Source organism: Pseudoliparis swirei, chromosome 2 (genome assembly GCF_029220125.1).
Source record: "Pseudoliparis swirei isolate HS2019 ecotype Mariana Trench chromosome 2, NWPU_hadal_v1, whole genome shotgun sequence".
NCBI classification, from domain to species: Eukaryota; Metazoa; Chordata; class Actinopteri; order Perciformes; family Liparidae; genus Pseudoliparis; species Pseudoliparis swirei.
The window spans coordinates 2,437,525-2,576,080 of NC_079389.1; the positions used below are offsets into that span (position 1 = coordinate 2,437,525).

Below are 138,556 nucleotides of genomic sequence, written 5' to 3' on the forward strand. Positions count from 1 at the left end.
TCCAACCAAACCAACATCTTTTTTTTGTGGGCCGACAAAATGTCACGCGCCGCTTTTCATCTCCAACATTTCAAACAGAAATCCTAAAATGACTGTGATCCCCTGTGTTGTGTCAGAGTCAGCTGACACCACTGGTACACGCTGCTCTGATACTGCGCATGATAGTCTCCCAATGCTTCCTGGGTTGCTATGAGGGGGAGACAGCAGACAGACCCTCGCCTGTCATTGGGCCATGGCGCCGCCTGGCAGCCAATAAAGCAGCAGCGGGGCTTGTGTACATCTATTTCTCTCTCTCTCTCTCTCTCTGTAGGTCTGCATTCACATCACACCAACATACATCTATACCACCATCAAAAAAATAAAAATGAGGAAAAAGTTACATTAAATTGAACTGATTCGGGGGATTCAGTATGGCATTTTGTAAATATGCTACGCAAATAAACCATGCATTATTTTGTATTTTGTTTTGCCATGTCATTTTTTCTTCTTCTTATATTTCTTTCTTTACTTTTTTTTCCTGTTTTACTCTCCTGTTTTCTTCTTTACAATTGTAAACTTACTAATACATACACACAAAAATGAAAATACTTGTTCTTTGATCCCTGTATGTCATATTCTGCATCAATACAGTATATATTTAAAAAAATAAAAATAAAAAATAGCAAATTAACTGTGCATTCTATACACCTTTGATTGAGATAATATTAAAACTCCAACCAAAAACCATCTAAGAGGATAAAAAAAGAAGAAGAACCCTCAGGAAGAGCGACTGAGGATAGACGGCCGTGCAACAGATGTGATGTGTGTCGCCGGCAGACTGCACCAATATACAGGTTCAGGATGACAACATGATGGATACACATAAAGTAAACGGATCCCACGTGCACCTGCCATGTGATGCACCTGTATTCTGTGTGCATCGCAGTGCGTCTGGGCTTTTCCTGCCATGTACTTTTGGACGTCTCCTAGTTTCCTCCCTCCTTCCGGCTCCCACTTCCTGCATGTTGCACTTCTATATATTCCCATGTCATTCGGTTTTCTAGGCATAAACAAACCCTTATTGCATCTGCTACCTCGCCAAGTGTGAGCCACAACATGCCTCATCATGCATAAAAATAGGTGCACACTTTTTGCTGCAGAGCCATGCAGGCCTCAGGTGGGGGCCGGCTCAGTGAGGAAGACCATCACTGTACCAGGAACACGCAATCAAAGCCTACGAGCAAACTAATGAGTATCTGAAGGAGGTCTGAGAGGAAATGACAACATTTGACAGTTAAACAGCTCTGCGTCAACGTGGCCTCAGCCTCTATTTATGATTACTGATGGTATTACTCATGGTATTACTTATGGTATTACTTATGCTATTACTTATGGTAATACTCATGATATTAATGATGCTATTACTTATGGTATTAGCTACATGCTATTACTCATGCTATTACTCGTGGTATTACTCATGGTATTACTTATGGTATTACTCATGTTATTACTCATGCTATTACTTGTAGTATTACTTATGGTATTAGCTACTTATGGTATTACTTATGCTATTAATTATGATATTACTTATGCTATTACTCATGGTATTACTCATGCTATTACTCATGCTATTAATTATGATATTACTTATGATATTACTCATGCTATTAATTATGATATTACTTATGGTATTTCTCATGCTATTAATTATATTACTCATGGTATTACTCATGGTATTACTCATGCTATTACTTATGCTATTAATTATGATATTACTTATGGTATTACTCATGGTATTACTTGTAGTATTACTTGTGGTATTACTTATGGTATTACTTACAGTATTACTCATGGTATTACTTATAGTATTACTCATGGTCTCACTTATAGTATTACTCATGGTATTACTCATGGTATTACTTGTAGTATTACTCATGGTATTACGTATGGTATTACTTATAGTATTACTCATGGTATTACTTGTAGTATTACTTGTGGTATTACTCATGGTATTACTTATGGTATTACTCATGGTAGTACTTATGGTATTGCTCATGGTAGTACTCGTGGTATTTTTGTAGTTTAACTTTCTCAAAAAAAGTTACTTTCTTGATTATTGTTGTTTGTACTCATGGTTGATGCACTTATTGTAAGTCACTTAAAAGCCTCAGCTAAATGGCATGTAATGTAAATGAGATGTGATGTAATGTAAATGGTATGTGATGTAATGTAAATGACATGTAATGTAATGTACATTTCTCGTCAACAACTACAAATACAGCTTGTATAGTATACATAGTATAGTCTAATAATGTGGCTTCATGTTCACGTGCACGATTGTCTATGCGTGCGTGTTGAATGAAGAAGGGCAGATTACCAGATGTACACACAGGGAGATGTATCGATCACATACGTCGCGTCATGGTGTCTGAAGATATCCCGGCATGCCAGCGACGCAACACTCCGCCAGGGAGGGGAGGGATGATGGAGCTAAGATGGCAGCGCAACTGAGGGTGCTGCCTCTTCTGGGGTCAAGAAAACACTCGAGGAGCGACTGAAGCCCGATAAATCACGACAGGGAAGATCGTCGGGAATTTACGGTGCCGTTTCTGCAGTTCTCCACGAGAAAACATGTTATGGCTTGAGAGGACATATTCACGGGAGACGAGCACCGCGTTGACGCCGCGGTCGGAGGAGCGGACGTTGTCGTCGCACCAGCAGATCGGCGATTCGCTCTTATAATAAACCGGGCGCCGGGGATGCTAATTGTGGTATTTCGGCAACTCTGAGTGGACAAATAATGTGACCCTGTGGAGGCTTTAATGACAACCGGATTGCATCGGATGGCTAGATACAGTCTCGCTGTGGTATCTTTTGTGTGATTATATGCATTGTTCTCCAAAACGATGATGTGTGCTGCTGCTGCGGCAGCGGCCGGTGGTGGTGGAGGGGGGATTCTACCTTCCTCATCGCCGTCGATGGGGTTAGGTGTCCGGGTCGCTTCTGGAGCAGGAGCCGAGTTTACCACCATCGGTTCGGGTATGGGTTCCTGCCCGACACCCGGAGTCCAGTCGGATTGTCGGACTCGGTACCAGCTTTTACTCTCAGGGCGAGCTCTGGCCGAACGATACAGGCGGATTTATACCACCGCTATCAACGATAAAGAGCAAGGGATAAACCAAGGAAGGTGAGTGGAGAACGTGCAAAGAGATCCAGATATCGCAGCGGCTGGTCTGTCATGTGTGTGGGCTAACTTGGCTAACGTAAGCTAGCATTAACCCCTTGCTTAGCGGCACGTCGGTGACCACCCGCTACACCTACATTGATGGTTATGTCTCTTGAGCTCGCCGGACTTTTGCCACACAAGTTGGGGGATTTAACTACAATGCATGCGCCATGTCTCCATCATTTAGGCGCATCCTCTTGCAGGGGTTAGCTCGCTAAGTAGCATTTTGGCAATCGACTTCCTTAGCTTGTTGGAGCCAGCTAAGCTAACGTTAGTTCACCTGTGCTCGAGCGGTTTGCACAGTTAGTGCTTTTTGGACATTGTGTCTCTAAACATAAGCACATTGTCACTGACATACAGCAATACAAGATAGAATACCAACTTCGACACTACGACACGAAGAAATGCTCTCAAGGCAATATCCAAAACAAGCTGGGCAAGCTAACTGTCAAAACAGCGGTTGGATTTCAGCTAACGTGTAACGTAACTCGCGTTAGCTCACATCCCATTTTATGTGTTGCTCGACATCTTTAATAGCTTAACTGCCAGAGTTGTCACCATATTTTATAATTCAGTATCATTTGATGAAAGCCAGTGAGCTGTGTGTTTCTAGGCCCAACGGCGTCACCGTTCCTCCTGCTAGCTAACGTTCACTGACGTTGAGGAGCATCAGCCCACATACCGACGTAAACTCAGTGCTTTATTTGTTTTAAGAAAACCCAATTTAAACCAATAATACACACACGGCACGTTAAAGTGAAATACTTTGTGTGTGTGCATAAATGGCCTTCCACGTCAGACATTGCGGCCCTTCATGGGCGAGGAGGATGCGTTGAGAGGTGGATGAACTCTGTTGCTTTTCTGGCATAAGCGGGTAATACAGTTACGTCATCCTGTCAGTCAGGTTGTGGACGAGAGGAGCTCGATCATTGCAGCATCCTCCCTCACTAACTGAATTGTTGTTCTCAACCCCTCCCTGTACAGTTGCTTTTAAGCTTGGGTCAATGCACTGCTCCAGGGTGTCTGACATTGTACGCCTGGATTTAGAAGTCTGTGAACAAGAACAAAATCAACCCAAAACAATGAGAGGTGCAACATATTCACATGTCACCAGTCTTTCTTCATTTGATCTGATTGTGAAACATGTTGTGTACATTATGTGCAGATTGCAAACCCCTTAAAACAAGGCGCCAGATAGTATTTTCTCACGATTCTCTCGTAAATCCGTCGATATTTAGCCGCTGTCGTAAACATCAGGTGGACATTTCTTTTCGCCTTAATTTGAATATTGTTTGTTTGGGTCAGAGTAACCCAGGCTGTCACCGTATGCTCACATGGCTGAAGAACCCGAAGCTTCCTTGACAAGCTATTAGAAATCAATAGTCTGTTTAACTCAGGAGTAATTGAATTAAGCTATACATTTAGGTTTCTTCCTGACAGAACCGTTACGGATCGATAGTGCAACGAAAACCCACGGAATCTCGTTAAGTAAGAAGTGGACACGATTACTGTATCAATGCTTTAAAAAAGCCTTTTTAAGATGAATTGCTTTTCTGTGTTTAGTGGAGTGTAGTAGTAATGATTACTAATTCATGCACCGCCTTTCCTTATTCAGCAGTCTTTCTATTTATGGAACCTAGTTAGGCAAAATCATGCTACAAATCAGCCTGATTTGTTAGGGAAATTAATCATAAGAAGCCAATGTGAAACACAGAGAGAGAGGGACAGAGAGACAGAGAGAGACACAGAGAGACAGAGAGAGAGAGGTTATAAGCACCCAAAGTACTGAAATCAACTTCTGCTGTCTTTGGGTCTTTTTCAAGATGAGTTATACTGAATGTAGAGACACAGTCTGATGGGGACCATGGGTACGCTGCACCTCCAAGGGCACAACGTTTGTTAGCTTCATAAGATATAGGCTGTAAATGAAAGTGATATTATCATTAGAGACACTTTGGAGATGTTACCGGCTGTTCCAAACACGTGAATGAGTTAAAGAATGTTGTGTCAACTCGGAAACCCGACCGCCCTGTTCTCCTCGCAGCATCGTACATGCAGTAACGCTCGTGATCGGATGAAACTTGATGCTGTGTGAGTGTAGCCCTTGCTGTATATATTGCATTACTGAGTGATCTCTGTGTACTTTCAGGGGAAAGAAGGCTTTGAGTAAGAAGAAACTGAAAAGGCGACAGAAGGTCAAGTCAAAAGTCAAATCAAGAACAAAGGTAAGGTGCATGATTGTCCAACTAATTGTTCCACAATATTATACTTGTTATTCTGTGTACTGTGTCGATTGCTTTATTCCTGTTGGGATGTTTTCAACACATGTTCTGAAGTGTTGTAAAGCCAAGGCTACATTGTAGAATGGCTGTTTTTAAACCATTACATAATAACCCAAATGATCTACCCCCCTCAATGAAAACGTAACACTGTTGTTGCAGTGTTAAATCACAAACGGGTGCAGTATATAACATCAGTGGGCATAGTCATGCCTAACATTCTCAGTACTACTAGCATTTTAATTATATATCGACGTGTAGTATTTTGCATTTTAATAATAATACAAATAACATGGCTGGCGGTTTTATTTTGCAACCATAGACACCGATAATCCTCCCAGCTGGTTCGACTCTTCTGAATCAAATCAACAGGTTGAGGATGAGATTAAAGGTGAAGTTGGATTCTTTGAAATGCTGAAGGTGTTGAGGAGAAACTGGTTGATGTCACTGGCGGTGGCTGGTCACTGTGGTCAGGTGTCAGGAAGGTGGAGAGGCAGAACGAGACACATGGGAGTGGCCCTGGCTTGTGCATGATGGCCTGTTGCCGAGCGACCTAATGCGTTCCCTATCTCCACGGCAACAGTTGCCTGCCTCCATCTCCTTCGTCCAATATATTATATATATATTATTTATATATATATATATTATATATATATTAATTATATATATAGATATCTACTAATTTAAAAGGAGTGTTATCATAGCTGAAATCGATGCAGATTAGAAGCCAATTCTTGGGGGGAAACCAGGAGCTAAATGTGGTGCAGAAAGTCAGATATTTGGGTGTCACATCATCAAGAATGACCGAAGTGATGATGACGATGTGCAGTGTTGCAAACTGTATGCACAAGCCAACATGCTGGCACGTAAATATAATATAAGATGTTAAAACTGCTCTCTTTAGAGCCTCCTGTACTCCTCTCCATACAGCCCACTGAGATGGCGCGGCTGTGTCCAGACGCCGTCGAGGTAGCTCCGCGGAGATTGTGCGCTCTTTTAGTTTTTGTGTTTATTTTTAATGTTTTCTTTGCCACAAACACATCGGCACTAACAGCATACGACCACAGCACACTTTTGGACATAAACTTTTGCGCAAAACAAGGGTTTTTGTCCACTTTTTCCATCGATCCAGCGTGGCCGGCAGAGATCGTACGAAAACCACATCAACAACAGTGGAGCCGCTACTACGGGAGAAACATCGAGGAAGCGGGCGGGTCGGAACAGACTGAGAGTTCAAGCCCACCGCCCACCTCTGCCCAGCATCCTTCTTGCTAACGTCCAGTCTCTGGAAAATAAGATGGATGATGTCAGGGCAAGGATCAGATTCCAACGGGACATAAGGGACTGTAATATCTTTTGTCTGAAACGTGGCTGACCCGCTGGTGCGGATCGAGTCATATGCCCAACCGAGTCCTTCTCTGTTTTCCGTGCAGACAGAACGGAAGAGTCTGGTAAATCTAAGGGTGGAGGGGTTTGCTTCATGACGAACAACATGTGGTGCGACCCCAAGAACATTAAGACTCTTTCGTTCCTGCTCGCGAACCTGGAACATCTGGCGATCTCATGCCGTCCATTCTACCTTCCCGGAGTTCAGCTCGGTCATCACCACAGCCGTCTACATACCACCACAAGCGGACACCGACGTAGCACTATCGGACCTACATGATGTGTTATGTCGGCATCAGAACAAGTATCCCGACGGCTGTGGTGGTGGCTGGGGACTTTAATAGGGCAAACCTAAAAAGTCATGCGAACTTTCACCAACACATTACGTGTGCTACCAGAGGGGAAAGAACGTTGGACCACTGCTATACGCCATTCAAGAGAGGCTACAAGGCTGTCTCTCTCCCTCCGTTAGGGAAATCAGACCATGCCGCCATTTTTCTGCTTCCGGATACCGGCAAAAGATCGCGCGGGAAGCGGTAGTGACGAGGAACGTGAAGCGGTGGTCTGACCAATCAGAGGCTGAGCTACAGGACGCTCTGAGTATCGTCGACTGGGACATGATCCAATCCAGTTCCAGTGACGTCAGCGAGTTCGAAGTAGCAATGAGCCTCATAGCAACGCTTAACGGACACCATCGTCCCCACGGTAAAAGTTAGGGTCTTTCCTAACCAAAAGCCGTGGGTTGATAGATCCATCCGTGAAGCTGTGAACGCCCGTACTGCTGCCTATAACTCCGGTCTTGTATCCGGCAACATGGACGAGTACAAGGCAGCGGTCTATGGACTGAGGAGGCGGTGAAGGAAGCCAAGAGGAGGTACCGAGACAGAGTGGAATCACAGATGGAGCCGCGCGACACCAGGCGCCTATGGCAGGGGCTACGGACTATCACAGACTACCAGAGCAGACCCCGCGCTATGGTGAGTGCCGACGCATCCCTAGCGGACGACCTGAACTCATTTTATGCACGGTTTGAGGCTAGCAACAACAGCGCTAGCTCGCCGCTAACAACAACACCGTTAAGCGTAGCGGTGAGTTCTACCGCTGGGGATGAACACACACTCTCTGTGACCGAGCACAGTGTGAGGAGGGCTCTGTTGAGGGTGAACACCAGGAAAGCTGCAGGTCCAGATGGCATATCTGGGCGAGTACTGAAGACCTGTGCTAACCAGCTAGCTCCAGTGTTCACCACAATATTCAACCTCTCCTGGCTGAGTCCGTGGTCCCCGCCTGCTTCAAGAGATCCACTATTGTCCCTGTGCCCAAGAATGCTTCTCCAGCATGTATGAATGACTACCGACCGGTGGCCCTCACCTCGGTGGTCATGAAATGCTGAGAGGCTGATAAAGGACTACATCTGCGCCTTCCTCCCTTCCTCCATGGACCCGCTGCAGTTTGCTTATCGCCCAAACAGATCCACAGATGATGCTGTCTCCCAGGTACTGCACACCACACTCTCTCATCTGGACGGCCAGAGGGGGCTATGTGAGACTGCTGTTCATTGATTATAGTTCAGCTTTCAACACCATAGTCCCTCCAGACTGGCGGCAAGCTGATTGAGCTGGGACTGAACACCCCTGTGTGCTTGGATCCTGGACTTCCTGACCGCCAGGCCACAGGTGGTCAGGGTGGGCAGACACACCTCCAAATCCCTCACCCTGAACACAGGATCCCCCAGGGTTGCGTCCTCAGCCCCTACTGTACTCCCTGTACACACATGACTGTGTGGCCAGGTTCAGCTCAACACCATCATCAAGTTTGCGGATGACACAGTGGTGGTGGGCCTGATCTCCGACAACGCGAGAAGGCCTACCTGGAGGAAGTTGCTGATCTGTCACTCTGGTGCCAGGACAACAGCCTCATCATGAATGTCACCAAAACTAAGGAGCTGATTGTGGACTTTAGGAGGGTACAACAACAGAGCGCGTACTCACCACTGGGGATTAACGGGACTACTGTGGAGAGGGTGGGCGGGTATAAATACCTGGGAGTCCACATCACCGAGGATCTGACATGGTCAACGAACACAGACACTCTGGTGAGAAAGGCAAGGCAGCGCCTCTACCACCTCAGGCAGCTGAGGAAATTTAAAGTTTCCCAGAGGATCCTTCAGTCCTTCTACTCTGGAGCTGTAGAGGCGTCCTGACAGGAAGCATCACAGCCTGGTTTGGCAACTGCTCCGCTCAGGACAGGAAGGCTCTGCAGAGAGTAGTGCGTTCGGCTGAGCGCACTATTGAACTACACTCCCACCCTGCAGGACTTGTACACCAGGAGGTGCAGAACCAGAGCCGGCAGGATCATGAAGGATCCTCACCACCCCAACAACAGACTGTTTCAGCTGCTGCGGTCAGGCAGGCGCCTCCGTAGTCACGCTGCAAGAACAGAGAGACTGAGACGGAGTTTCTTTCCTCAGGCCATCAGGACTGTGAACTCCGACCTCACCAGGACCCCCACATAGACCCACACAACTGCCCCTCTTAGGCACACACACACACACACACACACACACTTACTGTAAATATTGTGTTGTTTTTTTATTGTAAATAGTGTGTACTTGTTGCCCTTGCACATTCCTGCTGAGCATTGCCACTTTCATTTCACTGCACACCCTGTGTGTGTATGTGACAAATAAAACATCTTGAATCTTGAATAGTAAAGCAACAATGAAAAAGATTCAGGTGGCATTTAATGATGCTTTCAGAATCCTGCTACCTACCAGGCTGTGTTGAGGAATGTTATATACAAATTGAAATGTTGAATAAATGACTCAGAACATTTAATTTTAAAGGTATCTTTTAAATATATACATGTATTATATAAATATATTCCTTCCTGAGAAAGAGAGTATAGCCCTGCTCTGTGGTTGGGCTGAAATATTGTTAGCCGGTATTTGGATTTAATTTCATGACAGCCACTTGGCAAGAGAGATTAATGTGATAGTAGCAGAGATGGGCCGAGGCTCCAGCGCTTTGTCATCGTTCACCTCAAAATTATTCCAGGCAGGAAGTGGGCTCGTCCTCTTCGGGGTTGACTTTTCCGGTGAGTCGATGTCCTGGAAGATCTTCCATGGAGGCGGAGAATGGCCACTAAGGCGGGCGGGGGGGAACACGTGGGCGGGTCCACAGGCAGTCCTGCTGTGTCAGTGTCGTTGTGCTCGCACACCGGCGCTGTCAGAGTGGTTTCAAAGAGCCTCTTCTGCCTCTCTGTCTGCGTCCGTGCTCATAAACATGGAAGTGGAGTCGGACCAAAGCACCGAGCATAAACACTTATCATCCGAGTGAAGGGGGTGATGTAACGTCTCGTGGAAGCGAGGATGTGTGATGGGATTTTTTCCAAAAAAAAGAAACGGCATCGCCTACAAATTACGTTCATATGCAACTCTGTGACACTGCAGAGTAAATATGATGTTGACAGGATTACATCTCTCTTCAATGTATCAGAACATTGCAATTGTATTTGCAATCAATTCCCACCAGTCATATCAGTAATATTATTGTTATTTTCAATGCGAAAGGTTATGTTTTGATCGCCGTGTATTTATTTATTTCTATGCGTGTTATTCGCATAACTCAAAAAGTATTAAACCGAATCACATGAAATTTGGTGGCATGATTGGTTATTATCCGGGGACCATTTGATTAGATTTTGGGATTGATTGGGTCAAAGGTCAAGGTCAAGGTCATGAAAAGGTCAACATCTTCTTGTTACCATAGCACGGTCAATTTCTATCCAATTGGCATGCAACTAATGCCAACATGTTCATAATTCAATGCCCAATCTTGTGATATGCGAAGGTATGCGCTCTACCGAGTGCCCGTTCTAGTTACTCCTGCATTGAACGCAGCTGAACTAAACGCCACTGCAGAACAGCTGCATATGAACATAATGCGTTTCAGAGGCTGACGTGAACACGATGTGCTCATGGTGCAAGTATACATGGGTAAAATGAAATATGTCGGAGAACAACAGTGTTGTGTGGAAGTACGACTCTACAGCGTCTCACTTTTTGAAGAATTGATTACAAAAAAAGACGGAATCACAAAAAAAGAGCATTGTATTTTGTGTGAGTCACAGAGCATTCGTTTCTCCGAGAGATAAATATGCAGAAGGTCGTTTTACAAAACGTACTGCTGCTCTGGAGGTATAGTCCCCTCTTGAATCCCCAAATACTCTTTCAACCATCCTGGATGAAAGATGTTATGTCCGCTGCATGATGAGAAGGACGTTTAACGGTTTCCTAATGCAAACTAACTCGCTCAACACGGACACAGGAGATTGAGTAATTACAGGCTTATTATTAGTGATTATTGGATGACCATTCCTGATTTAAGATAGTCTCCTGTTGTTGATACATTTTCGTATTTACTCATCCACCCACCCTGCTTTGGAAGATGACCACTTTTCCTCCTTTTCCATCAAGGCGTCAGTGTGAAATGCGTGTCCGTGTAAGTGCTGTCGGAGAACTTTGCGCCGGAGCTTTTAGACGTCCATTAAATCCTCAGTGCAGACAGAAACGCCAGAGAAGCGGCATGTCGGTGCTGTTGGGAGAACCGCAGGACGTCGGCAGGCCGTCGGGCCTCTGCTGACGTAGCTCGTGACGTAGCTCAAAGCAGCCGCGCCCAGTGCAACCCATCAAACACCGAGCGTGTATGTGTGTGTGCGTGTGTGTGTGTGTGTGTGTGTGAGGATCCTGCAATAGTGTAACCATGACGTCAAATTGACCTAACAACCTAGACAGTGTTGTTTCTGGAGGATTGATCTTTTGTGTGTGTGCATATATGATATATATAACATATATGTTATTAATATATATATATGTTTATGTTATATATAACATATGTTATGTGTATACAACATATGTTATGTGTGTATATATATATATATATAACATATAGGTTGTTTGTGTATAGCTAACTTATGTTATGTGTGTGCGTATACATATGTTGTGTGTTTATATAAAACATGTTACTTTTATTATATATATATTCTCATAATTTATTGCTGAAATAAGGTCATTTTGTTTCTGTAGGCATAAGGAAAACCTCAAATAAGCCGACATGTGACGGCACCAGGAGACGACGGTCACATCTCACTGTGTTCTGGTGTTGCTGCACCTTTTGTTTCCGAGTCTGAGCGAGTTCTGCGTTTCAGATTCAGCTGTTTTGTTTGCTTGAGCTTTGCAGATGTTGCCTTTTAATACTAAAATCAGATAATATCATATTTGATCTCGTGAAAGTCTGGTTAAATAACAGAAACCATCAACTGAGGTATTTTTGTTTTAACTGCCTCCAAGCTAGAGCGGCAACCACATTATTGCATTCATAAAGATGTTAGACTTCGAGGGGAGCTGATACCCCCCCTCACCCGTTTGAGCCCAGAACAAATGACCTTTCTCCCCAAATAGATGACATCACACGATTGGGATGCCAAAAGCGCAACGCTGCATGAGCGGCCCGATGGATCAATAGGACTCTGCAGGTTGCCTCAGGCCGTAGATCCCGAAGCTCTGGTGGGATGTAGCTCCTCTGATCACAAGGATGTTTTGGGTGTAATGGGCTTTGTTGTTGTGATGGTTTCTTATTGCAAACCTTCCCTTTTGACTTCTCTACCTCATTTATATCCCGGCTGGATTCCCTCGTGTAAAGGAATACAAGTACAGCACCTAATCTGAGTTTAGCCCCAAAATCTCATTTGTTAACAGTCTGAGCAAAATGATTTACCTTCTCTCTGTCGGAGCCTCCATGGGGACCAGAACGCTGCTTTAATGAAGGGAGAATCTCCTAAATATAGCTCCAGATAGATTAGATAATGTTTTTTCCGTGCTGATTCATATCATCGGTGGTCATTCCCTCTTGTCTTCTCAGCGGTTTCATTTTCATCTAGTTTTTTCTTTTCTTATAATAGATATTTTAAAGCTTTGTTACTTAAAAAAACAACATTATGTTGAACACAACTTTTTTTTCTATATTCTCCCCCTGCACTGGTGATGTAAAATGTTGGGTAAGTCATTTTGAAACCGCGTTGAGCTGATCTAGAAACGGGTAAACTCTCGGCCAGACCGCTGCGTACAAAAGGGAGCTTCCAGAGGAGCGGGGAGTCTTTTCAGACCACGGATGTGTCACCGGCTCGGCATGAAGACACAACCGACTGGTGTAAAGACCGACGCGTCTGCCTGGAATCACGTAGGTTCAGGGACCTCCGGTCCTCTGAGGACTTTCCAAGTCGAGCGCCAAAGGGAAGGCCTTCAAGCTGCTCGTCAATGTGACACGATGCAGCACGACAAGCCGATCGTTTCCACGGAGACCAGATTGAAACGCGCTTACAGCAAGGCGTCACGCTGTCGGTCACTTTGTTTAAGAAAGGAGATTTTTATGTTGAAAAATGTCACGTTTCATTTTCATCATGATGATTTTTACTGGTTAGGAAATCGTCTTAATTTAATACTGATTCCTCCATGAGACATGACATATGGGACCGTGGCCATCAGGGAGAAGTCTCTTCATTGGTGCCGCTAGTTTGGGTTCGACACGATGACATCACGCAGGTCCTCCGCCTCAAACAGAGACCAGCACCGACTCAGCTGGAGGAATGGAGCTCATGGCTCCTCCTCCAGGAGCAGAGCGTACCCTCGCTGGGTTAACCGGCCCCCCCCCCCCCACCCCCCAGATCCAGCATTGCGATCCCGCTGCCGGAGGCCCAGTCCGTACTGCTGGGCCTGCTGGAGGGAACCAGAACCAGGACGGAGCGTAACGCCACGCTGCAGTAAAATGAGAGTTTTTTTTCTAAAAGGGCCTCTGGCGTTCGGAACAACAATACCACTCTTGTCCACCGGGGTCGCCGACGTCAAAGTAACTTTACGGACATGTTCAGTGTCCCAAGGGAACCGAGCGCCGGGTTTAAACACAACAGGCGACCGCAGCATGACTCGTGACAATCAGCATCACGCCTAATGAATGGACACTGTTTATAAATGTTTATGGGGTGTTAATAGGCTCATCGTTGCACCGAATTATATAAAGGTCTGGTTACCCACCTGACTATCTTTTCTATGTATTCCTTTCCACAGGCCGAGAGTCTCGATGGCGCCCTTTGCGTGCCGGACATCAAGCTGCACAGCAACCCGTCTGCTTTCAATGTGTACTGCAACGTGCGGCACTGTGTGCTGGACTGGCAGCAGAGAGAGGCCTCCCTCGCGCTGGCCTCCAGGAGCTCGGTGCAGAGCGGCGACTCCGACAGCGAGGAGGAGGAGGAGTACCGCGAGCCGGCCGTGAAGCTGCCAAAGGTACGAGCAGCGGGGCCCGGTCTCAAGGCGAGAGCCCGGCTGTGCCCTTTTTCTTTTCTTTTTTTTTATCGACCCTTTATCTCCCCGGGCCGGTATGTAGGACTCATTGTAGCCGCTTCACGTGAGGTTTACAGCCTCGGTTCCCCCCGGCTTACCTCTTCATCTCTGCGTGCCCGCCGGTTCATCTGTGTCGCTCCTCGTCAGAGCGGTCGGTTTTCCTACCAAAAAAAAGATACGAGCACCAGTTTATAGACGGGCAACGCGACACATTTACAATAAAAGAGAAAAGCTTTTTTTCAGAGCTTGGCTGCATTGCTGATGCTCTGCTGGTACAAAGTTGATCTACAGAAATAATTATGTGCTGTTTTTTCACCCCCAGGGAAAAGTCCCAAAGTGAATTGGTGCTTCAGGAGAAATCGATCCTTAGGCTTGGTGGAAAAATGCTTAAAAAAATAAAAATAGAAACCAAATAATAAACTGTGCGGTCGAGTCTTACGCGCTACCGCTATTAAAGGTACTATATTATTTTAACTAGTCGAACTGTGGGGATGTGCCGAATTTAAAACTCTCGCTCCTGACTGCAAACTGGGGCTGTCTCTTTTTATTTCTCTCTCTGTCAATTAAATCTATCTCTCTCTCTCTCTCTTATATATATATATATTTATATATATATGATAATTGTTTTGGGATTGCTCGTGTCAGCCCTTGTGTCCACCTTCGGTTGCACTTACAAAATCAATATTTGCCTTAAATGTCTTATAAATCACAATTGTTTCTTTTTAAGCACACAATGAAGGCCATTAACGCCGCTGCTTAAACCCACGCCCCAACACACCGTCCTACAGTGTTTCAATAAACATGTAACTACATATATGTATATATATATATACATTAGGGCTGTCAATCGATAAAAAAAAAGTAACTAATTAATCGCACATTTTGAAATTCATTAATCGCGATTAAAAGTTTTTTTTCTTCTAAAGACTAAATCTTCTAAATGAACGAGTAATCACTTCAGACAGCGTGTATTTTAGACACTTGTTTAATTATATTCTTTTTTTAAAGACAAAACTTCACACAGAGCTGTGTTTTCCAAGAGGCTCCTACCTATAAAGGGCCAGCGAGGTATTTAATATCGTGGATGATAAATTGTTTCTTCAGTGAAACATCCAGATTAGTAAGAAAAGGTGTATTAGAGACACATTGGTCCTGTCATCTTTAACACTGAACAGCAGCAGAACCAGTGGCCTTGGTAACTGACTGACATTCAAATATGTCATATTAACCCTCTGGAGTCTGGGCTCATTTTCTCGATTTTACAAAACATGTAAATTCACCTTTAAAGGCTTTTGCATGTGACACATCCCAGTGTTTCCCCCACCATTCTATCAGGGTGAGGCCCCGCCCCCCTGTAATATTCTCTATCGCGCCAGATTACAACAGAAGTAATGTACGGTTATTTCCTTCAAGACGTCTTTGTTCTTTTATTAAACTAAACGTCTGTTGTTGGTCGTCTCTACAGCAGCATGTCATTCTGTCTCGACGTGTCGTTCACACGTCTCGGCTCTCCGTCTCGCGCGCCGCAGAGCTCCATGCCGGCGTGTCTGCGCGCGCATCGAGCGGAGCAAAAAAAAAAGTCACCTGCACCTTCCGCCCCGCGTCACCGACACGTCGCCCTCTGCTTCTCTGTGAATATCGAGCAGCAGACGGGAGGAAGGAGGCGGACTGCCGTGGTTTGACACTCAGAGGAGTGCAACAACTTCAACGACACCGGAAGTAAACAAAGTTGCGTTAAAATATTTTAGTGCGTTAATCGCGGCCAAATTAATCGCATAGATTAACGCGTTAACGCTGACAGCCCTAATATATATAATATATATATATAAATGGAGATGTATAGATGTGTGTGTGTATATATATATATATATGTGTATATTTTGAAATTTCTATGCATCAGTTGTTTCATTTATCAGACGTGAACCTCAAGAGATTGTTGTTTGTCGGTATGTTTCATCCACATTTATGAAGCCGCATCCCAGCTGCTCCTCTAGCAAGACTCAGGGCCTGAGTCACGGTGTTCATTAGCTCACAGCGTGTGTGTGTGTGTGTGTGTGTGTAGATCATCAGCATCGGCCTGTGCGGGGTGTTTGAGCTGATCAAAGAGACGCGGTTCTCTCACCCCTCGCTGTGCCTGCGCAGCCTGCAGGCCTTGTTGGACATGCTGCAGGGTCAGCAGCCCGAGGGCTTTCAGACCGAGCCTCCGGATGTGCTGGGTAAGGCCGAGCACGTTGACCCCTCGTCTCAAACCTAAAGGTCCTCTTCCACCTGACGTCTAACCCGCCCCCCTCCTCCACCTGTGCGCCTCCCTCCAGAGTCTCTTTTCCAGTTGCTGTTGGAGACCACGGTCCGGAGCACGGGGCCCAACGACCCGACGGGCCAGGCCATCACGGCGCTGTCCTGCGCCTGCCTCTTCAGCCTGGTGGTGGCTTGGGGAGACACCGGCAAGATCCTGCAGGCCGTCTCCGCCATCCTCACCAACAACGGCAGCCACGCCTGCCAGACGATACAGGTAACGCACCACGCTCCATTTGACTAGCGGACTGTTGTTCAACATCTTAAGTTGTTTCATCTCTGGCGGGAAAATCGACAGGATGGAAGAACACGCATGTGAGTCTGGTTTCTGACCCTGACACTGACCGCCTGTTCTGAGCACCGTCTCTCCAGAGGAATTGTATTCGATGAAACACACAGCTGGAATGACGAATAACCTTTTTTGAGTTCTTATCTTAACCGTCTTACTTGTTTGCGGTGGAGTGATGCGAGTGTGTCACGTCGGATTCATCGAACGCTCCGAACTTCAGATAACCGTGTAAATGACGGGCGTAAACATGGAAACATGTCGCTCTTCGGCGAAATTCGCCGTTTTAAAACATGTAAAACTTGAATCCTGTAGATCCAAAGAGTGTTTTTGAGATTGAGATTGGAGTGAGACGAGGAGAAAAGGGGATGTCCTGGTCTTCCCAATTAAACATCTTTGACTTGACGTGTCGGCCAATCGGCGTTAAGATGTTTTTGACCAAATTGTATATGAAAATGTTTATTTGTTAGAAAATGTCAAGCTCATTTAATCTGTCTTGTCTCCTGCTCCTCTTTGTTTCACACAGTTTTATTTATTCATATCAAAACCGCCTTTCTCAGATTTGAGTAGAATTTTAAACGGGAAGCGTGTTTTATTTGTGTGTGTGTGTGCGTGTCATTGACTGGGCTGTGAATCATCACAATGGCGGCAGGCGAGAAGTTTGTGCTAGTGTGCTGTACATGGCTGTGTGTTCATGTTTGTTTGTTTGTACGCGTGTGTGAAGGGTGAGACCAGCGGTGTTTTTAAAATATATTTTCATAAAGTGTGTGTGTGTGAGTGAATGCAGAGCAAAGAGAGCCACTATGAAAGCATTTGCATGGTGCCCAGTCGAGGTTGGCAGTTCTTCTAACCCCGCCTCCTCTGCATGTCTCACCAGGTGCCCACCATACTTAACGCCCTGCAGAGGAGCGTGCAGGCGGTCCTGGTGGGAAAGATCCAGATCCAGGACTGGTTCGGGAACGGCATCAAGCGCGCCGCCCTCATGAACAAGTGGATCCTGAAGGAGGCGGCCATCGACGAGGACGAGCGCTGCCTCCTGCAGACCGACGGCTCCTTCCTGTACCTGCTCTGCAAGGACGGACTCTACAAAGTGGGCTCCGGGTACGGCGGCACCGTCAGGGTACGTGGCACCGTGTCTCCTAAGTCTGGGGATTTAGGTAAATTCTTAGAAGAAGAACACCGTATAACTGGAGCATGTCTATAAAGCTATTCAGCCTGTTGCCAGTTTATTAGGTACACCAGGCTGAAGCTAGTGCGCTCTAATCCAGCAATAAATCCTACATTTCATGAAGGATATTAGCAGTTCTTTTGCAGGTCTCAGTCTGCAGTTGGTATTTATTATGACGGGTGTTGTCTGTTGTTTTCCCCCCACGCCATTTATATAAAAAAGAGCCATAACACTTCTTTGTAATGGAACACTCTTGTTAATGACTCAAGATATATATATATATATATAATGTATATATGCATGTTCTTTATCAATCTCTATATTTTAGAGGTCTGTCTGTGGTCGTCTGCTCATGTGCTGCTTGTCAATGCCTCACAGGGCCACGTGTACAACTCCACGTCCCGCACCAGGAACCGGAAGGAGAAGCGGTCGTGGCTGGGCTTTGCTCAGGTTGGTACTGGAGCTCTATCCAGAAAGCGACTGTGGAAACATACACCGTCGTCTTCATCGTTATCGGCGATATGTGTCGGCGAGCTGCGAGGCTTGACTTATAAATCCTTCCTGACTGTCCCGCGTGTGTCTTCAGGGGTACTTGTTGTACCGGGACACGAGTAACCACACGATGTCGGCCATCAAGATCAACCCCGAAACTCTGGAGCAGGAGGGGACCGTCACAATGCCAGGTCCTGAGATGAGCTCTGTTTGAATATACCCCCCATCACGAGAGTTAAGTCATTGCTTATTGTTGACTTTGCGTGTCTCTGCAGGTCAACACGCCGACGGACAGAACATCATCTTCACCGATGGAGAGTACATCAACCAGATCGCAGCCTGCAAAGACGTACGTCACGTTCCCAGTCACCGTGACGATAGCGCGCCTCATCTTTTCTGAGGCGCTTCAAGAAGATGCGACATGTAATCGCCGTCAGTCGGGCATCAGCTTTAAAGAGGACGCTGCACGTTATACAATATAGAATCAATAAATAAACGTCAATATGTGGGAAAACTTAGCACACAATACTCAAAGAACAAGGTCGGATAAGAGGAAAATAAAGATGATGTCATCCAAGTTTAGTGATTTTTTTTTTTTTTAAATTAATAAACTAATGATCTTATCATTAAATATGTTCTAAAGCAGTGCTTAGGCGCAAAAAGTTAGATGTAAATAAAGGCTTTAAGTCGTGTCTACCGTGTGCGATTGTAAGTCGCTTTGGATAAACGCGTCAGCTTAAAATGTGACGTAATGTGGTCACACCCCGGAGACACGAGCCTGCGCCGCACCGGCTCTTGAGACGAACGCTCCCGGTATCCGGCGGCTTCAGGCGCGACAAACAAATCAGTCAACGGCGGCGGCGAGTCATCCCGAACTTCAGCGCAGCACTTAAATTATAGGGAGTCCGTCTCTAGTGTCAGCGTTTGGGAGCGGCGAAGAGAAATGCAGAGACCATATGTTTACGATGCCATTCAGCGCACACACACACACACACACACACACACACACAGAATATGCATTCCCCTCATGAAAATCCAATCGTTTTTTTCATGCACTGCTCCGTGAAGCATTTGTCACCCCCCCAGGCCTCAGCCTCACTTTCTCCCAGCTGATCACCAGCTGTGCCACTGAGGGGGGGTGTAGCTGTGTCTGTGTGTGTGCGTGTGGCACCAGATGTGGGTATTCTCCAGGGAGCGTAATCTCTGGAGCAGTCATCTGCATAAGGACTATATAATGTGTGGGGGAGGGGAAGCCGTGAAATCCATATATCTGCCGTCGCAGCCAGCCCCATAGCAGTCTGTGGGCTAATCGAGGGGATGGACTATTGAATGGGGGAGGGGTGGGGAGTCCTCTGAAGCTGCACGCATCTTTTATTTATTTATTTTTTCGCGAGCAGCAAATGCAACCGCAGCGCAGACCACTTAGCGGTGGAGGAAAATCGAAGGGATCGCACGACGAGGGAGGTTTCAGATGCTGGGAAGACGGGAGGGAGGGAGAGGGCGATGTGCGGGAACCATGGGAGGTCAAGGGGCTCGGCAGAGATCATTTAATGATGTGAGGCGCATGTGCTCTGCTCCGCGGGGAGCCAGCGCACAATAGATGAGTGCGTCATCAGTAACCGCACCGGGGAAACCTGACCATCCCCACGCTCACCCATCATCCTTTCCCTCCACCCCTGTTGTCTCCCAATTATTTCCTCGTTGTGTGTTCCTCTCTTTACTGTGCTCGCCCCCCCCCCCCTCGTAAATCGCCCCATTCTTCAGCCACGAGAACCCCCTGCAGTCTGACGAGCAGTTGCGTCATCTGTTATTCGCCTCGCGTTGAGTCAGAGAGGATGCATCCACGCCCATACGTTAAAAAAAAGAAAGAAAAGCGCACAGCGTTTCAGAACCCCTTTTTAAATCGCCGTCAAAGTCGTTTTAGTTTGAGAAACGTCCCTGGTTGAGTATTTTAAATCTGGATTTACAGAAACGAAGGCCGCTAAAAAACGATGATTAAGACGGCGTCCTTCCGTGACCCGTTATGCGTCGACCTGCCAGCGGGTCGTTCCAACACGGATAACGAAGTGCAACTGTTGAGTATTGTTTAGATCACACCCACCATTGTGTGAGGATGAGTGGAGCACCGGTTAGACATGACTCAAGTAAGGAGCGTGCTTATCCAATGCATATGTAGCAAATGACCTCATCCCCCACTGAAGTCAATCACACACGTGCACTCAAGTGTTTTGAGTATGATAAGTAAGAATTCATCTTCGCTTGTCACTCACGGCGAGAAAAACTATATATTTTAAATATATTTCTCCTGATTTTGAATTGTTCCCTTTTTTAAGAGCTCTGGTTCAGCGAGCTGAAAGCGGGGGATGTGTTCTCATTAGGAGACTTCCTGTCTCCTCAAGTGATCAGCTGGACTCGTTTTAAGTGCCTCACCGTAGCAACGTTGAGTCATGAAGCTAAACGGCTAAACTTCCCCGCAGGACGGCTTCGTGGTGCGGATCTATACCATGAGCTCAGACCCGGCGCTGCAGCAGGAACTGCAGCTGAAGCTGGCGAGGAAGTGTCTGCACGCCTGCGGCATCTCTCTGTTCGACCTGGAGAAGGATCTGCACATCATCAGTGAGTAGATGGAAATACATCTCCTCTCCATCACACGGATAGAAGATGCCGCTCCGGGCGTTTGGGTCCACGAGGCGCGCAAATGTCGTCGATTCGAAACTCCAAATGAATATAAAAAATGTAAACGAAGTGCCATGCTCTCCAACGTCGTCTCATCGTGTCGCTCCGCTTGTCGTCCTGCCAGGCACGGGCTTCGATGAAGAGGCGGCGTTGCTCGGAGCAGGCCGGGAGTTCGCTCTGATGAAAACAGCCTCGGGGAAGGTGAGTGTGAAATAATTTGTGTATAAACGGTACAGAAACAACTCGGACGTTTTAACGGGCTGAACCGTGCAGCTCCACCCAGAAGAGCTCAATGAGTTGTGTTTCTCTTCCTCCTTTCGTCACGCTGGCCACATGAAGCCCATCGTACGAAACCAACATTCCCTTTGTCTCGGAACATCTGTGTGTACTTAGCTGCAGTCGGATGTTCCCCGGGTCCGGCTGCGCTGCACGAAAGCATAACCAGAAGGCTTCTCTTCTCGTTGTGGATATATTTAGTTGCCTTTAAAAAAATAAAATGGACCAAAATGTGAGTTGGCGTTTTCCTCTGCGCGTTCAGCCCTCTCTGCTCGAGGAGCACGGAAGTAGCTGTGACCGACACATTGTGAAGCCTTCTGTGTTCATGGGTTTATACAAGAGCAGAAACACAAGCGTGAAACGGTGTGTGAACGCATGTACATGACGGTAGAGTCCCCGCTGTGGACTGTGTGTGTCTGGGGAAAGAGGAGGTGCGCACACGCCGGAACATGACGTCATCGCAGCCGCTCTCGGTCACCCGGCGGCCTTCAGAGCTCTTCAGACGTGACGGTCACTGATCAAAGTGCTCCTGCTGAGGATTTTACAAAGAAAATCAATACCTTTTTTTGTTGTTTTTTTGATGCATTTGGAAACCAGAGTTCATTAGAAATCTACTTTCTTTTTTTTGCGACGCATTCAAAATAGTTTACAGGATAATTAACCTTTTTATTTTTTATTTTATATCCTACATTTAGTTTACCACTTGGCTGCTTTTTGTTTTCAAGCCTTGCATAAAGGAAGTAGAGTAGTCCACTAATATATGTTTCCGAGAATAATTCCTTTGCGCATGCTCGTTGGTCACACGCCATATACGCAAAGACGACCGTCACCCTGACTGGGAGGATGGGTACAGATGGGAGGAGCTAACTTGCAACTTGGTCACCACGAGGGTTGGACCTCGTGCTCCAAAGGAATGAAGGCCCGGTGTTTTAACGCCGTCTGTTCTGCGTATTCTCTCTTTTGAGGAAGTGAGTCTCGGACGATTTGAGTTCTATGAGGAAGATCTCCTCCTCCAGCAGCAGCCTGTGCACACGTGGCATGTACCTGCTGTGTGGTTTGGATACTATACACAACAGCAGAGGGGTCCTTATTCATCTGAGACCCTGTGTTGGTGCTGGGCCGGGTTTTTTTTTCTTCTCGCAGTTGTAAATCTGACAGATTTATTTCGCCTACCGACTGACTCCCCAAGTTAAGTGTGAGCTGATGCTCGTAAATACCAACATTTTTATTTTTGGACAGCCCATGTTGATGCAGGAGGGATGTCGGCTTCAAGATTCACGATTCTGGGCCGTCTGCCGCAAAAAGAAAAGAACCCAGCTTAAACAAATGGACATGCTCGAGATAAAAAAGCATCCCCACTGTAAGAAATCTATTTGATCCTGATCTTCTTTCCCCATCTTCCCCTCACAGATTTACTACACAGGAAAGTACCAGAGCCTGGGTATAAAGCAGGGTGGCCCGTCAGCAGGGAAGTGGGTGGAACTGCCCGTGACCAAGTCTCCCAAAATCACCCAGTTCTCCGTCGGCCACGACGGCTCTCACGCGCTGCTGGTGGCCGAGGACGGAAGCGTGTTCTTCACGGGCTCGGCCAGCAAGGGAGAGGACGGAGAGTCCAGTAAGACATTCTTGCGCCATATCACAGCCCGGCCTCCGCTGAAGTCCTGACGTCGATGTCTGTTGTTTCTCCCCCCCCTCGCAGCCAAAAGCCGCAGACAGCCCAAGCCGTACAAGCCCAAGAAGATGATCAAGCTGGAGACCAAGACGGCGGTGTACACGGCGTGCAACAACGGGAGCAGCAGCATCGTCACCAAGGACGGGGAACTCTACATGTTCGGCAAAGATGCGATTTACAGCGACAGCACCTGTGAGTAGAACGGAGCGCCGACCATCAGCAGCCCCTTCGAAGACGGAGGAGAGAGAAAGATCCTAAAATATCTCTGTCGAAAGCCACGTCATTGGTGCTCTTTGTAATCGTTTCTCTCTCTCTCGTCCTCTCTTGTCCTCTCTTGTCTTCTCTCATCTTCTCTTGTCCCCTCTCCTGTCCCATTTCATCCTCTCTTGTCCTCTCTTGTCCCCTCTTGGTTCTCTTGTCTTCTCTCATCTTCTCTTGTCCCCTCTCATCTTCTCTTGTCCCCTCTCCGGTCCCCTTTCGTCCTCTCTCGTCCTCTCTCATTCCCATCTTGTCCCTTTTCGTCCTCTCTCGTCCCCTCTCCTGTCCTTTCTTGTCCTCTCTGTCTCTCTCTTTCTGACTTTCTCTGTCTCTCTCTCTCTCTCTCTCTCACAGGCCAGGTGACGGACCTGAAAGGTCACACTGTGATTCAGGTCGCCATGGGCAAGGCCCACACGTGTGTCCTCAACAAGAGCGGTGAGGTGTGGACATTCGGGGTGAACAACAAGGGCCAGTGTGGCAGAGACACTGGATCCATGAGCCAGGCAGGGAAAGGTGAACACACACACATATACACACACACACACACATACGCACACACACACATATACGACATACAGTATATTGTATCTTACATAAACGCACATTGTCTTTGTGCTATGCTCAATCTGACAGCTTCACTGTGTGTGTGTGTGTGTTTGTGTTTATTGTAGCGTTCGGTGTGGAGAGCATGGCCACAGCCATGGATGAGGACCTGGAGGACGAGCTAGAAGAGAAGGAAGAGAAGAGCATGATGTGCCAGCCGGGCATGCACAAGTGGAAGCTGGACCAGTGCATGGTGTGCACGGTGTGCGGAGACTGCACCGGCTACGGCGCCAGCTGCGTGAGCAGCGGCCGGCCGGACCGAGTACCAGGAGGGTGAGGAGGCCCAAAACACCCTGGGGCGGGGGGGGGGGGGGGGGGTGGAGGCTGGGAGGCTGGGCTATCTTGTTTGGAACACATTTTTGGCTAAATAGTTTTCCCGTAATCTGACGGCCTGTGTCTGCGCGTGTCCTCCCAGTATCTGCGGCTGCGGGTCCGGAGAGTCCGGCTGCTCGACGTGCGGCTGCTGCAAGGCCTGTGCCAGGGAGCTGGATGGGCAGGAGGCCCGGCAGAGAGGCATCTTTGATGCAGTGAAGGAGATGATTCCTCTGGACCTGCTACTGGGTACGCCAACTGGCGTCTCGTATGACTTCATGACCCCCCCACCCACCCCCCACACCCCCTCCTGTGTCGCTCAATCACACTTTATATACACCTCACCTGCATCACCGCTGACGTTTACATTTTGTCGTCTGGTAAATCAGCTACACACACACGCAATGTGTTATTTCAATTTTCAGTGGTTTGCAGCATGTTGGATCAGCAGCGGGGGGGTTGGGGGAGGGGGGGGGTGGTCTGCCAGCTATATATCTGAGCTATGCAAGCGCACTGCCTGTCGCATTCGCTCCAATGTGCCGCTCATCATTTTTTAGTTTTGTTCTTGTGCTGTGCAGAGTGTCATTGCTTCTCCATGACGTCTTTCCATCTCTCATTGATGTGTGTCTTGTTTTGTTCTGCTCCCTCCTCCTCCTCCTCCTCCTGCATCCTGTCTGGGCTGCCTGTACCTGTGTCTTTTCTTTTTCTTTTGGGGGTTTTCAGCTGTGCCTGTGCCCCCCCCTCCAGGAGTGAACATCGAGGAACACATTCAGATCCGTCAGGAGGAAAAGCGACAGAGGATCAACCGCCGGCACAGGCTGGAGGAGGGCAGAGGTATGAACAGATTTGGGGGACGTTGTTTAGAGAAGGGCTGTGTGTTTGTTGTTGTCTTTTTTTTACCATGCTTTCGACATTAGAGAATAAAACATAGACACGGGGAGAGTGAGAAGATGGCAGTAGCAGTCACAAACTCTCAGTCCCTGAGTTGCTGTGTGAGCTTGGGTGTTGTGCCTTGGTGACTTCCCTCTTTTTCGCTTATACTTTGTCAGTGTGTGTTATGTGCATTGTTGTGGTGAAGTATTTATCATGTGTTCTTTCCCATGTGTGAGCATTGTGCATGCATGTGAAAGTGTCTTTCTCCCCCAGGCCCCCTTGTTTTTCCCGGTTCCATTTTAATGAACCAGCGTGAGCAGGCCCTAGCCAGAATAAGACCCCTTCAGGCACTAAGGCATAAGCGGGACAAGCACAAAGGTATTTTGGTCTTCACTAACTCAACTGGGGTGCAGAGACACCCTGTTTTTTTGACTCATCTCCCAAATCTGGCTATCCCGTCCACCTCCTTCTCTCGCACTGTGACGGTGGGACCGTGGTGACGCGACCATGTGGCCTGTTGGCAGGACGGGACTCGCTGTGTGGAGAGATGACTGTGAAGCTTTTAGACCTCCGCTGGCTGGTTCCCCGTTTCAGTTTGAACATGGGAAAAGGCTCAAGAGCAATAAACACAGCAACACGTCCTCTATGCCAATTAGCATTTCAGGACGCCTGCTTCCGTTATTTGACCGAAATAGAAATCCTGAACATGTACTTTCCATCACTCCCCTAGTGTCTGATTCAGCCACTTCACGGGTACGACGTTAGCAGATAAGAAAACAGCGCTCAGTGGGGAGCAGCGAGCTTTGAAGAGCTGAACCATGTGACTCAGAAGGAAGAAGGCAGAGCTGTTCACTTCACAGTCCATGTTTTAGATGTGATGGAAACAACTCGGTGTATTATTCTGGTAAAACACACATATATATATATATATCTGTGTGTGCATATATATTTGTGTATATATGTGTGTATATATATATATATATATATATACATATGTTTCACCTGAAAATATATATACACTATCGTTCAAAAGTTTGGGATCACCCAGACAATTTCGTGTTTTCCATGAAAACTCACACTTTTATTTATCAAATGAGTTGCAAAATGTATAGAAAATATAGTCAAGACATTGACAAGGTTAGAAATAATGATGTTTATTTGAAGTATTCATTTTTTTCTTCAAACTTTGCTTTCGTCAAAGAATGCTCCTTTTGCAGCAATGACAGCATCGCAGACCTTTGGCATTCTAGCTGTTAATTTGTTGAGGTAATCTGTTGAAATGTCACCCCACGCTTCCTGAAGCACCGCCACAAGTTGGATTGGCTTGATGGGCACTTCTTGCGGACCATACGGTCAAGCTGCTCCCACAACAGCTCAATGGGGTTGAGATCTGGTGACTGTGCTGGCCACTCCATTACAGACAGCAAGCTGCCTGCTTCTTCCCTCAATAGTTCTTGCACAATGTGGAGGTGTGCTTTGGGTCATTGTCCTGTTGGAGGAGGACATTGGCTCCAATCAAGCGCTGCCCACAGGGTATGGCATGGCGTTGCAAAATGGAGTGATAGCCTTCCTTATTTAAAATCCCTTTTACCTGGTACAAATCTCCCACTTTACCAGCACCAAAGCAGCCCCAGACCATCACATTACCTCCACCATGCTTGACAGATGGTGTCAGGCACTCTTCCAGCATCTTTTCACCTGTTCTGCGTCTCACAAATGTTCTTCTGTGTGATTCAAACACCTCAAACGTGGATTCATCTGTCCAGAACACCTTTTTCCAATCTTCCTCTGTCCAATGCCTGTGTTCTTTTGCCCATACCAATCGTTTCTTTTTATTGGCCAGTCTCAGATATGGCTTTTCTTTGCCACTCTGCCTAGAAGGCCAGCATCCCGAGTCGCCTCTTCACTGTCGGCGTTGACACTGGCGTTTTGGGTACCATTTAACGAACCTGCCAGTTCATGACCTCTGAGTCGTCTAGTTCTCAAACTAGAGACTCTAATGTACTTGTCTTCTTGCTGAGTTGTGCACCGGGCCTCCCACTTCTCTTTCTGCTCTGGTTAGAGCCCCTTTGTGCTGTTCTCTGAAGGAGTAGTACACACCGCTGGAGGAAATTTTCAGTTTCTTTGCAATTTCTGCATGGAATAGCCTTCATTTCTAAGAACAAGAATAGACTGGCGAGTTTCACAGGAAACTTCTTTTTTTCTGGCCATTTTGAGAGTCTTATCGAACCCACAAATGTGATGCTCCAGATAATCAACTAGCTCAAAGGAAGGCCAGTTTTATAGCTTCTCTCATCAGCAAAACAGTTTTCAGCTGTGCTAACATAATTGCACAAGGGTTTTCAAGGGTTTTCTAATCATCCATTAGTCTTCTAAGGCGATTAGCAAACACTATGTACCATTAGAACACTGGAGTGATAGTTGCTGGAAATGGGCCTCTATACACCTCTGGAGATATTTCATTAGAAACCAGACGTTTCCACCTAGAATAGTCATTTACCACATTAACAATGTATAGAGTGTATTTCTGATTGATTTAATGTTATCTTCATTGAAAAAAACAATGCTTTTCTTTGAAAAATAAGGACATTTCTAAGTGATCCCAAACTTTTGAACGGTAGTGTATATATGTGTGTGTGTGTATGTATATTTTTATATATGTGTATATGTATATTTTTATATTTATATATATGTGTATATGTATATTTTTATATATGTGTGTGTGTATATATATATTAGGGCTGTCAGCGTTAACGCGTTAATCTATGTTCCGTTTTAAAACTGGATGAATCAGTCAACGTGATTGGTCAATCCGTTTGTCTGTCAACAAAATAGGACCTCCCACCTCACAGGTAAGGCTCATTTAGCAGCCTGTCAGTGGAATGTTTGATGTATAACACAGAGGTTAACGTGACATATGTGAATGTCAGTCAGTTACCAAGGCCACTGGTTCTGCTGCTGTTCAATGTTAAAGATGACTTTTTTACTAATCTGATGTTTCACTGAAGAAACAATTCTGTGTGAAGTTTTGTCTTTTTACCTTTATATAGAAAATTATTAGAATTAATTTTCCAAGTTTAAGTGTGAGGCACTTTATGTTTGTTTGTTGAATGTATAAAATGAGCCCAGCCTCCAGAGGGTTAACGTGACATATTTGAATGTCAGTCAGTTGGCCACTGGTTCTGCTGTTCAGTGTTAAATATATATATATATATAGTTATATTTTTATTTATATATTTATTTTTTATATATTTATATGTATGTATGTGTGTAAGTGTATATTAGTTCAATGGTTTCTTTTCTTTCTAAAGTAACCACAAAGAGGGCGGAGGGCACACAGGGACTCTCACTGTGTTACAGGGCAAAATCTGCTTGAGAGACAGTATGGGTCGTCTGTGTGGGCAGGTTGTCTGGTTCTGAATCTCAGTCCTCTGGACCACGGTTTGACACTCATGAAGAGGGAAGCCCCTAGATGCCATGAAGAGCCCTTCTGTTCTTATAGACATGTTTAAACCTTTAATGAATGTTTTGGCCATTGAGCCACTTAAACGTTATTCTACATTTACTGTGAGGTAATGTTGAAAAACCTAAAGCTGTCATGTCCTCTGGCTGACCTCAGGTACACAGAGAGTTCCCATAATGAGCTGCTTCCTGGTCCAAAGGGGCATCGACTGTCATTGCATTTACTGTAACGCACGGGACTCTATCCAACTTTACACACACACACACACACACACACACACACACACAACTATGCCCTCTTTGACAGAGCTCCCTCTTCCTCATTGAGCAGAAAATGTAATTATCTGCTCCACAATCAATCTCTACCTCCGTAATGGGACTGCTTATTGAAGTCTTTCGTTTCACAGCGTTTTTCCCCCTCTTTGTCTGTCTCGGCATGCTTCTCCCTCTCTCCCCCTTTCGAGTCCTCTTCTCCTTCTAGCTCTTGTTTTCCAGGACCGTGCAGAGACATCCACCTCTGTGGTCTGAAGTTTGCTACTAAACCTAACTCTCCTCAATTGTGCTGACTTGGTGTTTTTTGTGTGTGTCTTTTACAGATGGCAGCAGTGAGCGCGGGGAGAAGGACGCCAGCAAAATCACCACCTACCCCCCCGGGGCCGTGAGGTTTGACTCCGAGCTGCGAGCCGTGCAGGTCAGCTGCGGTTTTCACCACTCAGGTAGGATTGGTTTCCTCCGCGTGGCTGCACCCGGTCAGGCACCGGGGTATACGTGTCTGCATTCTACTTGATGAACGTCATTTATAAAGGAAGAGATGAACGAACCACCTCGATTGTGTCGCTTCACAGTGGTGCTGATGGAGAACGGAGACGTCTACACGTTCGGTTACGGCCAACACGGGCAGCTCGGACACGGAGACGTGAACTCCAGGTATTGCTTCTGATGCGTCTTCAAGTGAGAGGACGGAGTTATTCATCATATTCATCATATATATCGCATTGGAAAGTAAAATGCAGTATTTCAACAACATGGAATAGTACGTTACCCATAATTCTTCTGGCCAGGAAGAGAAGAGTTCCTAGGAAAGCTGCTTGTTGTTCACAGGCCTACGTTTGTTAATTCAGCCGAAAAAGTCCTTTTTCTTCTTGAGTAAAGTAACTGAACCTGATGCTTCCACCTACTAGGGGTTCTCCCACTCTGGTGCAGGCCCTTCCCGGTCCCAGTGTTCAGGTGACAGCGGGCAGTAACCACACGGCCGTCCTCCTCATGGACGGGCAGGTCTTTACATTCGGCAGCTTCTCGGTAAGAACAGTCTCACTTTTAAAGAGGTTTAAAATGTTTTCTTCTTACTCGTATGACGGCAGTATTTCAAATGTTTACACCTGTCTTGACATTCTCGGCTATGCACTGCTCTCCCGAGTGAACACATCCACTCCTTGTTCTTTTAGAAAGGGCAGCTGGGCCGGCCCATCCTGGACATGCCCTACTGGAATGCCAAGCCTTCTCCCATGCCCAACATCGGGGCCAAATATGGGCGAAAGGCCACCTGGATCGGTGCCAGCGGGGACCAGACGTTCCTGCGGATCGATGAGGCTCTTATCAACTCCCATGTCCTCGCCACTTCAGAGATCTTCGCCAGCAAACACATCATTGGCCTCGTGCCCTCCTCTGTATCTGAGCCGCCTCCATTCAAATGTCTGCTGATCAACAAATTGGACGGAAGCTGCAGGACCTTCAACGACTCTGAGCAGGAGGACCTGCAGGGCTTCGGGCTGTGTCTGGACCCCGTGTACGATGTCGTGTGGAGGTCAGTCCAAGGGCGAGACTAACATTTAGGTTTACCTGTGGTTACCCTGTATGTAACATATAGCTAAGCATTAGATTTATCCCGAGTTAAAATATTTAGTTGAAATCTCTTACAGATATATAACACAAAATATATAGATAAAAAAAATATATATATTTTATATATAAATATAAATATATAATATATAACCCCAAAAATATATTTATATATATATGTAACAACAAATAAATATATATATATATTATATAACAAACAAATATATATAACAAACTAAATAATTTGTTGTTAGCCCCTTTGCATCCAAATAAGAATTACAGAAGGATTAAAGAAAACGTATTGAGCTTAAATGTGATACTAACTGGACATTAAGAGAAACTGGGGTGGACAATTAAATTCCCTTTTTTGGGGGGGGGATAAAAAGCTCCAACAAAATGTTAAATTGAAGTTGTTTCATTTATTTTTTATTTAAAATAACCAATTTAACTTAAACTTGTGAAAGGTGTGAATAAATGTAGTCTTGTCTATCTTCACGAAACGTACAAATCCAACCAAATAAATGTAACTTCTTCCATGCATCAACCCTCTACGTTTCCCTTTGTGTGCCTTCAGGTTCCTGCCTGCCGCCAAAGAGATGCTGTGCTACAACGCGGTGATAGCGGACGCCAGGATACCATCTGCCAACGACCTGCAGGCTCGCTGCAGCATCCTGAGTCCGGAGCTGGCGTTGCCCTCCGGGTCGCACGCCACCACCACTCGCTCTCACGGAGCCCTGCACATCCTCGGTAATCCTCTCTCTCCTCAGCAGCATGCCTTTGGTCGTATGAATCTGTCTTTATTTAAATTAATAAGTGCACGCAAGGGATGATGGACGATGCACCCGTGTGGCTCGAAGTAGATGTTTATTTATTAAAATGTATTTAACCAGGAAAAAAATTTCCTTTACAAGAGACATTAGTCGCAGATTAAACAACGTTTCAGATATAAATTTTTTTTTTTTTTTAGATCACAGCATGAGTAAAACATCATATCCCCGTTCACACAGCTGCACAAACCTCAGTCAATAAAAACATCTACAACCAGATGAACCTTCCTCCAACTCTTTCAATATATTCCCAAAAATATTTGTTAAAACACCTAAAGAGAGACCGGTTCCCAATATGTTACCAATTCTTGGGAAATATGAATTTGACAGACAGATTTGCTCTTAGATTGTAGCCCAACATGACGAGCTGTCACAGGAAGTCATGCTCTTCATCATTCAATGCGGAGAGGAAGTAAACTGGGGTCGTCCGCTTAGGTTGCCTGGATACGCTGGCGGCCATGCAAGAGCTGAAGATGGGCGTGGCCAGCGGGGAGGAGGAAACCCAGACCGTGATGAAGGTCTACTCCAAGGAGGACTACAGCGTGGTGAACCGCTTTGAGAGTAAGTGGGCTCTCTGCGCAGGACGTGTGATAAACAAGTGTTTATGTTGTCGTCAACAACCAGCGTGGATCGATCTGTGAGCTTCACTGACCCCCATGTGTGGCGCTGTAGGTCACGGCGGTGGCTGGGGCTACTCGGCCCACTCGGTGGAGGCCATCCGGTTCTGTGCCGATGCGGACACCCTGCTGGGCGGACTGGGTCTGTTCGGGGGTCGAGGGGAGTACACCGCCAAGATCAAGGTGACACTTTTAATGAAGAGACGCGTGATTCTTCTTACACGTGTATTTACAGCATGTAATTCACCCGCTCTGCAGCAGAACTGGCGACGCTATAAATAAACATGAACGCTGTGTGACCGTCGTCATTGCAAAGCTACAGGAGACAAACCTCCTGAGAACCCTAACTGGAGGATAATGCACTCGGTGGATTAAATGTAGGCGTTGCTCACCCAGTCCCGTTGTCGCGCAGCTCTTCGAGTTGGGACCTGACGGCGGCGACCACGAGACGGACGGCGATCTGCTGGCCGAGACCGACGTGCTGGCGTACGACTGTGCCGCCAGGTGAAACTAACGAATACAAATAAGTTCACGGATTCTGATTTCTGTTGAAAATGAAAGTGTTCATGGAAGCGGTGCCGGTCCCGTCTGTAGGGAGAAGTACGCCATGATGTTCGACGAGCCGGTGCTGCTGCAGCTGGGCTGGTGGTACGTGGCGTGGGCCCGGGTGTCCGGACCCAGCAGTGACTGTGGCTCCCACGGACAGGCTACCATTACCACAGACGACGGGTGACGCTCTCAACGCACTTATAGACGTCCGACACATTTTCCATTCGGTTCGATAATGGTTGAATTTTAATATCTATCTTCTCCCTTTTCGGTCCTGCAGTGTGGTCTTTCAGTTCAAAAGCTCCAAGAAGTCCAACAACGGTACGGACGTGAACGCGGGTCAAATACCTCAGCTGCTGTACAGGCACGTATGATCCTTCACACTCCAGCACCTCTTCGTCCGCAGGCTCGTCGAGTCCTTGATTTTGATTTGTTTCTTTATATTTGAACTCCAGACTTCCTTCAAACGATGGCAATGCATCGAAGGGGAAGCAGCAGACCAGTGAACCGGTCCACATCCTCAAGCGCTCCTTCGCTCGCACCGTCTCAGTGGTCAGTGTCTTCTCTGTGTGGAATATCTTGACCTGCTTATCGACTTGACAGATCATATGAAACAGCATTGCATATGTCTCTATCTCTCTCTCTCTCTCTCTCTGTCTCTCAATTCAATTGTCTTTATTGGCATGGATGTTGCAATAACAGTATTGCCAAAGCATCAAGATAAATTAAAATTAATTTATATGGATAACAATAATAATAATTTAAATAATATATAAATAAATAATAAAACTATCTCTGTCTCTCTCTCCGTCTCTCTGTTTCTCTCTCTCTCTGTCTCACAATTCAATTCAATTGGCTTTATTGGCATGAATGTTGCAATAACAGTATTGCCAAAGCATCAAGATAAATTAAAATGAAAAAAACACAATTCATATGGATAACAATAATAAAACATAATAACAATAATAACAAAACGAATAATATATAAATAAATAAATAATGAAACTCTGTCTCTGTGTAGGAATGTTTTGAGTCTCTGCTGAGTGTCCTTCACTGGAGCTGGACCACCTTGGTTCTGGGCGTGGAGGAGCTGCGAGGGCTGAAGGGCTTCCAGTACACGGCCACCCTGCTGGACCTGGAGCGGCTCCGCTTCGTGGGCACGTGCTGCCTCCGCCTGCTCAGGGTCTACATCTGTGAGATCTTCCCCATCGCCGGTAGGAGTCTCCGGCGATAACGGCTCGTTCTTTGCCAAAAGGAAAACCACAGCGTGTCTAGTATTTAGCTGTTAGTGGCACTGCGACAGTATTCATCCCGATACTCAGTGTGACGATCCTTTACGTCTATTAAAACCGTTCCAGACTAGTTTGTGTTTACATCTTTAAAAAATAAAACGAGCGCTTGCTTCAAGCGAACACTTCACCGTTGCAGGGTTCGTACGGTCATGGAAAACCTGGATAAGTCATGGAATTATAAAATGGTAATTTCCAGGCCTGGAAAACTCATGGAAAAAACATAAATCATAAAAGTTTTGGAAAACTCATGGAAATTTGTTATAATCATTTATCATTATGTTCATTTACGCCGAATTTGAAATAATTAATATGTTTTTTAAAGAAAGACGCTCAAAATATACGCCGGCGTACGCTCTCAATACGCACAATTTTCTACATTTTTCATGTTTATACCGAGATTTCAGTTTGGTCATGGAAATTTGGTTTGAAGTCCTGGAAAAGTCCTGGAAATCCATTGATCAAAATGTGTAAGAACCCTGCCGTTAGTACGACCTCACGGTGTGTTTTTTCTTTGATATTTCTAGCCAGCACCAAAGCTGTGGTGGAGGAGTCCAGCAAGCTGGCTGAGTGCGTGGGGAAGACTCGCAGCCTGCTGAAGAAGATCCTGTCGGAGGGCATGGACAACTGCCTGACCAAGCTGGACAACGACCCCGAGGGCTACCTGTCTCAGCCGCTGACCCTGCTGGAAGCCGTGCTGCAGGAGTGCCACAACACCTTCACCGCCTGCTTCCACTCGTTCTATCCGACCCCGGTTCTGCAGTGGGCCTGCCTGTGCGACCTGCTCAACTGCCTGGACCAGGTCGGTGACGGCGGAGTTCGAGGAGTTTTTTTAATAGGACTGAAGCTCGTTGGGGTGGTATTCTCATTAGAAATATGTGTGTTATCTCACCCTAATGTGTCATTAGTCGGGGCGACTGTGTCGGTGGTCAGCAGGTCTGTCTGTCAATCAGGGGGTTGGCGGTTCAATCCCCGCCCTCGTCGATGTGTCCTTGAGCAAGACACTGCTCCCTGTATCTGTGTCTAGGGTGTATCAATGTAACATGTAAAGGGTCTTTGAGTACCTTAAAAAGTGCTATATAAATTAAATGTATTATTAGTGTATAAAATGGCCTATTGCAAGTTCCCCAAGCCTACGGCGACATCTTTAAAATTGCTTCCGTTTGTCCTAAATCAAGGGATATTACGTTTTCTAAAAACAGGAAGGCAGCACATTTTGAGAACATGTAACCGCTGAATGTTTGTAATTCTTTGCTAAATGTTGAACTTGAACAACGACAATCCAAAAACTCCGTGATTCATTTTCTGTCAATCGACTAATCAGCATCCAGCAGATGTGCTTTCACATCAGTCCCCATCTGAGATGCTCTGATCAAGTCTTGGGTTGTTATACGAGAGGTTCAAATCCGAGCTTCACTCTTGGCCTCCCTCCTCTTCTAGGACATTGCGGAGGCCAACTTTCGCACGTCCAGCAGCCGCCTGCTGGCGGCCGTGATGTCGGCGCTGTGCCACACGTCGGTCAAGCTGATGTCCATCCTGCCCATCGCGTACGACGGGGAGGTGCTGCTGCGCTCGCTGGTCAAACAGGTCAGCACGGAGAATGACTCCGCTCTCGCTCACCGCTTCCCCCTGCTGGTGGCCCACATGGAGAAACTGAGCCATGTGAGTTGCCGTACACGGCGTGTCGGGTGTCCTCCCTTTCGAAAACGGCGAGGTGGCCGGCGGTAAAACGGCCACGTCGTATCTCCCCTTCCCCAGACGGAGGAGAACCTGATGGGCATGACCAGCTTCCGGGAGGTGCTGGAGAAGATGCTGGTGATCGTGGTGCTGCCGGTGAGGAAGAGTTTGAGGAAGGAGGTGGAGCTGTTCTCCCCACACCTGGTCTCCAACACCTGTGGCCTGCTGGCCTCCATCGTCTCCGAGCTCACCGCCTCGGCCCTCGGCTCCGAGGTAACGTAACCGGACGCTGATGTTCACGAGTCGCGTGCGTCGGGAACATGTGGTGACTCTTTTCAGACAGCAGGGGTCAAAGGTCAATTCAACATCACCACGGTGCAGCTTTCAGAGCTGTCGATTTTCAACGAGGCGCTCGTGTCCTTCTATTCCTTTTCTTTCCTCCTCTCCCGTGACACATCCTTTTACTTCATTTAAGGCTCTGTTGTTATTGCATAAGCGTTCATAGTGACGTCTTCTTCTTGGAACAAGGTTGATGTCTGAGCTGTTGCCAAAAACAGAAACAAAGGAAGAAGTGGGAATTGGATTTCCTTCATTGCTGAGTCACTAAGAGGGTGGGACAGATGTCCGCCACCTCCCTCCGTCACACTCTTAGTTTGATTATCATCGCACTCATACCTTTGTGCCGCAGACTCCGGCGCGCTTGTCGTCATGGTAACCGTCACTCAACAGTAGCCACCGTTCTTCTCGCCAGTCTGTTGTCAGGGAAACAAGTCTTCCTCCCTTGAGCACCTTTCCACGGTCCCTTCTGCAGTCGTGTCTGGCTCTCTGTCGTCAGCAGGCTGAGCGGATTATTTCAGTCGATGGATCTTTTAAAAATCGTCCATTTTCTAGCACAAATGTAAAGATGAACTGATTATAATTTGGTGGTCGAAGGTCTCTGGATCTCATAAAACTCCTTTTTGGCCATAATTCATATCCTAGTCTTGACAATTTCTCACAAATATCCAATAAAAAGATGAAGTGATGACGTTTTGGACTGGCATGAATGAAACTGTGACGGAAATGTAATGTACTGTATGTGTTCATCAGCCCTGTGTGGTTATGGAAGATATGGTTGTGTCACGTCTCTTATTGGTTGTGCCATGTCTCTTATTAGTTGTGCCATGTCTCTTATTCAGGCATGAGAATCCCTCACCTTTTGGCGAAATTCGCTGTTTTGAAACCAAAATAGGTGACTTACGTGAATCGTGTAGAACCGAAGAGTTTTTGTTTTGGGGTAGGGTGGGTGTCAATTGGCCGGCCGGCATATGAGATTGGAGTGGGACGCGGAGAAAGTGTGAAGTGTTGCTCTTCGCAATAAAACATCTTTGATGGGACGTGTCGCGTCTCGGCCAATCAGCGTCAAGATGTCTTCAGCGTTTGGTGGTTTAGGTTAGCTTGAATGTTAGACGCTACTTCTGCTGCTGTCGCGCTGCACGGTGGAGCGATGCTAACAAAGTACCCGTACGTTAAGAGCGATGTGATTTAGCATATTTTTAGTCTCAATACTAAATTAAAAGAGCGATCAGAGCGCACGCGCTGCTCCGTGTCGAGCTGTTTGCACGCGCAGCGCTCACAGAGTGGCGTTAAGTGGCGGAATTTTCGGCTTTAAAAATAAAAATAAAAAAAGATGCCAGAAGTGAAATGTTTAAGTTCAGTCTGTAAAGTTCTGTAACTCTACAGCTGCTCTTCCTGATGAACTCTGTATCCTCTGGTCAGAGACTAACGGCCTCATAGTGGATCATCAATGCTATGATGGCTCCATGTAGTTTCATTAATATCTTGCTGTATTAATACTAATATTACTGCTATTTGTTAAGTGTTGAAAAAGTTGGTAAAAAGTGAACCATACAGATATTTTATTTATTACTATTATAGATAAATATACCAGTATCGTATTTATGGTATACTGTTTTATGGTATTGTATCATGATATTTATGGCAGGTATGGTATAGAAGATCGTGACAACCAGGTAGAGGCAGAACAGACTCGAGGAACAGACTCATGGCTCAGCAGAGCACAAGACTTGAAGACTTGTTCACGCCAACAACAAAAAAGGAAGTTGGTTCATGAATGACCATATTATACACAATATTACTATTATTATAGTATTATAGGGCCCGATCACTGACTTGGTGTCAGAATGGAGGACCTATAGATTATCATACAACGTCCAACATCGATGTTCGTGGAAGTCACCACCAGCACCCCCCCCCCCCCGCGCCTATCCTCCTCCTCACCTTTTTCACCCCTGACCCGTTTTCATGCCTGCTTATTAGTTGTGCCACGTCTCTTATTAGTTCTGCCACGTCTCTTATTGGTTGTGCCACGTCTCTTATTGGTTGTGCCATGTCTCGTATTGGTTGTGCCACGTCTCTTATTGATTGTGTCATGTCTCTTATTGGTTGTGCCATGTCGCTTATTGGTTGTGCCACGTCTCTTATTGGTTGTGCCATGTCTCTTATTGGTTGTGCCATGTCTCTTATTGATTGTGCCACGTCTCTTATTGATTGTGTCATGTCTCTTATTGGTTGTGCCATGTCTCTTATTGGTTGTGCCATGTCTCTTATTGGTTGTGCCATGTCTCTTATTGGTTGTGCCATGTCTCTTATTGGTTGTGCCATGTCTCTTATTGGTTGTGCCATGTCTCTTATTGGTTGTGCCATGTCTCTTATTGATTGTGCCACGTCTCTTATTGATTGTGCCATGTCTCTTATTGGTTGTGCCATGTCTCTTATTGGTTGTGCCACGTCTCTTATTGATTGTGCCACGTCTCTTATTGATTGTGTCATGTCTCTTATTGATCGTGCCACATCTCTTATTGATTGTGTCATGTCTCTTATTGATTGTGCCACGTCTCTTATTGATTGTGCCATGTCTCTTATTGGTTGTGCCACGTCTCTTATTGATTGTGCCATGTCTCTTATTGGTTGTGCCACGTCTCTTATTGATTGTGCCATGTCTCTTATTGATTGTGTCACATCTCTTATTGTGTCCTTGCTGATTTAGGTTGATGGGATGAACTCGCTCCACTCCGTGAAAGCGTCCCCAAACCGTTTCACCAAAACGAGCCAGGGCCGCAGTTGGAACACGGGCAACGGCTCTCCGGACGCCATCTGTATGACCGTGGACAAGCCGGGTGTCGTGCTGGTGGGCGTGTGCGTCTACGGAGGAGGCGGCATCCACGAGTATGAACTGGAGGTGCTGGCCGACGATGTAAGTGATTCGGAATCCTTTTTTGGTGTTACTAGTCTTCTACCTTTTTTGCCTCTTTCTGAAAAACACATTTTGCTTGTGTTCCCTTCAGGCACAGACGGAGCACCCTGGTGACTCGGCACATTCTCACAGGTGGACGTCCCTGGAGCTCGTGAAGGGCACCTACAGCACCGACGATTCCCCCAGCGATATCGCTGAGATCCGCATGGATAAGGCCGTGCCGCTCAAGGTACAAGAGGGTTCTCAAGAAAATAATACATACAAGTATAGAGTTCTAACAATTTTACAATTGTGTGCTGGTCTTGGTTAATATGCTATGTAGTGACCCCGTTGCTTATCAAAAAAGATACAGTGGTTGCTTGGAGGTTTTATTTTAACGCGTGCAATAAAACAGATGCCATGTCCAGTTTGTAATGAGAATATTTATAAAGTTGTACGGCTTCCAACACGAATCAAAATATACGTTCCTTGTCCAAAACCCATTTGTCTATTCTCAAAAAATGCAAGAAATCCCGGTCAAAAAACTGTGTGCTATCCCAATCTAGCAACACCTGACCCCAGGGCTCCCCCTGATTATTTTGGCCTAATTGACAGTGGCCTGCGCCCCCTAGTGGCCGGAGGTTAAACAAAACAAACAAAATGGCTCTTACACATGCATTTTGGCTCACCGATGAACTGATTCTGTCTCCAGGAGGGCGTAAAGTACGCCGTGCGGTTACGTAACTACGGCAGCCGGACGGCAAACGGGGACGGGGGCATGACCACGGTGCAGTGCTCCGACAGCGTGTCCTTCACCTTTAGCACCTGCAGCCTGAGCAGCAACGGCACCAACCAGACCAGAGGACAGATCCCACAGCTTCTCTACTACAGGTCCACACACGGCTGGCGCTGTTCCAACATCTGAGCTGTGGAGTGTTTGTCGGGGGGCTCTCGATCTGACTTTCTGTCTGTGTCTCTGAAGGAGCGAGTACGATGGGGATCTCCAGTCTCAGCTGCTGAGCAAAGCCAACGAGGAAGACAAGAACTGCAGCCGAGCTCTGTCCGTGGTCAGCGCCGTGGTCAGAGCCGCGAAGGACCTGCTTCACAGGGCGTTTGCTGTCGATGGTAAGGGCCCCACACTTATTGCATAAAGCATCGCAGCAGAGCCACATATATTTAAATGGGCTCTTATCCGCTCAGCCTCTCTTCCGTTTACCCAACGTGGTTCTATTATCTGCAGTGGACGATATTCCCGAGCTACTGAGTTCCTCCAGCCTGTTCTCCATGCTCTTGCCCCTCATCCTGGCCTACATCGGGCCCGTGGCCACCTCCGTACCGAAGGTAAGATGGCAGAAGCCTTTTTCTACTTGTTTTTTTCGTGAATCGCTTCTCTCTCGACGCGGCATCGCGGTGACATGCCTCGCTCTCCCTAATCCAGGCTGCCGTCGAGGTTTTCGGACTCGTCCAGGAGCTGTTACCTGCCGTCTCCGCCCTCAACCAAAAGTACGCCCCCCCCACCTTCAACCCCAACCAGTCGACGGACAGCACGACGGGCAACCAGCCGGAGCAGGGCCTGTCGGCGTGCACCACCTCGAACCACTACTCGGTGATCGAGAGCGAGCACCCTTACAAGCAAGCCAGCGTCATACAATACAGGGTACGGCCTCCTTTGGCATGAGACTTGCACCGGTACAAAGTCAAAGATGCACCGGGGGGGGGGAGGTTTAAGGTCTCGAAATGAATCTGCTGGCTCCGTTTTTCGTTCCTCAGGTGTCTTTCCCCGACTGCGTCCGCTGGACCACCATCGAGTTTGACCAGCAGTGCGGCACGGCGCAGCCGGAGGACGTCCTGCGCCTGCTCATCCCCAGCCGGACCCTCCACCTTTCCAGCCTGGGGGGCAAACCTTTGGTCCACGACACCATCAACACCTGGACGGATCTCAAGAAGTTCTCTGGCGCCACCGGCTGGCCGACCACCGTCCTGGTGCTGCCGGGTAGGAGAACCCTCTTCAGCTGTTGTGATTAGACTTGTTGGCAATAACAGAATCGTAAGACAGCCACAAGTTCTAAAAGCCAAGAGACGTGGTTGATTTAATATACAGTCGGCCGATAGAGAGAAATAGGTTCACCACGTGAGATTAAAGATGCATTCTAAGGTCAAGACATTAACCATTTTGAAGGCACTTGATTACATACTTCTAAATATTAGTGCGTTTTGTCATCATCATCGGTTGCAAAGTAATTGCACTTCTCTGATATTTAATTTCATCGGCACTACAATTGGTTGTAATCCTACTTTTGTCATTTGAAGTGCTCGTCAGACTTTGTAATGAAAAGCTGAAACATTTATTAATAAGATCAGGGAAAGTTTGCCCTGCGGGGAACTTTGTTAATATCTATTTATTTAGATTTTACAAATTTGACAAGACAGGACTTTAAGCGTACAATACAAAGGAAACGGAGAAAGAAAAGGATGAAGAACAACAAAACACAGACCAAAAATTAATTAATTAATTAATAATAATTAGAAAAACCACAGCAAATAACACAAATCACCAGTCTGACTGAAGTACATCTTGTTTCTATCATCAAATCAAGTCAGCAGCGGTACCAGTGTTTTTAATCTGGCACGGCAAAGGCCAGCCCGGAGGGGTCCACCATGTGTTAGAAAGGTTTCCATATCTTGACAGATCCCTTGACGTTGTCATGGAGGGTGTGGGTCATCTACAACCATTTTAATGGTCTTTTTAAAAATCATCTTCTGGACAGAATCATAAAATGCTCGACCACGTGTCTTGGATGATGTGCTTCATACCTGTAAGGGATGGTTTTGGGCTCAAATGAGCTTCTTCTCCAAAGCCAGTGTGTTACTACAGTAGACGGAGTTTGGAGAAGCAGACTCAGGATGAAAGCAGTGGAATGTATTTTAGGCGCCTAAAAACACCCGTCTCAGTTTAAGTCTACGCTATATTTAGAATACTGTCAGACAGCCCTTTGTTATGGGGAACCGAAGTATCCGTAATGCCCATATATGGTCTCTGCAATGGCTCAAGACTAATTTAGCAGAACACAGGAGTCGCTGGTCTACCGCTGCCTTCGATAAGTCGGTTAGTTTGTGTCACTGTCTGACGTGACTGGTTTAATGAGACGGCAGTTCTGTGCCTTTTTAAAAGAGAAAAAATGTTCAGAAAGGTCTGACGGCAAGGTAAAGCGGTGAAAATATTCCACATATAGTGTCTCCTTAAACTGATATTGATAAAAAGTGTAGGTATCTAAAAATAGTTTTTTTGCTGCCACCAAATCTGCAGCAGTCCCCATGCTGGGACTCCATCTCCTGTAGCCCACTGCCTGGAGGAGTACAGCATACAACCCCACACAAAGCCAAACCTTCTCTTTCTTGGGGGCAAACTTATTCTTTATTGTGGTAACGCATAGATGTTTGACCTGTGACAGCGTGACAAGGTCGTGACAAGGTCGTGACGAGCAGGGACACAGCCGTAGGTCATTGGTCTCAATTGTTCCCGTCTTGTGCTTTTGAACTCCTTCACGCTGCTTCGCTGAGCATGCGGCCTTTAGTGGACCAGCGGTTATTCCATGCATGCTCTCCTCCTCCTCCTCCTCCTCCTCCCCCCCTCCGCCCGCCTGTCTCTCGTTTCATCTTCCGTGTTCCTGCTTTCAGGGAACGAAGTGCTGTTCTCGCTGGAGACGGCCTCGGACTACGTGAAGGACGAGAAGGCTTGCTTCTACGGCTTCAAGTGCGTGGCTGTGGGCTACGAGTTCAACCCCGGCCCCGATGAGGTACACACACACACACACACACACACACACACTCATACACTCCTCTGTGTTTTAGTGCAGCGGGATGGACTTCCATTTTTCTGCATAATTAAAAATCTTCCATGGCTGACCATCGCACTCTTTCAGGGCATCATCCAGCTGGAGAAGGAGTTGGCCTTCCTGGGCAGCATGTGTGCTGCAGCGCTGATGAAGAAGGACCTCGCCCTCCCCATCGGTACGGAAAGCTGTGGCTGAGGGGATTCACTTCGGCTGTGAATATAACGTCTAGAGTAAATCTTTCATCTGTGATTCTAATCTTTAATTATAGGTAATGAACTGGAGGAGGATCTTGAGATCCTCGAGGAAGCCTCTCTTCAGGTGTGTCATCGTTTAAATTCAGACATGCTATTATTTGTGGAAAGGATTTTTTATACGTTTCATCATCACACTACCATCCTTTATTCGTATCTACTCATCCTAGGTCTGTAAGTCCCACTGCGGGATCCTGGGGAAGGGTCTGGCCTTGTCTCACTCGCCCACTATCCTGGAGGCCCTGGAGGGCAATCTGCCCCTGCACCTCCAAACCAATGAGCACTCTTTCCTGGAAGACTTCATCACCTGTGTGCAGACCTCCAGCGGAGGGCGTCTGGCCAGGTAAGCATGTGTGGCGCCTGTCTGTCCCGCGTCGATTCGAGTTACCTGAAGAGGGCCAAACGTTTTCTTTCTTCTTCAATCCCCCCACAGATTAGAAATTGACTTCCCTGCCTCTCTCTCTCTCTCGTTCTCCTTCTGTCCTTTTTTCATCCATCCAGGTGGCTGCAGCCGGACTCTTACGCCGACCCCCAGAAGACATCTCTGATCCTCAACAAAGACGACATCCGCTGCGGCTGGCCGACCACCGTGGTCGTGCAGACCAAAGACCAGTATGGAGACGTGGTGCACGTTCCTCACATGAAGGTCAGGGGGATCGCTTCGGCTTCCAGGAGATTTCATCTGAGCCGCGGAATCTTTCTGTGTGTGCCTGATTTGTCAAAACTCCTAAACGTGCGCTTCTCACCTCCGGTGTCCAGGTGGAGGTGAAGGCCGTGCCGGTGTCACAGAAGAAGTCGATGCAGCCGGAGAATGTGAAGAGGCTGCAGCGGCTGCCCGGGAGCTCCTCGCCCCCGTCCTCCGGCCCCGACCTGACCTTCGGGGGTTTGCCGATGCCCAAGCTGGAGGCCACGTACGAGCCCATGATCGTGAAGGAGGCTCGATACATCGCGATCACCATGATGAAGGTCAGCGTCCTGGAACTGGTTCACATGCCTCACTTAGTTTATTTAGAAGGTTGCAGCTGGTTGGTCATTATCAGATATAAACCGGTGACCCCTACAGGTCACGCAAGGGATTGCTCATTGCCTGTTTTCACAATAAACACTTCTTATTTACATTAAGGATACTTAAATAAGATAAACAGAGATGTAACCAGAGAAGACTAAAAGGAATTGACTGAATAAAGACGTCGAGGAAGTCTAATTTGCTGGATGTGGACTTTCTGACATTGGCCTTCCTCCTCCTCCTTTTTGTTATTTGTGCCTTCTAAAAGAGTGTTTTTATTTATATTCTGTGAATAACTATATCTTTGATTTAGTGAACGTCATAATTGTTAAGCCGGGTTTCGTTATTAACGTCATGCTCTTTGTCTCTAGGCTTATGAGAACTACTCGTTTGAAGAGCTGCGCTTTGCCTCCCCCACCCCAAAGAGGCAAGTGAAGACATGCACAACTCATTCCCCAGTGAGATGCCACCTACTTATTGATCCTTTCCCCGCACAGACCCAGCGAGAACATGCTGATCCGTGCCAACACTGACGGAACCTACAGCGCCAACTGGACCCCGGGAGCAGTCGGCCTCTACACCATCCACGTCACCATCGATGGCATTGAAATAGGTATAATATGTCAAAGCAAACGGCTGCCATGCATCTGGATTAATCCCTCCATTTTAAATTGTCTTTCGGCCATTCTGACGCATCGGTTCATCGCCGTCATTTTCAGAGTTTGAGCTGCACATCTTTTCTTTTCAGATGCTGGTATGGAGGTAGAAGTCAAAGACCCCCCCAAAGGCATGATACCACCCGGCACTCAGATGGTCAAACCGAAGGCTGAACCTCAGCCGAACAAGGTGAGCTCAACCAGGGGCATGCACATGCACACACCTGTAAAATGCATGCATGCTTGCAATCCTCCCATCAAATGCACCAAATGTGCCGTCTTCCATACTTCTCAAAACCAATCTTTAACTAACTAATCTCTGACCATGAAATCCCCATTGAGCAATAACTTGAGACACTGACGTCCCTGTAATATAAAAGAATCTCGCCTCTTACACCAAAAGCGTTGCGAATTGTTCGCCCGAGTAGATCCCATGAGCAAAGTCAACGTACGGATGCGTGAGGTTGCGATAGACGCAAAATTTGCACGATTTGAACGTTGCGAATCTTCGCAGAACAAGATGAAGGAAACACTCATCGTTGCAGTTTGTGGGCACCCGGAGCTCTTTAATACCTCCTATGAGTACCGGAATCGCACAACATGAAACAGGCACGGGTGATGCTATGTATAAATATATAAATATGAACGTCATGAACCCAAACACGAGGGCGTTAGATGTTCCGACGTTTGTGGGACGTCCTCAACAAGTATAAAGCAGAACTAGTGGTTAGTTCTTCCGCGGTGGATAAAGGAAATGATAACTGTTTTCACAGAGATAAGCCCCGCCCCTCGCGAAGATTCGCAACGCTTTTGCTGTGAACGCGGCTGAAGCCATCTGACCCGTGCAGGCCGACGGGACCATATCGAGTCTTTGTCGAGGATCACGATTCTAACGACAAAACAATGTCCATCGTTGTGACTTTAAAAGCTCAAGTAGACGGAGGCGTCACGATACTGTGGTATTAACGATAACCGCCATATTGAAGAATTGCAATATTGTGTTAATAATGCACATATGAGGGTATTGTGTTAGCAATCAATTATTGATACATTTTATATATACGGTTATGGTGAGGCAACCAACCTACACTCATGTCGCATCTGCAAATATTCAAGTGCTCGATAATATGAAGCACTTAAAAAGTTTATTCTTGAGGCCTTTTGTCCATTTGTATTCTGGTTATGGATCGTGCTCTGGTTACACGATGCATGTATCGCCTCTTCATCTATTCAAACTGCATTGATTGATTATTAATCAGATGCATTTTTTTTTTACGTCATCGAAATAACCCAGATGAACCGTGGCATGTTGGGGCTCATCATAAATTTGTGAAAATGGTGGTATTTTAGATTAACGGGGAAACAAGCTTAAATTCCGTGGCCTTTTTGAATAGGCGCCGCGTGTATATATATTTATATATATCTTCCATGGGAGCGTGTGTTCATGGTTATTCATGCGCGCGTGTGAATGTAGGATCAAAAACTACAACATCCTTGTCGTCTTTCGCCGTTCTGTTTGTGTGTACGTGGGTTTAAAGCATGCGACCGCCCACCGTCACCTTGCCCCGCTCCCTCTTCTCTCGCTCCTCCTCCCCCGCTGCACCTCTTGTCTCCTTTCTTTTTATCCTTTGCTCCTGCAGCTCACGGTCTCCATCTCCCCCTCTGCTTCTCTCAGGTTCGCAAATTTGTGTCCAAGGACAGCGCAGGCCTGCGTGTGCGTAGTCACCCCTCCCTGCAGAGCGAACAGATAGGCATAGTGCATGTCAATGGCACCATCACTTTCATTGACGAGGTAACTGGCTCTAGACCAGGCAGAGTATGAGTCATGTTATATATATATATATATATATATGTATATATATATCTCAGCTGGAGCACTGTCCACTTTGATTCTATTTCCTTGTTACGTCTTCTTTAAATCGGGTGTGGATGGAATCATAATTATTGTACTGCTTGGTGTCTTCTATGTATTGTGTGTTTTTACCGCTCTAATCGGTGACCACTACTTTCTTGCAAAGCTTCTAAATGTGTTGCTCTTTGATTTGTTTCGTACTCTTGAAGAGTTTCCACGAAAAGACTCGAGCGCCTGCAAAATCTCAAGAAGTGTTCACGGGCTAAACATTTCAAATTGGAGCATCCAAAAGCTTAACGATTGTAGTGCAACACATAATCTGTCTTCAATGCACCCTGCTGTGACCTCGATTTACTGTCGTCCAATTCTCTGTGTGTGTGAGCGAGAGGGCGCCGCCCATCCCGTTTCCATCGTAACAAGACGGCTCTGCCCTGTTGCTCTCCCCCGTAGATCCACAATGACGATGGCGTGTGGCTACGGCTCAATGACGACACGGTCAAGAAGTATGTTCCCAGCATGAATGGTTACTCTGAAGCCTGGTGCCTCTCTTTTAACCAGCACCTGGGCCGGAGCCTACTGGTCCCAGCCGACGTAAGTAAAAGGCGGACCCCCCGCTGAGCGGCCCTGATAGGCTCCCGTGCTGTTTGTTTGTTTGGGAGGGGCTTAGAGAGCACCCCTATTGTTTAACAATCACAGTTCACTTTTCACTCGCCAAAATGTACCCGAGCATGGTGGATCGAGAGCTTCGTCAAGAGTGTAACTGCCTCAAGAAACGTCTCGTTGCAGCGAGGCGTGTGTGGGCTGGAGCCACAATGCAGGAAAAAAAGGGGGGGGGGGGCATGGCTGTAATCTCATCCTGTGGTTGGTTAGTCTGCACTTTCCCAACTCATCAGCACCCTGACACCACGGCATGTGTTAACAAGTGTTCCCCCCCACCCACACACTAATTTTTTGCTCCATGCCACAAAAACCGCCACAGCAGAATAATACAAAACTAAAATGAATGGGGAATAAAAAATAGGAAGGTGACCGGCGAAGTGATGAAGACTTTAATATCGCAGTAACGGGGAAGGTATCTGAAGGATGTCGCGGGTGGTTTTCTGTCATGAAGCAATCGCTGGTCCTCAAAAAACCAAAGTGTCAATGGGACTCTACAATCCCCCCCTTTGCGTCGGAGGCTTCCATGTGAGGGCTCTTGTCTGAACAGCATGACACACTACATCATCCAAGTGGGCAATTTTTTTGGACGTTTTTCTTGGTCATTTGGTCGTGAATTTGGAAATAATCCCCCCCCTCCTCCCCGTTGTGTTTTGGAGTGACCTTTCAATTCCTTTTTTTCCCTTTCATTCTGCCCCGTGCAACTGTTTTTTATTGTTGTATCTGACACTGATTTGTAAAGTGTTGACACGTTTGACAGGATTCGGCCCGGAGCTTCAGTTCCTCTTTTAATCGGAGCTCCACGATTTCACATTCTGTCCTCTCTTCCTCACCGGCTCAAAGAACCCTCTGATGCCCCAAATTTGTTTTATTTTCTTCCAAAAAAAATACACGGGCGGCTTTCTCCCCCATCCTGTGTTTCTCCTGTTGACTGTCTCACGCTCTGTTGCTCAGACTGTTTTTAACGCTAGCCAAGGAGTCAGGGATGTCGGCTTTTTGTCGCGGACTCCTTTAACTATACTCGCACCACAGGTGAGTTGTTTGAAAGAGGAAGCTCACCACACTTGTCCCCTTGTGCCCCCCCCCCCCCGTGTGACGCCGTAGTCTCCCCACTGTGATGCGATCGGGCGTCAGAGGTCCAACAACGGCTGCATGCTCGTCTGCTTGGGTTCATCCTGACGTCGGCGGGCTGCCGGCCCACAGACTCGGCGCACCGATCCCCCCCCCCCCCCCTTGTGTTGTCGTGTTTAAAAGTTACTCCCGTTCAAGCTTGTGTGTCGCATGCGGGTCGAGGATACCCACGGCCAGTCTGTTGCATGAGGTCTTGTTTGAAAGGCTTTCATAGTGTGCGTCATAGCATGCCTCCCTGTCGCATGTGTGGAAATAAGTTCAACTTCTTGCCTGCTGGTCATTAACAGCATCACTACACGGCCTGTGTGGATCCTCATGCTGGCTCTACTGCGAGGAGTTTCAATTATATTGAAACCGTAACAATGTTTTGTATAGTACATTATATATATATATATTCTGTTGCGGATGGAACTCTGAATAAGTTCCCAGTGATCCATGTCGTGATGCGTAGGAGTCGACGCGGCCTCTGAAAGTCGGCCGTAAGAACCATTTGACGGCTCTCATGTCGGCACTGTGAATATAAAGCTGCAACTGGTTAGCTTAGTTTAGCATAAAGGCCGGACAGCTCACTAGGTCAACGTTATACACTACAGTTCAAAAGTTTGGGGTCACCCAGACAATTTTGTGTTTGAAAACTCACTCTTTTATTTATCAAATGATTTTCAAAATGAATCTAAAATATAGTCAATACATTGACGAGGTTAAATATAATGTTTATTGTAAATATTAATGTTGTTCTTCAAACTTGTCCCTCAAAGGAAGGCCAGTTTTAGAGCTTCTCTCACCAGCATAACTGTTTTCAGCTGCACTCACATAAAAAGGGTTTTCTCCGCTAGTCTTCTAAGGCGATAACACAATGTACCATTAGAACACTGGAGATGGGCCTCTACACACCTCTGTAGAGACTTCATTAACAACCAGAGAATGGTCATCTACCACATTAACTATGTAGAGAGTGTATTTATGATTAATTTAATGTTTTCTTCATTGAAAGAAGCAGTGCTTTAGAAAATAAGGACATTTCTAAGTGACCCCAAACTTTTGAACGGTCGTGTAAATCACAGGTTTGAACCTTCACAGCGACTGAAGTGTATAAACGGCAGCTCCTGGTTTTGTCCGGGTCGTGTTCTGGACTTTCCGCTTGTCGGGAACAGTTTGAGAAGATTCCAGGAAAACGTATAAGCGCCCGGCCACAGAATAGTTTCTCTGAGCTCTCGTGCTCTTCAGCCCGTTACGCTGCTTAGTGGCTTCTCCAGGAGCTAGCGGTCCGATTCTTTACTCCGGACTGAAACCTCTGTGCAGCCTGTTGTTGTTGTTGTTTCTGTACGTTGCCTCTAATCCACTGCTCTTCACCTCTTGCAGGAGGTCAGGGGCCAATCGGAGGAGAGCTTAAAGGAGGTGAGCAGCTGCCCTTCCCACGAGGCCCCGATTCGGGCGCAAAGCAGGGCAGGGCAGGGCGGCGGCCCGGGGCTTTATAAGGTAGTGAAGACCGGCCCCTCTGGTCACAACATCAGAAGCTGCCCAAACCTTAGGGGTATCCCCATTGGAATGTTAGTTCTTGGCAACAAGGTCAAGGCCGTAGGCGAGGTACGCACTCACCCCAAATGATGCTATGTGTTTTTCTTTTCTGGTTGAAATAATGTAATGTAGCCAATGTTGGTGGACTTGATGGTCTTAATCCTCAGGGAGTTCACACACTCCCTCTACTTTCCTAAACTGAATGTAAAGAATGTAAATCTGGCCGTCCGATGGGAATGCATCGGGTGCTTCTGGGTGTGTGTTGTGTATCTTTTCCCACTCGAGTATCGACTTCCCTGCGGCCGCGACTCCTTTTCGCGTGCTTTCCTGATTCACTAATTTCCGTTTGTCCACAAATCCTTTGCAGTTTTCAGCGCATCGTATTCGGCCGCCTTCCAGACTTCTCTCGGTGGAGCCCGTGCCTTGAATGTCTCCTTCTTGCCCTCTTTTTTTTTTAACCATCCTGTCAATAACGCTGGTACTTTTCTAAATTGTCTTTTGGCGAGGTGGCGAGCGGGGGGCCCCGCCTCTTTTGGATATGACCTGTCATTGGCTGCTGTGGTGTGTCATGCTGTTCAATAGTTTCCTCTGCACTTGGAATGGCCTGTGTGAGATCTGAGAGGTGCAGCCTGCACATAATACTTCCGTCTGTCTGTTTTTTATTTTTTTCCTTCCTCAAATGATAATATTTCAGGGAATTGAGAAAAAACAAACTTCATGCATTTACCTTTCAATCGGCTTCCCTTTCCTTAGAGTACATTTGTGTTGTTATTTACGTTGAGCTACATCTTGTGCCGCGGTGTCCGCTGATTCACACAAATCTAATCATGTGATCTGCTGCTGTGGGTTTTGTCCGATTGGCCAATCAGATGAATCCTATGACTGGATGTTAATGATGCTGTACGAAGGTGCTGTGTGTGTGTGTGAGTGTGTGTGTGTGTGTGCGTGTGGATAAAGAAGGTTGTTTGTGTATCAGGTGGTGAACTCAGAGGGCAACTGGGTTCAGCTGGATAAGAATAGCGTGGTGGAGTTCTGTGAGAGCGATGAAGGCGAGGCCTGGTCGCTGGCCAGAGACCGCGGTGGGAACCAGTACCTTCGCCACGATGACGGTGAGCCGCACTCTAAATGGCAAATGTTTTCCGCCTTTCATATTCTTTCGCTGACATTTTAAGTGCGAAGTGCATGCTTTCTTCAAAGCACCTTTCTTTCTTTCTTTTAACTCACTTTTGTAATTTTTTTTCTTTCACAACATATCAATGTGTATTTTCATACAGTCACTTTCTTTGTCAATGTTCCAGTCTTAGCACACGTGATATTCAGGTATACAGTGAACAATACACAAAGAACAACACACATCACATGGTGCTCACTCCAAGAAAAAAGAAGAAGAAGAGGGGACATAAGGATAATAATGAATAGATTGCATAAAAAATAATTTAATACAAATAAACTAATTAATTTAAATAATTATTGTCCACTCCTGAGTAGTATTTTATTTGCTATATATGCTTCTTACCACCTTTCTTAAATGTTTTAATTTATCTGTAAAAGTCAGGTTTCCCGCTTTCTATTTGTTGAATGAAGTGATTATCGTTATTCTAACGTGATTTGATCTGCTCCGACAGAACAAGTCCTGCTTGAGCTCGGGGCCCAGACCCCCCCGCCGAGCCCGTTCTCCGTGCAGGCCTTCAACCGAGCGGCCGCCTCAAACGGAGCGCAGGGCTTCGACTACGGCATCGCCAACAACAAAGGTGAGCGCCGCGTGCCGTGAAATGGCTCCTTTGAAAAAAGAAAAAAAACGACAATAACCAAAGTTTTGATACAGACACACGTTCACATCACATATCCTAAATCTGCACATCCCTTTGCTTTCAACATCCACTTTGCTTTATGCTCACTTCCGAGTCCTTGGCCTGTCGTCTAAGATTTAGAGTGATGATCCGTCTCTGCTGATGTACACCGCACCTCTGACTTCACTCTGCACCCCTCGTCTTTATTATTCCTCTCTTTATTATCTGACTTCCTCCCCCTATGCTTTGTAGTGAGACTTTCCTCACAAATTTATTTTTTAATTTTCCTTTAATATACATTACTCCTTTTTAGTTGAATAAATGCAGACATGTTCACCATCTTCAGTGTCGAGTACAATTTCCTCTTTTTGTTCAAAATAAGAGGGAATTCAAACTCACTTGACCTCCACAGTGTCACAGCAGCTCGTCCACAAGGCGCATGTGATCCGGTCCGGGTCGGTCCATAAAAACAGAATGAGAGGAGAACTGTACGTCGTAGTTATTTTGGCTCCTTGCGAGGGCAACTGTACACTTAAAAATGTCCGCCGCTCTGCTCCTCCTGCTATGCTCCTCTGAATGTGAAATGCCCAATCTACTCTCATTCTATTTCTATGGCTCAGTTAGGCTCTGTAGAATCACCGATCTCTCATCTCTTTCTTCACGCATGCTTTTGTTCCCGTGTGTCCACTGTTGTGATCTCATGTCTAACATCTCCGCGGTGTCCGTGTGCATGGGCCAGTCAGTGTGCTTCCGTTCATGTCCGACTGCTCTGGGCTCTAGCCCAGCACAGTTCACCCGCTTTGCTGCCTTAACGTCGTCTATTTGAAGAAGAAAAAAAGTGGAACGGTGGAACGCGGAAAAAAATCCCCCGAACAAACACATCGATTCTCGCCCCGCCTCGCCCCAAATGTGTCCGTCTCTTTCTGCCTGAATATCTTGCTGACGCCGTGTCGATTGTCTTTCAAACGCCTTTTCGACTCTTCCTCACTGCTTGGAGAAGAAAAAGAGGCCCACCCCGTTTCGCCGCGCTAATGGTTATTCAGGAACTCGCGCGTCTCCGTCAGGCTGATCCCAAGTCTGGTTTCTTTCACCGGCTCAATGCAAAGCTGTGGTCAGCCTTGCTTCCGGTCCAGAGGGTGATGGAGAGGCACCTGGACACTAACATGCCATCACGCCTTCTGTGCGACTGCCGGTGTTTCTGTTGCTCTCGCGTGACGAGTAGAGCGCCGGCTCATGTCGGTGTCACCGTGGCCACGTGAAGTGACGGAGGCATTTGTCCCTTTTTTCCACATCTCCCCTTTTCCGAGACGCTTTGGACATCTCCATCTGTCTCTTGGTCGCTTTTTTTTGTTGCCCCGGTGCCAGATGACCCGACCTGCCCCGGAAAGCAGAAAGTGTACAACTGGGTGGATGGTTCAGGCGCGTCACAATGACTTTTGAGTGCAGATCTCCTCCCCCCACACTCGATACACAAAGAAGGAAAAATAGTGCTCTGACGTTTACATTTTTTTATAAACCTCATAAAAATCTTGTTGCGAGTGGAAACAGGTATCCTGATTAAGAAACACCCTCTAAAGAGCGAGCTACCACCAGCACGCTGACTGTTGGCTCAAGCCGGTGGCCGTTCCAGCTCGAGGTGACCCACCTGATAGAGGTGTCCTATCTCTGCTGCGTGATGGCTCCATCACGCCGTGAGGCAGACACGACCCTCATTGTCGGATCCCTCGGTGGTGGTTGACTTCTCCCATCTCGCCTTCAGCCTGGAAGCCTCCAATATTTGGCTCCAACAACCGATGAAAAGGCAACAAATTGAAAAACAGCAACACAGTGACTGGCTTTTGTACCTGGGTCTACTCCGAAGAGCCAGGACGGTGGGAGACTTCACGAGAGTCTTTGAATGATGACGGATGCAGCGTCGGCTCAATATACGGTAGATGGGGAAAGGTGCACTTTCTCCCAGCACATGTTTTTTGGAACTTCAGACGAGGACGCACATGTTTTTCTCAGAAGAATGGCTCCTGAAATGAATACATGAGAAGAGCCCCCCCCTCTCTGCCGTCTTCCTCAACATACCCTTTCCCCAAATACAGTTGTGAAATGGGAGGAGCCGCTGGTGCTGGAAGTATTTTTGTTTAACACTGAACAACCCTGTTTCAGGAGTCTAATGCTTTTAATTAAAATAGAAACACAAGATTCTCCTGGATCGTTTAACAAAAGCAGAAGTTCATACCAAAGTCAAATTAAATTAGATTGCATATGTCCGCTACGGCAAACTCGCTGGTCTCTCTTGAATTTGATGGAATACCGTTCCAGGTGTCCGTCTGTTTTTAAGTGGAGAGCTTATGTCAGACGATGTATGTCAGATTTAGCGTGAAGCAGCAACGTTGGCGTGAAGCGTCTACAGTAGCTTAAGTCACAAACGGGAACGCTCGTCCTGTCCCGAGCCGCCAGTGCAGCGGCGCTCAGGCTGCATAACCAATGAGCCGCTCAGCTGCTGCACAACAACCATTTGAACTCCAAATGTCATTGGCCAATGTTTCCTGGGAATTTCTCCTTCACGTTTTATCCGCCCGGGCCTTGGACTACTTCCACTTGTTGCCCTCCTTTTGGATGCCCCATCCAGGCTTTGGAAGTGCCCCCCACCCCCGCCATTCCTCTTGCATTATCTTCACAGAAATTTGAATAGGACTTATACCTTCCGAGACCCTGGCGGCTCCGCCCATTTCGCACATCCGCGGCGTCGTGGGAGATGACTGAATGACTGATGAGAAATAAACTCTGACTGATCCTCATCCCCCCCCCTTTTTTGGAAGCCTCAAACCATAGTATAAGCTGTAGTGTCTCCCCATCCTCTGTCTCCATGTTTGCAGGTGACCGGTTGAGTGCCATACTGAATTCCATTCAGTCTGGGCCCCTCCTCTCAGCAGCTCCCTCCTCCTCCTCCGTATTTGAGCAAGCCGCCCAACCTCCCTCCTCTTCCTCCTCCTCCCTTGTCCACAGCCCATTTGTGTTTGGACAATCCCCCTCCCAACTGTCTCAGCCACAACCACAGCTTCCGAGTAAGTCTGTCCTGCTTTCTGACAGCGCTTGCTTTGCACAGGTGTTGATCCTTTTTTCCTCGACAGCGTTTTGTTTTTCCAGATTTTTTGTTTGTTCTGTATTCATTCTCTTTCATGTGTTTTTTCTGGGAAGGGCAGCAGCGACGCGTGACACATAACAAGTGCAGTTATGTTTCTGGAGTGCCGAAATATCCCCAACAAGCCGATATATATCGAGTATTTACATGTTTGAAAATCTTGTTTCTCTAAAAACAAACCTGGTGACACTGCCTTCAAAAAATATGCTTTGACAGGTATTTTCACTTTGTTTTTGAAAACAAGATTTCAACTTAAATACTCGACCAAATGCCTTGTTAAAAGGGATATTGTTGCCATGTGCCGAGCTGCTTATTCTTCTGCTTGTCTGCTTGTTCTGCCCGTCAGCTTTCTTTTTCTTTTCCTCATCGTCTTCATCGGCGCTTTAATTCAGATCTGCATTTATCATCCTTGATTGACAACTTGTTTCATTTTCCGCCTCAACCAGCCCAGAGCGTCGGTGCAAATCAATAGATGTTGGTTTAAAGTCTACATTAATCTCCCTAAAACAGCAGAGAATTCAGTCCCGGTCATAAAGTAATATTACATAACACACACTTATATCTTATACTGGATAAATTAGGTACAAAATACCACAATTAAGATTATCTTCGAACAGGATCCACAATATCTCTTTGTAACCTTCTCAGCCCTCGAGTTCTCTTTCTCCCTGTCTCTTCTTCTTCTCTACTTGTGGTAATCTGTTTTTCTTTTTACCTGATTGTCTGTTTCTTACGGAGCCACGGAGGTGTCTTGAAAAGAAGGAAACTCATCTGTGTCCATAAATTAATAATTTGTGCTCTCAATTTAGCATACAGGTAATTGATCACCTTAATGCCATCAGTCTAGTCGTTCATGTCCCCTTCACACTCACTCTGAGTCTCTTTAATGAGTCTCATTTTCACTATGGCCACATCGGCATCATGGCCGCCTCTTAAAGGGCCGGTGTAACCGTAACACTGTATAAACTACTCCTGAACATATTGTTAAATAACTCTTTGCATTTCATTATTGTTTATTTAAGTGTAGAAATATTGCATGTAAGAAAATGTCTCTAATATTACAACATAAATCCATTTAATTTGAAACCTTCAAAATAAAAGCACAGGATATTTCTTTTTAAATTTCTTTAAGAAAAGGTGATCATATGTCTTTTCAGGCCGTCAGGGGCCACATACAATGACGTGGCGGGTCGGATTCGGCCCGCGGGCCTTGTGTTTGGCACCTGTGCTTTAATGGATTTAATATGGGATGTTACAAACGACGTCCTGTTGTAGGATTACGGCTCGTTTCTCCCTAAAAAGACGAAAGATGTTCATTCAGCTTCCGAGTTGTGGAGCGTTTCTTAAATGTTTTCTTCGTCGTCGTCAATAAACTTCCAACTCGCCAAACGCGTCACACTAGAGGTGTATGATGCCCTCTAAAAGACGGGAAGAGGCAACATGTGTCTAACATTAAACGGAGAGCACATATTACTAAATTGTGTGCACAGCATACTTGAATTTCCAGGACAACACTTGGTTCTGTGACTTCTCATTTCTTCTCTATATGTTTCCCATGTTTCTCTATATGTTGATCTTCCATCACTTTAACTTGTCCTTTTTTGCCTCTTTTCTATTCCACACCTCCTTGACCGCATTGCCTCACTGTGCTTTCTTTCTCTCCCTCTGTGGTGGCCCCTCCTCGCGCTCCATGCCTTTGTTTGTTTGCCTGCTCTGCTGCAGATGGTTCATCATCACGCCGCCTTGCTTCTCGCGAGCGTGTGCACAAAAGCAATGTGTCCGTGGCCGGGCATGGTACCGCTCTCTCATCTCTCGCTCTGAGGCAAAAGGGTGGGTAATCACAGCATGCACCTCCCTCAGACTAAACCGAGGGCGGCAACACCTTTTAAAACTGTGGCCCCAGAGTAGGTTGTGGCCAAACACTATATTGTAATAAAGAGGACAAACTAAAAGGGCGTAATAAAAACACGAGTTCTGATTTAAAGTTCAGTTTAAAAATAGGTGGACCTTAAGTGTTGTTTGTGGTTACTAGACTACAATACCAGGCGATTAAAAGTTAACACCAACTAGATTCAATATTAGTAGGAGAGGTCCCAGGACTGGGCTGGAATCCATCTTCCATCAGCTCTTCCATGGTCCACTAGTTATCTTCATTGCATTTGACCTTTTCATAGTTTCTGCATTACATTTTTTTTTTTTCCTCTCAGGTTTTGCGCTTAGAGTTCAATGGTTACACTATACCACCGATTGAGTCCCCTTTGGTGTCGTAACTGTGTTTGAATTATTAACGTTCAGGTGAGCGAGGGAACGGAGCGCGGCCCATGTCCCCAGCCTCCAAACATCGGCAGGAGAATCGCTCGCCCAAACAGGAGGGTCGAGGGAGCCGCTCGTCCGAGCAGAGCAGGAGCAAGACTGAGGAGGGCGGCTTCTCGGCCGGCGAAGCCCTCATCCTGCGGTCGGACACGGCCAAGCTGAGGTCCGACTCTCACAGCCGCTCTCACTCGCCCAATCACAACACCCTGCAGGCCCTGAAGGCCGATGGCCGAACCCCGGGAGTCCGGGCCGAGTCCCCGAACCCCAGCTCGCGCGCCTCCTCTCCCAAACAACAAGGCGTCTCATCTTCAGGCAGGTCTAGTCCCTCCAGCACCGCCTCCCAGAACTCCTCTTCAGCCCACCATGATAAGAACCTCCCACCTAAAGTCAGTCCTTCCTCCAAAGCCCGGCTGGATCCTCCCAGAGAGCGGTCCAAATCTGATTCCTACACTCTGGACCCAGACACACTTAGAAAGAAGAAGGTCCCACTAACGGAACCGCTTAGAGGCAGGTCTACCTCTCCGAAACCTAAACTGTCTCCTAAAGATCCAAATAACGAAGTGATTGGCGACCCAAATAACGAAGTGATTGGCGACCCAAATAACGAAGTGATTGGCAATCCAGAGAACCGCGTCCCCTCTCCACACGTGACCCAGGAGAACCTCCACAGCGAAGTGGTGGAGGTGTGCAGCTCCAGCGCTCTCGTCTCGGAGGATGGCAACGACGAGAACTCGGAGGCTCAAAATTCTGAAGACGGCTCGGGCAAGGTGCACTTCAGCATCGGCAAAGGGCCCGTCAAGGAGGACGTAGAGAGCCGCGCGTCGCCCAAAGTCAGCCGCAAAGCCTCCAGTCGACACACGCGCCCCAAGAAGGAAAAGTCCGGGCCTCTGTTCAAAGGCGAGAGTCCTTCGAGGGCCACGGAGCCGGCCAAACAGGCCATGTCCCCTTCGGTGGCCGAATGTTCGCGAGCGGTCTTCGCGGCGTTCCTGTGGCACGAGGGTATTGTCCACGACGCCATGGCCTGCTCCTCCTTCCTCAAGTTCAACCCCGACTTGACCAAAGAGCACGCCCCCACCCGCGGCTCCCTGGGAGCGCAGGGCGCCGAGGAGAAGGAGAGCAAGCTGAAGAACCGCCACTCCTTGGAGATCTCCTCCGCACTCAACATGTTTAACATCGCGCCGCACGGCCCGGACATCTCCAAAATGGGGAGCATCAACAAGAACAAGGTGCTGTCCATGCTGAAGGAACCTCCCCTGCCAGAGAAGTGCGAGGAGGGTAAGGGGGAGGCCACTTCCTACGAGATGGCTTCTCATCCGGCGATGAGGGCCAAGTCCATCTTGCCGTTGACGTTGCAACACCTGGTGTCGTTCTGGGAGGACATTTCTCTGGCCACCATCAAGGCCGCCACTCAGAACATGATCTTCCCCAGCCCGGGGTCCAGCGCCATCCTGAAAAGGAAGGAGCACGAGAAAGACGGCAAGAAGGCAAAGAAGGAGAAGAAGAAGAGGGAGAAAGCCGAGGTGCGTCCGAGGGGCAATCTGTTCGGAGAGATGGCTCAGCTCGCCATGGGCGGGCCGGAGAAAGACACCATCTGTGAGCTGTGTGGCGAATCTCACCCGTACCCCGTCACCTACCACATGAGGCAGGCTCACCCAGGTGAGAATACACACGTTCTGGGTCGAGTTTTGTCCATTTTAAATGAGGGTGCCGTATTCCTGGGCGATGGACCTTCTAACCCCTTCCTCTGTGTCTCAGGTTGCGGCCGCTATGCTGGAGGCCAGGGCTACAACAGCATCGGCCACTTCTGTGGCGGTTGGGCTGGTAACTGTGGAGATGGAGGCATAGGAGGCAGCACCTGGTACCTGGTGTGTGATCGCTGTCGGGAGAAATACCTGAGAGAGAAACAGACCACCGCCAGGGAGAAGGTAGCATCCTCGTGCTTAGAAGTGTGTCCCGCTGTAACGGAAGGACTCTCAGCCGTTAAACTGACTTCTTGGAGTTGACCAATTTGCATCTCCTCCACCAGGTGAAGCAGTCCAGGAAGAAACCCCTGCAGGTGAAGACTCCGAGGGCGCTGCCCACCATGGACGCCCACCAGGTGATTCGAGCGAACGCTTTGTTCCTGCTGTCGCTCAGCAGCGCTGCCGAGCCCAGCATGCTGTGCCACCACCCTCCCCGGCCCCTGCACTCCCAGCTGCTCCCCAGCCTCAAGGAGGGCGTGCCGGACGAACTCCCCAATAAAATGGGCTGCCTCTACCTCCAGACACTAGCTAGGTAGCTTCCGGCTCAGTCGACGACACCTCGTTTGTCTTTATCGGATGAGAAAACACGATTGCTTGAGTCGCTCTCCTCTCATCCTTCAGGCAACACACTGAGAACTTTGGGGGCTACCAAGACGATAACCTCTTCCAAGACGAGATGAGGTATTTGCGCTCCACATCTGTTCCTGCACCTTACATATCAGTCACCCCTGATGCCTGTCCCAATGTGTTTGAGGAACCAGAGAGCAACATGAAATCAATGCCGCCCAGGTAACGCGTCTTAGCACGATGCTTTTTATCACTTCCGCTTCTCGGCATGCTCGCAAAATGAGTGCATTGCAGATGACATGGACGTAGACATACATGCATGTTTAAGTCGAGTTTATTTTCCGATGTTCAGAGCAGAGCAGCACATAATGCATGCCAATTGTCATGGCAGATATACACTGTACAGGAAGGTAGCTCGGTACTCTTTTCCACATTTTAATATTAATGCCTCCTCATCACGATCAGCCTCATTGGAGACAGCACAAAGCCTGTCTGCTCCATTGTCTCTGTATTTAAATGTTTGAGTCTGTGCTCAGCGGTTCCGTCTCCCTCTCTTTCAGTCTGGAGACCAGCCCCATCACAGACAGCGATATGGCCAAACGGACCGTGTTCCAGAGGTCTTACTCGGTCGTTGCATCAGAGTACGACAAGCAACACTCGCCCTCGCCGGCCCGGATCAAAGCCGTGCCCAGACGCAGGGTCCAGAGTGGCGACGCAGGTAAGTGCACACACACACACACACACACACACACACACACATGCGCGCGCGTTGCTTTGAGACGTGACGCCTGAGAAGGAATGCGTCGCAGCGTCTGTAACATCGACCCACTTTACGCCCCTGAACAGAGGTGGGCTCTTCCCTGTTACGGCACCCGTCCCCCGAGCTGTCCCGGCTGATTTCATCACACGGCTCCCTCAGTAAGGGGGAGAGGAACTTCCAGTGGCCCGTCCTGTCTTTCGTTATCCAGCACCACGACCTGGAGGGCCTGGAGGTGGCCATGAGGCATGCGCTGAGGAAGTCTGCCTGCAGGGTGTTTGCCATGGAGGTACGGGCTCAGTCTCGCTTGACTTGTTGCTCTTTATCCAGTGGTGAGTCGAGGTGGGGCTACTGGGTCAGTGGTTAGCAGGTCTGGTTTCCAATCAGGGGGTTGGTGGTTCAATCCCCGCCCTAGTCGACTCAACCCTGATTGCTACCCGTAGCTGTTTCTACGGTGTATGAATGTAACATGTAAAGTGTCTTTGAGTACCTTTTTAAAAGGCGCTATATCAATTAAATGGATTATTTCTATTAAGGATAAAGGCAATTGGTTGGCTGGATATCGTTAGTTGATGAGTCTGATGTGTTTACTTGTCGGTAGACTAATCGATATGATGATTTCTTGGTGTCCTCGTCAGGCCTTCAACTGGCTGCTGTGCAACGTGATCCAGACCACGTCCCTACACGACATCCTTTGGCATTTCGTAGCGTCTCTCACGCCGTCGCCATTCGAACCCGAGGATGAGGAAGACGACGAGAACAAGGGGAACAAAGAAAACGTGGAACAGGTAACGAGCGGTCGAACGTCAAAAGCTGCGCGGCGTTACTCGCTCGCTTTTGTTGTCTCATCTTCTCACCGCGGACTTGTGCGCCCCACAGGAAAGAGACCTCGGCGTCTGTGAACACCCGCTGTCGGACATTGTTATTGCCGGGGAGGCGGCTCATCCTCTGCCTCACACCTTCCACCGCCTCCTCCAGACCATCTCTGACCTCATGATGTCACTTCCCAGTGGCAGCTCGCTTCAGCAGATGGCGCTGAGGTACACTTCCTGAGTGATTATGAACACGACCAACTCGCCAGCCAACACTTTTTGGATGGTTTGAGTTCAAGCTGGTCAAGAACAGAATTAACTTTCAGGGAATAGGTTTGACATGTTTTTTCCAATATTTTATTTTCTAAATATTTTCACACTGCAAGAAAACACGCAGAGCATTACAGAGCACTACATTAAACATTACAGGAAATTATGAACAATTAAGTAAATAAATAAATTAAATAAAATATATTTTATTTAAATCAATGAAATCAATCCAATTAATTAATCAATCAAATAAATTGATAATTAGATGAAGAAAAAAGAAATTAAGAAAAAAGTTGGTGCATAGGATGATGACACAGCACAGAGATACCGCGATGACACATAATGCATAATTCAGAGCTCCAAATAGTTGCAGTCCTATGATACCTTTCGTGTTGTACAAATAAAAATAACTTATATTTCCTTCTGATACTATATGTAATCTTTTCAAGAGGAACACAACTGTTATGTGTACTTAATTTAACTGGCAGAAACATTAAGAGTCATATTTATAATTGTCACTGCCTCTTTTTCATTGATACCAGTTTGGAGATTGTGAATATGAAGGGGAAACGTATCTCTGACTTATTCTTCCAGGTGCTGGAGTCTCAAGTTCAAGCAGTCCGACCACCAGTTCCTCCACCAGAGCAACGTTTTCCATCACATCAACAACATCTTGTCCAAGTCTGACGACGGAGACAGCGAGGAGAGCTTCAACATCAGCGTGCAGTCGGGCTACGAAGCGATGAGCCAGGCAAGAAAAGGACCGCTTGCTTCCCTCAGATCTATCTCCTGCTGGCCGACACAGGATCGAACAGTTGCATTAACGTGCACTAACCTGACCGTGTGTGACGATAGGACCTCTGCCTGGTGACCTGTCTGAAGGACCTGACCAGCGTGGTGGACATCAAGACGTCCAGTCGGCCCGCCATGATCGGCAGCCTCACGGACGGCTCCACGGAGACCTTCTGGGAATCCGGAGACGAGGACAAGAACAAAACCAAGAGCATCACCATCAGCTGCGTGAAGGGCCTCAACGCCTCCATCGTGACGGTTCACGTGGACAACTCCAGAGACATCGGGGTAAGGGGGCAACGGCGGCATTGCTTTTGTGCAGAATGCAAAAGCTTAGACAGAGGTGGGAATTGATGATGATATTTTTGTCATATTCACAGAACAAAGTCACATCGGTTACATTCCTATGTGGGAAAGCAGTCGAGGACCTCTGCAGAATCAAACAGGTCGGTTGCTCTGGGAACACGGAGTCATCGGTTTGAAGTCTAGTTGTGAAGCTGTGGATATACACAAAGGTTCAAAGGTTTGGAGTCACCCAGACAATTTGGTGTTTTCCATGAAAACTCACACTTTTATTTATCAAATGAATATAAAATATAGTCAAGACATTGACAAGGTTATAAATAATGATTTGTATTGTAAACATTAATGTTGTTCTTCAAGCTTGTCGCTCAAAGGAAGGCCAGTTTTATAGCTTCTCTCACCAGCATAACTGTTTTCAGCTGCGCTCACATGAAAGGGTTTTCAAGGGTTTTCTACCCCTCCGCTAGTCTTCTAAGGCGATAACACAATGTACCATTAGAACACTGGAGATGGGCCTCTACACACCTCTGTAGAGACTTCATTAAACACCAGAGAATAGTCATTTACCACATTAACTATGTATATGGGGTATTTCTGATTAATGTAATGTTATCTTCATTGGAAAAAACAGTGATTTACTTTGAAAAATAAAGACATTTCTCATTTTGTTGTTCTTCTTTTCCAAGTGACCAAACACTTTTGAACAGGAGTGTAGATTATTTTGTCTCTTCTCCAAATCACAGTAACTTCCTTTTCGAAGTGCAGAAACGATACCTCGTTGTATTCATAAGCTGCTCTTTGACACTGCAGATGCACACGTTAAATATCCCCGCCCCTTTTCACGGACAGGTCGACCTCGACTCCCGTCACATGGGCTGGGTGACGAGCGAGCTCCCCGGAGGGGACCACCACGTGATCAAGGTGGAGCTGAAAGGTCCCGAGAACACCCTGAGGGTGCGCCAGGTGAAGGTCCTGGGTTGGAAAGAGGGCGAGAGCATCAAGATCCTGGGCCAGATCTCGGCCAGCATGGCCCAGCAGAAGAACTGCGAGGCCGAGACTCTGCGAGTGTTTCGCCTCATCACCTCACAGGTGCGTCTCGCTGCGTCCTGCACACACGCGAGAAACATCCGGAGCCTCTGGTTTACTTTGTTGTGCTCGTTTAGGTCTTCGGAAAGCTCATCTGTGGAGACGCGGAGCCGACTCCGGAGCAGGAGGAGAAGAACCTCCTTTCGTCGCCTGAGGGAGAGGACAAGGTCGGCACCGTGACAATTTAGCTGTTGATCCGGAATATTCACGACCTTCAGTTTTTACACCGTGTGCATTTTTTTTATGAATAGGTTCCATCTGACGCCGACCTCAAAGAGCACATGGTGGGCATCATCTTCAGCAGGAGCAAACTCACCAACCTCCAGAAACAGGTCGGTCCTTTAAGCCATCCGACAGGAGGAGTCCTTGTAGTGGCTCCGTATAGTTCTGGGTCTTCTGTACCACAATTTTGAGTTCAGTCTTAGAAACTATTAATTGACATGCGAGTGAGACAAGTAGTTCTTCCATAAAAAATGTTTCCTAGAAAACGTAGTTACATGTTCACACGGTCAAAAAACGATGTCGCTTCCAACATCTCTGAGCTCACATCCCGACTGACAGTCCAACACGGTGTTATACTGACGTCACGTCATCTGATTGGAAGCTTACATTCTGACAAGTTATTCAGCTTTTAAATACAATACTAAATTATATATGTTAACCTAAACATTCTTTCAAATCATAATGAAAAAGATTTATCTTCAGTTACCTTTTAAAATCTTTTCAAACTAAATTATTATAACAAATGACATCATGCATTTGGCTCTTATACTTGTATAATATAATATTCTCAGCCCTTGTACCTAACGTGCGTGTACTCTCCTCTCAGGTGTGCGCGCACATCGTCCAGGCCATCCGCATGGAGGCCACGCGCGTGAGGGAGGAGTGGGAGCACGCCATCTCCAGCAAGGAGAACGCCAACTCCCAGCCCAGCGACGACGACGCCTCCTCGGACGCCTACTGCTTCGAGCTGCTGTCCATGGTGCTGGCGCTGAGCGGCTCCAACGTGGGCCGCCAGTACCTCGCCCAGCAGCTCACGCTCATGCAAGACCTGTTCTCTCTGCTGCACACGGCCTCTCCCAGAGTCCAGAGACAGGTCTGTTTACGATGAGACAGCACTTTGTTAGTATATAAGAGAAACAAACCAATAGAAATACCAATATAAACACATAAGAACAACAATTATTAAGTGTGAAAGAAACGATACCGACACCATTGCAAAATAGAACACGAGAGCAATGAGACTAAAGGTAAAGAAATAAATTAAAGCATTCATGGAAAACCTGGAAAAGTCATGGAATAAAAAGAATTGTTATTTCCAGACCTGGAAAAGTCCTTGAAAAAAATGAAATCCCAAAAGTTTTTGAAAAGTCATGAAAATGTTTTATATTCATATTTTCATTTATACAGTTTGATTAAAAGAATAAACATTTATATACATATTTATTCTTTGAATCAGACTATTCATGTGTGTCATTAAGGTTTATACTTGTGTATACACGAAGATTTCACTAAATGTTTGGTCATGGAAATTTGGTTTAAAGGTCATGGAAAGGTCATTGGTCACCATGTGTATGAACCCTGTTCAATAAAAAAAGTACAACAGCAAAGATTCACTACCAGAGTTAAGATCTATAGTGTATAAGAAGTGATACTAACAATAACTAATGGAAAGTAAAAAAGAAAATAAATATTTAAAAAGTAGTGGATGGAACACGATGTAAAGTAAGCGTGCCTTAGAGCCGTGAGTCTTCCTCCGTTGGCTGAGAGTTGTAGTTCAGGTGTGACTCGACAAAGAGGCGTTTCATCATGTTGAAGTGAATCCCTCGCCATACAAACGTTGCCGTCTGCTCTCGCCTCACCTCAGGTCACGTCGTTGCTCAGGCGCGTCCTCCCGGAGGTCACGCCGGTGAGACTCGCCAGCATCATCGGCGTGAAGGCGCTGCCGCCGGCGGACATCAGCGACATCATCCACTCCACGGAGAAGGGCGACTGGAACAAGCTGTGCATCCTCGACATGTTCCTGGGCTGCATCGCCAAAGCCCTCACCGTCCAGCTGAAGGCCAAAGGCGCCACCATCTCCGGCATGGCCGCGGTCAAAGGAGTCACCACCGTCACGCTGCCCATGATCTTCAACTCCAGGTGACTTCACTTTCGGCCGGGACCCCAATCTAAATGTGGTAAAATGGCAAAGGCTCTTTTTTTTTAAAGACGTTTTATATTTATCGGCCCGTTTCTTGTCCCGATCAGCTACATCCGCCGGGGGGAGAGCCACTGGTGGATGAAAGGCTCCACTCCGCCGCAGATAGCCGAGATCATCATCAAGCTGGTCAAAGACATGGCAGCGGTGAGTCCTCCTGACCTGCAGGGCAACGGGTTCCACACAGGAGCTGGTGAATTGTAGTGTGTTATAGCGAGTGTGTTGTTTGAAGCGGTGTGTATTTGCTTCTTTTTTAGATGTAGCTGTGTGAGGCCTTGAGGTTTTTTTCTGATTCTCAGACAAGGCCAAAAGTCAAATTTTAGATCGCATGTAGGTGAGCCGGGAATCAACTGGAAACAATACAAGCTAGTTTTTATTTCAGGATCCGTACAATCCTGGAAAACCTGGAAAAGTCCTTGAATTTTAAAATGTTGATTTCTAGGCCTGGAAAAGTCCTTGAAAAAAATATATCCCAAAAGTTTTGGAAAAGTCATGAACATTTTTGTAATATTCATATGTTCATTTACACAGCTTGATTAAAAGAATAAAAATGTATATACATATTTATTATGATGTCATTAATATACTCGTGTATACACCCAGATGTCACATCATGTTTTGTCGTGGAAATTTGGTTTAAAGTCCTGGAAATCCATCGGTCACCATGTGTGTGAACCCTGTATTGATTTTGAGGTTTTCAAAAGCTTTGAGCGCCACAAGCCGAGTGTGGAGCCTTTATATTGGACAGAAGACGGACACCTCTACGAGCTAGGACCCCGAACTGTCTAGCTTTCCGAAAATTGCCGAATATGATACAGAACCACTTTGGCAATCTTTGTCTTGCGTGTAATCTTCTATGTGCTGCACTGCGCTTGCTGTTTCTAGGGCCACCTTTCAGACGGTTGGTCCAGAGTCACCAAAAACGCGATAGCTGAGACCATCATAGCGCTGACCAAAATGGAGGAGGAGCATCGTTCTCCCGTACGCTGCATCGCCACCACGAGGGTACGTAGGTCACCTTGCGGCTCAGCACACGTGTATGACCACCGGGGTATCGGCTGACCACGTATATGACCACCGGGGTATCGGCTGACCACGTGTTCTCTCACGTCTCGCAGCTGTGGCTGGCCTTGGCGTCGCTGTGCGTGCTGGACCAGGACCACGTGGACCGGCTGTCCTCCGGCCGCTGGATGGGCAAAGACGGGCAGCAGAAGCAGATGGTGAGGACCGTTTTTAAAAGGCCGGGAGCTACACGGTTAAAAATGACCGACTGATGATTTAAAAATGATAACGAGTTGATGTGCCCCTCCTCTCGTCCGCAGCCCATGTGTGACAATCACGACGACGGCGAGACGTCGGCCATCATCCTATGTAACGCGTGCGGCAACCTCTGCACCGACTGCGACCGCTTCCTCCACCTGCACCGACGCACGCGCTCTCACCAGAGACAGGTGAGTGTCGGCCAATCAGGAGTCTCCCGCCGGGGATGACGTGAATGTCGTGATGGAGGGAGCGTGTGGTTCAATCGGGCCTCCGTGGCTGCTTTCAGGTGTTCAAAGAGGAAGAGGAGGCCATAAAGGTCGATCTCCATGAAGGCTGCGGGAGGACGAAGCTCTTCTGGCTCATGGCGCTGGCCGACTCGAAGACCATGAAGGCTATGGTGGAGTTCAGAGAGCACACAGGTACCAGAGCATGTTGTGGGTATGAGTATATGCGTTGCGGAAAATGTGTTATTTCCAAGAAAACATACTTTTATTAACGGTAAAGTAAACCTTTGTTCTGCAGGTAAACCGGCCTCCAGCAGCTCTGATTTCTGCAGGTTCTGCGGGACGAGGAACGGCACCGAGCTGTCGGCAGTGGGGAGCGTCTGCTCCGACCCAGACTGCCAGGTACTGAACACCAGCTGTTAACGAGACCACTGGAACCACCTGGTCACACACATTTATATATTATAATTTTATATGTGTATATATTTATATGTATAACTATATATATTTATATATGAATATATATTATATATTTATATATATATTGATATCTATTTATATATATATATAAATAGATATATTGATATCTATGTATATATATATTTATATATTATAACAAATGCACACGCAAAACAATAAAAGCAATAAACTGTAATTTTAATCCATCCATTCTATAAAAAAGGGTGCTTTTCTGTTGGTTCCTTACTGTACATATACATAACTAACTATGACAATATTTTATCAAAATAGAGATACCCCGTACCTAACACAACACACGGATCCCAAACCAAAGGACTTTGATAAGTGTCTTTCTTCCCGAGAGGATTTTGAGTGGAAACATTGTCGTTGAATATTCATTGTATATGAATACTTGAGGAGATGAGTATGGATTCAAGCATCGCCCGAACTAAGTGTCCATTGAAGTTTAATAATGGATGAGGCGTCGACCGGCCGCTTCAGACACATATTAAGCAACGTAGAGTTCCCCGTGTGCAGTAGAAGTGCTCACCACACGGCCTCTCCCTCAGGAGTACGCCAAACTGGCCTGCAGCAAGAGCCACGCCTGTGGCCACCCCTGTGGGGGGGTGAAGAACGAGGAGGCCTGCCTCCCGTGTCTGCACGGCTGCGACAAGAACTCCGGCTGCCTGAAGCAGGACGCCGACGACATGTGCATGATCTGCTTCACGGAGGCCCTGTCCGCTGCTCCTGCCGTCCAGGTGTGTGTGTGTGTGTGTGTGTGTCTCAAATGAGTGTTACTAGTTTGTATCTCCCTCTCGCCTGACCCCTGCGCTCTGCTCTCAGCTGGACTGCACTCACGTGTTCCACCTCCAGTGCACTCGCCACGTCCTCGACAACCGCTGGCTCGGGCCCCGCATCACGTTCGGGTTCATGCTGTGTCCCATCTGCAAGGTGAGGGGTCGGAAGAGATGCCTCCACCACGCCGCCAGGTGGATACGCAAACAGCAAACTCAACAGAACCACTTGGCTGGTTTCTCTCTTTCTTTCTGCGCCTCCCAGAACAAAATCAACCACTTGGTGATCAAGGACTTGCTGGACCCCATCAAGGAGCTGTGCGAGGACGTGAGGCGGAAGGCTCTGATGAGGCTGGAGTACGAGGGTCTACATAAGAGCGAGGCGATAACCATGCCGGGAGCGCGCTTCCACAACGACCCCGCAGGCTTTGCCATGAACAGATATGCATACTATGTCTGCTACAAGTGCAAGAAGGTACGACACAAGTCTTCTTTTTTTTTTAAACTTTTTGATATTGTTCAGGGTTTGTTGATTAACAGTTGCTCTTTTATATGCCAGGCCTATTTTGGGGGAGAGGCTCGCTGCGATGCGGATGCCGGACAGGGAGACGACTACGACCCCAGTGAGCTCATCTGTGGCGCGTGCTCCGACGTGTCCAGGGCTCAGGTGAAGACGTGACGCCTGGCTTTACTGGAGCTCATAGAAAAGAAGCAGCGTTGCTTCTTTTTTCCAGACATTTTGGGAAATATATTTATTCTCTTTCTTGCCGAGAGTTAAAGGAAAGTTTCATGCAACATTGGAATCAGCAGGCGATTAGCTTAGCTTAGCACAAAGACTGGAAGCGAAGGGAAACGGCTAGCATGGCTGAGTGTGACAGAATCTACTGAAACTCGCTAATTCAGATGTTACATCCAGAACAAAAAGCTTGTGTTTTTACAGGGTTTTACCACCTCGAGTATTGCCATCACTGTCAGGTTGTCATAAAACTGAGATCAATATTTTCCAAAATATGTGACTGTCTCTTTAAAAGTGATGTTAAGATGCTTTTTCTTCTTGCTGACTCGTCACCAGATGTGCTCCAAGCACGGCACAGACTTCCTGGAGTACAAGTGCCGGTACTGCTGCTCGGTGGCCGTGTTCTTCTGCTTCGGCACCACGCACTTCTGCAACGCCTGCCACGACGACTTCCAGAGGATGACCAGCGTCCCCAAGGAGGAGCTTCCTCATTGTCCTGCAGGTGCCCAACAGTTCACACTCTTCTGGAGAATGTTATACTAATAATTTAGACTTCTATAGCGCTTTTCTAGGTACACAAAGACGCTTGAGAATGTTGAACTAGTGAGACTAACGGCAAATACCAGACATAAATAACTATAAAGCTGCGTTCACACCAAAAGCGTTCCGGATATTAGCGACGCTTTACTCGCCGTGAGTTTACTCGCTTGACCATTTGAGGCTTTTTGTGTCACTCACTTCATTTGTGCCTTAGAGGGGGCGGGGCTTATCTTTGTGGCTTGTCTCCTGTTATCCATTTCCTTCGTCCACCACGGAAGAACTAACCACTAGTTCTGCTTCATACTTGTTGACGACATCCCACAAACGTCGGAACATCTAACGCCCTCGTGTTTGGGTGCATAACATTAATATTATATATATATGAAAATATTGTAATTTTAGGCGAATGAAGCGAAATTTTTGCGGCGCTCAATTTGCGTCAAATTGCGCCCGGCGAAAATGTGCGTCTATCGCAACCACTGATGTCTGTACGTATACTTTGCATGAGGGACCTACTCGCCCATAAGAAAGCCCTTGTCCCTCTCTATCACAGGTCCCAAAGGGAAGCAGTTGGAGAGTACTGAGTGCCCGCTGCATGTGGTTCACCCGCCGACGGGGGAGGAGTTTGCGCTGGGCTGCGGGGTGTGCAGAAACGCCCACACCTTCTAAACGACACAAGACTTCTACTGAAAACCAGTTTGTCCACTGTGATTTCTGGCTGCTGCTGAGGTTCGGCCACGAAGCTCGGCTCTTGTCTCCTGGACGCCGGACCGGGTTTCTGCCCTCCGCTGAGAGTCCTGGGGTCCGCTCCTCTACCAACATCAGTACGCGGGCTCTGCTACAAACACGAGCTGTGGCTCCTTTGGACTCAGTGACCGGAATGGCGGGAAAAGAACAATAGAATTTTTTTTAAAGCAGAAAAAAAAGAAAATCTCTCGTGACGTGTTTGCATGCGGCCGGTGTACTCCCTCGGCTTCTATAGACGTCGCGCACCTCCTGATCCCTGAAGTGTAACTATACAAGATTGCAAATTTAATTTGAAATGAGTTTGCTTTAAAAGGCGACCGTGGATCAGCGTGGATATAAAAAAAAGAAAAAGGAACATGCCGTATTTCCAGCTTCCTTAACTATAAATTTAAAATATTGTTGTATGTAAACTTTTTCGTAATCTTGCACAGTATTCTCCACTGTCAAGTGCATCATGGGTTGACGGACAAAAAAAAAGAAAAAAAGAAGGTGGATGAGACTGTTAAGAATAATTATGTTTGGGAGGAAAATAGTGTACGATTTATCTAATCTTGTATATAATGATACTATTCAAAATAGCTGTATTCCGAAGTTGCTACTCTTCACTTCAGTTTTGTTTGATATTCTGGGTTATGTTTTGAGCCAGAAGTTTTATTGAAGTGCAATACTGGGTGTGCCTCCTATTTTGCAGCTGTTTAAACTATGGAATGTATGTCAATAAAGCCACTGTACATTTTTATACAGTAGAAAGTCGTAATTCCCCCTCTTCTAAATGTCGGATCTCTTTTGTTGCGTGGAAAGGAGGAGGAGGCGGAGCCTGGCGCCTGCAGTGAATGATGGTGGACGCAAATCCTATTTTCAGCTCTGTCGAAAAAAAGAAAAGAAACAACCAAAATCCAACTAATACAAAAACAAACTAAAGACCTCACAGTGAGACTGATTACAGCTGATTAATTTGAGGGGCCAGTCTTTACACCAAATACAATTGTGCACCTGTAATGCTTTTCCCTAGTAACAGGCAGGGGGTGGGGGGGCAGGGGAACAGAGTGTGGAAAAGGAAAAAAAAAGCTGCTGTTATATAAAAAAGCTTAATACTTGTGAATCTGCTCTGTAATATCTGTGGTGGATGGAGTCGAATGGTAATAAACCAGGTTCTCTGTTTCGCAAAGTATACACTGTGTCGTTAATGAGTGGAGACCTCTGATGCATTTCTATGGTAGACTTCATTCCTGTCATTACTTAATTGAAAATGCATAAACTCTCACTTAGCAGAGACTAGTAAAGAACAGATGTGTTACTCTGACGTTTATCTCCTGGTGCCAACCAGCAAAACTAAATTAGAACGTCAAAATAAAGCTCACTGAAGGCCTGCAATACCTGTAAGGGCTCCATGACCTGCCAGTTGGGAGTGTAAACATCCAGAGGGATTCAAAATAATTAACTATTTTGTTTTGTGTTACTAAAGTTCATATCAGTTGCAAGGGCAACATGCTTTTCCTTTGACGGAAGGAAGGTTATATGATGACATTGTAACTGATTAAAGCAATTCCAATTAAGTTTACTTTTTAATAATTGTATATCTTTTACTAGAATGAACACATCCCAAGGAATTTTATTTTATAAATATTTTGTAGTTGTAAGCATGAAGCGAAACTGCAAACATTTGCATTCATGAGTAGATTTGTATTGCTCCATTCACAAATGTGAATTTTGTACAACAAGGACAACATAATTAATCAGATGGAGAATATATCAAGCAATAATTAATATGTAACATATTCAATGGTTTCTTTCTATGTGTATTTAATGTTATTAGATACAATCTGAGACATGCTTTCCATTTATATCAGTGGTCAGAAACAAGTAATTACATTATAAAATCTTGTTTTGTAAACCCTTAAACATTTGTTTGTGTGTTGATGTGAATGTCATGTTTGAAAAAATAAGACGTGATTATATTTTCTGTGTGAGTCATCATCCGAAATCAGACGATCTTTACCTACATCCATTTTGCATTGTATTTCCCACAATGCACCGCTGCTGTCACAACAACAACTCTTCGCCATTTCAGTGTCAGGGGGGCCGAATCTCCCGCGAAAGAATCGGGTCAACGGAGCGCAGGTGCCCGAGTCTGTCCGTCTCTGGGTTGACAACAACTCCTCCCGTCTCTCTGCCGTCGACCGATGCAGGTCAGCGGGTCCGTGCGGAGGAGCTCCTCCAGCGTCGGCCCGGGCTGAAGTGTCAACTGGCGGATTGACCTGCTAACGGCTAGCGAGTGAGCTAGCGGATTGTAAACAAGGTACCTGGCTGGTGGTGTGGCGAACTACCCGCGAAAGGTGCCGCGTGGCATTCTGTGTATAATGGTTTTAGTTGTATAAGTATAATTTGGAGGCAGATGTCTACGAGTTTCCGTAAATATATCGCTGCACATACATGTGACTGATATTAAAATGCGCTAGCTTTAACTGTGCTTGAAGTGACGCTGTCACTGCGCTGCTTATTGAGTTGTCTCTGCGTGTGATACATAAACGTGACTTGCTTAGACGTAGTATTTCTTAACGGATAGCTTTAATCCGGATTCGTTGCTTCTGAAATTACGTAACGCCAGTCAGAAGTTACCCGTGTTAATGTAACAGTCGGGTCTGTATTAACTGGGGACGTTTCAGCCGAACGCGTCCGTTGTTGTCTTGGTTACGACGGCCGTTCTTATAGCTGTCCTCGTGAATGCCGCTTGGTTTAATTGTGTAATACGGTGTTTAAATTGAATACCGTATTACACACATTTTAAATTATATATTAGGATGTATATATGATCATATATACATCCTAATATATAATTTAAATATTAAACAATGCGGCATTCACGAGGGTAGCTATACGTGTTCTCTTCCTATTTTCAACAACGGACGCGATCGGTTCACAGTCGCCAGTTAACACGGTCGCTTCTTAAACCGTAACACCGGGGAACGCCGTTGTGTAATATAGCGGTATTTTCTATTGAGAGAATATACACCTTTTAACTTGTTGCCGCCCAGGGGGCTGTGGGTGTTTACGTGTTAACAACTTAGGTATAATAACAACATATAATTATGTTTCTCAGCAAAGTAAATGACACATGATATATATATATATATATAGTAAGCAGTTTTCAAATGTTATAAACAAACTCACACAATGCTTAAATAATAATAAAACATTTTTTAATTAATAACTTTCTAATTTTTCTAATTTGCATGTTTTGAACCTCATAAGTAATATAAATATGAGATATATAGTCTGGTACATGAGGCGCCCAATGTGCCCATTTTGAAGACCTCACCTGCATGTCTTCACGAACAAGACCGTTGTTTTTATAACTTTGTTCTGCTTCACTTTTTCAAAGTCAGACTTAGAAGAGATACTGTTAATATGTTGTGCTATTATTTTAAGGAAGTACAAACATTTCCAGCTGCATCATTCCAAAGAGATCATAATAATAATAAGTGCTTTTTACAAGGCGAAGCTGACACTTTCAAATGTATGCTCTATGCCGTCTTCATTTAATCTGGACCAGTAACATAGGCTGATAACATTTCCACTTCTGAAGTATTTCTCACAAGTATTTCCTTTTTATTATAACTTCAATTATTCAAATTGCTCTTGAAGTAGAGGAGATGCACTGTTTCGTATGAGGTATGCAAACTGTCGCAATTTTATGTGAAAAATGGCTTTGTTGTCAAAAAGTTCAAATGGACATACTCTGAACCAAACGGGGATAAACGCATACAAGAAAAAAATACATTAAATCAAGAATAATAACATCAACTGTTCTAGGAAGTGTTCTAATAGCGTTACACTTGGTGCAGCAGGGAAATACATCAAGATATATAGCAGACGTACAATAAAATGTACTAATGTGTACATCTATGAAAGTTGGGTCGTTGCGTACACAGTGAGGACCAGGAACAAAGGGACGTTTGTGAAGTGACGTCCGATGTTCGTCCGCACCTGGCAGGTGGACAGCAGCGCCGAGTCGGCGGAAGCGGCGTGCGACATCCTCTCCCAGCTGGTGAACTGCTCCCTGAAGACCTTGGGGCTCATTTCTACAGCCAGGCCCAGTTTCATGGAGGTTCCTAAGGTACGCTGAGCAGGAGGGGAAGGGGACGGACTCATCAATTATTGAGGCTGAAAAGCAGCAGCGTCTGTATCACGCATGGACGAGGAGGATGCCATTACTCTGAAGGGCACTGTGATAAGTTTGTTTTATAAATTATTAGCGTCGTGACTCGTGGCATTATTATCCTCATTGGAATTTAAAACATCCACACACACACACACACAGTCTACAAGGCAGGTGCCGTTAATTATGCGACCGATAATGTTTAATGTATTATTGACAACCATACATGTTATTATTATTGAATCTGAGCCACTGCATGTGTGTTTCTGTGGGACTGACCATAAATGAAATGAATATATGGGTCACCATCAATCCAAATATAGTCGATTCAAATCTGCCCACCAACCAACCGGCCGTCTCAGTGGTCTCTTCTAAAAAAAGAAGACGAGCGTATATATTATAACTCATTCTCTCTTCTGTTTCTCTCCCTTCAGTCTCACTTCATCTCAGCCCTCACCGTGGTGTTCGTCAACTCCAAGTCGCTGTCTTCGCTGGAGATCGACGACACGCCGGTGGACGACCCGTCCCTGAAGGTGCTGGTGGCCAACAACAGGGACACCCTGAAGCTGCTGAAGATGAGCAGCTGCCCGCACGTCACCCCGGCAGGTACTCTGGGGGAGGAGCCTCCCGGTGGCCGAAAGGAAGCGGACACTGTAGTGTTTTTCTCTTTTTTTTTCCTTTTCCAAACCGTGTCTATGTTGCACTTTCATGACACGGAGTTGAGAGCCTGTCCTCGTCCTGCGAGGTCACGCTGTGGACGAGCACACCGCGTCCTCGTTTCTTCCTCCTTTTTCTGGAACCACTTTAATTGCTTAGCCGTGATCACGAATGCCGATTCAGCTCCAACTCGTCCGGCAAATATAGTGAACATCTGTACGCATACCTGGAAAAGTCATGGGCATTTTAAAAAATTGTTAATTCCAGACCTGGAAAAGGCCTGGAATAAAAATTAAATTTCCAAAAGATTTGAAAATGTCATGGAAGATTCCTATCATACTTCCTACACTAAACTGGGTCCTGGAAAAGGCCCAAACACCTCCTAGTTGGAAGGAGGCCATTATTTCTGCCATTCCAAAGGAAGGCAAGGATAAAACGGAGTGTGCGTCTTACAGACCAATATCTGTTTTAAATGTAGATTATAAGATGTTCACTTCTATTATGGCCAGAAGACTTGAAAAGTTTATGACTAAATTGATCCACAACGATCAGACAGGTTTCATACACCAACGTCAAACACAAGACAATATACGAAGGACGTTACATATTATTAATCATATAGCAAAAAACAAATTGGAAGCAATAGTAATTAGTATAGATGCTGAGAAGGCATTTGACTCCGTCAATTGGGATTTTCTTTACAGAACTCTTCATAGATTTGGTTTTCATGCCAGGATTATTAAAACCTTACAATCATTATACAATACTCCTACTGCAAGGGTCAAGGTCAATGGTTATTTATCAAATAGGTTTACCCTGGAAAGGGGTACAAGACAGGGCTGCGCATGGTCACCAATATTATTTGCACTTTTCCTTGAACCACTAGCCCAATATTTAAGACAAAACAGAGAAATAAGAGGCATTCAACTGGCAGAAAGAGAGCATAAGCTAGCTTGCTACGCAGATGATGTACTAGTTTATCTTAGCCAGCCAACACACTCTTTGCCCCAGCTGATGCTGGCACTTGAGAAATATGGGCAATTATCAGGATATAAGGTCAATGTGGGTAAAACCCAAGTACTATCGTATAACTATAATCCAACATCAGAAATGGAAAGCAAATACCCATGGTCATGGCAAGCAAAATCCCTTAAGTACCTAGGCATAAATATTCCAAAAGATCTGTCAAAACTATCAGAATATAACTACTCACCTATAAACAAAAAAATCAAAGAAGATATCACAAGATGGAACCTCGTACCATTCTTTAGTTTCAGCTCAAGAATACAATCTATTAAAATGAACATATTACCCAGATTGTTATATCTATTTCAAACCCTACCAATAGAAGTTTCTCAGGGCCAGCTTAATGAATGGGACAAAATGTTGTCGAGATATGTGTGGCAAGGCAAGAGACCAAGGGTTCGCCTTAAAACACTGCAGTTAGTAAAGGAGAAGGGAGGATGGGGTCTGCCATCCCTCAAGGAATACTACTATGCCGCCCAGACAAGAGCTATAATATGCTGGTGCAATCCTTCATATGATGCACAGTGGAAAGACATTGAAGAAAAATATTTCCCATTCCAATACAAGCAATCATAGCTGACTCTAAAATGCAACACTACATAAACAGTTCTGATAATCCATGGGTCAAATTGACCCTTAAAGTGTGGAAGAATATCATTAGAGAATACAAACTTGAAGGAGATCTACTGTGCCTTAAATGGTGTGGATATGACTCAGACTTCACACCAAATAAAATGGACACCAGATTCAAAAAATGGAGAGCTAATGGAATAACAGCTTTATGCAATATTATGAAGGGAAACAAACTGCTTAGTTTTGAAATGATTAAAGAAAATTATCTTTTAGAGAAACAGGACTTCTTTAGATACCTACAGTTGCAGCATTTTGTCAATGAAAATGTTAAAAAGGTAACAGAGGTAAACTCCAGTCTCATAGAACTGTTTAAAAGAGCATACAAGTCAAATTGCAATAAAGGGGCAATATCAGCCATATATAAATGCTTTCTAGAGCTTAAAACTCATTCAACAGCATACATTAAAGTAAAATGGGAAAAGGAATCTGGGATAGATATTTCTGAGGAAGAATGGACATTAATATGGGGGTATCAATGGAAATGTACCAGTTCAATGAGCTGGTGAGAGTTTAACTGGAAAATTGTATAAGATACTTCATTACACCATCTCAGACATCTCATTATAGCGATAACATTCCTGTTTGCTGGAGAAAGTGTGGACACCAAAGCGCAAACCACTACCACATCTTCTGGGACTGTCCCATCATTAAAACTTTTGGAAGGCGGTACACAATGCTTTACAGGACATCTTTCACGAGGACATCCCTTTGGACTTTAAGATTCTGTACCTTGAAATATACCTCAAAGCTGGCCGAAGGGACAGACTCTTGATAAATGCAATGCTGGTGGCCAGTAAAAAGTCTATTACCAGAAAATGGTTATTACCAGAGTGTCCAACAATCACATCATGGAGAGACATTGTGACAGAGATCTACAGAATGGAGCAGATGACAGCCCATGTTAACCAAAGAACGGAAACATTTCTTAAGCACTGGCAAAAGTGGTGCAACTATGTCACAGATAAATGGCCTGACTGTATTTCTTTACTCTATAGAAAATGATTTCTCCCTGCTTTATTGTATAGTTTTGTTACTATGGTATTGTTTTTGTTTCTTTATTTGCATGTGTTTATTTTTTTTGTTTTTTACATCTCTTTATACAAAGAATCTGAAAAATGTCAATATGTGTATGTGAGATTCTGAACACTAATAAAATATAAATGTAAAAAAAAAAAAAAAAATGTCATGGAAATGTGTTTGATTAAAAGAATAAACATTTCTATAAATATTTATTCTTTTAACCAAACTATTGTCCTTCATTCATTTGTCATTAAGGTTTATACTCGTGTATACACGGAAATTTCACAAAATGTTTGGTCATGGAAAAGACCTGAGAATCCATTGGTCAACATGTGAATGAACCCCCCCCCCCCCCCCCCAGGCATCCTGTGTGTGGCAGACCAGTGCCACGGCCTGAGGGAGCTGGCTCTGAACTACCACCTCCTGAGCGACGACCTCCTGCTGGCCCTCTCCTCGGAGAAGCACGTGCACCTCGAACATTTGCGCGTCCAGGTGGTGAGGGAGAACCCCGGCCGGCACTTCCACGCCATCAAGAAGAGCAGCTGGGACGCCGTGGTGCGCCACTCGCCCGAATTCAACCTGGTCATGTACTTCTTCCTCTACGAGGACGAGTTCGTCCCGTTCTTCAGCGAGGAGGTGCCGGTCACGGAGCTCTACTTCGGCCTCTCCGTCAGCAAGGAGGTGCTGGGTCGCGTCGGCCTCCACTGCCCCCGCCTGGCGGAGCTGCTGGTGTGCGCCAACAGCCCGCGGCCCCTGGACGAGGAGCTGGTCGGCATCGCCGAGCGCTGCCCCCGGCTGTCGGCCGTCGCCCTGGGCGAGTGCGAGGTCTCCTGCGGCGCCTTCGTGGAGTTCGTCAAGACGTGCGGCCGCCGGCTCTCGCAGCTGTCCATCATGGAGGAGGTGCTGATCCCAGACCACAAATACTCCCTGGATGAGACCCACTGGGAGGTCTCCAAGCACCTGGGCTGGGTGTGGTTCCCAGACATGATGCCGACCTGCTAGCGCGGAGCCGAGGAGGCGAGCTCGTGGCGTGGAACGGTCACGGCCTCCGTGTTGTGGAAAAGCGAGTTGGGACGAGGTGAAGCGACGTGATGCGTCACCTGACCGCGACGCAGTGTCATCACGCCACGCTTCATCTGCAGCGAGGCCTCCTCCACATGGTAAACAATCAGCACACAGGTGTGTGTGTGTCTTCGTTCATGTGAGGACACGTATGTGACGCAGTGCTGTGGTGTGTGTACATTTTATGAGTTGATAAAAGCAAAGTCTCCGGATGTGAATCCTCGACTTACTTTGACTCGGGCTTTAGGAAAAAGCTGAAATTAACTGGTAGAAATCTGCATAAACCTCGTTGGTCCCCCAAAGTCAAACAAAAGAAGAGATGAATTTGACAACTCGTCTTTTTATAAAACGTTGAGCCGGCCGGTCCACAGAGTTGTACAGAACCTCTGAGCCCATTCCCTCTGACCCGTGTGGACTACGACGGAGAGGCCTGCTGACCGCCGGTGCTCTCGTGCTAATGTTAGCATCTCAGCCGCATATCTGCGCACTTTGTCCATAAAGCGCATTAAAGGCGTCGTGGTGCCACCTGTCGTCCTGCTCGTCTGCTTTCATCGGGCCGTGTCAGTCGGTCTAAACGCGTTTTATTTCATTCCCTCGTGTCGGGGGTCCGCTGGCGGCGACCACGCCGGGCCTCACGTCGTTTTAGACGTTTTACTTACAATAAAAACATTGAATATTCTCTTTGTTGCATGTTTCTTTTATTATTTATCTTCCAAACACTGCAGTTGTTGTGATTAGTTTAATTAAATGCACGAGTAGACGCCATGAAATGGGAAATTATTGGGGGAAAGTAAAAAGAGAAAAAATATATACACTGTAGTAGACTTGTATCCTCTGATGGCCGGAGGTGGTCCATCTCACACATAGAAAGACATTGTACATATCTCCTACTTTGATCAATTTAGAAAACAATACAGACAAATATAAATCCTGAATAATAATCTCACCATAAGTAATATTTCATTGCCGTTTTGAACATTTGATTCAGTTTGCATGATTGTCATGTGATTCTAGATATTCAAACGTCCCGTGTTTTTTTTGAGCACTCAAAATGCACCAACAAGAGGCGGGAAGAATAAGAACAAGGAGGAGGAGGAAGAAAAGTAGAAGGACAAGAAGGAGGAGGACAAAAAGAAGAAGGCGAAGAAAAAGAAAGCGAAGAAGAAAGAGGGAAAAAAGTTAGAAGATGGCAAAGAAGAAGAAGATGAAGGCGAAGATGAAGACTGCAAGCTGAATGCAAGTCAACACTTCAACATATCAAAACTAAATATCTCTGTAAAAGTTCTGATTCTCGGGTACTTTGATCAACAACCTTTTTCCAAAATCTTCAACATGAAGACGTTTGCCGTTCTCAGAGTGAACATGTTTTTGGGCTTCTGGAGAGTCGCGTTATAGAAAAAGATTAAAAAGCGTTGAAGGCGAATGGAACCGCGGCGTCACGGCAGCGGCAGCTCCTCGTAGGAGACGTGCAGGTAGGGCGGCTTCATGGGCAGGCGCCAGTACTCAAAGTTGTAGTAGAGGTAGAAGCTCTTCTCCAGCACCACCTTCTCGTAAACCCGCAGCAGGCTGGCGGCCAGCTCGGCCGGCGACTGGTGCGGCCGGAAGGCGCCGTAGAACTCGCGGATGTCCGCGGCCACGTTCTCCAGGGCCGGCTGCCCGAAGACGGCGCTGTCGTTGCCCAGGTAGGCGGGCTCCCCGCTGTACAGGTAGATCTTGGTGTAGTTGGTCTGGGACCTGCTGGACAGTTTGGAGCCCAGCTCCGTCAGCTTCCGGTACGTGCGGTGGACGAACTGGGAGCAGTCGTAAGACTCGAACCACACGGTGGCGTTGGGGCCGCGGCCGGAGCGGACGGTCCACGTCTCGTAGTAGATGCCGGTGGCGTTGTCGTCCTGGAGCCACCGGGCCGCGGCGTTGAACTGGCTCCCTGAGCGGAGAGAGACCGACGAGCTTAGAGGCGGAGCAGGAAGTCACGAGGACAAGGAGTCACGAAACTGACGGAGCAGCAGAGAGCTCATACACCCAAAGGCGTTCGGGTTGTTCCCAGAATGCAATGGGGGGGGGCATTGGAAGGCTATGGAGAGATCATCCGCCACAACACCTGAACTGCATGTTGTGGATTTTATTTATATAATGCAAAGCATTCATTTAAATGTCTAACTTGGTACTGAAAGGTCATTCAAATATAAAAATATAGAATAACATAATCTGCGTACAAAGTATGAGGATTCTAGCGGCTGCCGGCAGGTATACCATTTTTATGTCGATAAATTCTGACATTGGCAACCATTCAATTAGAAAATAATCGGACTAATACAACACGTGTATTTTTATATTTTTCTTAATTCCAACATCTCGTGAAAAGTTAAAACCACAATGTGTTCCTCGTCCTCCCGATACCCTCGGAGCTCACTGCAGGACTCTGACCCCAGCCCGCGTGATCCTGCTAAAGATGTACGGATAAAGTAATTAGCTACAGCAGCTAAACGTCCTCAGACGGGAGTAAATAGTGCATTTCATGGGGACTATTTTCATCTGCGGATGTATACACATGTGGTGTACTGGTGAGGTTTTAAGGCGTTTGTTTGACAACAAATCAAAGAAATACTGAAAGGACGTGTCCCCAAGGGCCACCGGGTGAGTAGTTTTAGGACGTGGGATACGTGGAATTCGTTGATAATGATCAAATGTAGTTTACTTCAGGTTCCACATTAATTAAAAGATGGTATTTATATTTATATAGTATTTATATTTATATCTAAGACTACTACACATGCTATAATACAGATGTCTTTTTTTTTTAGAGTTCTTAATTTATAAATGATATGTTGTCTCAATGTTTTTTGTTGTTGTTGTTGTTGGCTGAGATGTACAGTAAAGATGACCTTGACGCTTGACTTTGAAGTGTTACCGGTGAGCTCTCCGATCTTCTCCAAGGTGCCGTTCTGTGCCCAGTGGGCGTCGTCGATGCCCTGGTAGAAGCAGGCGGCTCCCTGGTTGCACCAGGACGGCGCGCGCACCTCGGGCCGGACGTGCGGGAAGGTGCAGTTGCCCAGCTGGAACAGCTCGTACCACTCCGCCGTGAAGTTGGCGCCCGATTCCAAACTGCTGAAGCCAACGGCGTCGTGCATGATGTGCTGCGGAGCCAGCAGAGACATGTCACCGGCTCAGGCTGCACTCGCACTGCATCACTGTCTTTAAATACCGCCGTGAACACACACACTATATACACACACAGATATACACTTTAAAAAAAATATTTATATATATATAATACACAGATATATATACACATTTTTTTAAATTGTATATATATACACAGACATATATATATATATACACACATATATCTATATATATATACACACATACGTGTGATTTAGCTGACGCTTTTATCCAAAGCGACTTACAATCACGTTACATTCATACACCGTAGAGCAGCTACAGGGAGCAACTCAGGGTTTAGTGTCTTGCTCAAGGGCACATCGACTAGGGCGGGGATAGAACCACCAACCCCCTGATTGAAAGACGGACCTGCTACCCACTGACCCACAGTCGCCCATATACAGGACTGTCTCAGAAAATTAGAATATTGTGATGAAGTTCTTTATTTTCTGTAATGCAATTCAAAAAACAAAAATGTCATGCATTCTGGATTCATTACAAATCAACTGAAATATTGCAAGCCTTTTATTCTTTTAATATTGCTGATTATGGCTTACAGCTTAAGAAAACTCAAATATCCTATCTCTAAATATTAGAATATCATGAAAAAGTATACTAGTAGGGTATTAAACAAATCACTTGAATTGTCTAATTAACTCGAAACACCTGCAAGGGTTTCCTGAGCCTTGACAAACACTCAGCTGTTATAAATCTTTTTTTTTACTTGGTCTGAGGAAATATAAAAATTTTATGAGATAGGATTTTAGAGTTTTCTTAAGCTGTAAAAAATAATCAGCAATATTAAAAGAATAAAAGGCTTGCAATATTTCAGTTGATTTGTAATGAATCCAGAATGCATGACATTTGTTTTTTTAATTGCATTACAGAAAATAAAGAACTTTATCACAATATTCTAATTTTCTGAGACAGTCCTGTATATATATATTTGGTGACGGGAACTTACAGCTTTCCCCATCACGTCTCCGTACTTGAACTCCCACACGGGTGCTTGCAGCCGGTAGACGGAGATGACGTCACTGTCTCTCATGTCGGGAATCCGCCCGTCCCGGTCTCCGGTGGGGCAGAACGGGTAGAGGGCTTCACAGTAAGGGTCCGCGGGGGGGCGACGGTCGAAGCGTCTGTTGACGTGGATAATTGGTTCACTACATCACGTAATATTGCATATTGTATTCTTAATCTGAACAACTACCAACTTTATTATTGTAAAGGGGTAAAACGTATAATATTTACCTCTGAAGTGTAGTATAACGTAGCAAAAAGTGGGAACAACAAGTACAGATGACACCCAACTCTGTTTCCTCCAAACCCTCTTCCACTTTACCGCCCCCCTCCCTCTGTGCCTGTTTACAGGAAATCAAAGACTGGTTCACCTCAAACTTCCTCAAATTAAACAGCAATAAAACCGAGGTTGTCCTCATTGGCTCCAAGTCCACTCTCACCAAGCATCCCAGTTTCACCCTCACAATAGACAACTCCTCTTTGGTCTCCCCTCAGGCTAAGAGTCTGGGTGTCGTCCTCGACAGCACACCGTCTGCCTACTTCCACCTCCGAAATATCAACCGCCTCCGCCCTTCACTCACACCCAACAGCACCGCCATCCTGGTCCACTCTCTTGTCACCTCCCGCTTGGATTATTGCAATTCCCTCCTCTTTGGTCTCCCCCACAAACTCCTCCATAAGCTCCAACTGGTCCAGAACGCTGCTGCCCGCATCATCACCAAAACCCCTTCCATCTGTCACATCCCCCCTGTTCTACAACAACTCCACTGGCTTCCCATCCAACACCGCATTGACTTTAAGATCCTCCTCCATGCATTCAAGGCCATCCACAACCTCGCCCCTCCATACCCGTCTCACCTCCTCAACATCCCCACCCGGTCTCTCAGGTCTGCTTCCTCCATCAACCTGACTGTCCCCCCAGCTCGTCTGTCCACCACGGGGTCACGAGCTTTCAGCCGCTCTGCCCCTCGCCTATGGAACTCCCTCCCCCCTGACATCAGAAACATTGACTCTCATTTTATTCAAAACTCACCTCAAAACTCACCTTTTCAGGCAGGCCTATGCCTGACCTGTTCCCCTCTTGGTTGCTCTGCTGCAGACTGTTCTGCTTTTTAACTGTTCTGCTTTTTAATTGTGTCCATTTTTAAATATGTTGTACGGCGACCTTGAGTGCCTTGAAAGGCGCCTTATAAAATGAATGTATTATTATTATTGAAGTACGTTACTTTGTCTCACTGATGGAATTTAAAACGTGTTGTACAACACAACACTTTAATTGGACTTCTCACGCGCTCATTCACTTAGATACTCCACATTCCGAAGTTCTCAAAGTCATGTGAACGCACCATACGTACAATTAGGAAACTGGCCTCCCTCGAAGTAAAAGTCCACTCTCAGACCCGAATGAGGATCAATACTCGTATTTTAAGACTTGTCAGATACGTTACACGCTGTTTGGAGCTTTATCCCGACGGTCACGTGATGTGACAGAACCAGGAGAGAGGGAGGTCTCGGTACCTGTAGGGAACGGGCCACTGCTGCCGTCCATCGTGAGCGAGGTGAGCGAGGTGAGCGGGCCCCGGCAGAACCAGCAGCAGGGTCAGAACCAGCAGAGTCTGCGCGTGAGTCATGTCAGAGCCTCGCGCCGCGGCAGGAGCAGAAGAAGAAGCTCCGGGGATCCTTCCCCTCCGAGTGGACTTCCTCATCGCTGGTCACGTGGTTTTGTTGACGCTACGAAATCACATGACGGCAGTTATCCACGTGAAAGCAAAGTTCAACACAATGTGGAGAAAAAAGCTCATTGTTTTTTTTGTGTCTATTTTAAAATCAACTTTACACAATTGACTTGTGTATTTCCTGGATCACTTTTAGGGCCCCGATAACCGGAATAATGCTACACAATTATAATAAATAAACGACATACTATGTGAAGAAGAAATAGAACAATCAAATGAGAATTCTCAATAATTTAAATAAGGATACACAATCTGAATGCATATCCAAATCAAGTCTTGAGTTACTTTTTTTGAATCATTCCAACTTACAGTTGTACAGTCATGTGTGTATTTTATTCCATGTCTTTCTATTAATTATATTTGTATTGTTTTGTGAAAATTACTATTTATTATATATATATATATGTATTAATAGTTGTTGTTGTTGTTGTTATTATTATTTCGCAGTGATACTACACAGTCCATGGGCCCAGTTGTAAATATAGTCATTAAATAATTTGAAATAGAAAATATATAATAATATAAATTATATGATATAATAATATATACAATTTAAAGCCGAAACAATTTATTATATGAATTGCAATTATCAAAGGTAACTTTTCTTCTTCGTACAAATACAGTACTTTTCATTGGCATCATTTCATGTAAATCAATTTCAAGTATCTATTTCTAAATTGATTTTCTGAAATGAATTGACAATTTATTAATCAGAAAACTGATTTTAGAAAATCATTAGTCTCTGAGATGAATGAAACCAAGTCAAGAGGAACCCTCGAAGAAGAAGAGGTCTCCTCGCCGTTATCGCATCCAGCCGCAGCGCTCCAGTTCAGACACCAGGTGGCGCTGCAGCGCAGATAAACCGCTGTGCGTCGCAGAAGAAGGAGACGTAGCCGAAGGGGGGGGGCGTCCTCTCCGCTGACCGTCCGCCATGCTCGCCCTGCTGCGCCACGGTGCTCACAACCTGCTGACTCTCAGGGCCGTTCAGACCGAGACCAGCTGCCACTACGTCACACAGATGGGGAAGCGCGTAGCAGTGGTGTTGGCGGGCTGCGGGGTTTACGACGGGACCGAGGTCCACGAGGCCTCCGCGGTTCTGGTCCACCTGAGCAGAGGAGGCGCGAGCGTAAGTTTGACACCGGGACGTTGTGTATGTTTCTGTTCGTGAGGCCGCTGCTGCCGGAAGTGGGTGAGCTCAGCCGGTTCCCGTGTGGACGTGTTTTCTTTATATTGAATACCTGCAGGTCAAAAGGTCAAACTGCCCTCTAACTAACACAAACAACAATACGCACGTGCCCATATAAGTGCATTTAAATGGTCATTTTAATTGTTTAACTTCTTTAGTCCTGACCACACTGGCTGCGGACAACCACCAGTTATAATTCATATGAATAATTACTAATTAGACAATTACTAATACCAGAGGCATCATCAGGCTGCTTATGACGCATTTAACTGAATACCTTTTGGTTTCTGTGAATGTTGGTCGAACAAAAGAAACAAAAGAAATACAAATACAATTAATAGAAAGACATGTAATTAAATACACAACATGACTGTAAGTTGGAATTGTAAAAATGAAAAAATTTAACTCAATACTTGATTTGGATATGCATTCAGATTTTGTATACTAATTTAAATTATTCAGAAATCTCATTTGATTTTTTGATTTGTTCTTCACATATTATGTTTATTTATTATAATTGTGTAGCATTATTCCGGTTATCGGGGCCCTAAAAGTGATCCAGGGAAAACACAAAAGAAGCACAAAGTGAACATCATGTGATGATGCGTTCAGGGACCTGTGCTGTGTTTTGAAGACGTTTCCCACGAGCTTCTCCGTTGACCGTAGCTCTACCTGCCGCAGGTCACCATGTTCGCCCCCAACGTGGACCAGATGCACGTTGTGGATCACCTGACGGGCGAGCCGTCCCAGGAGAAGCGCAACGTGTTGGTGGAGAGCGCCCGGCTGGCCCGCGGGAACATCCTGGACCTGGCGACGCTCAGCGCCAAAGACCACGACGCCGTGATATTCCCGGGTACGCCGGCTGAAGGTCTCGCCCTGCGGTGTCTGTGACGCGCTCTGTCGAATAATCAAACTCCTTGACGACTTCTCGTAGGTGGTTTCGGGGCGGCGAAGAACCTGTGCACGTGGGCCGTGCAGGGGAAGGACTGCACGGTGAACGACGAGGTGAAGGCGGCGCTGCAGGCGTTCCACGGCGAGGGGAAGCCCATCGGCCTCTGCTGCATCGCGCCCGTCCTGGCGGCCAAGGTGTTCCCCGGCTGCGAGGTCACCGTCGGCATCGAGAAGGATGACAAGTGAGTCTTAGCCTAGCCGAGCTACGGTCACTTGACACAATACGTGCGGGACGTCAGATGCACATGCAGCCCTGTGTCTGATGCTGTGTTCAAGTGACATCACTTGCAAATGGAAAACAACACTGGGCTTGTTTTTAGAAAGAGATGAGCTCACCAGACTGCCTCATCTCTGCTGGTGGATATCTGCTCCACACTACATCCGCTGTATAGTAAAACTCGCTTTGCATTGTGGGTAAGTGTGGAATATTAAAAAAAGACACAGATCCGTGATTTTGCTGCATCGATTTTTGTCTGTGATCCCGACGTTTTTTTATCGTGGAATATTAATTACGCTGGATTATATTTATCTTTTTGTATTTGTCTGGTTTGCTTCAAATTAATTGTTATGATTTGGGAACTTTGCAATATCACAAAAATATTATATATATATATACACTACCGTTCAAAAGTTTGGCATCACCCAGACAATTTTGTGTCTTCCATGAAAAATCACACTTTTATTCATCAAATGAATATAAAATATAGTCAAGACATTGACAAGGTTAGAAATAATGATTAATATTTGAAGTATTCATTTTGTTCTTCAAGCTCAAAGGAAGGCCAGTTGTATAGTTTATTTCACCAGCATAACTGTTTTCAGCTGTGCTAACATAATTGCACAAGGGTTTTCTAATCATCCATTAGTCTTCTAAGGCGATGATCAAACACAATGTACCATTAGAACACTGGAGTGATAGTTGATGGAAATGGGCCTCTATACACCTCTGGAGATATTTCATTAGAAACCAGACGTTTCCACCTAGAATAGTAATTTACCACATTAACAATGTATAGAGTGTATTTCTGATTAATGTTATCTTTATTGAAAAAACAGTGCTTTTCTTTGATTTCGAAGTGATCCCAAACTTTTGAACGGTAGTGTATATATAACCACAGGTGCCCACAGTGTTACCAAAAAGAATAAATATATGACAACAACAACAACGAATTAAACTAAAAACTATCGCAAGAAAAGGCTATTCTAATATATCAAAACATCTAAATAAGCAAACAACTTGAATGATTAAACAATACTATTTATCAATAAAATAAATAAATATTAATATCAAATAAATGGCTCCAACACATAGTTTCCTCTAACAAAGTGCTCCAGATACTTCTCTACATCTCTAAAAGGGGGAGGAAGTTTTGTTTTTCAGCCTGAAAGAAAACGTACAGAATCAGAAACTGTTTGCATATTTTGATTTGAGTGTTTTTATTGTCGTAATTTTATTTCAAATATATTACATGTGTACATTTTCACATCTGTATTTCTTCTTGAATGTATCTCCGTGTTTCTTTCACTTCCTGTTGTCCACGGCAGAGAGCACGCCACGTGTCTTTAGATGCCACGCACCGCCTGTGATCACTTGGCTCGTCCTAAGCAGCTCTGTCTGTCTGTCTGTCTCTCTCTCTCTCTCCCTCCCTCCCAGGTATCCCAACACGGCCGACACCGCGGCGGCCATCAGCCAGCTGGGCTGTACGCACGTCAGCGTGGACGTCGCTCAGAGCCACGTGGACGAGAAGAACAAGCTGGTCACCACCGCTGCCTTCATGTGCGACGCGCCCATCCACCAGGTGTTCGACGGCATCGGAGCGATGGTGCAGGACGTGCTGAAGCGCGCCTGATCGCCCCAAAACTCGCATGGAGGAGGGGGAGGGGCAGGAGGGGGGGATCTGGACCCCTTGATCAAAGCACTTCCAGATCCAAGTTCTGTAGGCGTGATGTAGACCACATGCTCTGATCTAGTTTAAATCTCTGATTCAATCTCGTGTGTGTGTGTGTGTGTTCTCTGATGACGTGGATCATGTTGGCAACGCTCATTAGATTTTTAGAAGACAAGCAGCAGCTATGATATTGTACAAACAAATATTAAATAAAATGTTTAAAGTTCATTTTCTCAGGGCGTTTTATTTCTCATTCCCATTGGCAGAACATTTCAAGTTTTTATTTGATGAACACTTTAAATAAAAATGTAAATGCACCCAAATAATGTAGTGTCCTGGAGGAAAAGGTCATAATAAACTACAATCAATTATAGTCTAGAGCCGACAATACACAACAGTTCAGTAATAAAAATTACCGATGGATAAAAAAGAATTGCAAATATATATATATATCTATATTATATATACATCTAAATATATAGAATATACAGTATATTTATATATATATAAATATACATATACATCTAAATATATATAATATATACAGGACTGTCTCAGAAAATTAGAATATTGTGATAAAGTTCTTTATTTTCTGTAATGCAATTAAAAAAACAAAAATGTCATGCATTCTGGATTCATTACAAATCAACTGAAATATTGCAAGCCTTTTATTCTTTTAATATTGCTGATTATGGCTTACAGCTTAAGAAAACTCTAAAATCCTATCTCATAAAATTTTAATATTTCCTCAGACCAAGTAAAAAAAAAGATTTATAACAGCTGAGTGTTTGTCAAGGCTCAGGAAACCCTTGCAGGTGTTTCGAGTTAATTAGACAATTCAAGTGATTTGTTTAATACCCTACTAGTATACTTTTTCATGATATTCTAATATTTAGAGATAGGATATTTGAGTTTTCTTAAGCTGTAAGCCATAATCAGCAATAAATCAGAATAAAAGGCTTGCAATATTTCAGTTGATTTGTAATGAATCCAGAATGCATGACATTTTTGTTTTTTAAATTGCATTACAGAAAATAAAGAACTTCATCACAATATTCTAATTTTCTGAGACAGTCCTGTATACAGTGGTGTATAGTAACGAAGTAGAAGTACTTCGTTACTTTACTTCGTTTTTTTGGGTATCTGTACTTTATTTTACTACTTATATTTCTGTTTACTTTTCCCCCGAAACAGTATCGTTACTCGTTACTACGGAAAAAAATAATCATGAGACAAAACATCGGGGACTGTTGTGGAACACACCGCAGCGCACCTGAACGCAGCACGAACACCAGGTTGGGGGTCAGGGGTCCTTGCCGCGTGTTTTCTCTTCCCAGTGATGCCCAGGATGCTAGCGAGCGGCTACAGATACGACTCATTTCATGTGGAGCAGCAATGGAAGCTACTCGAACAACCACGGGGACCAAGATCAACGTCCGTGGCCATATTTGGGCGAACTCTTTTCTTTTGTCGGAGTGAAAGTTTCTTCCTCCCGGATGAAGTGCCTCTTATGCCGACCGAAAGCTACGGAGATATTGGCCTTCAACAACTCACTATCCAACCTCAGGAAACACATTGAGGTAAATTAAGATTAACCCCATGAGCCGCAACGTTAATGTTTAGTCATCATAAACCTGTTAAGATATCTAGCAGTGTTGCCCACAGGATTGGAGTAAGTTATATCTTTGGCAGGAGAGGGGGGGGGAACAGTCTGATTGTCCTCCGCATGTTGTACGTTAGGCTAACGTTCGCTAGCTATCGTCAATTAAATGAGACAATTAGCGTGAGTGCAGCAGACAGATCTCTAGCGAGTTAATGAGCTGAAGAAGTGTTTTGACAGTTGTGAAAATGTGTTGATTTGAGTCGTCTTAGCTATAATATAATGCTAATCATTACAGCATTATTATCATTATTTGTATTAATATTATAAGAGTGACGGTCCAGTAATGGCGACGATATTGATTTGGGACTGTTGTGTTTAAGTACAGAGATACAAGTACATATTCACAAATCAACTCTGGATGCACGGACAGTGCATGAAACTAAATGTATAAACCTCAAATTAAAACAAACTATTTTGGACAAAACTTTAGTTTGGGGTCATGACATGTTAGGAAGTGTTATTAATTCTATCATGTCTATAATACTCTCACTTTATTTCAGGAATGGACTACATCAAGCAGCACATGGAAGAACCCTCCCTGCAGCTAGGTGATGCCACCAGGTCCAGTTCATCTGATGAAGAGGATTTCTTCTTCATCTCAAGCGCATGACAGCAGCAAACAGCTGGATGGAGACGTGGATCACGTTGACTTGCTGAAATGCTTCCCAACTGTGTGCTGCTGTCTGTGAAGCTAGACACACTCTACCTGCATCAGGGCCTGTGAAGTTAGACACACTCTACCTGCACCAGGGCCTGTGAAGCTAGACACACTCTACCTGCACCAGGGCCTGTGAAGCTAGACACACTCTACCTGCACAAGGGCCTGTGAAGCTAGACACACTCTACCTGCATCAGGGCCTGTGAAGTTAGACACACTCTACCTGCACCACCAGGGCCTGTGAAGTTAGACACACTCTACCTGCACCACCAGGGCCTGTGAAGCTAGACACACTCTACCTGCATCAGGGCCTGTGAAGCTAGACACACTCTACCTGCATCAGGGCCTGTGAAGCTAGACACACTCTACCTGCATCAGGGCCTGTGAAGCTAGACACACTCTACCTGCATCAGGGCCTGTGAAGCTAGACACACTCTACCTGCACCAGGGCCTGTGAAGCTAGACACACTCTACCTGCACCATCAGGGCCTGTGAAGCTAGACACACTCTACCTGCACCAGGGTCTGTGAAGATAGACACACTCTACCTGCACCATGTGAACGGCTCTTCAGCATCGCAGGACTCGTCTTCAGCCCCAGAAGAGCGACACTGAAATCTGTCCATTTTGAAAATCAACTTCTTTTGAAGATGAACAATACATTTTTCACTTTAAAGTGATGATTTTGGTTCTGCTTTTTTCTGTGTTAATCGTGTTTTTATATTTTAGTAATTTCATAGTATTCATATATTGCTAAGTTCATCCTAGCTCATACTCCTTGTTCATGGCGGCCACAGCACCCAAACAAATAAACTTCATAATTCTCAAAATTCTGACCCTTTGTTTTTTTTATTAACAGCATTTACTTTTACTTTCAATACTTAAGTACAAAAAAAATCAGATACTTTAATACTTTTACTCAAGTAGTATTCTCACAGGTGACTTTTACTTTTACTTGAGTAATTTTCCAGTCAAGTATCTTTACTTTTACTCAAGTATGACTTTTGGGTACTTTATACACCACTGCATATATATATATATATATATAAATAAAAGAAACAAGAGAAAATATCCCAGTGTAAGGGAGACATTTTACATTCATCATATTCCCCAAAGGGCATTAAATAATGAGCACATTTAAAATGCTGAATAAGACATTTCCAGCGTTTGTTGTATAATCCGTGCGGTCACACGCTCCTCCTGCTGTGTCGCTGCTCCTCTGGAGCGCTGGTCAGTCTCAGGTACGAGCTGAGGACGGAGCAGTCCCTCACCGCCTCCAGGTTCCCCACCACGTCCACCACGCCCTCCACCCCCTCTGCGCACAGCACCGAGGACGCGTTGGAGCTGAACTTGTCCACCAGGTCCTCCTGACTCAGGGGCTTCCTCCAGTGGCCGTAGAAGGTATTGCACCTGGCCACGTGACTCTGGCCCCGCTGCGTTTCTACCTCCACCTCGCAGTACATCTTGTCGAAGCTGGGTGCGTTGTCTTCGGGGGTCTCCACCTCCACTCTGGACAGCAGGTCCCTCAGAGCGGGCCGGTTCATCCGAGCTCCGCCGAAGGAGGACACGGTCACCTCGTTGTCCAGCAGGGCGGCGCAGGCGTTGAACTGGAACGAGTGCCGGGCTTGGTGCTCCGTGCCGGGGAAGGGGCAGTCCACGTACTTGGATGGAGGCACTCTGAGGGTGACCCGCCTGATCTGGCTGAGGTCAAAGGTCACGCCGGTGGCGTTTTCGAGCTTGGCGCGCGCTTCCAGAGCCGCATCCACCGCCCAGTGCATCCCCAGGTGAGCGGGGATGCGCTTGAAGGCCACGTCCTGGTCCTCCAGGATCCATTTATAGTCGGCGGCGGAAGACACCGCCATCGCAGACGGACTGTAGTCCTTGTAGTAAACACCGAAGCCGCAGTTCATGTCGAGGATGGCCGGGTTCCCCTCCAGGCCCAGCCGGGCCAGCTGGGCGGCCTCCAGGCCTCTGCGAGCGGCGTTCCCGATGTGCAGAGGTTTGGTCTGCGTGGCGGCGTTGGCCAGGGGAGCGCCGGCGGAGGAGGCCGCGATGGCCAGAGCGTGAGCGCACTGGGCCGGGGACAGGCCCAGCAGCTTGGCCGAGGCTGCGGCGCTGCCCATCACGCCGACGACGCTGGGGGGGTGGAACCTGGAGGAGGACCGACGCGTTAGACCTCAACGCAGCATCCTTCAAGATTAAAGCGACGATTAGTCGATTTAAAAATGTCATGTTTTACTTAAACATTTACTTTTCTGTCAAAAGTTTTTTAAATGAATAGTTCTTTGACAGAAAAGTAAAAGTTGTAAACCTTTACTGGTGATAATGAATTGAATATCATTGAGATTTCGACAACAAAACAGGCAAAGTGTAAGACAAATGATCACTTGATTAGCAGATTATAGTGAAAAAATATGTTTTTTCGGAGACCTACATCCTACTGCTGTTGAAAACAACTTGTTCTCCCTGTTTTTTCTTATTTTGGTCGACGTAGATATTGTAAAGCATTCAACATTTGTATTGACAGCAGCATGTCTAAGTTTATTGGACATGCAGGTGAAATATCCTTCATGAAAACCTCCCAACAGTGAGGCGCACGCATTGTCACGGGAGGTAAGAGGGATGTTTCTCTTAAATGTTTTCTAACTATCATCCATTCACCAAACTATCTGTATTTTCCTAATAATAATGTGGGTGAATTGTCCCTTTATCACTCAACATACGTCCAGTGCGCATTAGGTTACAGTTGGACGGAGCATTAGCACGGTGTCGGGTATCGATCAGTCACCTCTCGGGGATGTTGTAGGCCTCCGATGAGAACCTCATGAGTCGGCCCTGCACCTCGACGCCCACGTTGAAGGCCAGCAGCAGGTCCAGACCGGAGACCCGTCCGGGCAGAGTCTCCGCCAGGGCCAGCAGGGCGGGCAGCACGGCCCCCGAGGGGTGGGTCGCGGGGTGCCAGGTGTCGTCGAAGTCCATGGAGTGAACCTGTGAGACGGAGCGGGAGGTCAGACACCCGAAAACACCGCGTCACGCTTCTGTGTTTCTGCCCATCGAGGTGCATTCGGGCGAGCGGCCTTACCGCGACGCCGTTGACGAAGGCGGCGTAGTGAGAAGGAAGCGTCATCTCCGATTTACCCCAAACGCTGCTGCTCTCATCGGACCGGAACATCTGCAACCGGACAGCGGCGTGAGGACAAGTGTGCGGCCTCTGACCCGTTTCCAACACATAAACTCATGACTAGACATAAATAAACCGAAAAAGGGATCAAATGAACTCATTGAAGTCTCATAGAACAGAAAGAGGTTGCGAGAAACAGCAGTTTAACTATTTATGTGTCAGCTGTCAAATATATTTGACCATCAGTAGCTTAGGGGCCAAAAGATATGTGGGCCAGTGGTTAGCAGGTCCGTCTTTCAATCAGGGGGTTGGCGGTCCAATCCCCGCCCTAGCCAATGTGTCCTTGAGCAAGACGCTTAACCCTGAACTACTCCCTGTAGCTGAGTCAGCTAAATGTCATGTAATGATCACAGGTTGACAGATATTCCTCCAACAGATTTAAAATGAAAGGTTTTTTACTTTACTGAAGATCAAATCTCTCATTACCTTCGCATTGAAAATGCAGAAGGTTATGTTTTGATCGCCGTGTATTTATTTATATATTTGTATGCGTGTTACTCGCATAACTCAAACGGTATTAAACCGAATCGCATGAAATTTGGTGGGATGATTGGTTATTATCCGGGGACCATTTGATTAGATTTTGGGATCGATTGGGTCAAAGGTCAAGATCATGGTCATGAAAAGGTAAAAATCTTATTTTTACTATAGCACGGTCAATTTCTATCCAATTGGCATGCAACTAATGCCAACATGTTCATAATTCAATTCCCAATCTTGTGATATGCGAAGGTATGCGCTCTACCGAGTGCCCATTCTAGTTCAACATGTTCTTCTATACACGGTGTGGTCGTGATGTGTCAGTGGGTGTACTTGATACCTGGCTGTATGCGAGAGCCTTGTTGAAGACGTCCGTGCTGGTTCCTATCAGCCCGACGCCCAGGGTGTCCAGCATCATCCTCTTGCTCCTGTTAATCACACCGTCTGTCAGCTGGAGGGGGCCGAGGCCGTGGATAGCAGCTCCGAAGCTCCCTGTAATACCCTGGAGAGGTCACACGGGGTCAGAGGCGGTGCAGGAACGGTCAGAGCAGAGAAGATAGCAGCTCAGAAGAGCAGGTCATACCTTGCGCAGCATCGTTGTCTCTCAGCTACGTCCAGTGTGACAAAACATGGCTGTGCAGTCGCCTTATATCAGGTCTGAAGGCCGGTCTGCCGAATTTCCAACGTTACTTCAAAACCTCCAGAAGGAGAAGTGGGAACTTTCACAATGACTGGCCGTCTTCTTTCATTTATTTTTCCTTTATTTTAAGGTATTGGTAAATCTCCTCCATCTCTCGACGTTTTTCTGGAAACCGTGACCCAGACGTGGTTTAAAACATCCTACAGGCTGGTTCTATTTCAGGAGGAAAGGTTATAACAAAAGAAAGGAAAACTGTGCGTCTTATGGGGAAATGACATGATTTTAAAAAATGATTTTAAAACCATCACAGTGAATACATGCTTGATATTTTTTTTATTTGGCTGTATTTAATCCTGTGTGGATAAAAGGACCAAAGTGTAAAGACGACTTGGTGATGACAGACGGTGGAAACTCAGCTCTCCGTTACGGGGAAATGGGAAATTTTGAACGGGGAAATGAGACGGACAATCCCACCACGAGAGGACGGGGACTTCGCGTCCTTCAAGCGTGTGTCGACATGAGTAGGAGAAGGAAGTGGATCCTTGACTTCAGGGAAGAGTGAAAATACCACGGTCCATAATCTCCATTAAAAGTTACATTAAAAAAGACCTGAATTCAAAATTAAATAAAGTACTTTGGACCAAATGTACTTGAACTGTCAAAAGTGAAAGTACTCATTTTGAACTTTGGTATTTTATATCACGAACAAATACACATGGAGAGCATTATATAATCTACCCAGTAGTATACTAGTGAGTATTAGTGGTATACTACATCATGTATTCACAGTAGTATATTAGCTAGTATTAGTGGTATACTACTACATCATGTATACACAGTAGTATATTAGATAGTTAGTGGTATACTACATCATGTATACACAGTAGTATATCAGCTAGTATTAGTGGTATACTACTACATCATGTATACACAGTAGTATATTAGATAGTTAGTGGTATACTACATCATGTATTCACAGTAGTATATTAGCTAGTATTAGTGGTAGACTACATCATCATGTATACACAGTAGTATATTAGCTAGTATTAGTGGTATACCACATCATGTATACACAGTAGTATGTATATTAGAGGTATACCAATACAATACCAGAATATCCTGTCTAGTAACTTAAGTGTGATATGTAGCTGTATTGTGCAATATTTCCCCTGAGATGTAATGAAGTATAAGTATGAAGTGTAAATAGTACTTGGTGTAATCACTGCTAGCCTCCTTCATATCTGAGATCCATACCAGATGAACTCAAGTAACCCTTCGTTGACCCCGTCATTTTATGAATTGATTATAATATGATGTGATATATATGATCAGCCTCACGCCAGCTTGTAATCCAATGTGGCCGTTTAGTTTGAGATGAATGGATATGTGTGTTAACGCAATTTAAATGGTCTATGTAAGTTAATTAGTCAATAAGTCCTTGGACCCTGTGGCTGAGGCTCTCAGAATACTTAAAATGACAGACACACGAGTATTAGTTATTGAATCTTGTTCACTATCCAATTTGGTGTGAGACAGGTCTCCCGATACGGAGGTCCTGAGATTTATTCCTCGTCCTCTCTGCGTCAGCAGCTCCAGTAAATCTTGTTGTTGTGCTTCCTCGGCGGTCGTCTTTGTATAGATTTTATTTGGTCTTTGAACTTGAAACCTAATGTGTGCCAATCCATTTGTTGTATTCATCAATCTGTTCACAGACTATAGTTCACCCATTCATAATTGACAAAATATGTTATCAATGTATTTTTAAATATCTACTAAAATACAACGATACACCAAATACAGGTACGTCCATCACTCAAATGAAGAGAAATCCACTGGGCAGCGAGAGTGTGTGTGTGTGTGTGGGTGTGTGTTTGTGTGTGTGTGTATGTGTGTGTATGTGTGTGTGTGTTTTGGGGTTCAGACTTGAGCTTTAGTAAAAAGATAAGTGTTGTGCTATAGGGTGAGGTTTTGTGTATCTTATGTCAGACTTCAGGGAACACGTGATGCAGAGGTTGATGCAATATCTGAATATTTCTACTCATCTCACTTTGGGAAATGCAATTTGAATTTGAAACCTTGAGTGTGAGCAGTTTTACATACCCACTTCTTCAAAGGGCAATTGGAGGGACTGTGTGTGTGTGTGTGTGTGTGTGTGTGTGTGTGTTACTTTCGATGGCTGCATTTCCATCACAGATGCAATGGGTGTCACTCTTTCCATATGTTCGAACCATTTCTCGACGTCAGCGCTGGAATAACTCTGGGCTGCTGGATTGAGTGGTCACGTGGGATCTGTAAAGAAAGAAGGAAAACAAATTTTATCTTGATTTATTTCCTTAAATTAAATAATCATCAGGAGGTGGACAAGGGAGGGGAAAAAACAAGAACAAAAGGCACATAATCAGATGTGGCGCTTCAAGTGATGCTGAGGGGACTACGTCTCTCTCTCTCTCTCTCCACACAACAAACACACGCGCGCGCGCACACACTAATAAAGAAGTAGAAAGAGAGCCGCGTGCGCTCTGACACGTGGGACCGATCCCGTATATCTATTTTTTTGGTGGACATGACATAAATAAATGCTAATTTTACAGTCGAGCCCTGCATCGCGCACGCGCACTCACGCACGTGGTAACGCCAAGGCTTCATAAACAAGCCGCCGCCACCTGGCTGCACAGTGTTCCCACTGGCACTTCCACCACATCGGCGCAGCGGCTCACAGAACATGGCACTAGCCGACACGGAGCGCGCGGTGCCCGGCTGCGGGGACTCCGGCTCCCCGTTCTCGGAGATCATCGAGCTGAACGTCGGCGGACAGGTGTACGTCACCAGGCACACGACTCTCATCGCCGTGCCGGACTCGCTGCTGTGGACCATGTTCAACAAGAAGTGCCCCAAGGAGTTGGCGAGGGATAGCAAAGGACGCTTCTTCTTGGACAGGGACGGCTTCTTGTTCCGCTACATCCTAGATTACCTCCGCGACCTGAACCTGGTCCTGCCGGACTACTTCCCGGAGAAAAGTCGTCTGCAGAGGGAGGCCGACTTCTTCCAGCTGCGGGACCTGGCCAAGCAACTCAGCCCGCGCGTGAGCAAGGACAACTCCATCAGCGAGGAGATCGGCCACAGCGACACGGAGGAGGGCGCGCAGCAGTGCGGCCCCTCCGGCGGCGGCGGCGCGGAGACTTTGCGCGTGATGTCGTTCGGCGGGGCCACCACGCGCACCCCGTCGCTGGACTCCAGGAAGTCGGGCTACATCACGATAGGATACCGCGGCTCGTACACCATCGGCAGAGACATCCAGACCGACGCCAAATTCCGGAGAGTGGCGCGCATCACCGTGTGCGGCAAGACGGCGCTGGCCAAAGAAGTGTTCGGGGACACGCTGAACGAGAGCCGGGACCCGGACCGGCCCCCGGAGAGATACACGTCCCGCTACTATCTCAAGTATAATTTTCTAGAGCAGGCGTTTGACAAGCTGACAGAGGTGGGCTTCCACATGGTGGCCTGCAGCTCCACGGGCACGTGCGCCTACACCAGCAATGACCCCAACGAGGACAAAATCTGGACAAGCTACACTGAATATGTCTTCTGTCGGGATTAAGCAGCAGGTCGATGTAAATAGACATTTCATAATCTAGAGGGGAATGTCTTTTTAATAGAGTAGTCCGTCTGCTGTGTTGAATTTTTCGAGTGACTGAAACATATTGTTCCATTATTCTGGGAATATATTGCCAGCTCTGTTTAAAAAAATAAATATATTTTTAAACCAGAGAAACACATGCCTCTACAAAGAGGCCACCATCTCTCCTCCTCACAGAACTGCATATGAATGTCTCTGTGAGAAGAAGCAGCCATTAGTATTCAGTGTCACTGTAACTTCATCACTTGATCACATGTTTTTAGGCCAAGTCTCTTGTATACCATCCATCAGGCTCTCATGCATCCTTGTTCTATTGCTGACATGACTGTAAGTGTATCTGCTTGCTCGGTGGAGTTGTGTTTGTAAAAAAAAAAACCCTGTTTAGGTGAAATAAAATCTTGTGCTCGGCTATTCTCGGCACACTTTGCCAATCATCCTATCTACTTCTCGCGTGTTCAGAGCCGACTGGCATTCATCCCCCTGCGACTTTTTTAAACTTTGCTTCGTGGGGGGGGATCAAACAGTCGGCCTCAAAGGGAGATGCCCTGCCCGGTGAACGCCATGCCCACCGAACCTCCAGGCCCGAGGAGAGGTCTGCCTGTACTGTGTGCCCCTCTATTCACTCTCATTTTGTTTTGTCACACAAATTCAGAAGCGTGCCACACAGATGCAAATGCTGCAGCTGCACACACACACACACACACACACACACACACACACACACACACACACACACACACAGATGATGATGTCATTATCATTTCAAGTATAACTAATGAGAGGGTCCAGCTGCACGTGAAAAGGAGGGTCTGGTCTGCCAGGGAGAATTAATGGAGAGAGGGGACTTGATGCACCTCTGTGTACAGCCAACGCCGGATTATGTGTTCATCCACATGACAAAAGAGGCCGCACATTGAGAGCCTTGGGTGGGGAGAGTCTCGGGGGTTTATGCACCAGAGGCAGGGATAAAAGCCCCGGTCGGGGTCGGGGGAACATCCTCTAAGCGGGAACATCTTTTGGGTTTCATGTCCTACATCAGTCTGGTTCAATCTGGCCTTGAACACATCGTTGGGACGGGGATCTGTTTGGGATCTGTTGTGGACACACAGACTCAATATATGTGGACTGGCATGTAGGCAGGACAGTTTTCATGGCATGTCAGACAAGAGAAGCACATGGGTAAACAACACTACCATGGCGGCTGATTAAAGGTCCTGGTGTTGTGTACGCTGGCCCACTGGGACACTTCAATTGTACAGAGACATTCATATTTTCCTACAATGGTTTAATCAAAATATCAGTTTTGGGCTAAACGGCTTTAGCTTCTACTCCATAAAATAAATGGACCAGTAGGTCATCGGAAAAATAATAAAATAATGAAGTGAAAAAACAAACTCCATCGAACCTAACTTCTATTAAAAGTTGTTACTGTAATTTTATATTGATTCTTCGAAGTTGAAGTTTGACCTAATACTTATCTGGAGTCATCGTGAGTTGTTTTTTGGCTCTGTCATGTGTTTTCCGGAGTTTAAGGAAAAAGCTCAAATTTACTCGTGTTTTTTTTTAGTTGAACCCACAAAATCAAGTGACGGTCTAAATAACTGGAACCACCACGCTGCACACCGCCGACGCAGCAGCTGCAGCCACTGAGACGACTCCTTCGCAGACGTCTGCAGTAAAACTAAGTTAGTAGACGCATGTATCTGGCACCGTAAGTAAAATACTGTCACACGCCCGCATATATGTGGATTATTCTGCGTCTTTTGCAGAAGGAATCAGGGTGAACACATGATGTCTCATAACATATGTCAAAAAAACAAACAAATAAATCCCATTTTGGATTCATTTTGGTTTGCATTGTGCAATTCTCTCTAGAAGTTGATACTATAACAATATGAAAGTATACAGGCCCAACAGCTTATACAAGTTTCATAAAAAAACGTGTTGTTGTAAATGTAGAAAAAACAAACCCTGGATGAATAACTTGCTCCATAGTAACGTTCACTGGACCCGATGCAGGGCGACCAACGACCGGGAGGACACCCACTGGAACATGTGCAGCGAAGCGTGTCATTCCTCCAGGAGCATGCAGATGTGGTGCAGATGTGGTGCAGATGTGCACTCGTAGAAATGAGTACATTACAGCTAGTTTGGAGAGAAGGGTTTTCAACATTGCGTGACACTTATTATCTGTAATTTGAATTCAATGATAGAACAAAATGAGAAACATCCTGCCTCTTTAAGGCTGGGCAGCAGTTGTCTTTTCCATGTTCAGACGCAGATCTTTATATACCAGTCACGGTATCTGACTGGAGTTTGAATGTAATTACTTATTGATGGAGAAAAACACAAAGAAGCACAATGCAACAGAACGAGCGTCTCTCTGGTTGGGATTCAACTGTGAGAATGATAATAACTACATCGCAATTCACAGCACATATAAGAGAGTAAACACTAGTTAGTTACATTTAAATGATTGTGCTTCATTTCAGTAAAATGGAAATGCAATAAATGCACCGTCAGCTCTTTCAGTGCGAGTGATGGAGTGATGGAGTGATAGAGTGATGTTGAGATAACAGAACAAATGAGGGGAGCTGTGAGACAAAGTGAGTGGAGGACCAGAAAAAAATAGCACAGATGAGAGAAAAATTACTTTGGATTTTCGCTCATTCTTAATGTTAATATGATTATCTCTGTTTGTCAGTGTGCTCAAGGCGCGTCAAGCTCCAGACTCATCATGCTCCAGACTCAACATGCTCCAGACTCATCATGCTCCAGACTCAACATGCTCCAGACTCATCATGCTCCAGACTCAACATGCTCCAGACTCATCATGCTCCAGACTCAACATGCTCCAGACTCATCATGCTCCAGACTCAACATGCTCCAGACTCAACATGCTCCAGACTCATCATGCTCCAGACTCATCATGCTCCAGACTCATCATGCTCCAGACTCATCATGCTCCAGACTCAACATGCTCCAGACTCATCATGCTCCAGACTCAACATGCTCCAGACTCATCATGCTCCAGACTCAACATGCTCCAGACTCATCATGCTCCAGACTCAACATGCTCCAGACTCATCATGCTCCAGACTCATCATGCTCCAGACTCATCATGCTCCAGACTCAACATGCTCCAGACTCATCATGCTCCAGACTCAACATGCTCCAGACTCATCATGCTCCAGACTCATCATGCTCCAGACTCAACATGCTCCAGACTCATCATGCTCCAGACTCAACATGCTCCAGACTCATCATGCTCCAGACTCATCATGCTCCAGACTCAACATGCTCCAGACTCATCATGCTCCAGACTCAACATGCTCCAGACTCATCATGCTCCAGACTCATCATGCTCCAGACTCAACATGCTCCAGACTCAACATGCTCTAGACTCAACATGCTCCAGACTCATCATGCTCCAGACTCAACATGCTCCAGACTCATCATGCTCCAGACTCAACATGCTCTAGACTCAACATGCTCCAGACTCATCATGCTCCAGACTCAACATGCTCCAGACTCATCATGCTCCAGACTCATCATGCTCCAGACTCAACATGCTCCAGACTCATCATGCTCCAGACTCAACATGCTCTAGACTCAACATGCTCTAGACTCAACATGCTCCAGACTCAACATGCTCCAGACTCATCATGCTCCAGACTCATCATGCTCCAGACTCAACATGCTCCAGACTCATCATGCTCCAGACTCATCATGCTCCAGACTCAACATGCTCCAGACTCAACATGCTCCAGACTCATCATGCTCCAGACTCAACATGCTCCAGACTCATCATGCTCCAGACTCATCATGCTCCAGACTCAACATGCTCCAGACTCATCATGCTCCAGACTCAACATGCTCCAGACTCATCATGCTCCAGACTCATCATGCTCCAGACTCAACATGCTCCAGACTCAACATGCTCCAGACTCATCATGCTCCAGGTGCTTCATGCTCCAGACTCATCATGCTCCAGACTCATCATGCTCCAGACTCATCATGCTCCAGACTCAACATGCTCCCTGAAATGAACCCTCAGCAGATCAGGAATATTTGAGTTCGCTGCCTGGATCCAGGATGCGTCTCAGCTTCCAGAGTTATTTTAGATCAAAGTCGCCTTCATTAGCTTCATCTCCACAGGAACTCGGCGTCATTACTTTAATGAAATTTGGAGTCAGAAATACATTCGGAACTCGACTTCACAGAAGGTGTGAGGGGGGGGGGCATCAGTCAGTGCTCGGGAGAAGGTCGTTTCCAATTTTTGAGGATCCATCGGAAAAAATATCTGTCGTCTACATTTTTGTTTGGCCCACATTGTGCGTTCACAGTTCACAGTCAAATGTTCACAGCATTCTCTCGACCTTTATCCCTCACACTTTATCCATCACCTCTCAACGTACAAAGCCTTGATTGGTGATGCACCATCATATCTTAAGGAGCTTGTAGTACCATATTGCCCCACTAGAGAGCTGCGCTCACTAAATGTGGGACTACTTGTAGTTCCTAGAGTCTTAACAAGTAGAATGGGAGCCAGAGCCTTTAGTTATCAAGCTCCTCTTTTATGGAACCAGCTTCCAATTTCAGTCCGGGAGGCAGACACAGTCACCTCGTTTAAGAGTAGACTGAAGACTTTCCTCTTTGACAGAGCTTATAGTTAGGGCTGAATCAGGTTCACCTGGTCCAGCCCCTTGATATGCTGCTATAGGCTTATAGCTGCCGGGGGACGTTTAGGATGCACTGAGCACCTATCTCCTCTTTTTTCTCTCCTTAAGGATGAATTTTCATCTCTCAATCACACGTTACTAACTCTGCTTTCTCCCCGGAGTCTTTGTGACTTCACGTCTCATGGGGTCATCGGACCCTATGAGACGGCATAGATCCTATCTGCCTGACGGATCATCGAGGTCTGGGTCGTGGAATTCCTGCTACCGACGACGCCACTGCCCTGTTGAGACTCCGCCCACTGTTGAGACTCCGCCCACTCCTCCTCCCCACCGCCATCTGCCTGATGGATCGTGGAGGTCTCCATCGTGGAATATGCCTACTATGAACTATTCATACACTCTGTCATATTCATTGAATGTATTTAAACTCTAAATCTGTCCTTCTGTACACATTACATCTATTGTATCTGTCCATCCTGGAGAGGGATCCTCCTCTGTTGCTCTCCTGAAGGTGTCTTCCCTTTTTTTCCCCCTGAAGGGTTATTTGGGAGTTTTTCCTGGTCCGATGCGAGGTTTTGGGGCAGGGATGTCTATGTGTACAGATTGTAAAGCACTCCGAGACAAATTTGTAATTTGTGAAATTGGGCTATACAAATAAACTGAAACTGAATTGAACATTCGCACCCTTTGCCCCTCCTCTCTGGCCTCCTCTGTCCTATCTGCTCTCCCCTCAACTGACTGCTTCTCACTCATGCATCCTAACTCTGCCGCAGACACTCTCCTCTCTTCCCTGTCTTCATCTCTTGATTCTCTTTGTCCTTTTAAGACACGACCGGTTCGGAAATCCTCTCCGGCTCCGTGGTTGTCGGACTCGGTGCGCGCCGAGAGAGCCACCCTGCGGAAAGAAAATGGCGCAAATCGAATCAAGCGGAAGACTTGCTCTTCTATCAATCTCTCTCTCCTCCTTCTCTTCCTCTATCTCTGCAGCCAAAAGCTCGTTCTACCTGACCAAAATTCAGTCTTCCTTCTCTAACCCCAAAACTCTTCTCTATCTTTTCCAACCTCCTTGATCCCCCCTGTCCCCCTCCTCCTTCCACCCTTTTGCCGAGCCACTTTGTCGACTACTTTACAAACAAGATAGACGACATACGCTCCTCCTTTACAAATCCATCTTCTATCACCTCACCAACACTAACTTCTTCATCCCCCTCTCTTTCCTCTTTCACCCCCTTGTCTCCCAATAAAGTTCTTAGCTTGGTGACCTCCGCCCGACCGACCACCTGCGCCCTTGACCCCGTCCCGTCTCCCATTCTCCAGGCTATTGCTCCTGACCTTCTGACCTTCCTCACCCATCTTATTAACAGCTCCCTCTCAACTGGCTGTTTCTAACTCTCTGAAGGAGGCGAGAGTCAACCCTCTCCTGAAGAAACCCACGCTCGACCCGTCTGAAGTCAGCAACTACAGACCGGTCTCTCTTCTTCCTTTTCTCTCCAAAACTCTGGGCGAGCTATCTTGAGCCAAGTGTCCTCCTATCTCCACAGTAACAACCTTCTTGACCCTCACCAGTCTGGATTCAAGGCCGGCCACTCGACAGAGACGGCCCTCCTTGCTGTCTCTGAGCAGCTTCACACTGCTAGAGCAGCCTCTCTCTCCTCTGTCCTTATCCTTCTCGACCTTTCTGCAGCATTTGACACCGTGAACCACCAGATCCTGATCTCTTCTCTTCAGGACCTGGGGATCTCAGGCACTGCACTCGCTCTTTTCTCTTCCTACCTTAAAGACCGCACCTACGGGGTAACTTGGAGAGGATCTGTGTCTGATCCTTGTCCTCTCACTACTGGGGTTCCTCAAGGCTCCGTCCTGGGTCCCCTCCTCTTCTCTCTGTATACAAATTCTCTCGGCTCTGTCATTCGTTCGCATGGCTTCTCCTACCATAGCTATGCTGATGACACCCAACTGATCTTCTCGTTTCCACCGTCCGAAACACAGGTGGCGGCACGAATCTCTGCCTGTCTGACTGACATCTCTCAGTGGATGTCTGCTCACCACCTGAAGATCAACCCTGACAAGACTGAGCTACTATTCCTTCCAGGGAAAGGCTCCCCCACCCACGACCTGACTATCACCTTCAACAGCTCTGTGTTGGCCCCTACCCGGACTGCCAGGAACCTCGGGGTGACACTCGACAGTCAACTCACCTTGACGGCCAACATCGCTGCGACGACGCGTTCCTGTAGGTACATGCTGCACAACATCAGGAGAATACGTCCTCTTCTTACTCAGAAGGCGGCGCAGGTTCTGATCCAGGCTCTGGTCATTTCACGCCTCGACTACTGCAACTCCCTCCTGGCTGGTCTACCTGCTAAGGCCATCCGACCCCTGCAGCTCATCCAGAATGCAGCAGCTCGACTGGTCTTCAGCCTCCCGAAATTCACCCACACCACTCCGCTCCTCCGCTCTCTCCACTGGTTACCGGTGGCTGCTCGCATCCGCTTCAAAACACTGGTCCTGGCGTACCGTGCTCTAGACGGATCGGGCCCCGTCTACATCCGGGATATGGTCACACCGTACACCCCGGCACGTTCACTCCGCTCGGCAACAGCCAATCGACTTGTGACTACTGCACCTCGAGCTAATCACTCGAAATCCAGACTGTTTGCTGTCCTGGCTCCTCAGTGGTGGAACGAGCTCCCCACTGACATCAGGACAGCAGAAAGTCTCTACATCTTCCGTCGGAGACTGAAAACACACCTTTTCCGACTATATCTGGATTAAAACACAGATTAGCACTTCAGTGGCACTTAGATAGCACTTACTTATGGTACTTTTGTAGTTCGACTATGTTGAGGAAATGTTACTTCCTGTATTCTTGTTGTTCTTAGTTTGTACTCTAGGTTGAAATGCACTTATTGTAAGTCGCTTTGGATAAAAGCGTCTGCTAAATGACATGTAATGTAATGTAATGTAACATGGTGAGCGTGTCACGTGAATGATGAAGCAAAGATTCCCCTCTGAAGTCCAACCACGGGGACATGGAGAAAACCTTTTGCACCCAAACGATTCAGACTAACGGCATCCTGGGAAGAAACGGGAACTGCCTTCTGACAATATATGACTGAAGATGCATTATATGCTCATTTTAGTTGACCTTAAAATCGACTCCAGGAGCCTATATTAAGCTAATATGAACATGATGTAATCGTGGTACACTGTATGGCTGATTTCAATATTTTAGCCTGATCTTCAGCACCAGTGTGGCGGTGTCATGTAAAGATAGCAGTAACATTATCTGCAGTCAGGAAAATGAATGTACTCTAATAAAAATGATGATTAAATAATGTATCAACAAATATGTAGTCAGACTTGCTGTCAGAGAATCGGGTTTAAGAGAATCAGGTCTGACATATTGGACCATATGGAGAAGAACCAAGTGAGAATGAAATGCGTGTTCAGTCCCACCAGCTTCAGTACAATAACTGCAGAGAGACGGATCCAGAGAGACGGACACAGTTCTGACTCAACTCGCGGAAGCAACAAATGCCGTGCTTGCTTGATATAATCACAGCTTGGCATGACTGGGATCTTTCTCGCTATTATGAGAATGGCATCAGCAATGATATGAATATCATATCAGTGATAGTGATGATTTGGGCTTTTTTAAAAATGTGGTCCAGAGAGACGCTTCAGAGGATGAAGATCCACTGACTGCGTCCTCTGTGTTTTTGCATGCGCCTGAAACGAAATTACAGAAATAAAAAATATTAGACGAGACGAGGGAGAAAAACACGGCGGAGCTCTGAGTGTGATGCTGTCGCTGATATTGTTAAACCGCCAGTAACTTCAGACTCAGCACATTTTGAATGATGTCGCTGCGAGTGCATTCTCCTTCTGAGAGTTTCTCATATGCATTATTTTAGACTCCCTTGTATTTGAGAGTTATGTCATCATTTGTGATCAGCAGCATGCAGGCTGATGTGCAGTAATGTGCCCCAATCACCTGAGCTGAGATGCTGCTCCATCCACTCACATGGCCATGAAATCTGCCACCTTTCATGACAACTTTTTGAAAATTACAGTCATCAAATAGCAAATGTTCTTTCCCCCGCTGCACGGTGCACTGGGGCCACTGTTCTCACACGGAGGCCTTTCATTTGAGTGGTCTTCGCAATTGCAAATCAGATGTCCGTTTAAGCCAGATTTGTTATCTGCTTGATGCGCTGCAGTTTAAATGGCTGTACGTGATTGCAAATACCCTTTATGCCATTTTGTATTTGATCCTTGCACTGGAAAAACTGAACTTCAGAACTACTTTTGCCTTTGCATGTTTGTGTTTCCAAGTTAAAATGTAGGGAGGCATCAAACCTGGTTTATTCTCCGTTTTGGGAACAACAAAAGTCCTTATATGCTGCACAACATACTAAACAGGGTAAAGTCAGACGTGCTTCTGTTTTCTCTCTGGCTCTGGGAGTCTGTTACAAGTTGTCCGAGTCACCCGAGTCCACAATGACAGGGCTCCATCTGCACCAATGTGGTTCCCGTTCCGAGTGCTATTCACATAAATTCAGAGGATTTGGGTTTTGGTCGCCATCGCTGTGGTCTCAAGTTTTCCACATCTGGCTCCGTTTAGAGAACAAGCCTGTCTGTGTTTAGAAACAGAATTACAGGGTGCAGGAGCATGAATAATAACGGGCCAACGTCTCAATTCTGACTTCTGAGTGTGGAAATATGTATAAATGTATTACTCTGGACAGAAGTGTGAAGCGTGGTCCGCTGGGGTTCAGAGGGCAACGGCAGCATCTGGTCTATACGTACTCTGATGTACAGTACATTTCTCATTGTTCTATCCTCTCTTAAATGTCTACAACACTTTGGAGCCCAATTAGCAAATCCCAATGCGATACGTGGCAGGAATAATGTAAATTATAGGCTTGTACATGAACTGCAGCAGCTCGTGTTGCCTTTACTGTCTCCTCTTTAGTCAATTACAGTTGACTTGCCAAACAGCATTCACAGTGCACCACAGACTCACGTATACGTGCGCTCTGGTTTACTCGTGAACTCAACGTACGAACCCTCACTTTGTTCACGCGGTCTTTTTAATGCTAATTTCGTGATTTAACCTGTGAGCAATTGGGATGCTGGTGGGGTTTAGATACCTTTGGACTTTAGTTGTTGTGAGATACAGCCTGAAACCCTGGACGGGTTATCTGCGAGTAGGCCTACGCAAGACTTTGCATCCACTATCATGTTATCGAATGATATAGCAGCTCTTTATACGCTACACGGGAACCACAACAGCATGTGTCGCTTGGTACCCGATCAGAAGTCTCAACAGAGGCGATAAAGAAGTGAACTAGCTCACGCGTTCTTCTGTTGTCGCTGCACAGGAACCATCGCGCGGGTGCTAGCGAAGAGTAACGTTAGCTAGAGCTAGCAAAACGTCAGCCATATTGTACACTGGACAATCCCACCAGTACCACAGTTATTCAAGTTCTTATGTGTTCTATCCTATCCTGCCCAACTTCAAATGGCCCCAAAGGACGCGCGGGACAACTCTTTCCCACACAGCTCAATATTTATTCTTTCTTTCTTAGTTGTTGGCTGGTTGGTTCATCAGGTTGAAAACCTTCAAAACACAAAAATCAAAAGTTATACAAAAATGTAAATAAACTTTAAACTATTTAAATCCAACAAATGAATTCAAACGAGAAAGCACAACACGACACGCGTTGTGTTCCAGTATAGTGGCTTCTTTGGACGTACCATGAGTTCAATCCTCTCTCTCTCTCTGAAATGTTTCCTGAGAGATTTGCTGAGAGCTCTTCCCTTTGCAGGTGTTCCAACTTAAAGTAATTAGCAGCCAGCACCGGCCTGCTGGTGGTGCATTATGGGAGTTGAAGTCTTTCAGCTAAAGTCAAGTGAGCTGATCAAATGAGGAACTTAAATAAAACTTGAACAATGGCAAAATTGGAGAATTCCACTGTTTTATCACAACAGTCATGTAAACCAGTTTAATGAAGGATTTGTTTTGTTATTTAATCGAAAGTTTATTTACTTTGAAGTTATTGTATGCACTGTTTTAAACTGACTTCTATTTTACTGAATTGGGGCCGCACGTTAACGTGTTACGGAGAGATCAGTCTTCAGATCAGGTGTGTGGGAACCTCGGCGTCCCTCTCGGTGCTTTGAATCCAACTCATTGGAAGGAATAAGGTTCGCTGAAGCTAAATCTGATCCACGTTACACTGCAAAGTATTTTTTAATGACTCGGATCAAAGGATACACAAGGACATTTAGAGGTGGTTTTATTCTGTTGTAATGTTGTGAGATCCTCAAATTATTCTGTTGGCATTGATTGCAAATTCTTTTCATCATGTTACGCAGCTAAAGTCTTACTAATTCCTCTGAAAGTCCAACTGACTTTCAAAAGCTGGCTTGGTTTTCATGCCAAGGGTGCACTCTGAAGCACGTTGTCATTAAGTGACATGAAGAGCTACCGTTTTCATGGTTTTGTTTGAGTGTGCACATTTCTTTCAGGCAAAAATGCTGAGGATGGAAAATTCCCTCAAAAACCATCGGATTCAAACATATTAATTGCGGCCTGAGATAAATGTGTATAGTTTAGTCTCACGTAGCCCGAGGACATTAGTTGTATTTGCACATATACGGTCTACTCTGTAAAGAAAAGTCCAAAGAGAGTGTGTGAGGACAGAGTTCAATGTGACTGCTGTAAAAACACTCAAACCACAAGAGAGTTGTCATTCATGACATTCAGAACAGCGCTGTTGGGTCACACGGAAACCCAGTGAATAATTTGTCTCACTTCTCTCTCAGAGCATCCCTTTTATATCTGCACAAAGCTTTGTGCTCTTCTCTCTTGTTTGTCATTGATTGTCCTCGTGATTCTGGAGGGAAACGAGAGAAATATTCAAAACATATTTGAAGGGTTTGACCAATTAAAACAGGGGCATTGAACTCATCTTCACCGTGGGCCACATCAGCATCATGGCCGCCCTCAAAGGGTTGTAACTGTAACACTGTATAAACTACTCCCGAGCATATTGTTAAATAACTCTCTTTGCATTTGATTATTGTTTATTTGAGTGTAGAAATATTGTACGTATGAAAATTTCTCTAATATTATAACATAAATCCATTTAATTTGAAACCTTCAAAATAAAAGCACAGGATTTTTAAGAAAAGGAGATCAAGTCTTTCAAGTTGTGAGGAGCCACATGAAATGACACCTGTGAATGAAGAGAACATCTTATCAGTTGCTGATGTCGCTCTAACGTCATCTACAATTTGCATTAGCATAGACTTAAAAACAAAAACACGTAAAGCTTTTGCGTGTTCCGCCGACAGTAATAGATAAACACGAGGAAACGGTGAGAGGATGCGAGGCTCTCGGCCCGATACAAGCGCCGCGGAGACAGCTGTGGTGTTCAGATAAAAAAGGAATACATGTTTGTGTCTGTCATATCAGATTCAAAGCAAGAACTGGTGCAGAAAACCACCCACAAACCCCCCCCCCCCCCCCACACACACTCTTCACAGGTGATTTCATCCAACTCGAGCTTTGCTGAGCGGCTCATCTGCACGCTGGCTGCCTGACAATCCTCTATTTGTAGCGGGAGAAAAATAAAAAAACGCCGGAGGAGTTTATGCAGATATTATGTAACAACAATCAATACCAGCCGGCGGGGACGCCATACAGGTGCATTGTGTTTCTTTTGGATGGATTTTCAGTCCATCAGACGTTCAGTTTTGTGCTTATATGACGAGACAAAGAACAGTTCACTCTGAGGAGCCACGATCCGAGTGACGTTCCCTTGTTAGGGAATATGCACAGTGAAGCGATGATGTAGCCGGAGAGATACGGGCTTAATCACGGGATATCTAACATCTGCTTGACTCCTTTCCGACAGATGTCGGCCTCCTCTGCGGGACATGTTTACAGGTTCCAGCTTGATTGGATAACTAGGTCGAATAAACCTCATTTACCCCCAGACAGCTTTTCATTTTTCCACATTGGCACACATGCAAGGGCACACGGGAGTCTCCTTTTGTTTGGGCAATTAACATATATGACACGGCTTACATTGGTTACCAAGGATACGGATGAAGACGTGAAGGCATATCTTGTGCCTTTACGTTGTCGTCGTGGAAACATTCGAGCAGAAATGCAAAGCGGTCGAACTCAGCGGTGCTCGTGTTTGTCGATGCAGATGCAGAGAGCGCCACCGGAGCTGCACGCTTGAGGCAGAGCCTAGCGTGCATGCTCTGGCCTCAGGGGAATTATTTGGAGGCAAGAAAGGTATCGTACCAGTGGGATACTGTAAAAAATAATAATTTCTGAGGCGTATAACATGAAACTGCTGCCACAATCCTGCAAAAGGCACGCACGCGTGCATCTCCACCTTCGATGCTGCGGGTGGCATTGCACCGTGAACGAGCGGCGCCCGGGCCTGTGAATGGTATCGTGACCAGGAACACAATGACAGACGTGTGCTCCTGCAAAGTGTACAGCGGAGGAGTCTGGGAAAAGATGCAATCCTCCTTCTACATCCTTCAAGGACATCACCAGATACACAAAGAGTCTCACACGTATTTATGCTGTGTTTCAATTAATTAAACAGACGAATTGCGAACATTGACTTTGCATGTCAATGCATGTGTTTCAATGGAAAAGTCCATCACAACCTGATCGTGCATATACAGGACTGTCTCAGAAAATTAGAATATTGTGATAAAGTTCTTTATTTTCTGTAATGCAATTAAAAAAACAAAAATGTCATGCATTCTGGATTCATTACAAATCAACTGAAATATTGCAAGCCTTTTATTCTTTTAATATTGCTGATTATGGCTTACAGCTTAAGAAAACTCTAAAATCCTATCTCATAAAATTTTAATATTTCCTCAGACCAAGTAAAAAAAAAGATTTATAACAGCTGAGTGTTTGTCAAAGCTCAGGAAACCCTTGCAGGTGTTTCGAGTTAATTAGACAATTCAAGTGATTTGTTTAATACCCTACTAGTATACTTTTTCATGATATTCTAATATTTAGAGATAGGATATTTGAGTTTTCTTAAGCTGTAAGCCATAATCAGCAATATTAAAAGAATAAAAGGCTTGCAATATTTCAGTTGATTTGTAATGAATCCAGAATGCATGACATTTTTGTTTTTTGAATTGCATTACAGAAAATAAAGAACTTCATCACAATATTCTAATTTTCTGAGACAGTCCTGTATATAAATATAATATATATTTATATATATATATATATATATATATATATATATATACACAGTATATACAGTATATGTATTCCTGATACAGCTTACTTTTAGCACAGATCTCCATTTTGGAGCTCTCTGACGATTAAAAAATACATAAATATGGTAAATTGTTGCCCGTGTAGTATTATCCTTCATTGTGATGAACAGTCATAGGTTCACTGCCCTCCTGCTGCAAATAATCATCAGTGCACAGCATGTGTGCGTGTGTTTAACCTTGTTTGAGGAGTATTTGTTTTATGAAAAAGTTCAAACTTTGGTACCTCAGAAGCAATTTAAGAGAGAAGAGAACCAGAGCAGACAGAGGCGGTGGTTCCTCCTCTCTTAAATTGCTTCTGAGGTACCAACGTTGCAGAGGGGAGGGTTGGTCGAGATCGCCTGCAGTGAGGACCCGCCATCATAAGGGACGGGGTGTGACGACCTCCCACTCGGCTGTTCCTGCTCTACGTTGGCTTCCTGGTGGGAGGAGCCAAGACATTCACCTGCTGATTGGACCCCATCTGATGGGAGCCTCCAAGAAGGCATTAAAGACAGCCCCTCTGGGAGTGTCTCTCTGCACCAGCCTCATTTTATGTTCACGACTGGAAGTTGTGGAGCTTTTACATCAAAAGATCTGTGTGTGGCCTCCATAATTACACAAATTGTCAATATTTGTGTTTTGGAAATATGGAATAAACCCATGTTATATTTGGAAAATAGGATATCTGCCCAATATATATGCTTTTCCTGCAATCGTTCTAGCCAATCAGAACACTTGTACTGTTGTTGCTATATAATAATTAATCTTTATTCATAAAGAAAATGTAAGCTAGTGGTCTGATGCTGCCAGAGGAAATTCAGGTCGAGGACAGCATCATCAGTGTATTGATGCTTATGCTTCAACTCTGTTAGAATTTTTTTTTAGCATTGGGTGCCCTTTTTTTTGGTTTGAGCACCTGCCCCCCAAAATGTCTGTGCACGTGCCTGTATACATTCATTTACTGATTAGAATGAATAAGATGTCGTTATTATGTAGAAATGTGTATTTATTATCTTTTTTTAATTGAATACTGGGATGTTTAATGAAATTGATTGGATGGCCCGACCCAAAGATAACAGGCCGTGAGAATCCGTCTGGATTTCTCTCGGCCGTTGAGGGGCTGCTGCTCGGAGAGCCGTGTTAAATCCAGTTATTTATTAATGTGCTTGTTGACTCTTGTTTGGTTCAGAATTTAGTGCGCTCGGTGCACTAATTATTTTGAGACCGGGTTTCATGGCCTGAGAGGGAGACGACCCGTGAAGACGTTGCCTAGCTGTCGACATTTGTCTCTTCCGCTGTGGCGGATGACGACGGGGCAACAGGTGGTCTGAGTGCACTGCTTTTCTTCCGAAGCACAGATCCCACTGAGACAGGTGACATTTAAACATTGCAGTCGTTCAGGGGCATCCTTCAGGATATGTAAAGGTCACACCATCCCAGGTGGCAGAAGGCACCAACAATATGCCAGCTGCGTGTTTATTCGGGGGATGGGTGGTGATAATCTCACTTTTGTTTCTCTCGTTTCACTCTCAAACATCCTATTAGTCAAATATGATGATTAGAAGGGATTGACACCGTCAGGAAGAAGGTAAAGGTGGATCCAGAACCCTCAACCGGTGTCCGTCACCACGCTGTGCTTCTATTTGAGTTTTTTGTTGCCTAAAGATGTTCGTAGTTATCTTAAGCCCAACCATCGTGTTTTTATCTATTCTGACTCAGTAGTTTTGTTTGCATTGTCCCAAAAAAAGAGATTGCTCTGATCGATACGAATAAAAGTGTCCGCGTCCATGAAACCAATGGATTCTCCTGAGTATTTCCTGTCGCTCTACGCTAGCTAGTGTTAGCATTAGCAGGGGCGGCCCTCGCACATTTGGCGCTCTAGGCGAGCTTCACTCGTGGCGCCCGCACCCCCCCCCCCATATAAAAAAAAGAAAAACGAATTTGCACGAAAACGGAATTGCAACTTTCAAACGCTATTTTGCCCTGCAAGACTGAATTATTTCTTTCAAATAAACAGAACAACGATCGCAACAATGAACAAACATTAAATAAAGAACAAAATCCCTGAGAAAATGTCACTGTGCTGAACTCCGCTCCGGCCACGCCCCCCTGATCAACGGCGCACATTCACTCCCTCATCGCCTGCAAATAATGTTGTTTTTGTTTTCTGTTCTGTTGATGGCTGGCATTTCCACTTCCGTTTTCGATTTTTGGCTCATTTTACCCTAATGTTAGATATATTTTTTAAATGTCAAAATATTGGTTGGAGATTTTGCTGGGCGCATTTTTTTGCGCCCCCCTCTGAATGGCGCCCTAGGCGGCCGCCTATACCGCCTGTAGGAAAAACCGCCCCTGAGCATTAGCCTGCTGGCGAAGGTTCTCACGAATGTTCTCTGATAAAGGAACAAAGGAACATGGAACATGGGAACATGGGAGGATGGGAAGAGAGTAGGGAACAGACGAATGATAACATGTGTGCCCAGACCCCAACTACAGGAAGACGAATGAGCTGAAAAACAATACGAGCAAGTAAAACATCCCACTTCCTGTTTATCCAACTGCAAAGCACTGCTGAGGTTGTAAGGGCTAATTCTAGAAAGAGATTAGAAACCGTAGAATAATATGAGTGACGTGCCAAATTGATATGACTTCAGATTATTAAGATTAGTTAGCCTGGCCCTTGAAAGAATTGCAAAGATATTTCCCACCAAACCCTCTAAAGATCCCCAATTATTACGTTTATTCTTGTTTGTTTAATGCACAAGAAATCAGTCCATGTGTGTCATTGTGTGTCATTTTGTGTCATAGTGTGTCATTGTGGGTCATTGTGGGTCATTTTGTGTCACTGTGTGTCACTGTGTGTCATTGTGTGTCACTGTGTGTCATTTTGTGTCATTTAGTGTCATTGTGGGTCATTGTGTGTCACTGTGTGTCACTGTGTGTCATTGTGTGTCATTGTGGGTCATTTTGTGTCACTGTGTGTCATTGTGTGTCATTGTGGGTCATTTTGTGTCACTGTGTGTCATTGTGTGTCATTGTGGGTCACTGTGTGTCACTGTGTGTCATTGTGTGTCATTGTATGTCATTGTGTGTCACTTTGTGTCACTGTGTGTCATTGTGTGTCATTGTGTGTCATTGTGGGTCACTGTGTGCCACTGTGTGTCATTGTGTGTCATTGTATGTCATTGTGTGTCACTGTGTGTCACTGTGTGTCATTGTGTGTCATTGTGGGTCACTGTGTGTCACTGTGTGTCATTGTGTGTCATTGTATGTCATTGTGTGTCACTTTGTGTCACTGTGTGTCACTGTGTGTCATTGTGGGTCATTTTGTGTCACTGTGTGTCATTGTGTGTCATTGTATGTCATTGTGTGTCACTTTGTGTCACTGTGTGTCATTGTGTGTCATTTTGTGTCACTGTGTGTCATTGTGTGTCATTGTGTGTCATTGTGTGTCACTGTATGTCATTGTGTGTCACTGTGTGTCATTGTGTGTCACTTTGTGTCACTGTGTGTCACTGTGTGTCATTTTGTGTCATTGTGTGTCACTGTGTGTCACTGTGTGTCACTGTGTGTCACTGTGTGTCATTTGTGTCACTGTGTGTCATTGTGTGTCACTGTGTGTCATTGTGTGTCACTGTGTGTCATTGTGTGTCGATGTGTGTCACTGTGTGTCACTGTGTGTCATTTTGTGTCATTGTGTGTCATTTTGTGTCATTGTGTGTCACTGTAAGTCATTGTGTGTCGATGTGTGTCACTGTGTGTCATTTTGTGTCACTGTGTGTCATTGTGTGTCATTGTGTGTCATTGTGTGTCACTGTGTGTCACTGTGTGTCATTGTGTGTCACTTTGTGTCACTGTGTGTCATTGTATGTCATTGTGTGTCACTTTGTGTCACTGTGTGTCATTGTGTGTCACTGTGTGTCATTTTGTGTCACTGTGTGTCATTGTGTGTCATTGTGTGTCATTTTGTGTCATTGTGTGTCATTGTATGTCATTGTGTGTCACTTTGTGTCACTGTGTGTCACTGTGTGTCATTTTGTGTCATTGTGTGTCATTGTGTGTCATTTTGTGTCACTGTGTGTCATTGTGTGTCATTGTGTGTCACTGTATGTCATTGTGTGTCGATGCGTGTCACTTTGTGTCACTGTGTGTCATTGTGTGTCATTGTGTGTCATTGTGTGTCATTGTGTGTCATTGTGTGTCACTGTGTGTCACTGTGTGTCATTGTGTGTCACTGTATGTCATTGTGTGTCGATGTGTGTCACTGTGTGTCACTGTGTGTCATTGTGTGTCATTGTGGGTCATTTTGTGTCACTGTGTGTCATTTTGTGTCATTGTGTGTCATTTTGTGTCATTGTGTGTCACTGTGTGTCATTTTGTGTCACTGTGTGTCATTGTGTGTCACTGTGTGTCACTGTATGTCATTTTGTGTCATTGTGTGTCATTTTGTGTCACTGTGTGTCATTGTGTGTCATTGTGTGTCACTGTGTGTCATTTTGTGTCATTGTGTGTCACTGTGTGTCATTGTGTGTCATTGTGTGTCACTGTGTGTCATTTTGTGTCATTGTGTGTCACTGTGTGTCATTGTGTGTCATTTTGTGTCATTGTGTGTCACTGTATGTCATTGTGTGTCACTGTGTGTCACTGTGTGTCATTGTGTGTCATTATGGGTCATTTTGTGTCACTGTGTGTCATTGTGTGTCATTGTGTGTCATTTTGTGTCATTGTGTGTCACTGTGTGTCATTGTGTGTCACTGTATGTCATTGTGTGTCACTTTGTGTCACTGTGTGTCACTGTGTGTCATTTTGTGTCACTGTGTGTCATTGTGTGTCATTGTGTGTCATTGTGTGTCATTGTGTGTCATTGTGTGTCACTGTGTGTCATTGTGTGTCACTGTGTGTCATTGTGTGTCACTGTGTGTCACTGTGTGTCATTGTGTCTCACTGTGTGTCTTTGTGTGTCACTGTGTGTCACTGTGTGTCTTTGTGTGTCATTGTGTGTCTTTGTTTGTCACTGTGTCTCACTGTGTGTCTTTGTGTGTCACTGTATGTCACTGTGTGTCACTTTGTGTCACTGTGTGTCATTGTGTGTCTTTGTGTGTCACTGTGTGTCTTTGTGTGTCACTGTGTGTCTTCGTGTGTCATTGTGTGTCACTGTGTGTCACTGTGTGTCACTGTGTGTCACTGTGTGTCATTGTGTCTCACTGTGTGTCATTGTGTCTCACTGTGTGTCTTTGTGTGTCATCGTGTGTCTTTGTGTGTCCTCTGCCACTGGAATGCTGACGGCAGCGTAACCGTAGGAGACGGTCTTCCACTGTGATGCCTCTCTCCTCCTAACCGACTGACCACAGTTCAAACCTCACTGTACAATTAATTCTCGTGTATAATTGGTGAGTCAACTCAGAGGGACCTCATTACCGGCCTCTGGTTCCGAGTGTTGTGGGCAATCATGTTTCATTTCCTCTCTTTCTTTTACGAATTAATATAATATTGGGGTCATATTTCATCCCTAAAATATGACTGTTACCGCCATGTTTTGTTCGCATTATTCAAAGTCATTTTCGCAGCCCTGCATATGACTATTTTTCTATAACAATTTTTTTTAACTCAGCAAGTTTCTTCTGCAAGAGCTCTTGTATTATGGAAGGGAAAGATACTTTTATCATTTTTTAAAACTCCTTTGAACTCAAAGAATGTCCTTTGGCTTGTTGCTGGGAATCTTTCAACCCCAGAAAGCCTTGATCCTCCATCCATTCAGCCATGAAACATTGATGAAAAAAAACGGCAGTGACAAATCACAGATGTGACTTTGAAAAAGATGAAATGATGAAACGAAGAAGTGATTCATCGTCCCGCTGCAGCGTCATGATTACCAGTAATGTGCCGCGTGCGCCTCAGGAAGCCTTCTCATTGGACGGGACACATGCCGATTTAAATCACAGGTATAATGAGAGCCGACTGGTCCTCGTCCCCTCTGCTCCCTCTCCTGTGAGCCTATTAGAACCATTATAAAATAAAGACATTATATAATGGTGTCATGGCTGTGCTTTGAAAAAAGCAATTGCCTCTTATTTACATATCCTCTTTTAACAATTTTAACCAAAGCTTAATTTGTAAGGCCTCTGCTCGAAAAAACATACCCAAACTAAAAAAGAGTGTATCTCCTCTACCGCAAGGGCTATTTTAATAATGTTAGTGTAAGAATAAAAGTAAACACTTGTGAGAATACTCCAGATGTGTAAATATCAGCCTATATGTTAAGATTAAATGAAGATGGCACACATTAAAAAAGTTACAGGTTCGCCTAAAAAGCACTTATTATAATTTTGACTATCTTTTTAGAATAATGCAACTGAAAGGTTTAAACTTTCTCAGCATCATAACACACTATGTTAACAACATATCTGCAAAGCTTGAATTTGAAAAAGTGAAGCAGAACCAAATTAGAGCCTCGTTAGTAGAGACAGTTTAGGTGAGGTCTCCAAAACGGGCATTTGGGCACATTGTGCAACATCTGGGCCATTTGAGTTTTCTCCCGTACCAGACAATATATTTCACTTTTATACTACTAACGGGGTTCAATACATGGAAATACAGCATACAAATCTATATATAAATAAATCTATTTTACATTTTTTAAATTTATAATACATTTTTTATAAAATTAATTATTATTTAAACATGACAAATGGAAAAAATTTTTTTTGCTGGTGCAGCCGAAGACATCCCAAAAAAGTGTATCTAGTCCTCTATTTCATTCCCTTTGCCTGTCAAACAGCTGCAGTCTGCTCCCCAAGGGTAGAAGAAGAGCAGAGTAAGCAACCAATATGACCCAGGGATGATCTCCTGCCTCGTCCTGCTCACTTAGCCGCTAATCTCCCCCTACCTGGGCCGCCATTGACCCAATGCACAGCATTCTGTGGGCAGGAGGAGGCCAGCTGTGGAAGCATAGAAGTGCTATTGATTACCTATTGGATTGGAGAAGGTTTGTCGGGAAGACAGCGGGTGGTGTTTTTCGGAGCAGCAAAGCTGTTGAATAAAAATAAATGAAAAAAAATCTGTCGCCATAGCCGAGGTCAACAGCTGCCACTCCTCAGTCAGGAAATCAAGCTGCTGCCTGGAAGAGATTAGAAAAGGGCACAGGGGGATTAATGAGCTGAACAAAGATGTGGGATGAAGCAACATACAAACACAGCAATGCAACTTGAACGTTGCTTCAGGAAGAAGAAGGATCTGTTCTTGGCACTTCTAGTCACTGAACACATAACCAGCCTGTCAAGTATGTGACGAGCACAGCGTCGCATTACTTTCAGTGTCTGATAGGAATAGTTTGACATTTCTGAGTTATTAAATGATATTGCTTGCTTCTATTCTGGTGGTCAACACAAATAATTACAATACAAATTAAATAAATTCCAAAGGATTAAAGAAAAACATTCCCATTTTTACATGTAAGACAAAACAGTTATTGCGCAAGAGCTTATCAAAAGTGAAGAACATGCCACTTGAACAATATACCAAAAATAAGTTAGAACATGATGGCAGAGCTATAATGTAAGAAGCAGAACGAGTCGGACAAAATGCTGAAGCTGATTTAGCTGTTTGGCGGTTTAAGATTAAACTGTCAAACTATCCGGTCATTCACATCGTTAGCTGAGCTTAGCATGAAGACTGGAAACAGCTGGCCGCCTACCAGCCCCTCTAAAGCTCGCTATAGTTGATGTATTTATCTCGTATCAAAGGAAATCAAAGTCTAAAGTGTCTTTGACACAGGATAAGGTGTTTTTCACACGACGCAGCGAGAGAAAGCTGTTGTGGCGGCGCGTGCGCTCTTGCTAACGGGGTTTCAGGTTTCAGAGCACGAGGCCCTTAAAAGCAGCAGCTCTGAGATGTGCAGGGTGAATATGTTCTTGATTGATTTCCTGCGGTCTTGTTGTCATTGTGAGGTTGCCAGACAACCACCGACGATTTGTGACATCACCGTATAACCGGCCAAGAAATGGTGTGCGAGCCCTTGGAAATCGGTTGAGAGGAACTCGGAGGCGCTCCGCCTGACGTCCTGAAGTGGCTCGCGTTACAATGAGGAGCCGGTGTTTATCAAAAAAATAAACTGCCGGCTTAGTGGCGTTGTTAATTAAGAAAAGGGATTATTCTACAAAATAATTTAAATGCCGCGGTGGGGGTTGAGGGGCCTTTGTTAATATCTGACAAAAGACGGAAAATCAAAGAGGCTTTCGAGACACGGGCATTGTTACCGTGGTAACCTTGGCACTAGTGTGGGGGAAATTAGTTATGTTGGGTACCTGGAGTGAAAAGCAGAACCAAATCATATTTTCCAGAGCCAAAATCACGCCAGAGGTGTCAAGTGTACTTCCTTTCCTACCCCCTTCCCCTTGCTCAGACCACACCCATCTTTTACATGACATTACATTGTCATTAAGCGACTTACAATCGTGTTAGATTCATACACCGTAGACACAGCTCCAGAGAGCAACTCATGGCTAAGTGTCTTGCTCAAGGACACGGCGACTAGGATTGAACCACCAACCGTGTGATTGAAAGACAGACCTGATAACCACTGACCCACAGTTGTATCTCAACGACACACCTGAACACTTTGTGACTGATTGTGACGGCTGGAACACGATTGATTGCAAAGGACTAAGTCCATCCACAGAAAGAAATGCATCAGGACTAAAATAAGTATTCGAAACCTCCTTGTGGTGGCTGGGGCGTGGTTAGGCTCAGCTGTGGAGGGGGGTGGGGCAGCGGTTCAGAGAATCGGTGCCGGGAAGAGGCCTTATTGGCCTCATCAGGGGGATTGTGTCTCTCCATGATATGACAGGACCGGCAGAGCAGAGTCCCTTGGGGGGGGGCGACTTGTGAAAGGACTTGTTACACTCTTCTTTCTCACTTCCTGCTAGTCGGTGCCTCCAGGTCCACATTGAGCCGCGATGACTCACGCAGACTGAAAACGATAACTGGTGCTTGCCGTCGAAGGTGCGACCCACGAGGCGTGACATCGATGCAGGAGGTGGAGACGGGAATCCAATACGTTCATCAAGACCTCAATCATCAGACGTCGGGATAACGTCAGCTAAATATACGGCATTTGTTTTCCCGAACGCGAGCCGGTCTAGAGCAACACGTCTGTGTATTAATTACTCTCTCCGAGCCTTAATGGGGAGATCGGCTCATCAAATGCTGTAATGAGACAGGAGCTCACGAATCAATAGAAAATATACAACGGAGACGTCGAATGGCTCTGGAGTTAATTTGTATCGATCTCCGCTTAAATTCCCATTTGAGTAAGTGGGCAAGAGAGAGTTAAGGAAGCGAGACGCGCACAACTCGGTCTAAATATAGCCGGCCGCCTCACTCCCTTCAGCTCACAATGTTGACGAGTGCAAGGAGCAGCAGAGCAGAGGCAGGTTCCCAAAGAGAAATGAACTCCGTTATGTCACTCGTCTCTTAACTTTTAGCTTCTTTGAACTCGTCTTGTTCTGTCTTTTTGTGTTTGTAACTACGTGTTTCATACGTCGCCGCCTGTCTCGTCCAGGTCACCCTCGGAAAAAAAAGAGATTTATAATCTCACCGGGGTTCACGTGGTTAAATAAAGATTTAATAATAATAATGAAAAGGCTCCGAGACGTTTCCATCGGTCTCGATCGTTGTCCAACGCCGGGGCACATGTGCGTGACACGTGACACGTGGATGATCCGCTCTGCATCTTCTCCTCCTGAGGACATAAAGTATCAGCCCGTGAGAGCATGAAATTGAGTTTAAAGACGAACGGGCGTGAGCGATGTGTTTTTCGTGATAACCTGGAGCAAACATCAAGGCCATTAGCAAGTTAACAAGCCAAACAGTGTAATAAGCTCCGCTCCTTCTCTCCGGAGCACTCACATCCTTTAATGATGAACAGAGGTAATGGCTGGATGGTGCTGGTGGTCTTGAGTAATAATATCGCTCCCAACGGTAGAATTTGTGGTGGAGTTTAACCACGAGCATACCGAGGGAACCTGGAAGAGAGGTCTGTAAGGTAATCGATGTCTGCGGCGGTGTTTAATGCAGACCACATCATCTCAGGGACATGAACTCATCAGAGTACTCTTTGAATATGCACAGACAAATAAATGAAGTGTAAGGTTTTTTATTTAGCTTTGTTGGCAACGTTTTTCTTTTTAATTATTTAAAATTCGTAGGAAATTAAGAGTTTTGGTTCCAGAACGTGAATATATATATATATATATATATAAATATATATATATATATAAATATAAATATATATATATATACAGTATATATATAAATACATAAATATATATATATAAATACATATAAATACATAAATATAGATATATAAATACATATAAATATATATATATATATATATATATATATATAAATAAATAAATAAATATATTTCAATATATTTCAAAAAATAAATATATATATAGATATATATAAATATATATATATATATCCTCAAACTAACTAATTGTTGAGCAGTGATTCCGGAGCGAGGGTTCTGGTCGGGCTCCCTGAGGGCCACCCTGTTCCAGCTCCAGCTTCAGCCCCGCGGACCTGCAGTCAAGGATGAAAGAAGATGGCAGCTGGCCGATCGGCGTCTCGTTCGCCTGGGACTTCAGGAAGTCAAGCTCACCCGTTCACAGCCATAAAATCCGAATGAAATTACTGAAAGTTTGACTTTGAGATGGAAATGATTTCAAAAGAAAGCAAAGGATGAAGGCTTCCCCATCGGGGTGATACGAATGTGTTTTGAGGCAGTAAAAAGAAAACAGAGAGGCACATTTAGGAGCGTTGGGGTTGTGTGGCTGAACCCGGGATAACGGGTTTTATTTGGCCACTCGGGACCAGTGGAAACCGTCTGGATTGCACTTGAATCTCGTATAGCGTGACATTATCACACATCCATGGAGGCAGAGTTATCATTTATTGGGATTTCTGGGCAACGTTTTCTTTTTTTATTATTTAAAATTCGTAGGAAATTAAGAGTTTTGGTTGCCTCCAGGGCTCCAGACTAACTTTTTTACTAGACAGACAGTGACCCTAACTTAAAATTTTAAGGCCCAAGCAGAAAATTTCACATCCACAGGGGTTTTCCATGGGGCTTGGGTCTCCCCCGCTCCCCAAAAAAGCTTAGCCAGCTAGCATCAGCAGCTGGCCATGCGGCAGATAGCTGGTCACAGTTGTGTATTGATCAGACAAGAAGACACGCTTATCAACCAGCAGAGAATTACATTATAACAGGGGTTTTCCACACACCGGCCTGTGAAATGAAGAAAAACTGATGGCGTTTCAGTGTTCCCTTGCGCCGGCAGCATGAGCTGGTGGCGATCCCCACTCTGTAATTTTCGTCTACCCCGTCAACAATTCTCGGCTCAGTGACAGAGCGATGCGCGCCGACATCAGTTCGTAGTTTTTAATCGCAGACTTTTTGCCTTAGGCGCTCGGGATTTGTCATAGGCGCTGAAAACGCTTAGCGCGCCCAAATTTTCTCTGCAGGAAAAACCCTGACACACTATAAATCGACTTGCAAAGTTTTCCCATCATTTACTGTATTACTGATAAATAATTTGACAATATACAATCTTATGCCTGTTTGCCTTCATGAACTGCAAAACATTCACAACAGAGAACTCTTCAGAAGTTACTGTATTGAGTTTAAACATATTTTAAGAGAAAACATACCTTGAGCATGTGCATGTTGCACTTCGATGTGGCCAATCAAAACATTTGTTGGTTTCAAGAGATGCACCGATCAGGTTTTTGGTGCCGATCACCGATCACTGAAATCAGTATCTGCCGATCACCGATAATACCGATCACCGATCACTGAAATCAGTATCTGCCGATCACCGATAATACCGATCACCGATCACTGAAATCAGTATCTGCCGATCCGATAATACCAATCACCGATCACGGTGTTGATTGAAGCATTCTATTTATTGTGTAGCATTATTGCCTAGGACTATGAGGAAATACATATATAAAGCAACTCAAACATTAAAGAAATTACCGATTTCTTTAAACATTTAGGACTTTTACTTTGAAAATGTCCTAATTGATACATTAAAATTGTTTGATTGCTATTGTAGGGGATTTCAGATATGTATGGAACACATCTGCATCATTCATTTCCTGGAACTCTTGGGGAAATCTATATACAGGACTTTTCTTAACATACAAAAGACTGACTAATTTTTATAAACTCTTCCTTGGTCCAGTAAAAATGTTTTAATGTTAGCATAATTTAAGCTAAATCTCAGAAACTATCTATAAAGATACAACATCAGTTCATTGTTTACTTTTATATGTTAGTGTATGATTTGTCGCCATCTTATTTTGATAAACGGATGTTGTTTCACGTGGTTCTTTCCGCTAACTTTGCAAAACCGGATGTTGTCACTTAAATCCTTCCGCTAACTTTATCAAAACCCTCGCGCGCTCCAGATCGAATGTGTTTACCGTGAGCATCAGTCTCTAGGGGCAGACATGTGAGAGTCGGCTGAGTTGACCCAGAGATTCAACTCGGGGGACGGGGACGCCGCTCGGTGGTGAGGATCCCCTCTGACCTCTCACTCTGCGGCCCTCCGCTGCGGTGCGCCTCTTTTCACACATTAGCCCCCCCCCCCCCCGCTCTCACATACAGGCCAGCCTTCTTCTTCTTCGGTTTTCGTCTCCTTTCTTCTTCTTCTGGAGTTAATGTCGGTTAGCAAAACAGTCATTCAGGCATTACCGCTAACTATAATGGGCTGAAGTGTAGAACAAGTTTGTAAGCAACAAAAATATTTCATAACAAAAAAAAGAAATCTGCTAATTTACTGGTCGCGCATGCGCGAGTTGATGAAAAATTTACTCGCACTGTGTCTAATTTTAGGCGCAAAATGCGACCATTTGGTCGCAGTCTGGAGCCCTGGCCTCACTGTCTCCCCTCCACAATGTTAAGTATTCAATTCGTCAGAGACCGTCGGGGCTACTCCACCCTCGGAGCTCTAATTGATGTCCATTCTCATTCTGTCTACACCAGGGGTGTCCAAAGTCCGGCCCGTGGGCCAATGGCGGCCCGCGTTCAGATTTCATACGGCCCGCGACATCGGTCATATAATGTGTTATTTGTGGCCCGCCAGATCTGTCAGAATAAATAAATCATAAAAACTTGAAAGACGTAATTCCTCCTTTCTAATGTATCTGGCTCTGCGTGGCGTGAACCCTTCTCCAAACCTATTTGCCATGGCGACGGCAAAAAAAAGGAGAAAAGTTGACAGTGAGGGCCGCCGCTTTCAGGAGCTGTGGGAATTACTAGTGTTTCCCCTCCCATGAGAACAGGGTGGGGGTCCGCCCCACTGACATGTTCTCTATAGCGCCAGATTACAACATAAGTAATGTCAGGTTGTTTTATTCAACTAAACGGTCGTATATTATTGATCGTATCGACACAGCGGCATGTCATTTCTGTCTCTACGTGGTGGCGTTCACACTTCTCCTGGCTCTCGGTATCGCGGCGGAGCTCCGCCCCCATGCGCACAGACAGGTGCGCACATACAGGTGAGCGCGCTCCAACCAGCCGGCAGAGAGCGTCCAATATGTCGCGGGAACAGCAAACCGATACCTCTGCGTTCCCACGGTGGTGAAGACAAGTCGTCTCAGAGTAGCTCTCTGCTCCGGGTTCAAGAGACGAGGTGGGGCGCGAGGGGAAATGCAGATTCTTTGATTTCAAGACCTTGTTTGAGAACTTCACATATTACAAACTAGACGGACATAAAACTAAGTCATTAATAAATAAAGAGCGAAATGCCTGTCGCCGACTTTTGTGTAAACGTGTACGTTACGACGTTAACCGGTTACGTTGCGCATGCGCGACAGACGAGATTCTTGGAGATTTGCCAGGTGTTACCTCAGCGTTCCAGCTGTTGCCCTTCAAAACAAGAGCTCAACATTGAGCTGTATTGAGAGTGGCCGTATCAAGATAAAAGATGAAAAGATATGCAGTGTCACTAACACTCAGTAAACTCTTTATGCCCAAATATTTGATCTTATTTTGTTTAATTTTTCACAGGTTGCACTTTATTGATATTATCTTGAAAAGGTATTCAGTGCAAAACAGGTTAATTGCAACGTTATGTAACTCATAGAAATGTAAGGTATTCTATATACAGCTTTTTCATTGTTATCTGACTGAATGAAAGGCAGACTTGGTTATATTATATGTGGTTACATTGTCATTTAAAAAATAAAAGTAATTGTGACAGTAAAAATAAATTGTTTTATAACAGTGTATTTTCATGTAACTTTTGTGGTTTAAAAAATGTCTAAAGGAACTATTGGCCCCCGGGCATCTTTACTTTATCACAATTGGCCCTAGTTGCAAAAAGTTTGGACACCCCTGGTCTACACAAAAGGCATCTGCAGCGCCGCTGTCAAGACAATGGTAAATATCAATATGGTGACAATGGCTCGGCTCCTCTGAACAAAACAAGAGGCTTACAGTGCAGGAAATGATGGGTTCTGGAAAAGCTACTCAGCGTACAGTAATTACAGCTCTGCGAGGGAGATAATGATGTTGAATGGGCCGCGAACAAAAGACCGGACTTACAGCTTCACGTCCTCGTGCTGCTTTTCAGATGAAATATTGCTCGCTTGCTGCCGTTTTCCGACCGCTCTGTCTCCTCGCTCCACGGCCTCACGGAGACGCAGCCCAGGGCCGTCTGCACATTGTGCCTCCACGACGACATCTTTTAACCGAATTCGATAGAAATGTCGATAGAACACACAAAGGAGGTCGTGTTAAAACTTCAATATGCACTCATTACCGCGGTTCTTCATGTCGAGGACAGAAGCCACTGATTCCCATGAACTGAGCTGGTGCACCAAGAGGATGATCAACACGCGGATGCCGGAGCGGAAATGGGGAAAAGGGCTTTTGTGTGGTCTGCACCCTCATCCTGGAACATGTTGAGGAATAATTTAAACTCAAAGAACTGATACCACTCAATGCTTTGAATATAAAATGAAAGAAATGGAGGCAGGTTCCCACATTTTTTTTAAGGTTTCTTACATTTTTATTTAATTTAATTTGATATACACTACCATTCAAAAGTTTGGGGTCACCCAGACAATTTCGTGTGTTCCATGAAAAATCACACTTTTATTTATCAAATGAATATAAAATGTAGTCAAGACATTGACAAGGTTAGAAATAATGATTAATATTTGAAGTATTAATTTTGTTCTTCAAACTTCAAGCTCAAAGGAAGGCCAGTTATAGCTTATATCACCAGCATAACTGTTTTCAGCTGTGCTAACATAATTGCACAAGGGTTTTCTAATCAGACATTAGTCTTCTAAGGCGATTAGCAAACACAATGTACCATTAGAACACTGGAGTGATAGTTGATGGAAATGGGCCTCTATACACCTATGGAGATATTTCATTAGAAACCAGACGTTTCCACCTAGAATAGTCATTTACCACATTAACAATGTATAGTGTGTATTTTTGATTAATGTTATCTTTATTGAAAAAACAGTGCTTTTCTTTGAAAAATAAAGACATTTCTAAGTGACCCCAAACTTCTGAACGGTAGTGTATTTATTTTTACAGGGACCGTACACATGACTCAACCCAGGGGTAAATGTGTCAACGTTAGCTAAGGCTACATTTCAGCTGTGTTCCCTGTGGCCAGATGTTACAGCCTTCACTAAAGGAGAGAGAGGTTAACACAGTAACATCATAAAAAAGCAATAAACATACATTACATTACATTACCTTGTTTAAGTCACCGTCTCTTCACTTTGAGTTTCTTTTAACTCGTCTTGTTCTGTGTTTTTTTGTTTTTATGTGTTTCTCATGTTGTCGCCTGTCTTGTCCAGATGACCCTCGAGAAAGAGATTTTTTATCTCAATGGGTTTCACCCGGTTAAATAAAGGTTTAATAATACACAGGAAAACCCTCATTACGTGTTTCCTGTTTTTGGTGGTTGGCTCGTCCCACAAGAGAGACAGAAAATATTTTTTGTCACAGCAATAAAACTCTTTGTACCCAGGAGGGCTTCAACAGACGTAGCTTAAAAAAGCCCCAAGACAACACGCCGTGGTCACGGGTCAAAAGATGCACTTTGAGAGCAGCGGTGTGTGTTTTGAATGTTTGAGACCAAAAAACATCGGTCGGCCCCAAGTGTATCAAAATATACCCGTCTAAACACACACATACACACACACACACTGAAGTGTCATCAAAGGGACGTCTCACACAAACCAAAAACTTCCATCCAATCCCGACGTGGGACTCGATCCCAGGGAGAGAACCGCTTCACTCTGCCGGAGAACGTAAGAAATACAATCTGATCTATTTCCAGCTTCAGCAGCAAATCCCCCAAAAATAACAACAAATAAAGCCCTGTATTTTGTCTCTATGTCATCCGGTGTACCGCTTTATCTTCTCCTGCGTGGTAGCTGAGGGGTAATCCTATAAGAGCAGGTCTCACCGAGCTGTTGAAATAAAAGGCATCAGACTCGCGATTGAGGCTTTTCTTTTCGTGGTGATACAAATGTGTTTTGAGGCAGTAAAAAGAAAACAGAGGCATATTTAGGAGCGTTGGGGTTGTGTGGCTGAACCCGGGATAACGGGTTTTATTTGGCCACTCGGGACCAGTGGAAACCGTCTGGATTGCACTTGAATCTCGTATAGCGTGACATCATCACACATTCATGGAGGCAGAGTTATCATTTATTGGGATTTCTGGGCAACGTTTTTTATTTATTTTTATTTAAAATTTGTAGGAAATTAAGAGTTTGGGTTCCAGAACGTGAATATATTTATAAATATATATATATATAAATATATATAAATACATATATAAATATATATATTTCGCCCCCCTCCCCCCCAGAAGGTGTGTCTACATGGAACCATCTGAGGGAGGGCGCTTCCCAAATATTCTTGGCAGTTGATTTGGATGAACTTGATCTGTCAATCAAGCTCTCGTCCAAGCCGGTCAGGGGAAGAGCCTGAGTGATGCCATCGGGCCCAAAGACGTACAGATGAGAAAGAGGACTCTAAAAATGAATCTCCCGGTTCCAACACATCAACAGCTAGTGGCTCTACGGGACCTCAACGCTCTGGATCATTTTATTCTCAATGTTGGACTCAGAAGTTGAACTTTTTTTGCTTCATTTTTGGCCACTGAGCACATTTGTGAACGGGTCTGAGTCTCTGAGGCTGTATCCAGTTCTCTTCATACATCCACGGTGAGCTGACGGCTGTGACTGAACGCACAGCGGGACGCACACACACACACACACACACACTTCTGGAGTTGTCTGATTTTCCCAGCTGCTCCTGAACGCATCATCTCACTCTTCCGGTAAGCTTTGGTTGCCAGCTCAACAGCGAGCATGACTTCTTCTTCTCTCCCTCCCGCTCCCTCTTGCTCAGTGTGTCTCATGTATAGTTATCCCCCTGCCTCCCTTAATGATAACGATACATGCAACAAGTGTAGTTTATTTGCTAGGTTGGAGGCAGGTCTAAGTGGGTTAGATGCACGGCTCCGCGCTATCGAAGCTCAGACAGCTATGCTAGTTAGCCCGCCCTCTCCCGTAGCCGGCGCGGAGCTACAGTCAGCTGATAGCTGTTCCCCGGCGGTAACCGTGCAGCCGGATGGTTGGGTAACTGTTCGCAGGAGTCGTAAGTCTACACAGAAGCCCGCTGTGCACCAACCACTTCACGTTTCGAACCAGTTTTCCCTGCTCAGCGACACACCCGCTGAGGAACACACCCTGGTTATCGGGAGCTCTATAGTCAGGAACGTGAAAATAGCGAAGCCACGGACCAGAGTCGTGTGCCTCCCGGGGGCCAGAGCGGGCGACGTGGAGTCTTGTTTGAAGCTGCTGGCTAAGGATAAGCGGAGATACAGTCAGATTGTAATACACGCCGGTGGTAATGACGCCGAGCCCGCCGCTCGGAACTCACTAAAATTAATGTGGAATCGGTGTGTGCTTATGCCAAGACGTTGTCGGACACCGTAATTTTCTCTGGCCCTCTCCCAAATTTGCAGACAGACGAATTGTATAGCCGAATGTCGTCTTTCAACCGCTGGCTGTCGAGGTGGTGCCCAGCGAATAATGTGGGCTACGTAGACAACTGGAAGACTTTCTGGGAAAAACCTGATCTGATGAGGAGAGACGGCATCCATCCCACGTTGGACGGAGCGCGTCTCATTTCTGCGAATATGACCAAGTTGATCACCGGACTTAATCTATGACAACCCAGGGTTCAGATCAGGAACCGGGAGCAGAGTTGTAGTTTAACACCCTTCTCTGCTCTTCCATTCGAGCAGTTACCCACCCTTGACTTTAGAGTAGAGACTGTGTCTGTCCCACGGCCACTTCAATTAAATAAATCAAAAGTAAGCAGAAGAGGAGTCGTACACAATAACCTTATACAAGTTAACACAATTATTTCAGCAGTGCAACAAAATAGGTCTATTAAATGTGGTCTCCTAAATATTCGATCTCTGTCATCTAAAGCTGTGTTACTGAATGATTTAATATCAGATAATCACATTGATTTATGTTGCCTAACTGAAACCTGGCTGAGCCATGAAGAATATGTCTGCCTGAATGAATCGACTCCTCCAAGTCATATTAATACTCACATTCCTCGAGGCACCGGTCGAGGAGGTGGAGTAGCAGCCATCTTTGAATCGAGCCTATTAATTAATCCTCAACCAAAATTACACTACACCTCATTTGAAAGCCTTGTTCTTAGTCTTTCACATCCAACCTGGAAAACACTACAGCCAATTCAATTTGTGATTCTGTACCGCCACCAGGTCCATATTCAGAGTTTATATCTGAATTCTCAGAATTTATATCAAGTTTGGTTCTTAAAACCGATAAAGTTATTATTGTTGGAGATTTTAATATCCATGTGGATGTTGATAATGATTGCCTTAGTGCTGCATTCATCTCCTTGTTGGACTCGATTGGCTTCTGTCAGAGAGTACAGAAACCCACTCACAGCTTTGGCCACACGCTTGATCTTGTTCTTACTTATGGCGTTGACATTGAGCATTTGAACGTCTTCCCACAGAATCCTCTTCTGTCAGACCACAACCTCATAACTTTTGAATTTATACTACCGGAGTGTACTCCGTTAGTCAAAAGTTTCTACACTAGATGTCTAACTGATAGTGCTGTAGCTAAATTTAAAGAAGCGATTCCTTCTGTATTTGATTCGATACCACTTCTCAATATAACAGAGGACTCCTGGTCTAACTTTAGTCCGTCCCAGATTGATCATCTTGTTGACAGTGCCATAGGCTCTCTGAGAATGACACTGGACTCGATAGCCATCTGAAGAAGAAGACAGTGAGGAAGAGGAGGTTTGCTCCCTGGTATAACCCTCAGACCCGCAAACTGAAGCAAACGTCACGAAAGCTTGAACGCATATGGCGTTCAACTAATCTCGAAGAATCCCGCTTAGTTTGGCGAGATAGTCTTAAAACATATAAGAAGGCCCTCCGTAATGCCAGAGCAGCCTATTACTCATCAATAATAGAAAAAATAAGACAACCCCAGGTTTCTCTTCAGCACTGTAGCCAGGCTGACAGAGAGTCACAGCTCTGTGGAGCCGAGCATTCCTATAAACCTTAGTGGTAATGACTTTATGAACTTCTTTAATGAAAAGATTTTAACTATTAGGGACAAGATTAATAATCTCTTGCCCATAACCAGTGCCAATCTGTCCTCAAGTGGAATGGCCTTGGAAACCGCTGTATGCCCTGGTGTATATTTGGAGGGTTTTCTCCTATCAACCGTGACCAATTATTTTCAACGGTTTCTACTTGAACACGTCTACCTGTCTCTTGGACCCCATCCCGACGAGGCTGCTTAAAGACGTTTTGCCTTTAATTGGCGGCTCTCTATTAGATATTATCAATGTGTCTCTGCTAACAGGCCACGACCACACTCCTTCAAGGTGGCTGTTATTAAACCTCTCCTGAAGAAGCCCACTCTGGATCCAGAGGTATTGGCTAACTACAGACCGATCTCTAACCTCCCTTCCTCTCCAAGATCCTTGAGAAAGTGGTCGCAAATCAGTTGTGCGACTTTCTACATCATAATAGTTTATTTGAGAAATTTCAATCAGGATTTAGAAAACACCACAGCACCGAGACGGCACTGGTGAAAATTACAAATGACCTCTTAATGGCAGCAGATAAAGGACTCCTCTCTGTCCTGGTCTTGTTAGACCTTAGTGCTGCATTCGACACCATTGACCATGACATCCTGTTACAGAGACTGGAGCAGTCGATTGGCATTTCAGGCACGGCACTAATTTGGTTTAAATCCTATTTATCAGATCGATCTCAGTTTGTATTTGTAAACGATGACGCCTCGATAACCACCAACGTTAATCACGGAGTTCCACAAGGTTCTGTGCTTGGACCAATTTTATTTACCTTATACATGCTTCCTTTGGGCAATATTATCAGGAAACACTCCATAAACTTTCATTGTTATGCAGATGACACTCAACTATATTTATCGATAAAACCAGAGGAGAGCAACCAACTCTGTAAAATTCAAGCATGTCTTAAAGACATAAAAACATGGATGACCTGCAACTTCTTGATGTTAAACTCAGACAAAACCGAAGTAATTTTAATCGGCCCTGAGCACCTCAGAGATCAATTATCTGGTGATGTGGATTCTGTAGACGGCATTGCCCTGGCATCCAACACCACTGTAAAGAATCTTGGCGTTATCTTTGATCGGGACTTGTCCTTTAACTCCCACGTAAAGAACATCTCAAGGACTGCATTCTTTCATCTACGTAATATTTCAAAAATCAGGCACATCTTGTCTCAAAAAGATGCAGAAAAATTGGTTCACGTTCGTTACTTGAGACTGGATTACTGCAACTCCTTATTAGCAGGCTGCTCTAATAAATCTCTTAGGTCCCTCCAGTTGATCCAGAATGCTGCAGCTCGTGTTCTCACTAAAACTAAGAAAAGAGATCACATCACTCCTGCACTAGCTGCTCTGCACTGGCTCCCAGTAAAATCAAGAATCACTTTTAAAATTCTTCTCTTAACCTACAAAGCCTTGATTGGTGATGCACCATCATATCTTAAGGAGCTTGTCGTACCATATTGCCCCACTAGAGAGCTACGCTCACTAAATGCGGGACTACTTGTAGTTCCTAGAGTCTTAAAAAGTAGAATGGGAGCCAGAGCCTTTGGTTATCAAGCTCCTCTTTTATGGAACCAGCTTCCAATTTCAGTCCGGGAGGCAGACACAGTCACCTCGTTTAAGAGTAGACTTAAGACCTTCCTCTTTGACAGAGCTTATAGTTAGGGCTGAATCAGGTTTGCCCTGGTCCAGCCCCTTGATATGCTGCTATAGGCTTATAGCTGCCGTGGGACGTTTTAGGATGCACTGAGTACCTCTCTCCTCTTTTTTCTCTCCTTAAGGATGAATTTTCATCTCTCAATCACACGTTACTAACTCTGCTTTCTCCCCGGAAGTCCTTTGACTTTACGTCTCATGGGGTCATCGGACCCTATGAGACGGCATAGATCCTATCTGCCTGATGGATCGTCTGGGTCGTGGAATTCCTGCTCATGACTACGCCACTGTCCTGTTGAGACTCCCCCCCCTCCTCCCCACCGCCATCTGCCTGATGGATCGTGGAGGTCTCCATCGTGGAATATGCCTACTATGAACTATTCATACACTCTGTCATATTCATTGAATGTATTTTAACTCTAAATCTGTCCTTCTGTACACATTACATCTATTGCATCTGTCCATCCTAGGAGAGGGATCCTCCTCTGTTGCTCTCCTCCAGGTTTCTTCCCTTTTTTTCCCCCTGAAGGGTTATTTGGGAGTTTTTCCTGGTCCGATGTGAGGTTTTGGGGCAGGGATGTCTATGTGTACAGATTGTAAAGCACTCCGAGACAAATTTGTAATTTGTGAAATTGGGCTATACAAATAAACTGAATTGAATTGAATGAAGGGTTGCCCAGTGAACAGCAGCCTGGTGCAGACAACATGGTTCGGCTCAAATGTCTGTTGCCTGAGAGAGAGAGAGAGAGAGAGAGAGGGAGTCTGGACAGTGGGGAGGCATTTGTTGTTTAAATTAATTCAATCACAGATGACAGACTTGAGGTTTCTCTTCTGGCTCCTGAGGGAAAGATCTGACTCCTCAGCCTCATCAGCTCGTCACTAACTGTGTCCGTCTGATTTTTGGGGGGCTGCGTAAACAAAAACATCCTTTTTTAGGCAGATGTAGGGCCAACTGGAGGGACGGACTGACACAGAGCTAAAGAAACAAACAAACTGTTCATAAAAGATGGAAAACAACTTGTTATTCAACCTCTTAAAAGGTTGCACAAAGTACCTATCCTTAAGTAATTGTACCCTTTACCACATAAATGAGCAAAAAACCATAATCATATATATATATAAAGATTATATAAATATATATACGCTTCAGGCAATGTCATAATTCATCGTCATTTGAAACAAAGAGTAAAAGGTTTTGCTGTCAGAGTGTGTGTGTGTTACTAATCAGGCGGTTTCGTCCTCCGGTTGGCTTTAGGCTATCCAGAGGATTACTGAGTAACCCATATGGCTTCTCAAAAGAGAGAGAGAGAGAGAGAGAGAGAGAGAGAGAGAGAGAGAGAGAGAGAGACTTCATCCAGAGGTGAATGAGCTCCCTCAGGCACATCGAGTGTAACACAGTCCTGCCAGGGATTTATTTAACAACTCAGATTCTCTTTTGTCTGCTCGCCTCCAACACACACACACACAGAAAGTTTCATTCATAACTTCCCGAGGTCTCCGAGAGCCCCTCTCACGTTTTACTCATCACATCCGTTTCCTCTCGCAGCTTTTTTTGAAGGTTTCAGTAACAACAACGCAGCGCGTGCGTCCCCCGCTCTGTTCATTGTGACGACACCTCTGGATCGTCTCAGAACAGACATCTTTAATTAAAATCGGACATGATGATATGCAGCTTCACTCTCAGGCTGCCCGATCAGGGCCGTGTGGCTCGTCCTCTCTGGGATCAGCGAGGCGTCGGTGCAGCTGCGTGTGAATGTTGTCAAAGCCTCTGATGAACTTTATGAAGTAGCAAATGACATTTATGCACCGGCTGGTTGTGAGAAAGACGATGCGGACTGGTGATGCCGGTCGACTACAAACAGGACCTGGAGCCCACCTGCTGACTTCAAATGAAGGGCAGATGTGTGTGTGTGTGTGTCCCTCTCTTTTAAGTCCCCCTCTGATAACATTCTAATTAACTTCAATCCCGGGTGAGGCGTGGGGGGGGGGGGGGCAATGGGGGTAAAAGATGAGGTGAGGAACTTCAATGTGACGACCTGATGGCTGTGAGCGAGGGGTTTTAATGAATGAATGAAAATGGGAGTTTATGATATCTGGCACGTGGATGAATGTGATGGCGTTGGGCCTCCGTTCATCTGTTTGACACACACACACACACACACACACATCATTATTCCAGCTCATGGCCGGAAAGGTGAATTAATACGAGGACGTCACCACGTCACCGCGGGGTTAATGCGGCCTCAAGGGCATCAGGGTGACCCAGCTGTGGCCCTAAAGTCGTATCATTTCTGAGCCATAACACTTTGGCTCCATCCATAAGACTCCGTCTCCGTCTCGTTTCCCGAGATGCTTTTCCTTTCCTTAAAAGTAAAACCAGAGTGCTCTTTTAAGGTCACGGGGAGAGATCCCAGGTGTTCTCCTTCGCGAGTGGAACATGCGTATAAGACAGATAAAGAAACGCATTTCTTGAGTTTCCTTTGTTTTTCTTCCTTGCATGCGGATGATTTATTGTCCCGGTGGGTTGTATCCCTGCAGAGCGCCAGTTCTCTTCAACATGGGGAGGAAGATGTCAACAAACTAACAGGAGGGCCCCCCTCTGGGGTCAGGGGTCATTTTTTCAATGTTACACATTAAATTCACCTTTTAAAGCCACTTTGCATATGACACATACTCATGCCATAGTATGGCCATAAAGCTGAAAATTGAACCACGATTTTTAAAAACATTCTTCATATCTCCAACATTCCTTTACTCATGTGGATGGACTGTTTTGTCATTTGAAAGGCCTTGGGTTCACAAAAGCAGTGACATATGAATAAAATGGTAGACATGTAAATAAATGTCTAAAAACAAATCTTTTATTTTCGTTTTTTGAGTAGAAATGATGTGGTCTGTCACACCGTTCACTAAAGTGATGAAAAAGGGACTGAGCGTGACTCGCGTGGAGCCCTCAGTCATCTCGGTCTCATTTGAAAAGTGAAAACAACAAAAGTCTAAAAGTTGAATCTCCTCTGCCCTTTAGTGAGTGGAGGATTAGAGTCAGCATTCATAATGAGGACACGTAGAGATCTGGCCTCATCATTTCCTCATTAAACAAAAGGTCACAGATCAATATCTCTGTACAAGTTTGAAGGAAGAAAAAAAAGAGAAAGAAATATTTCATGTCTGCGGAAGAGAAGGTTACCTTAATAATATAATCAACAATCGATATTCATCCACCTGTGCCACCAGGAAAGGTAACCGGCGAGCAGCCTTCTCTTGAGGAGACTCACTGCATGCATAAACAAGAGATGCTGCACGCTTAGTGGAAAACCTTTAAAAAGGCACAGAATTAAAATAAATGGCTGAACCGTGATTTGAATTACTGCCGAGCAAAAATCTATCCACCTCCTAAGAGCACTTTACACTTCTGAATATATTAAGATATCCACATTTACAATAATATAATTCACTGCACCTTCACGACACGTTAATAATAACCTTCAATTTTTTTCAATTTAAACTTCAATACTTTGATTTGTTCCATTATCTGCAGACATGCGCGTGAACTTAAATCCAGCTCAGTTCTCATTAAGCCTAGAGAGCTATAAGTGCCAACATTATCACAGTGCACGTGAACGCATCGCGACAACTGCTCCCTGTGGTTCTCATTTCCGGTGGTTTATTGCCACTTCTTCAGGTGAAAGGTCCTCCGGGGACTGGAGACCGTTTTCACTGTGGCCCACTGACCTCAGGGCACCTCTTCCTCCACACACACACACACACGCGCACACACACACGTGGCTGCAATCACCTCCCTAATGACAGCATTAGCTGCAGGTGCGTTAGTGGCTGATTGCTTAAGCGTGAAGATGATTGGCTCCTCGTGGTGCTGCGTGTGTGTGTGTAGGTGTGTGTGTGTGTGTGTGTGTGGCTGCTCTTTAAAACACAAACAAACCCCACGCTTGTTTACTTCCGGTTGAACCACAACATGTAATCCATAAGGCGTTATGCTTATGAGTGTGGCTAAATTCAGAAGGACACATAAACCTCTCCGGAGAGAAATAGTTAACAATAGTAACATCCAGCTGCAGCTGAGGACGCGTTCAGTCTGAACACACGTTATACCACAGCGCCCCCTAGCGGCGACTCCCGGCTGCAGCTGAGCTTAAAGGCCTCCGGTGTGGAACTGGAGCTGCTGGACTCTCTCTAGTGATGGTTGGAGGGCCTGGCTGGAAATCTCCTGTAAAAATCGGTGTAAACTCGTGTGAAATTCCAAGAAAAGAAAAGAAATGAATTGCTAGAGTTGTGATTTTTGTTTT

General features: G+C 45.5%; 6 protein-coding genes across 21 annotated transcripts; 4 read left to right on the plus strand and 2 right to left on the minus strand.

Annotated features, from left to right (window-relative positions):
• The first annotated feature begins 2,487 nt into the window (after positions 1-2,487).
• On the plus strand, positions 2,488-71,281 carry mycbp2 (MYC binding protein 2). 15 transcript variants are annotated; one of them, XM_056429870.1, is made up of 84 exons: positions 2,488-3,166; positions 5,355-5,430; positions 13,994-14,209; positions 16,329-16,482; positions 16,582-16,778; positions 17,725-17,967; positions 18,394-18,465; positions 18,602-18,698; positions 18,783-18,856; positions 20,985-21,123; positions 21,308-21,384; positions 22,870-23,074; positions 23,159-23,323; positions 23,744-23,902; positions 24,061-24,265; positions 24,408-24,553; positions 25,028-25,138; positions 25,451-25,555; positions 29,236-29,355; positions 29,485-29,566; positions 29,821-29,938; positions 30,085-30,443; positions 31,053-31,225; positions 31,741-31,866; positions 31,978-32,105; positions 32,335-32,426; positions 32,517-32,651; positions 32,752-32,835; positions 32,927-33,023; positions 33,493-33,685; positions 34,288-34,562; positions 35,201-35,422; positions 35,519-35,710; positions 38,487-38,693; positions 38,785-38,922; positions 39,385-39,563; positions 39,655-39,797; positions 39,913-40,013; positions 40,111-40,329; positions 40,443-40,665; positions 42,351-42,469; positions 42,596-42,683; positions 42,777-42,826; positions 42,930-43,102; positions 43,261-43,405; positions 43,519-43,725; positions 44,137-44,192; positions 44,263-44,378; positions 44,514-44,611; positions 46,097-46,213; positions 46,724-46,864; positions 49,424-49,648; positions 50,556-50,688; positions 51,205-51,330; positions 54,240-54,428; positions 56,228-56,335; positions 56,801-58,474; positions 58,574-58,743; positions 58,845-59,092; positions 59,182-59,349; positions 59,688-59,845; positions 59,974-60,173; positions 60,523-60,672; positions 60,764-60,924; positions 61,561-61,717; positions 61,822-62,046; positions 62,139-62,204; positions 62,911-63,150; positions 63,225-63,314; positions 63,399-63,479; positions 63,977-64,243; positions 65,015-65,289; positions 65,398-65,494; positions 66,233-66,352; positions 66,466-66,567; positions 66,670-66,798; positions 66,897-67,029; positions 67,133-67,236; positions 67,863-68,051; positions 68,137-68,244; positions 68,353-68,562; positions 68,647-68,754; positions 69,160-69,325; positions 69,917-71,281. In XM_056429870.1, the coding sequence occupies exons 1-84, from the start codon at positions 2,886-2,888 to the stop codon at positions 70,030-70,032; spliced, it is 14,331 nt and encodes a 4,776-aa protein (XP_056285845.1). In that variant the 5' UTR covers positions 2,488-2,885; the 3' UTR covers positions 70,033-71,281. The 15 variants fall into 15 exon arrangements, with proteins under 15 accessions (XP_056285845.1, XP_056285894.1, XP_056285886.1 ...); XM_056429919.1 differs by having other exon boundaries at positions 59,182-59,241; XM_056429911.1 differs by having other exon boundaries at positions 49,424-49,540.
• A 1,121-nt stretch (positions 71,282-72,402) lies between these two features.
• fbxl3a (F-box and leucine-rich repeat protein 3a) lies at positions 72,403-79,346 on the plus strand. Its single transcript, XM_056430344.1, has 3 exons — positions 72,403-74,227; positions 74,704-74,875; positions 77,967-79,346. The coding sequence occupies exons 1-3, from the start codon at positions 74,084-74,086 to the stop codon at positions 78,605-78,607; spliced, it is 957 nt and encodes a 318-aa protein (XP_056286319.1). The 5' UTR covers positions 72,403-74,083; the 3' UTR covers positions 78,608-79,346.
• Positions 79,344-84,889, minus strand: cln5 (CLN5 intracellular trafficking protein). The gene is made up of 4 exons (XM_056430334.1): positions 84,368-84,889; positions 82,794-82,968; positions 81,576-81,801; positions 79,344-80,591 (listed from the first exon to the last, which is right to left on the minus strand). Exons 1-4 carry the CDS (start codon positions 84,553-84,555, stop codon positions 80,104-80,106), a joined length of 1,077 nt encoding a protein of 358 aa, XP_056286309.1. The 5' UTR covers positions 84,556-84,889; the 3' UTR covers positions 79,344-80,103.
• Positions 84,890-85,499: 610 nt separating this feature from the next.
• Positions 85,500-88,839, plus strand: zgc:162944 (uncharacterized protein LOC569993 homolog). The gene is made up of 4 exons (XM_056432531.1): positions 85,500-85,711; positions 86,453-86,624; positions 86,706-86,904; positions 88,377-88,839. Exons 1-4 carry the CDS (start codon positions 85,517-85,519, stop codon positions 88,570-88,572), a joined length of 762 nt encoding a protein of 253 aa, XP_056288506.1. The 5' UTR covers positions 85,500-85,516; the 3' UTR covers positions 88,573-88,839.
• A 2,921-nt stretch (positions 88,840-91,760) lies between these two features.
• Positions 91,761-97,595, minus strand: acod1 (aconitate decarboxylase 1). 2 transcript variants are annotated; one of them, XM_056432496.1, is made up of 6 exons: positions 97,399-97,595; positions 95,175-95,444; positions 94,932-95,093; positions 94,013-94,102; positions 93,719-93,918; positions 91,761-93,081 (listed from the first exon to the last, which is right to left on the minus strand). In XM_056432496.1, the coding sequence occupies exons 2-6, from the start codon at positions 95,184-95,186 to the stop codon at positions 92,118-92,120; spliced, it is 1,428 nt and encodes a 475-aa protein (XP_056288471.1). In that variant the 5' UTR covers positions 95,187-95,444; positions 97,399-97,595; the 3' UTR covers positions 91,761-92,117. The 2 variants fall into 2 exon arrangements, with proteins under 2 accessions (XP_056288471.1, XP_056288480.1); XM_056432505.1 differs by having other exon boundaries at positions 97,460-97,478.
• Positions 97,596-97,870: 275 nt separating this feature from the next.
• kctd12.1 (potassium channel tetramerisation domain containing 12.1) lies at positions 97,871-99,279 on the plus strand. Its single transcript, XM_056432519.1, has one exon. The coding sequence runs from the start codon at positions 97,954-97,956 to the stop codon at positions 98,827-98,829; it is 876 nt and encodes a 291-aa protein (XP_056288494.1). The 5' UTR covers positions 97,871-97,953; the 3' UTR covers positions 98,830-99,279.
• The last annotated feature ends 39,277 nt before the right edge of the window (positions 99,280-138,556 follow it).

Bases quoted from the DNA above. Each gene is read 5' to 3' on its own strand.
- kctd12.1 (XM_056432519.1), top strand. From the start codon at position 97,954: ATGGCACTAGCCGACACGGAGCGCGCGGTGCCCGGCTGCGGGGACTCC.
- fbxl3a (XM_056430344.1), top strand. From the start codon at position 74,084: ATGTTCGTCCGCACCTGGCAGGTGGACAGCAGCGCCGAGTCGGCGGAA. The intron at 74,228-74,703 runs GTACGCTGAGCA...CTCTCCCTTCAG, and splicing joins GTTTCATGGAGGTTCCTAAG to TCTCACTTCATCTCAGCCCT. The intron at 74,876-77,966 runs GTACTCTGGGGG...CCCCCCCCCCAG, and splicing joins CCCGCACGTCACCCCGGCAG to GCATCCTGTGTGTGGCAGAC.
- mycbp2 (XM_056429870.1), top strand. From the start codon at position 2,886: ATGATGTGTGCTGCTGCTGCGGCAGCGGCCGGTGGTGGTGGAGGGGGG. The intron at 30,444-31,052 runs GTCAGTCCAAGG...GTGTGCCTTCAG, and splicing joins GTGTACGATGTCGTGTGGAG to GTTCCTGCCTGCCGCCAAAG. The intron at 40,666-42,350 runs GTAGGAGAACCC...TCCTGCTTTCAG, and splicing joins CACCGTCCTGGTGCTGCCGG to GGAACGAAGTGCTGTTCTCG.
- acod1 (XM_056432496.1), bottom strand. The intron at 94,103-94,931 runs GTATCAAGTACA...GTCCGGTTGCAG, and splicing joins AGGCTCTCGCATACAGCCAG to ATGTTCCGGTCCGATGAGAG. The intron at 93,919-94,012 runs GTAAGGCCGCTC...TCCGTCTCACAG, and splicing joins CCTTCGTCAACGGCGTCGCG to GTTCACTCCATGGACTTCGA.
- cln5 (XM_056430334.1), bottom strand. From the start codon at position 84,555: ATGAGGAAGTCCACTCGGAGGGGAAGGATCCCCGGAGCTTCTTCTTCT. The intron at 82,969-84,367 runs GTACCGAGACCT...CCACGTCAACAG, and splicing joins CAGTGGCCCGTTCCCTACAG to ACGCTTCGACCGTCGCCCCC. The intron at 81,802-82,793 runs GTAAGTTCCCGT...CTGGCTCCGCAG, and splicing joins GAGACGTGATGGGGAAAGCT to CACATCATGCACGACGCCGT.
- zgc:162944 (XM_056432531.1), top strand. From the start codon at position 85,517: ATGCTCGCCCTGCTGCGCCACGGTGCTCACAACCTGCTGACTCTCAGG. The intron at 85,712-86,452 runs GTAAGTTTGACA...TACCTGCCGCAG, and splicing joins TGAGCAGAGGAGGCGCGAGC to GTCACCATGTTCGCCCCCAA. The intron at 86,905-88,376 runs GTGAGTCTTAGC...CCTCCCTCCCAG, and splicing joins GGCATCGAGAAGGATGACAA to GTATCCCAACACGGCCGACA.